Genomic DNA, 135,029 nt, shown 5'->3' on the forward strand with positions numbered 1-135,029 from the left:
TCTACCCAAACTGAAACTCCACGCTCCTTAAACACCAGACCCCCCGCCCCGGCACCCACCCTTCTACCCTCTGTCCCTATGAATGTGACACGTCTGGGAAACTCCTATAAGTGGAATCACACAGTATTTGTCCTTTGTGACTGGCCTATTTCACTTAGCATAAAGTCTTCAGGATTTATTACAGGATAATGTTTTTACAGACATAAAATAAAAATAGGACTAAAAGAAAACAAATTATACTAAATGACAGTCATCCAAACAATTTCAAAAGATAGTTATTCATGTGTTTTTATTAACCTTTAAATTACCAGAGAGGTGCATCCAATAGTTATTATAATTTCAAGATAGTAATGAGTCTATTTCAAGATATCCTTTAACAAATCTAATGTGACATTAAATATCTGTGATTTCGATTGACGACAAAGGCACAAAGGCACATGTAGTGCTGATACAATTGGGGTTTGTTGCCTACGTGCAGAATGAAAGGAAATGCTAACTTTCAGTTAGAAATTAGCAAAATAAGTGTGTGTGTGCGCGTATAAATGTTTCCCATCCAAGCTCACAGACTCCCTGACTTCTCCCCGCTGGATCCTTCAGGGGGCTTCTGCTCCATGGAACCCAAGTTAAGGAGCCCCACCCCAGAGAAGGGATGTTTTCATTCTCCACCAGCTTTTTTCTATCTTGGCTCAGAGGTGGGGCAAATGCCAGATTCTCCCAGCTTCCACCTGGCCCCCAAAATGGACCCATTGGCGTGGACAGTGGGCTGCTGTCTGGATACCGAGCAACCTTCATTAGCCGCTCATCCCCGCCCCAGGCTTCGTGTTTGGGCGGCAGCCTGTGGAGGGCAGTGATTAAGCAGAAGACAGGTGTCTTCACTCTGAAAGCCCTTCCGTTTGGCGTCGTGGCTCATTCCATTTGCTGTGCAACAAAGGGCTGCATGAAAATGAGGGGATGGCCTGAAACACAGGAGACTCTCAGCGCGTGTAGACAGGGGTGTTCTGACCGGCAGAGGAGACGCACAGCCCAGTTCTTAGTAGCTGTTTGATTTTTCTCATCTGCAAACAGGCTTTGGATCGCCAACCTTTAATTAAGATGCAGTTTTCCTTTCAAAAGCAGTGTGTTGTAATAAATACCATCTGAGCTGGGGTGGGGGTGCTACAGAAGTTATAAGTGCTGCTGAAGACCATGCGACTTGCAGCAGGCTAAGCAGGAAGGCTTCTGGAGGGAATAGTTTCCATGTGCCTCGGAGAGCAGGGTGCGCCTCATGGACCATGTTCCTCAGCTTCAAAGCCAAGCCCCCATGCCGTGGGTTCTGCCTTGTTGTGTGGAGGGACCACAGGAAGAAGCAGGGCACTGGCCCTGATGACCTTGGCCCTGGCATTTGATGACTTTAGCATCAAGAAAGCACAGGGATGAGGTTGGAATTATTCTTTCTGAAGCTGAGACCCGTCAGCTTGGGAGAAGGGAGTTCCTGAAAAAAAAGCACGTCTGCAGACTGAAGTGTCTTAGTGTCCCTGTGGCTCCCTTGTCACCCCCTGCTTAGGGTGGCCAGATGAAATGCAAGATGTCAGTTACATTTGAATTTTAGATAAATAATGAATAATTCTTTGGTACAGGTATATCGTGTGCATATGGAGGTCGGCTTAGCAACATCTCTACAGTCAGCACAATGCTCAAGAATGAGGACTTTGGAGTCTTAAGAGACTTAAAGTGGCTTCCAACTCAAGCCTGTCACTGCCTAGTGGGTTGACCTTGAGAAGGTTATTTTCCCTCCCAGAGTCTCATCTTTGTCCTCTGCAGAATGGGGAGACTGAAAGGCAGGGCTGGTGTTCAGCGCTTCCCAGGCCAGTTGTTCAATAGCCTCCTAAGCCCCCCTCCATCTTGCCAGCCCCCGTTGCTCCTCTTTGACCTCCCCCCACCCCCACCTATCTTGGTCTTGTAACAATGCCTGGCCCGGACGAGGACATCCTGCTGGGCCCTGCGTCCTTTCTGATTGGCAGGTATTGTGATTTGATAGTTAAATAAATTGACTATCACTCCTTTTAAGAAGACCGACCTCAAAAGGTTGTTTAAGGGTTAAATGAAATGATGGAGAAGAGCTGTGTGATACAGGACCTGGCCCAGAGATCTCTCTCCCACACACACACACACACACACACGCGCGCGCGTGCACATGCAATGAATGAATGAATAAATGAATCCATACGCTACTGATAAGGAAGAGCCTTGGTTTTCTTTGTACATAGCAAAGTTCTCTCTCTCTCTCTCTACATAGATGTGTATGTGTGTGAGAATCACTAATTATACCGGCTTTAAGAAATCTTAAAGATCATTCTGGTCCTAGTTCAGCTCCTTCCACTTTTCACAGAGGAAAACCGAGATGTGTCTCAATTTACTGGCTTATCTAAACAAGGCCATCTCTACGCACTGGAGGGGAATTGTTTCCAGGGATCGTTGGAAAGATTTTTTGCTCAAAAATATCCCTTTCATCCAACTGCCAAAAGGCCTGAAATCCTGCCATTAGCATTTTAGCCATCTTTTAAAATTGAGCTAAGGCTTCTCAAGGTCCTCTCAAAGCCTGCTCTCTTTACGCTAGAAATGACCCAGGGTCATCCTGAGAGACAAGCGCTGAGCGGGTGGGGGTGGTAGAAAGGAGATTCTGAAAGAAGACCTAAGACTTGCCAAAGACACATATGGCCAACGTTAAAATTTTGCGACAGGCGGGCAATGCATGAAATTATCCCACTGTGACAGTGGTACATTTGTGCTGTTGCATAAAACAGAAGGACAAAACGCATAAATACTAACTGATCATTTTATTCAAAAGAGCTCCGACAGGAAAGCCAGGCCCCTTGATGCTGGCTTATGCTAAACAAAGCTAAAAGTCTTTCTTACATTGTTGGTCAAGGGTTTTTCAACTGGGTGCCTGGAAATGTTTTCCACAGATCACAAAGCCCGGGTGGTAAAACAAAGCTTCAAAATAACCCGGGGCCAAAACGAAGCTGGGACGGTATCTGTTCATACACACAAATTGGTCCCACCACTTGGGTTGACGTTAACTGTTGGAAGTCAGCATCCCTCACGTCTGAGTGTCTTCATCTGCTGTCGGTTGAGTTCAGTCCACCTACACTATCTTAGGGACAGTTGGTGAGAGCTAAACAGTTGCTGTTACAGACTAGACTGTTTTCTCCAAAACATCATAAACACCAACTCCCACTCCCATAATTCACTTAGTTTGGATGATCAGGTCCAAGGAAAAGAAGAAAGAAACTTCTAGAAAAACAAGGGTTAAAATTCTGGCATTTTTTTCCAATATCACTATTTGTGACTTATTAATTACCAATGGGCGATCACTACACGAGGCAGGATTTTTCCCATCAGAGTCTAATTAGTTTCATTGTCTTTTCTCTGAATTCTATTGTATTCCACTCTTCCCTTCGGCTGCCTGTTTTAATTAATTTCGCCCTGCATTCAAAGGTTTGGCTTTGGTGCCTCTCTGTTTGATTTAAATTCCTTTTTGCAAATAAATAAATAAATAAATAACTATCAAAGCTAATGAGACTCTGAAGATTTGAGATGTAAATACCATATGCAGATTCTTTTTTTGGGTCCCAGCTCAGCAGAAGACCAAAAATAACGCTTGGAAGTTTGATTAAGAAATCTCAGGCTCCCCCTTCCGTGCCTCCCTCCAGGCAGTCTTTCCGCTGGCAATTTCAGTTATTTGACAAAAAAACCATGCCCCACACACTCGAAACCCCAGGAGCAAGTTCCTTTCAAGAACAGCTCAGATGGGCATAAGATGATGCCGAGCTGCTATTGGAGATCTCTTTCCAGCCGACCGATTCGTGTCTCCCCTGAGAGGCTTCCTTCTGTGTGGGTGTCTGTGTGCACACTCACAACTCACACTCAGACAGACTCACACCTCCTCTACACACAGATACATGCACCACCACACACGGATTCATAGACACGTTCTGTGTATACACACTGTCACACCATACATACACAAACGCGCATGCACAACACATTCACATACACACAATCCTACACAGTCACACACACAAACTCACCCATATTCATATATACAGAGTCTCACACACATACATTCTTTAGGTTCCAGTCTCCTAAAACCAAACTCACAACACACATGTGCACACAAACTCCCACGCACATACACACACACGTTCATCTACACACGCACATAGTCGTATGCAAACCCATACACATGCACATACTCTCTCACACACCCAACACGTGGATCTGGCTTTGCACACAAGTCGAACAATGCCTCCAGCATCCTCCCGGAAGACATCTCTGTGAGACGTCCAGGGACCCCATCCTTGGAGGTGTATCATGAGGCTGCCCGGCCCCAGTTATTAACCTGTATCTGCAGAGCTGTGACGTTGTGCAATCTGCTTTTGCCCAGGATATTTGTATCCTTTACTGAGAAAGTCTGATTCATTTCCCAGAAATGTTCATCTGCTATTAATCTTTCAGGATATAGTTAGTGTTGTGATATTTTCAGATATTGTTTTCGGGGGGCAGGGGGAGGGGAGGGCAGGTCTCACGTGGCTGTCCCCTGGCAGTTTCTGAGATTACTCAGTGCTTATAAGCAGCTCAGAATTGTGTGACAGCATTCCATGCAAGGGACTTACAATCATGTTTCATTAATTCGACGTGAATGAAGCCTCATTTCTGGCCTTGAGGAGCTTAAGATTTATCTGAAATTAATAACAGAACAGATGTCTTCACAATTTGGTTCCTCTGGAAAAAAAAAAAAAGGAACCTGATTACTTTGAAAACTTCAATGCTTGAAAATGCCGACCCGGGGAGTGTTTACTCCAGGGTAAAGAGTTATGCCTTGATATCATCCACATCTCAGAACTAAGTGGGATTTAAATGTCAGATTTATATTAAATAGTCATATTCCCCATTATGACATATAATAAACAACAGCTTATTACTCTCATTAATAAGATGTGTTGGACATTTAAAGTAAAGCTTCCGAGATAAAGCCAGCACCTCATAAGCAGGAGGCACTGGGGAGCCGTGCGGGAATACAAAGCAGCCTGGTTTTTAGCTTGGTTTCTGATAATTTAATCATTGAGTCCTGCTAGGAAAACAAAATACATCTGTGCCCACACAGAACGCGCCACTTTCTAAAGCAGTTGAGTCATCTTCCGTGGATGTGTGCGCCAGGAGCCACATGCTCTCCATTTCACAGGACGCTTTAAGTCTTGCCTCTTTATTTTATTTTGTCCTCTTGTCTGAAATCCTTCCCTTTATCTAGGCTTCCGGCGCACTAGCTGCCTCTCCAGCTGAATCTTAACACTCCTCCGGGCTCAAGTGTGGCTGCCCGCCAGTGGGGGCTGGGTTTTTACTCCTTAAAGTCCGAAGAGGGAAAGTGTCCTGGAAAGATGACCCACAGGCCATGTTGTTCTGGAAGAGGGGCTGAGAGAACAGAGACCCCCAGGCTCCAGCCAGGGGCACCCCCCCCCCCGACAAAGCAAGTCAACGAAGTCATAGTGGGTCGGGGGCGTTAAGTGGCAAACCCTAGAGTTAAGGTTCGAGGATAGGGTCCCTACAACCACCCTGATGATCCTTTTTTTCTATTCCAAACTTACTGTGTGTCCTTGAACTTGTCACTTTCTTGCTATCCCCATGGAGAAAACAAGAGCATCGAACCAAGTCATCTGAAAGCTCCTTACTCGAACATTCTCCATCTACACTAATTTTTGGCTTCCTTGACACTTTTTCTCTTCTCTCTGTATCTGCCTTCTTTCAAAACTGGACCAGGTTGGGGGTCCCACACTCCAGGCACTTCTGCTGGCTGATCCATAGATGATGGTCAAGAGACGCTCTCTAGGGACGGCGCCCATCCCCAGCACTTCCTACGGTTGTGGCCTTGGGCAAGACATAGGGCGTGTTGGACCCTCTGTCTCCTCATCTGAAAGGGGACAGAATAACCCCCACCCAGGGCTGTTGTGACAGTGAGATGAACTGATTCACAGAGGGCGCTCGGGACCAAGGAGCTACCGTCAGTATTTCACAGCTCCTGGGGGATGAGAATCACTGGGCCTTAGGGAGACAGAGGTATCCAGGAGAGACTTGAAACTCTGCAGGCTGCCGCAGTCTCCACGCCCCCACTGAAAGAGGATGGAACAAGTCTTCTCTACTCTTGCCTCCTATCAGGTTGCAAGTGCACAGCAGTGGGGACCAGGCTGGAATGCAGAGGGCAGGCCCCGTCTAAGTGGGCAGGGCTTCTCAGAGTCAGGCACTTGTCACCCGGGGGTGTACACCAATAGCACCGTGGGGCAGCCGCAGACCTTTTCACCTCTGAAGAAGCCAGAAATGTGGAATTTTATGTGAAAACTTCCAGGTTTTGAGTAGAGGTCACTACAGGGCCACAAATCCTCATCTGAAACTGTTGGGGCCAGATGTGTTTCAGTATTCAGAAATTCTCAGACTCAAAAAGATTACACAATGCAACAATGTAATAACCTGACACTCCTGAGTGGGGCCTGGGGCAGCACATCACAGTCAACTGATCAATATCTCTGCATCATAGGACTTGCCATCACTCCCTTCTCCCCAGAGGGCAACAAGGCAGGCCCCCTCCATGCTGGCAGAAGCTGGAAAGTGGATGATCCCCCTGGTTGAGTCTTCTGGTGCAGTGGGACAGCGTGGTTGAGGCCTTACGACCCAGTTTCCTACAGCCAGCCCCGCTCACTCTAGAGAGGCTCATAGGAGTACAAAGCTTTGGGATTCCTGAACTGAAAGGCCAATGATGACACTCAGCTCTAAGTGACGGAAACCCAAATCAAATAAGCTTGAGCAAATAATCGCCATAACAGTGAAGGTTACTAGTTCATATAACATAAAAGTACAGAGGTGTCTGGCCTGGATCACCTGGATTCAGGTGATTTAACAATATCCCTAAGACTCAGTTTCTCGTGTCTCTCTACTTCACTTCTGATTGTCTTGGTTCCATTCTCAAACAGATGCTTTCCTCATGGTAGCAAAATGGCTGCCAGAAGCTCCAGCAACACATGTTTCTGAGGTTGGGTCCTATGGGAAACAGCATCTACTTCTGCCCAGAAGTCATGACAAAAGCCACTGGGCCTCTCCATGGCTCTGATGGGGTCACTTGCCCATCCTGGAGCCAATCACAGTGGCCAAGGTTGCATGTCCACCTGGAACTGGGGATTGACTCCCCTTGGGCCAGTCTTCTTGGACTTGAGAGTGGAGTCTTCTGAATGGAAGCCCAGGGCAGGGGCAAAACCATAGATGTCTATTACAATGGTGACCCAGCTGGAGCTCATTTCAGCAGAGGGGATGGTGGAACTAAGTGAGGAGGTGAGGCCTGGCCAGGATCACACCGCAAGGCCCCAGCAAAGCCAAAACTCTTAGGAATCCCTTTACCACACCCCAAGGGCTGCCAGAATAGGTGGTGGGTGGGACTGAGCACCTGGGGGCCCCCACCACCCCAGGCTGCTCAAGGGGGCCTGCTCCCCACTTCCCACATCTCCTCACCTCTCAGGCTGTGCTGATGGAGGAAGAGGTAAGGGGAGCCAATACTCGAACAAGCACGCACATGCACACAGCACAAATAAGGGGCAGAGCCCTCCATCAACCGGTTTATGCTGGAGGAGCCACCACTTATCTTTTCTTCTTCTCTTGTATCTTCCAGGCCTCAGGACAGGCCTCTGCTGAGATCGGCACACTTACAGCTCAATACGTATCACCATTGTTATTATTATTATTCTTTCTAGTACCATTATTTATTCTTACCCACACTCTCCTTGGCCAAACCTCTTCCTTTGCCCTGAGGTACAAACGATTAAGAGCAGAGGGAGCGTGGACAGCCAAGCAGAAGGACCAGAGAATTGCATTTTTAGCAGGAGCCAAGGCCTGAATTCATCAAAAGGCGTGATAACCCTCATGACGACGAATGTGCACAGCTCTTCCCACTTTCTCATCCGTTACCTCCCTTGGCTCTTAAAAAACAAAACCGAAAAACAACTCTGGGAGTGAAATCAGGGTGAAAAATCACCTCCATTTACAAATGAAATAACTGAGCCCCTCCTTCCCGAGGAAACATTTATCTAAGGTTTCTCAGGTCCTAAATAGTAGGATTTACATAGAACCTGACTCCCAGTTCAGAAGTTTCTCTATTAACTACGTGTGTATGTGTGTGACACACACACATCTCCATGCACACTCGTACTGTTAGAACTCAGAGATAGAGACACAAAATGCCTACAAAGTCGCAAACATTCATAGGGTCTCACATTCCCGAAAAAGTATCAAAAACTCCCTGGACCTAAGCCCTGTGTGAGGTGCCCCGCCCTCCCTATCTACATCCAGTATTTCTACTCTCTGCTTTCCTTTCGTCACCCATCCTAGGACCACCACACTGACCCCTTCCCCTACCTCTGCCTTTATTTATCTCAATTGTGACCAAGAGGTCTCTCCCCCCTTTGCTAATAAGAACTTGACTCAATTCAATTAGCATTTACTGCTCCCCTAAGAGGGAGATATTATTATCTCCATTTTACTGCCCAGGAAACAGAGACCCAAAGACTTGAAGTCACGCGCCTGACATTGTACAGCTAGATCCAACCATCTTGTCATCCTCTGTCCCAGGTGGCCTGTCATTTGATTCCACCCAACTTTCCTCTTTGCGAAACAGAGAAGACAGGGTGTTCAGGCCCTACCCTTGAAAGGAGTGGGAAGAAAGTGGTCCCTTCTGGTCCACCTTCAGGCTGAGTCCTGTACATTCATTCATTCAACGATATTTACTGAGTTCCTACTAGGAGTTACTGTCTTAGGCCTGAGGTCGTGAGGGGTTTGGAGGGCAGAGGAGGAAGGAGAAGGGAGAACAATCCTTGTTCATTAAAGTATAAATTGGTTCCAAAATGTTTGTTCTTGCGCTAGAGCCTATACTGGCAATCATGGATGGAAGAGGGAGTTCAAGCATCAAGCCAGCTGTATGTACGTGTAGAAGCAGATGTAGATGCAGATGCAGATGCAGATGTGGATGCAGTTATAGATGGAGATGGAGATGCAGATGCAGATGTGGATGCAGTTATAGATGGAGATGCAGATGCAGATGCAGATGTGGATGCAGTTATAGATGGAGATGCAGATGCAGATGCAGATGTGGATGCAGTTATAGATGGAGATGCAGATGCAGATGTGGATGCAGTTGTAGATGGAGATGCAGATGTGGATGCAGTTATAGATGGAGATGCAGATGCAGATGTGGATGCAGTCATAGATGGAGATGCAGATGCAGATGTGGATGCAGTCATAGATGGAGATGCAGATGCAGATGTGGATGCAGTTACAGATGGAGATGCAGATGCAGATGTGGATGCAGTTACAGATGGAGATGCAGATGCAGATATAGATGGAGATGCAGATGCAGATGTGGATGCAGTCATAGATGGAGATGCAGATGCAGATGTGGATGCAGTTATAGATGGAGATGCAGATGCAGATGCAGATGTGGATGCAGTTACAGATGGAGATGCAGATGCAGATGTGGATGCAGTTGTAGATGGAGATGCAGATGCAGATGTGGATGCAGTCGTAGATGGAGATGCAGATGCAGATGTGGATGCAGTTGTAGATGGAGATGCAGATGCAGATGTGGATGCAGTTATAGATGGAGATGCAGATGCAGATGTGGATGCAGATGCAGATGTGGCTGCCGTCATAGATGTAGATGCAGGTGCAGGTGTCGTTGCAGCAGTAGATGTGGATGTGAATGCAGATGTGGATCTTCTATTTTAGTAGGTGATACATACATCTGGTAAAAAAATTTTAAGCTATGAAAAGCACCTCTCACATACATCACCCACCCACCTAGCTTCTCCCTTTAGCTACAATGACTTTAGTTTCTCATAAGTCCATCCAGAGAAGGCGAAGCATGTATCAGTGAGACTACTTATTTCTCCAGAACCTCCCCAAAACAATGTATTATCAAACTTTGTGATATTTGCCACTCTGATCAATGACAGACATTATTCCATTTGTCTTGACATGCCTCTTCAGTCTTGGAACAGTTTCCTGTTTAGTTGTTTGACTTTTTCTTATTCATTTATAGGAACTCTTTATATATTCAGTAAATTTATCATTATATGATATGAGCTACAAACATTTTTCTGTGTTTAAGTTGCTTTTAATGTTTATGTTTTTTGGTATGCAGCCTTGAAAATATTTCGTTGTAGGCAAATTGATCAATGTTTTCTTTTATGGCTGCTGGTGTTTCAGTCATATTTTGAAAACTCTTACTCACTTAGAGATTATTTTTAAATTTCCCCATATTTTCTTCCAAATGTTTTATCGAGTGTATAAAAACATGGATTCATCTGGAATTTATTGTGGGGTAAGTTATGAGGTAAGGATGAAACTTTATATTTTTTCCACATGAGTACCCAGTTATTCCAAAGAATAACATTTATTAAATAAGCCATCTTTTCCCCCACTGATTTGAAATTCCCAAATCTTGGTAGCAGCTGCTATTTCAGCATTTCTCATTTATTTCATTGTTTGGAGGCTAGATAATTATTTCAAACTGATAATAGCACTCATAATGCTTATGAGAGTCATTTTGCACCCAATTTAGGTGGCACAGATTTTTTTTTGGCTGAGGAAGACTGGCCCTGACCTAAGATCTGTGCCAATCATCCTCCACTTTATATATGGGATGCTGCCACAGCATGGTTGACAAGTGGTGTAGGTCATCACCTGGGATCTGAACCCAGGCTGCCAAAGCAGAAGGTGCCGAACTTAACCACTATGCCATGGGGCCGACCCTGATAAGACAATTTTGATAAGGCACAAGGGCTGTAAGCTTACCCCAACTGGAGAGCTACATCAAACTGATGCTATGAATAAAAGCATGGTGGGAATACTTCATATCATGAAGCTCTGATTGTGTTCAGGTTTCAGCCACGAAGAGGAAAACTTTGAATACCAACCCAGGTCATAAAAGTACGCAGCTCTGTGGACAAAAACTTGTGACGCGACGGCTGAGAAGGTTCTCACGTGGGATGCAATTCCTGGTCCACGCAGGCTCACCCCCAGCTAGGACAGCTTCTGGAACACGCTGTTAAGTTAAGGCTGTGATGTGACAGCCACGACCGCACAACTGCCTCCTCCCGGGAGCCCACCTCACCCTTAGCTGCAACAACTTTGACTCCCAGGGCCGGCCTTAAGCTTGAGGTGACCCTGGGACCTCCTTCCCATGGGGGAAGGCCTGGGTGCCCTTTAATCTTCTTAGAGCAAAATCCACTGAGCAAAATTATAATTTGCTATGGCTGCACTTAGCCAATAGAAACTCGTAAACCGTCTTAACATAATACATCGTGAAAAAGAATTGCTAAGTACCATGAAGCATGTGAGAACCCCAGGCCTCCATTCATCTCTAGCTTTGTGCTAGGCAGCATATTAAAGTGATTTCAGCTCCAGAGCAGAGCTCCCCAAAGAGCGCTTCAGTCTTAATTAAAATGTCAATGAAATACAAAAGTGCATGAGGGACATTTCCAGAGATCATCCCCTTTTACTTCCAGCTGGCTGGCTGCTCCTTCCTGCAAGTCTGCCTGCTTGTCCACTCAGCACACACACTCAACCCCCTTCTTCTCTGCCCGGGGGCAGCCCTTGTCCAGACCCTTCACCATCCCCTTGGGAGGCGGGAGGGGCATGGACTGCAGAGGCCCTGCTTGAGGCATCTCTGTGTCTTGAGCTGCTGGAGTGAGAAGGCATGGATTAGCACCACCTGGGTGCACAGCCCGGCACTGTAGAGTGAAGGGTCGGGTGGGAGGGTAGGGGGAAGTAAGAGGAGAAAACCCCAGCCTCACACTGGCTGGGTGCAGCGTCAGTGAACTGAGGGACATAGACATTTTTTTTAACTCAGGAGTTGAAAATGCAGATACCTAATGGGGACAGACAAGTGACATCACTGAGGATGTGGGAGAGGTTCAGGGTAGTAGGGAGTGGTGGGGATTGTGGTGAACTAGAAATCATTCTCCCCTCAAAAGGGGCAGTTGCTACTCAGCTTCAAAACTGTTTACATGTGGGAATGTAAGCCTGGTGTCACGATGTCTTCTATTTTTTTTCCAGAGATCTGCATTTTTTTAAAATATGAAATCTCCTGATTTTGTATTGGCTACTTATTAAATATTTAAAACCCTTGTGTGAGTCAAGTCAATGACCAAAGTAAAACCTGTGTGGATGAACTCTGGCCTTCGGTCTTGGGAGGGGACTATTAGGCCTCAGCCTTGTCCCTTCCTTAATTTCAATATCCATCCATCCAGCCAGCCAGCCAGCCATTTATTCATCCATCCATCCATCCATCCATCCATCTGTGTCTCCATCCATCCATTGAATATTCATTAATGCCTCCAGGTGCGAGGGAATGTGATAGAAACAAGAATGAGTCTAACCCCAAGTCTATTCTTGTCTCCAGCCTCATTCTGGTCGTATCTTGACTTTACAGAGGAAGGCAGCCAGATACAGTTTTTAAATAATATTGTGTGTTTGTGTTTTAAGCACAGACTCGGGGTCAAAAGTCAAGATCTTTAGAGCTGCCATGTCCTCTAAGTTGCATGTGACCTTGGGCTAATGCCTATCCTTCTTCAGGCTTCTCTTTTCCCACAGCACAGACTGGAGAAGCTTTCAGGAGACTTTAGGGTGCCATGGTGACCCTTTTGGGGCTGGTTCTCATTTCAGGCCCCAGGCCCGTGCTAACCTTTGTGCTGACATCACCTCTGCCCGGTGAGCTGATCTTAGCAGGCTCATCTGCCTGAATGATTTCCTCCCTGGGCCCTGCCTGGACCATAACCACAAGAAATGCCACCATAATTGCTGAAATTGCTGCACTTTATGGTTTTAGCCAAAGGGGAACATAGGAAAGGGCATCCAGTGTCTCCTCAGCCAGGGCTGCAGGCAGCAGAGCTCCTGCTGAGAGGGGAGCTCCTCCTGGGTCCACTGGCCCTCCTGCCTGTCCTGTGTGTGTAGGCGGGGGTGGGGGAGTGAGTCTTTTAATAACACGTGCAAGGCAGGCCTGCCTCATAGGTAGTGGCCTTCCTTGTGCACGTAAGGGCCCTGGGAAGACATCAGTCCTAAATTATCTCCACCTGATGCCACTGATACCCTCTGAGGGCAGAGACCTTGACCTCTCACTTCTGTATCCTCATCTAGCACAGAAACTGCACACAGTAGGTGCAACATCTGCAGATTAGCTGACCCACTGGGGAAAAAATCGTTTTGCTTGGGGGGGAATCAAGGACCAGAGAAGAGAAGAGACCGGCCTGAGAGCTGTTCCTCTCTTCTCCCTCTCACTATTCATTCACGGACACACACACACACACTCAGATACCAGACCTCCATACACGCATCCACATCCAGACAGACACACACACTCACACAGAAACATGCGCACCCACACTCAGGCTCCAGACATACACATATAGATACACATGCACACACAAACACATGCTTACACACACACACACGTACACTTAGACACATGGTCATAAACAGACACAGATGCACACATACAAACACATATTCATGCACGGACCTGTGCAGACAGACACACAGCCACACACAGACACATGTATGCACTCGCACATGCAGAGACACCGAGACACACACGTACTGACGCGCACATACTTGCTCCCTAACTGTGGCTCCCAGAAGCCTCGACTGCAGCAATTCACTCAGGCCTCCTGCTCAAATTCACTGTCCCCAGTGAAGAGCCGTCCTTCTCTCACACCTCTGTCAAAAGGTACCCAGGTTCACGCTGAACCTCTGACTCCTTCAAGTTGCCCCTCTCAGGAAAAGTTACCACCTCAGTAGGCACCTCCTGGCCTCAGGCAGAGGACCAAACCCGGGAGGACGTTTCTGCTGATGGGGAGAAAATTCCCCGTCGTTCTCGAAATCTCATCTTTGAGGGAGCGTGACTTCTCTTGAGGCACGAGGAGGGAGCACACCCACTCCTGGTGCATCCAGCCTTGACCTTGGGCTGGGTAACAAAACATTAGCTCATTTATGTCTAGAGATGCAAAACTGCAACATGCTTGTAGACTATTCTTTATTAAAAGCTCAAGATGGTGCTGGGGACCATGAGTCCTGCTCGCTCTGTGTCTGTTTCTCTGAGTTCAAGCCTTCCACGTTCTTTATCTGCTTATCTTTTCCTTTGTCTCTTAGGTCGTGGGTCTGTATATGTCTCCTGCATGTATTACTAATTTGGGGCCTTTTAGGGTCTGCTTTCTGATCTTCCAGCCTTGCGCCTTCATTCAATTGCTTTTCAAAATGTATGGGTCTGCATCTTCTCCAGCAGACAGTTTGCCCATAATTTAACATTTATGTTTTTTCAACTATTTCCAACATTCTTCTTTCCCGGAGCTCGCTGCCCTTTGGGGAGGCAAAGATTGGGGAGACAGACTTAGGTTTGCTCTGTCTTTGAGTCTGTTCCTGAGAAATAGTGTATATATTGGCCGTCTTATCTGTCTGTCCAGCCTTTCATCAATAGCAGGGTGTGTGTTTCTTATATAAGAACTCACCAAATTTATTCAACATTAATTTACCTTATTGACATCGTATGAACAGATAATCCAGAAAAGAAAAACCACTTTGGATTTCTTACAAGTGAATTTAATTATGAACAGTAGTGTATGCTGGAGAATTATAATTATGAAAACTCATGTTCTCTAAGTCTGAAATGACAGATTATATTTCAAAGGCTTTACTGCAGAGGAATTAAAGGACCCAATTTATTCGTTGTAAATGTATGATTATTGCAGCTTTGCTTAGAAAAACCCCACACACGATCACAGCACATTCTAGCTGGATTTAGGGTGTCTAATCCTTTCGACAAGAAGCGTATTTTGCACCAAAAGCTGCCACTCGATTAATTTGTCTGTGAGACAGAGACGGGCAACTAATCTCTGTCTTCTGACCCCCAAATGCAATGATTTCAAGTACTTTGTGGACATGTTTTGCATCCCTCTCTCTCGTCCTCGCAAAGTGATTCAGACGTGGACATGGATCAAAGAACAGAAGTAGTGTTGTCAGGAAGGAAATGGAGTGGGTCTCGTGGATGCTGGCAGGAAGGGTGGGGTGGGAGGTGTAGAGATGGCGAAAGACCTGGGCTGGCCTAGACGTACTCACGCAACAAATATTCGCTAAGCATCTACTAGGTCCCAGGCGCTGTACTAAGCATAATCTATGTGTTGCCTCAATTAAGCCTCTCAGAACAACCCCTTAGAGGAAGACACATTGTGAATTTCTTTTACAGATGGGGAAACTGAGGCTCAGAGAGCTGCTTAAGCAGCTTGCCCAGGGTACTGAGCTCCTGAGTGGTGGAGCCAGCGCGTCAGTGGAGGTCTGGCTGGCCGGAAGCCTCTCCACTCCTCACCCTGATGTGCCTCACAGGGCGTGAGAAGAGAGAAAGAGGGCAGGCAGCGGGCGTGTCCGCAGTAGCACCAAGTGGGCTGAGAGGGCTGTGTTGGTAGCACTCTTGCAGACAGAGGAGGGGAGGAAGAATTAGTGGTGCTGGGTCAGGATGGGGAGTGGTATAGGGGAGGCCCAAAAGGATCAGGCAAGACCTTGCAGACATGACATTGAGCTGGGCCCTGAAGGACGAGTAGGTTTCCGCAGGCAGAGGAAAAGCATTCCCAGCAGAAGAAAGAGCCCGTGAAGCAGACAGATTCTGAAGTGTACACACAAAGAGTCTTGTGCTTGCAAATGTGGGATGAGGGTTTAGGGAGCACAGCGGAGAGGGATACTGAGGCAGAGGCAGGAGATGAGCCCGGAACTGTCACAATGGAGAGTCTTCAATGCCAAACTAAGGCGCTTAGACTTTCTCCCGTAGACAATGGGGAGCCATAGATGGTTAGCGAGCATGAGCTGCTGGTTGAAGGAAGAAGTTGCCAACTCACTTGGGGCCAGGTGGGTCACACGGGCCTGGAGAGATTGTATAAGTCAGAAAAGGACAGCCTGTCTAAAGGGGTAGCCAGTCCACCGTGGACAGTGGGAATCCAGACCCCCAACTTGAGAAGCCAGAAACTTGGTAGATTGGTGACAAAATCAGGCCCATCTCTTTCTTTATCCATACCCTGCCTACAGTGACTGTGGACTCCTCCCATCAGACGCGGAGTCCATTCCCCCTCAGTGAATCTGCTTTGAGCGGCCGAATGTGACAGAGAGAGTGTACCTGCCCTGACCTGGGCTTCAGGTGGCCTTGCGCTCTGTCACTGTCCCCCTGTCCCCATGAGGACGAGCTGGGCCAGCCTGCCAGAGGATCGGAGACCACGTGGCACGGAGCCACGTCATCCCAACCTGGCCCACCCCCAGCCCAGCCACCAGCTCTGCAGAAAAAAGAGGGAGCCCAGCCCAGCGCAGCAGACCCACCCAGCCAGCCTGCAGACGAATGGAAAATAAGGAATATTTGTTGTTTTAAGTGTTTCAAGCCACTAAGCTTTGGAGTCGTCTGTCAGGCAGTGATGGCTAACCAATATGGTACCTAATTCAGATTTTAAAAAACAACTCTACGCTGATGTTGTTCTCTACCCCCCTAAAAAAACGGAGGGATCAGAGACTCAACAAACAGCATTGCTGGTTCAACAGCATCAAAGTGTTCAGTTCTAAGCTGCTGGGGTGGGCGGAGGAGGGGAGGCCTAAGGACATTTCACACACTGCCACCTGGTCTGTCCTTCCCACGGGAGGTTGCACCGATGGTTGAGTCTGCTGTGCCCTCAGGATCCCTAACTCATGCAGACCACCAGGCCCACCTGCTGGCCCCTTGGACAGCCCCCAGCCTCCACCCAGCTCCTGCCTGTAGCAACTGCACTCAGTGCCCTCGCAGGCCCCCGTCTGGCCATCTCTCCCTCGGCCTGACCCCACTCCGTTTGTCTGGGGCCGGGACACCCCCCATGCATTTCCATCTGGAATCTCTCCCTTCTTAGATCCGACGTGTTTTGAACACCGTGGACCAAGAGGGCTCAGGCAGGCTGCACGCGTTCCTCTGGTCCAGCATGGCTGCAGACAGAGTCCTCGCTCCAGGTCCTGCATCTGAGGCTCAGTGGACGGCGAAGGATCTGACAGCTGGATCTTCCTGTCACCGAGGCTTTGCTGCTGCAGGAATTATAAACGGTCCCTCCAGCAGACACAGCGTGGCAAGGCCTTGTCTCAGCTGGGTATAAGCCCCGCTCAAGCCCCCAGGCAGGGCCCTTGGTTCACGGTTAAACATGACACAAATTAGAACGGGGACCAGCCCAGGCTTTCCAGACCCTTGTGCCCCAGCTTGGAATGTTCTGCCCCCTCCTCAGCCTTCAGGGCTCCACGCCAGTGATGCCTCCTCTGGGAAGTCCTCCCTGATCCCCCACCCGACTGAGGCGATCGATCCTCCTGAGCCCCCTGATGCTCTGGGAGTCCCGCTCGCCGGCTACTGCCTTGTCCTGGGGGTCTCTGAGCCCTGTCACTCATTCCCAGCAGGCCGCAGTCTCCTTCACGGGCAGGGAGGGGTGCTCATCTGCGACCCATGTGGGTGACCATGGCTGTGTGGCAGGAGCCCAGGGGGAGAGGTGATGCCAGTGAAGGAAGCTGTTGGAACTCCCCCTCCCTGCCCCTTCCCCACCCCCCTACCCCCCCCCCCCCCACACACACACACAGGGCCAGTGACGGGTCCTGGGGTGGGGTCCTCTGGGAATCTGAATGGGAGGAACGCAGGGACTTAGAAAGGAGGCCAGCCTCGCTCTTTGCACAGCCCGGGGTGATGTGCCTGACGAGTACTCCCTGAGGAGGCCGGGGCACTGCCCGCAGGCGCACTTCAGAACCCCCATCCCTTCCCAGGCCTCCGGGGAGCCCCTCCCAGCTGCCCGCCTGCAATTCCACCCTAAGTCACTCTCGGCTCCCGTGAGGGAGGCACTTTCCTCCCATGAGCCTCCACCAGGTGAAGGAGGGGGCAGTGGCCTACCGTCAACCCCTTAGAGCTGGTCACCCAGGGGCAAGGCAAGGACTGGCTGAGTTTGACAAGAGTGGACACAGGACGTGGGGAAAGTTCCAGGGTTGGAGACTGACTTGGGCATCACAGCTGGGGCTCTAGGAGACCCCAGATGGGAACTTATGGGTCTCTGGGCTGTGGCTGGGTGGGTGGGAGACTAAAGTCAAGCTGTGTCCGTTTTCCTTTTGAATGGAGAAGCGGGAGGGGGAAGTCGAGGCACCGGCCAGCAACAGGGAGGAGGCAAGCCGCGTCCATCGGCCAACCTGGGGGGAGGATGGGCCCTACTTACAGGAAAGGGGATTGACAGGATTCCTGGAAAAACAATAGCCGGGCTTGTTGCTGGCGCGGGAGGATTGGGGTCACCAGCTGCTGTTTGATACTGTGATTGGTTCCTGATGCTTTGGAATTCAGGGGGGACCCACTAAACCCCGGGCTCCTTTGCCCCCCGCCCCCGCCTGGGTCCCACCACATGTAGGCTGTCCTGATTGTCCGCTTGTCCTTCCTCTCACCTTACTCTTCTTTCCCTGGACTGTGCGTTGGGGTTAAAGTCTTAGAGGCATTTGTCTGCACCGTGTGGAGACCTCCTGGCACAGAAAACAGACAGACCATCTCGGAATCAAAGCCACTGGCTTCCCGCTCTTTGCCTGAGCACCCGCTGAGGGCAGCCGCCTGCCTGGCTTGGGTGGGAAGGGAGACATTTGGGACGGGGACTGCTGGAATGAAGACATCCTGCAGGCGAGAAGCCACCGACACACAATCAGGATCTCAGAAGAGCCCACAGGACGCCCCTCATCCTCAGAACACACTCCAACTCCTTAGCTGGGCCAACCAGCATGACCTGGCCCTGCTGTCACCCCAACGTCATCTTTCTTTATTCCTACACTGCATCGTTAGGGTTATCTGGGTGTAAGCAGCAGAAATAAATTCTGGCCATCTGAAGCAAATGGGGGTTATCGGAATGATAACAGGGGTGGAGGGAAAAGCTGCACACCTGGGGCAGCTGCTGAGATGAAAACCAGGCCCGCAGGGCCTACAGCTGGCGTCTTGGGCTCCCAGAGTTCTGTTTCTATTTATGTCGTACAAGATTCCGTGAGGCATCTCAGTGGCTGAGCCTGGATCCCAAGCCCACCCCTGCAGAGGAAGAGCCAGGCCCAAGAAGACTCCAAGGACCCGACTGGCTCCTGAAGAGGGATGGCAGGTACCCTGTTTGCCTTCCCAGCAACACTGTCCTCAGAGGGGAAGGGAGGACTTCCCCAAAGGAAGAAGGGACAGATGCTTGGTGACCAAACCCACCAACGTCCATTGTGCCTTTCACTCACTCTGCTCCAGCCAGTGGCCTTTTCTTTGTTCCTCGAATACAATAAGCTTACACCTACCACGGGGCCTTTGCACCTGCCATTCCCTCTACCTGGAACACTCTTCCCTGGTTCTGCACATGTCTGGTTTCTTTTCCTCCTTCAGGACTCAGATCTAACATCAGCTCTTCTGAAAGGCCCTCCCTCACCACTCATTCTCAAGCTGTCCCCCGCTCCGGTCATTTTGGTCCCATCCTTCACAGGTCTTCCACCGTCTAAAATGACCTTGTTTGTTAATTTGCTTTATGCTGCCTGTCTCCCCCACTGGACAGCAAGCCCCCGGAGGGCAAGGACTGTACTTACTCACAGCCGGATATGCCATGGCTGGCACAGGGCTCACTGAACACTTACCAGGGAAATCAACAAACAGGAGCAGAGAGAGGCAGATGGGGAGCGTGGCTTGGCCAAGGATGCCCAGAGAGGAGCCTGTGAAGTCATCAAGGGCACAGATGCCAACCTTTGCCTACTCTGGGGCCCCGGGTGGCAGCTGACTTGGAGCTTGGACCTGGAGCAGGCTGCCTGGGTCAACGCTCACTAACCGTGCCTCAGTTTCCTCATACATAAAGAGATAATCACGATAAGAATACATTCTCAGGGGCTTGTTTGTAGGATCAGAGGAGCTAATACGTATAAAGTGCTTAGAACAGGGCCTTATCTCTGATTGATAGGTCAGTGCTCAACCCGTCCCTACCCCAACCACGACAAGGACAGGCCAGCAAGAGAGTTAAAGTAATAATCAGACAGACAAATAAACGCAGCGTCCTAGGACCAGGTGCCAGGAGGTGTCGCCCCAGTGACTCCGACTCACCTTGCAGAGCCCTTGACGTGTGAAGTGCAGGCACAGGTCTCCGATGGCACAGAGCCTCCTTCCTGCTCTCGCACCTGCCCCAGAGCTGGGGGACGGGGCCGCTGGCTCCCTGTGTGGTCCTGGTGAGTGACTGCCGCTCCCTGGACTTCAGTTTCCTGCCCTTTAATTGGAAATGAGAATCCCAGATGTGAAGCGGGTGGCAGTTTTGTCACTGCACAGGTGGCGAGCAGGTGCAAAGGCATCCGGAGAAGGCCCTTTAAGGTCATGCTTTGCAAACGTACAGGTTCCCCCAGTTAAGAATAACCTGGGAATTTTTTCTAAAATGCAGTTTCTAAGGATGCACCCCTTCCCCAGTTCTGATTCTGTGACTCCGAGAGGGAGTCCTGGCTTGTTTTAAGAACCTCTTCAGGGGCCGCCCCCGGGCTGAGAGGTTGAGTTCGGGTGCCCTGCTTCGGTGGCCTGGGGTTCTGGGGTTCTGGGTTCGGATTCTGGGCGCTCATCAAGCCGCGCTGAGGCGGCATCCCACATGGAAGAACAAGAGAGGCTTACAACTAGGATATGCAACTATGTACTGGGGCTTTGGGGAGGAAAGAGAAAAAGAGGAAGATTTGCAAATAGAACCGCTTCGGGTGCCTCTGAGGTTGGAGCCAATGGGATGTAATTGTGCATTCGTGCCACGAGATGGAGCCACGAGCCCGGAGAATGGTCTGACCCAGGCGGCTCCGAGCCCCGACGCTGCGTCACCAAGAGTGGCCACCAGATGGCGCAGCCCGCCGGCAGGAGGGGCCGCTCCCCTGGCAGGAGGTGACGCCGGGACGGCCTCGCGGTGCAGCTTCCGTGGTTCCAGCCGTACACACGTCCTTCCCTGCGAGGCGGTGCAGCCCGGAGGAGGGGCCCTGAGCCAGGGAGGCCCGGTTCTGTTTCAGGGTGACAGGCACCTGCCCCCCGTCCCCCGTCCCCCGTCCCCGTCAGAGCCCCCTCTGTCAGTGTTCTTGGCACTTGCTGTCAGTGCAAAGGCTCTGCATTCAGCAGGCGCTCAACAAAGGCTTGACTGAACAGGTACGCACATGCACACACACACACACACAGGCCTGCTTGGTGAGCTCTGCCGGGAACACAATTATTATAAAGATAGAGGTCAATCAATTATTAAGTGCCTACTGCATGCGGGCTGTGCATCCAGGCCCCGTGTTAAGTGCCAGCCTGAGAGACGATTATTACAATTGTTGGACAAATAAGGGCAGTGGGCCTCCATGAGGCTAGGTCACCAGGGGTCACACCGGCTGTACTTGAACGTGGTTGCAGAACCAGGGCTCTGAACCAAGGAGGGCTCCCTGGAGGTGAGTTCTGAGCTGCCTTTAAAGGTTGGGTGGAGTCATGGGGGGCATTTGGAGAACATTCCTGAGCAAAGGGCAAACCAGTGAGCTGAGGACAGCCCAGGGGTAGCGGCGTGCTTGGTTGGAGTGGGGCTGGAGCGGGTGGAAGACAGTGGGGCTGGGGAGCTGGCTGACAGAGGACCCAGCAGCTGGGGAGGTAGCAGCTGCTGCGGGGGAAGAATCAATAAACAGGTTCCAGCACCACCCTTACATGCTGTGTGTCCTTGGTCAAGCTGCTTAACTCCTCTGGGCTTGCTTTTCCCCTCACATTCACAGCCTAGTCGCAGGTTCATTGGGAGGACTGACTACAGCCACCTGTGTGAAGGTGCCTGCCACAGTCGCTGGTTCAAAGGGAGCCCCTGGGGGTTGCTGGTTTTCTTCCCCCTGTCGGGTGGCCCGGGGAAATCCTTCTCCGTGCCTCAGTTTCCCCATTGCCTCAGGGCAGCCGTGTGGTGTGGTGGTTGGGTGCAAGGGCTGTGGTGGCAGAGAGCCCCCTGAGGCTGGGTGCATGAGCGTGAGCAGCTCCTCCTCTCTGTGCCTCAGTTTCCTCAACAATAAAACGAGAATGCCAACCACGCCACCTGCTTCAAAGGAAGACCGTGGCAATTCAACGACCATAACAGCCCGCATAGCCGGGCCATCTGTGCTCAGGCTCTCCCAGGGGGGCCCTCGTGGGTCAGGGAGGCGTCAGCAGACCACGTGGAGGGTGCACCCACACGCTGGGGTCCTTTGGTCAGCAGCCTCTTGCTTCTTTTTTCCTTCCTTCCCAGCCACTCCGGTCCTGTGTCCCCCATTAGTGACCTCTGCTCTGCTCCTGCTCTGGGCCTCCCTGTCCCCAGACCCGTGTGGCCTCCTCCGGTCCCGCAGGAAGGCCAGCCTACAACACAGCAAATGTGTGGGCTGTCCAAGCGCTCCCCTCCTCCGGAAAAGCATTGTCCCCACGCCCCGGGGGGACAGCGCCCTGGCCCGGGGGGCCCCTCGGCTCTGTGGGGGACGGTGGTGGGATGGATGCCGGGGAAGCCCGGAGTCCGAGGTGGAAATTAGCATGAGGTCTCCTGAGACCACGACCCGTGCGGTGGGGGGGGGGGGGGGGGGGGGGGGAGTGTGGGGAGCGGGGGGATTGCGGAGACGGGGTACGCGGCGCGGGCCTCATCCAGACTCACGGGGACCTGGAAACGGGGGGACCTGCCGCTCCTGCACCACCCGTGGAAGCGCACGCGGCCTTGGGGGGAGGCTGAGCTCCCCGCAGCAGCCGGGGGACAGGCGCTCCGGCCCAGGGGGACCCTGGCGGCACGTCACGCGCCCGCTGCAGACGTCATTGCCCTGGAGGAGTCCCCTCTGCGGCTTCTCTGGGGCGGGGCCCCCGCCGTTTGAACACCTCCAAGTACGGGGAGCTCACTGCCCGGTTTCCACCTGCCTCCCGGGAACCGCGTTTCCCGTGTCCCTCCTCCTGGGTGACGCTCTGCCACAGGGCGCCCCGAGGAAGACCCGGTCCCCGGGAGGGGAGGGAGGGGTGTTTCTCCGCCTGCACACAGACGGACTGCCGCCGTCACAGCCTGACCGTCACAGCGGTCCTTGGCACAGCCTCATCCCCTAGGGGCTCTGCCTCCCAGGCTTCGATCTGCTGCCAGAAGCAGCTCCGTGGGGGGCCTTTCGCAGTGTCACACGGATTACCCTGCTCGCTTGCAGGTACAAATGACAGAAATGCTACCCACATGCATTAAGTCTAAAAGGGCTCATCGAACTGAGAAAGCCACGAGGGCCTGGTTTCAGGTAAAGCTGGATCCGGGGTCTCAAACAGTGTCCCGGAATCAGTCTTCTGCTTTCCCCTCACTCTGAGGCCGGCGGTGCCCCCCCTCATGGACGGAAGCCGTAAGAAGCTCCTGTGCCCAAGGACTGGAGGCCCCCACTGGCTGGGCCCTGGGCCACGTGGGAGGAGGGCAGTTTTCCCAGGAGAACGGAGTGTGCTGTGGGCAGAAGAATGGAGAACGGGCCACAGGCGCAAACAACAGCCCAGCCAGAGGCCACAGTCTGGACAGATCAAAGTCTAAGAGCCCAGCAGGGGTGGGGGGCGGGGAGCAGAGCCCTGCGGAAGGCAGGGACCCAGGGACTCAGAGGCCCCACGTGGGCTGGTGGAGAGAAGATGGAGGGCCAACAGGCAAGGAGGGGGGTGGCAAGGAAGGAAGCCATCGCCCTCTGTCCTTCCCAGCACAGCCAAGATCTTTAAGTGGTCTGAAGGTCCTTGTGTCCACACAACGAGTGTGGGCAGTTGTCTCAGGCCCCTTTAAAGCCTCATTCCTTCTCGTCACTGTTGGGAAGTCCTGCCTGGAAGCTACCCTAAGTTTCTCCTGCTGTTGATTATGAATCAACAACTCTGTCCTCAGGCTCCCCAGAGTTTAAAGTGGTCTCTCCTCACCTGACCTCCACATGGCAGAAAGGGAAGACCCAGGGTGGAGCCTGTTCCTTTATAGCACAAGGAAAGCCCCGGAGTTCTGTGTCATCCAAAATGACTCGTGGATACCCAGGTCAGAGCCCTCTGTGCTCATTCTGGCCTTTCCTTCTCCTCGGGGGGCCACCTTACCGTTCCCACCTCTGATGACTCAGCCTGCCCAGCCATCTCCCCACATCTAGGGGAGACCATTAATTTGTTCAACCATTTATTCAACCAATTATTGAGTACCTACTATGTGCAAAACCATTCTAGGTACTGGGGCCACAGCTGACATTCTGGAGGAATGGCCCGAGTCAATAAACAAACAAGAAACTAAAGTAACAAGATTGTTTCAAGACAGTTGTAGCTGCCCTGGAAGAAATAACACAGGAAGCAGATCATTTTGGGAGATGGTCAATCAAGGAAGGCTTCCCTGAGGAGGCGCCATTTGAGACCTAACAGATGAGAAGCTTTACATGCCAAGGGTACAGGTGTGTCTGTTGGGTCCTCCAGGAAGCACATTCTGAGATGGTGTGAGGAGTTCTGCTGGCTCCTCCAGAGGGCGCTCCACCTCCCAGCGGCCCTGGCACAGCTTTGGGCCGGGGGCGCCCAGCGAGGGATCAGAGGGCCGGAGGAGCCAGGATCGGCGGATTTAGTCCTGATCTCTCCCCAGGAGGTCTCTTGGGCTGGTTGCTTTGTTCGAGGCACCTGTTCCATGCAATGCTCTCCCCTTGGGTTCCCGTATCTGCCCTGTCCTGTCAAGCCTCTGGGCCCGTGATGGTCACCGTCCTGGAGCTTCTGGCCCAGGTTTCTGCGCGGGGACTGGCTCCCCTTAGCCCACACGCTTTGGACTTAATCCCTTTGTCAATAAGCTTTCCTGGCATTATCCTTGTCCGGGAGCACCATCTGCTCCCCGCCGGGCTCCGGACTGTTCCGGGAGGTCACGGCAGGTCAGGGGGGTGCTGCGGGCCGCGGCGAGGAAGTGGGGTTTATCCTAAGAGTGGGCTGAAGTTGGCAAGCGGTTTTAGGCAGGGAGTAGCCAGGCTGCTGTGCCTGGGCCTGGGTCCCGGCAGGAAGCTCAAAGGTCCCTCGTTCCCCTGGCCCCAGAGAAGGTCCCACCTCTGCTCCTCTGGGACTCCGAGTGCTGGCACATGTGTGCCCCCCCGAGTGCTCCTCAGGGCTCCACGAGATGAGAGGCAGACTACTCGAGGGATGGCGTGCCCTCAGCAGAGGCTGACTGGTCCTGGCTTCTCAGCTGCGTCTTTCACCACATAAGGCAGGAGGCTCAGGTTGCAGGTGACAGAAATTCAAGCCAAACAGGCTCGAGCAAGACAAACAAAACACAGAGTTGGGAGGAGGGGATGTATTGGCTCGCGAACTAAAAAGCTCAGGATGTTACGGAAACCAAGGCGGGTTCGCTCCTCGCGAGAGAAATCAGACCGTCCACCAGAAGAGGTTGTCTCACCAAGTGAAGTGTATTTGTGGCAAATAGGGGACCAGGAAGAATCATTTCCAGAGTCACGGTGTCCCCCAACAAAGGGACATTTATTTCAGATGGGGAATGAATATTCCAAAGGGAGAGGCAGGGATTCGCTTCCACATCCTCTGCAGGTGATGGTAATAAGGCCTAAGCTCCTCCTGGAAGGATCTTAGCGTTCAAAATAAGGCCAAGGTCATGGGTGGAGCTCTGGTGCTGAGGCTGGTCTGATTCAGGGTGGTTGGTGGTTGCATTCCTTAACATGACAAAAGGAGAAAGAACAATTTGGAAAAACAGTTAAATGCTTCTGAACCCATCCTTGAGCTCCTGGGGCAATCAGTGGGTGACAAGGATACTCTGGCTGCAGGCAGGGCTGGATTCAGGAATTCAGCTGCCCTTGTAGGAGCTGAGTGTCGCCCTTTCTGCTCTTCTTGGTGTTGCTTCATCTCAGGAAGCCTCTGCCCTTAAGGGCAACTCCATTGACTTCGTTTATAGCTGACGGCGACGGCTGCGTCTCAGACTCCTCCAGCGAAAGTCTCGATTTTCACTGGCTCCCATGGACTCACCAGCCCATCTCTGAACCGTCACCTAGCCAGCAGCACTGGATCCGCTTCTTAGCCAGGTTTGGGTCACATGGAGCAAGGAGCCAGAAGGCAGGTCACATCCCCTGAACCTCAGGGACCAAGACCTGGGGAGAGGAGGCTCCCCAGAGGACAATTAAGGGGCAGCTACACGAGCGGGAGGGCAGGGTCCTGGGAAGCCATGGATGCCACTACCGCCCCTGGCGCCCGTCTTCTTATGCTTGGAGCCTCACCTTGTCCGCTTCCTTCCTCATCAGTACAAACTTTATCTTGATGCAGCTGTGCCCCAGCACGGGACGGTGTTCATTAAAGCTTTCCTGAATGAATGAATGAATGAATGACGGAAACGTACGCCATATCCTGGCATCTCCTAGTTGCAGCTTGTGCTCATTTCCCAGGGCTGCCGTAACAAAGGAGCACAAACGGGTGGTTTAAAACATCAGAAATGTGTCCTCTCCCAGTTCCGGAAGCTGGAAATCCAAAATCAAGGTGTCTGCAGGACCACGCCCTCTCCAGACTCCAGGGAAAATGCTTCCTCGCCTCTTCCAGCTTCTGGGGCCCCTGACAATCCGCGGCGTTCGTTCCTTGTCGTGTAGCTGCCTCCATCTGGTCTCTGCCTCTGTGGTCCCAGGGAGTTCTCGCTGTGTGTTTCTGTGCAAATTTTGCCTCTTATAAGGACACCAGTCATTGGGTTTGGGCCCACTCCCCACACCCATCCACTATGACCTCATCTCATCTTGATTCTATCAGCCGAGACTGTTTCTGCGTGAGGACACACTTACAGATACTGGTGGTTAGGACTTGAACACATCCTTTTGGGGGGCGCGATTCTGCCCACCCCACAGACCCTTTGCCCCTGTATTAGGATGCCTAAAAGACGCGGCCGTGATGAGCGTATTTCCAAATCTCAGTGGTTTTTCAGGGAAAAGTCTAGTTTTCATTTGCAAAGTCTACCAGGGGTCTGGTTGCTTTCATTTTGTGATCCCACCACATCAACACGGGTTTCCAGGGTTACCACGGCCGGTTAGCTTGGCAGAGAGCTAAAGGGGTGCAGGGACCCTGAAGTGTGTCTCATGTGCTCACCAACAAGTCCATTACCACAAGATACTGTCTGTGCTCTCCTAGGACCTGGCACCTCTAAATGGGCACTAAGCACCCATACTGGACACTGCCGCCCTTGGAATGCCAAAGCTACACAGGTTGGGCAGAGATGCAGTCAAAGCCGCCCTCTGCCAGAGGAGCCCCAAAGAAATGTTGTGTAAGCCCCAATATCTCACAAAGGCTTTTGGGAAAAGTTTAAACCTCAAATGGGGCAAGTGATGTAAATAAGCAAAACCGGGCTGAGTCACATGCAAGGCAATAGAGTATGGTGGGGACTGTGGCAAACCAAAGTACGCGCCTCATCTGAAAGGGGCAGCTGCTATTTGGCTACAGCTAATTGTTGCCATGTGGAATCTGGCACTGAGAATTGCCAGATTTGGGGGAATTTTTAAAAGAAAACCAGAAAGTCAGATTTTTACATGAAGTTTCCCAAATTTCAAAATGCTACTCAGGCTGGATTCAGCCCACAGGCCACGAGTTTGCAAACCCTGCTTTAGTGAGACAACTTTTTCCATTTTCACTCCCAGCTCTTGGCTCTCCAACTTGGCTCTCTGGCTATCCACAGGACATGGACAGGAGCCAAATGGGGCTAAGCCAGGAGGCAACCCCCCGCCCCCCACTGACCTCAGATTCATCCTTCTCCCATCCGCCAAGGTTTCTCCCTGGGTGAGGCTAGGGGGCCCGGCTCCCTCCTGCAGGGCAAAGGCCCTCCCAAGGGGCTCCTTTCAGGCTGACTTCTGGCAGGCCAGTGCACGCCTGCCAGACAAGCCCGTACTTGTCCGAAGCCCACAGAGACCCAAGCTGCAGAGGCTTTCTCATTCTTAAGATGAAGACCAGACTCACCAGGACTCCACGGTTCTCACAGGCAGCCTGCTGCTGACCCTTTCAGCCCATGACTTTGCTCCTCAGGCTGGTCCCTGCTGACCCCCAGGCCCATCTCCTCCCCTTCCATGCGGGTCCCTGCTGACCCCCAGACCCATCTCACCCTGTCCCCACCCTTTTCAGAGAGAGGGAACCTCCTGCTCCAGTATATCCTGCCACCTTTCATCTCTGGACCTTTGTTTATGTTGTTCCCTCGACTGTGACTGAAACACCCATCTCCCTGCGACCCCCTCACCCAAACTCCTCCCCCCCAACCCTCCAATGTCTGGTAGCTCTTCAGATCTCAGCTCAGAAAGCCACTTCTTCCAGGAAGCCTTCCCTGACCATCTTTACTAGTTTAGGAGCTGAGGTCAGGTGTCCCCACAGCCTGCTGGCGTTCCCCATCACAGCGTAGCACTTAATGAATTCTGTTTCCTGAGAGAGGGAGGGAGCATTCCTCAGGGACAGGGACCGTGACTGCTGAGTTCCGATTGTGTATCTAGCACCTAGCATTATGTCTGAGGCCAGGTAAATGCTTAAATATTAGCAGAAGGAAGAAGGAAAGGAGGGAAGAGAGACAGAAGGGAGGAAGGAAGGAAGGAAAGTTTATCCACTTTGTTTCCATCTCGCTGCCTCCTGCCATTTCTGTCCATCTCTCTCATCTCTCTCCGTCTCCATCTCTAAACACCTAGAATCTCTGTCTCGGACCACTTATCCGTGCAGCTGACCACCTGGATCCGACCCTTCCTCCCCATCTCTGACCCTTCCTCCCCGAGAGTGCAGGCAGTCCTGTCCCCCAGGCGCCCCTGCAAGAACCGTGGCTCTCCAACCTCAGGACGTCAGGCGTCTGGAGTGGTCGCCCCAGATGTTTCCCGTAGGGGGTCCTTAGGCTTTGTGCCCGGACTAGGGGGTGGAGGTAGAGGTCGCGCACCGATGGTGCACGCAGAGGCCTGGAGCAGCTGGCGGCGGGGAGGGGGGAGGCTGGAAAGAGGCGGAGAAAGGAAAAGAGAGGAGAAAAGAGGAGGAGGGCGAGTGGGGGAGTGGAGCGGAGAGGGGCGGGCCTGAGTGCGCCCCCCCCCCCCTCTCCTCGCACTGCCAGCGCCCTCCCAGCCCAGCCGGCCACATCTGGCGGCCGCCCTCCCTTGTTTCCGCTGCATCCAGACTTCCTCCGGCGGTGGCTGGAGGCTGCGCATCTGGGGCTTTAAACATACAAAGGGACTGCCAGCCCCGGCGAGAACAGGCGGCGGCGGCGCGGGCAGGGGCGCGGGGGCCGGACCATGCGCCGCTGAGCCGGGCAAAGCCGAGGCGACCGAGTCGAGCGGCCCCTCGGAGCGGCAGGCTGCGCGGCGGAGCAGGCGCCACCCAGGCGGCGACGCGGCCACACGCACCGAGCCAGCGACCCCCGGGCGACGCGCGGGGCCCGGGAGCGCAATGACCGAGGCGCGAGCGGCCCGGGGCGCGCTCGCCGGCCCTCTGCGGGCGCTCTGCGTCCTGGGCTGCCTGTTGGGCCGCGCCGCCGCCGCGCCGTCGCCCATCATCAAGTTCCCTGGAGATGTCGCCCCCAAAACGGACAAAGAGTTGGCTGTGGTGAGTAGCTACGCTGGCCTCAACAAGCCAAGTTTAAACAAACTTTGGAGGCAGAGGATGGGGTGTCCCTGCCCCCCTCCCCCCACCCCGCGTCGGGCACACGGCGTCGGGGAGGGGCTGCAGTCAACAGCTTGGGGGGGGCTTTGGCAAGAGGAAGGAGGGATCTCTTTTGCAAACCGTAGGGGAGCTTTGGTAAGAGGAGAAGGCCTTCGATAACAACTCGGCAAGTTTCGGGACGCAGGAGGGGGCGGGGACCAGCGGGGGAGGGGCGGGGGGCGCTTTGGCAAACATCTGGAAAGGACCCCTCTCGTAAATAACGGGGACATTGTCTAGTACCTGGGGGATTGGGCAAGGGGGGCGCCTTTGTAAACAATTTTTGGACACATCTGGGGGTTGGCTAACAAGGCCCCTGGCAAGCGTCTTGGTACGTCTTTGGCAAAAGGCCTAGAGGGGTCTCTTGCAAATAGAGGAGGATCTTTTTAAACTCCTGTGGGACTTTGGGAAGAGGGTCCTTTGGCACACACACAGTGAACTTTTGCACACGTGAGGACGGGAGCTCTGGGCAAAGCGGGGTTGGGCAAACCTTTGGAACCTTCTGGGCACCTTTGGCGCACATCTGGAGAGGGCCCTTGGAGAAACCGCGCAAAGGAAGCTTTTGGCAAATATTTGGGGCAGGAGGGCAGTGGAGAGCGCATCTTTTCCGCCTGGCCCAATGGACAAGTTGGCCAGGAGGGTCAAAGGTTGGACCTCGGAAAGTTTCCTCGAGCTCCTCCGAGGGGATAGGAGCACAGTGGGCGAGACTGGCGGCGGGCGGGCGGGCGGAGGGAGGGGCGGTCAGCGGGGGCCGGCGCGTGGGGCGGGGGCGGACGGAGCCGGCGCAGGTCGGAGCGCGGCCAGCGAGCCCTCCCTCCTGGCCGGGCTCCGAGCTGCGGCTCAGATGTTGTTTTGCGCGAGCACGCGCGCCTGGCTCGAGGGGCGGCTGGAGGGGCGCCCTGGCCGCAGCGGTGGACAGGCGGGGCTGGGGCAGCGGAAGGGCACGGATCCTCACCCTGCAAGCGCTCTGTCTCAGGACCCCCAAGATGTTCTTTCCAGCCCACAAGGCATCTGCCCCGATTGCTTCAGCCACCCTAGAAACCCCCATTTTCCTTCAGACTGGTCCCCGACCTGCCCAGGACAGGATTCCCAGGCCCTCTGGTCACCCTGGGAACCCCTTCTCGGGATGTGACACCCACACTTTCCAGCATCCAGGCCTCTGCCTCCTCTGGATAAATGGGTTGGGAGATCTTCCATTTTTAGGGAGCTGCTTTTCTCAAGGGTCTGGAACTGGCGGGCGTGATGTGGCTGTTGGTTGGGGGTGAGAGTGGAGCTTTGGAGCACTGACAAAGCTGCCTGGGTCCCCACACGTTCTGCATGTTATGGAAGTCCAGGTTGCCCAGAGGCAGTGCAGTGGGCAGCTGGTGACCATAGACAACCCGGCTTCAACCCAGGGAGTGCACTAACCAGCTGGCCTGGTGATCTTGGGCAGGTGGCCTAATTTAGTCTCAGCTTCTTCTGCAAACTGAAGATAATAATGGGACCTGTCGCAGGGTTAAAAGGGAGGGGATCTTAGACTCTTCGAAGGTCCCTGACAAATGGTAAGCTCTCAGTAACTGTTAGGCATTATTATTATTGTTGTACCCTCTCCTACCTACCCCCCAAACAAGGTTAGGGCCCCTGGAATAAGCTCTGCTGGCTGCTTTGACCATTCCAATGCAGCACCTATCACGTATTTCAGTTAGCGTTTATTTCTGGTCCATCAGCCTCCCCACACTCGGATTTGAACCCTAGAGACTAGAAACATCTGTCGTGTTTACCAATTTATCCCCAGCACCAGCACAGGGCTTGGCACATGGCAGGTGTCAAAAAGCCTTTGTTGAACAAATAAGCATGTTGGTTGGTCCCTGACCCTCTGTGGGGGCCTGTTTGGTCTTGGCCTCGGTGTGGGCAGAGCCAGCCGTGCAGCCCCCGAAGGACAGGATCATTTTCTTTTTGGAAACGGCAGAGCCAGGATTTGAACCCAGGTCTGTCTGCTGCTGGAGCCCAAGCACATAGCCCTTGAATCTCCTTGTAAGAAAAGTGAGGAAAATAATCCCTGTGTCCTCAAGCAGTTAAGTGGATTAAAAGAGATGATGGAGGTAAAGCCGAGTGGTAGAGAGTTATACTTCCGAGCATGGGCTCTGGAGCCAGATTGCTTGGGTCCAAATCCAGCTCTGGTATTTGTGAGCTGCGTGATCTTAGGCAAGTTTCTTAATCTCTCTGTGCTTTAGTCTCTTCCTCTGTATGATGGAGATAGTAATCATATCTACATTATAGAGTTGCTTGAGTGTTAGATGAGTTAACACTTCAGTGCCTGGGCATATAGTAGGCACCCAAAATGTGCTCCTAAGCCATGCCCCCTACAGCTTTCATGTCACTCAGCTAGAGAGTGACAGCGCTCAGTTGAGAACCCGGTACTCCGCCCAGTACCCTTGGGCCCCTGCCCGCTTTGGTCAGGACTCTGCCATCTTAACACGGTTCTTGCCTCGGGTGCTCGTCTCTTCCAGCAATACCTCAACACCTTCTACGGCTGCCCCAAGGAGAGCTGCAACCTGTTTGTGCTGAAGGACACGCTGAAGAAGATGCAGAAGTTCTTCGGGCTACCCCAGACGGGTGACCTCGACCAGAGCACCATCGAGACCATGCGCAAGCCGCGCTGCGGCAACCCCGACGTGGCCAACTATAACTTCTTCCCCCGCAAGCCCAAGTGGGAGAAAACCCAGATCACATACAGGTGCCAGGGCGGGGCGGGGGAGGCGGGGGCTCTGGGCACTGGGTCTCCTGGGGCCCCAGGAGGTGTCTTGCGAGGGCTTGGCACCTTAAGGAGTTTGGAGTCAGACAGACCTGGGCTCGATTCTCGTGCTTACTAGCTGCGGGGCACTGGGCTACTTATTTTCCGGTGCTCTGAGCCTTGGCTTTCCAATCTACAAAATGGGTCCAAAACAAAGCCTTCCTCATAGGTAGGTGGGAGCTAAGCTGGATCACATCTATAAAGGGCTTTCACAGTGTCCGACACATAGTAAGAGTGCAGTAAATGCTAGTCATTATTGTTATTAGATGGGGTCACTGGGGCGGGCGGAGGAGCTTGATGAGTGGTTGCTAAGTGGCTTTTATGTCGTATTATAGAGTTGTTATCTTTGGTTGTTAATTGGGCTAAGAGCTCTGTTCTGTACAGTTCATGATGGATTCCAAAGATGGGATCTCTGGCCTGTGCCCCATAATGCACTATTTATGCCCCTGCCCACGCCCCCAGCCATGAGTGAGGGATGAGACCTGAGACGGCCTGAAGCTGTGGGCTGGTCTAGGACTCCACTCCATGGGACCTCAAGGCATTCTGGGTGGGCTGTTCTCCCAGTGAGCTCTGCTCAGCGTGCACACACATATACCTGCACATGTGTACACACTTAAATTCACACACTTGTGCACACTTCACATGTGCCTACACAAACTCATGCACTCCTCACATGATTTTGCACACTTAATGCACATACCCTTGCACACATTTGTGCATGCTCACATGCACACAGTTGCATGTACACACTTACACATGCGTACACACTCACATGCATATGCATACTCCCATTCCATTGCACACATATACACATTCACATGCATGTCTGCTACCTCCAGGATCATCGGCTACACACCTGATCTGGACCCTGAGACGGTGGATGATGCCTTCGCTCGTGCCTTCCGAGTCTGGAGTGATGTGACCCCACTACGGTTTTCTCGCATCCATGATGGAGAGGCTGACATCATGATCAACTTCGGCCGCTGGGGTAGGCAGGAGAGGGGCCAGCAGGGGGTCCGTGTAGAGACGGGGACAATCTGGCTGTCAGAGAGGCACGGGGGTCCTGGGGACAGCTTAGTAGAGTAGGAGATGTAGACGCTAGAGTGGTGTAGACGGAAGTGGATACTGAAGAGCCACCTTAATGTGGTGGCAGATGACGTGGCCCTGGGTATACCCTGGAGCAGCGTAAGCCTGAAGCCAAGTGGTCTAGCTGCGCCCTCCAACATGGTAGCTGCTGGGTACATGGGGCTGTTTAAATTTAAATTAGTTAAAGTTAAATAAAATTTAAAATTCAGTTTGTCCGTCACGCTAGCCACATTTCAGGTGCTCAGTAGCCACATAGGGCTAGTGGCTGTTGAACTGAACAGCACGAAGAACATTCCCATCATCTCAGAAAGTTCTGTTGGATAATGCTCGTAGGCCCTGGGCAACTCTAGATATGGCAGTGGATCAGAAACAATGGAGCAGTGTAGACATGAGAGTAAGTGGAATAGAATCTGGGGTCAAGGGCACCTTGTGAGTTGGTGGTATGAACACCGGCAGTAGTGTAGACATGAAGGTAGGTAGTGTAGACATTGTGAATGTTGTAGCGATGTGAGTAGATGGCAGAGGAAATGTTGAAGACATGTGAGTGGGTGGTATGGACCTGCGTGGCAAAGTAGACGTAAGGGTTAGTGTTGTGGATTTTGGTGATAATATAACATGAAGGTAGGTGATGTGGCTAAAAGGGCAGTGTGGATGTGAGGGTAGATGGTATAGACGCTGAGGACAATGAAGGTGAGTGGTGAGGATGCTGGTGTGGCAGTGTAGGTATGTGGGTAGGTGTCATGTCATCCATGGTAGTGTAGACAGTGAAGGTCAGTGGTAGAAATACTGGGGCCGTGTAGACTTGAGGGAGTAGTGTAGGCCACAGGATGTTAATTATCAAGTCAGCAACTCTCTACTCATTCGCTATGTCCCCAGTCCTGGGTAACCCCAACAGGACAGGGGAGGGGCCAGATGCTAGGTGGGCTAAAGGTCCCCAGCCTTGGATCGGGGTGTGGCTGGGTCTTAGGGCCCCACTGGGGCAGCTGGAAGCTGAGACCCAGTGTGTTTCAGAGCACGGAGATGGGTACCCCTTTGATGGCAAGGATGGGCTCCTGGCTCACGCCTTTGCCCCGGGCCCTGGTGTTGGGGGAGACTCCCACTTTGATGACGACGAGCTGTGGACCCTGGGAGAAGGGCAAGGTAAGAAAGGACCATTCGCATGCCCCACGCCTCCTCTCTCGTCCTCTGCATGCCTCCCTGCCCCCTAGCAACAAGGACTGTGGCTTCCCTGGCAACTTTGGGCACTTCCATTTGCTATGATGGTACCGGAGAGATGGGAGGGGGAGGGAGGCCACACCCCTAGGTGAGTCAGAATCCTGGTCATCAAAGAAAGGCCCAGAGAGGTTCACCTTTCCCCCTGTGTTGCTCCAAGTGGTCCGTGTGAAGTATGGCAACGCCGATGGGGAGTACTGCAAGTTCCCTTTCCTCTTCAACGGCAAGGAGTACACCAGCTGCACCGACACGGGCCGCAGCGACGGCTTCCTCTGGTGCTCCACCACCTACAACTTCGACAAGGACGGCAAATACGGCTTCTGCCCCCATGAAGGTGAGCATCCACCTGGCCCCAGGCTTTCCTCCTCAGCCTCCACCTCCCCAGACTGCCATGCCTCTGCTCTCCACGCTCCTCAGGCCTGGCACTGCCAGTCAACCAGCATCCTCCCAACTTCCTTCAGGCCCCACTGTTCCAACTGGAGCCACTGCTGTGTCCGTCTCACCTGTATACCTATTTACTTAATACTTTCATTAAATCAATTCCATTTTTTCGAAGTCTCACCATTAGCAATAACATTTGTGAAGTCACAGGTTTGATGTGCTAATTATTTTTTTCTAACATGCACTAGAATGAACTTAGAACTGTTAAAATGCCCAGTGGTTCTCGCTAGAACCACTCTCTACCCTCTGGCAGGATTAGGGGTTCAAGGGCCTGGAGAGAGGGTTGGGGATGCATCAGAAGCCAAGCAGTGGGAGGCAAGACTCAACACTGAGGCTGGTACCTGGCTTGGGGACACCGACCCCGTGAATTTCAGCCATCACTCCTGGTTCTGATGGTGACCCTGCTAGTGTGTGTGTGTCTAAGTCTGGGCATAGGGGCTGTTCCCTCTGACTTTCTTGATCTCTGTCTACCTTTTTGTCTGCAACTGTGTCTTAGCAAAGGTGTTAGGCTTAACTAGGTATTTGTGTGTGTGTTTTTGTCAATGCTTGAGAGAGAACATTTTCAGGTATTTTGAAGCCATATTGAAGGAGAAATTTAAAGGAGTAAGGGTATTGACATACACACTCCATCCTTTTTTAGTATCCTTGACACACTTCATACTCATAAATCTTAAAAAGACAGTATGTATAACTTCATACTCTGTCAAGTCATCACATTTGATGATTCTAGAGATTGAAAGCCCAGAAAATTTGGGGACAGTGGGAGACAGTCCAGAATTTTTTACAAATACTTCTTTCTTCCCCATCCCATAAAGACTCCTTGATCTATATATGCAGTCTGTCTTTTTGGCTGTAATGTTACATGTTTGTGACTCTCTCAACCCATTGCAACTGAACGTGGAGCACCAGCCATCTTGACAGAAGGAAAGAAACAAATAGCGAGTTAATTGTGTTCCTGTTTACACATCTAGTACCAAAGCTCATGTGATGCTTTGTATTAAGTAAGAATTCCAGCCATTGCCCATTAATGTCAGAAGTTTTTAAATAAAAACATCTACGTATCTTGCATTTCCCAGTAGGGATTCAGGTGGCGTTAACCCTCTGTGTCAACCCCTGTGATGAGAACAGAATGTCTTGATAATAGAGTGGAAACAGCTGTAATTCATAAGTTTGGGAAGGTTTCCCTGTATTGGACATTAGCCATCGACTTGGTCTTCAGCCAGACGCAAGTACGCACAACATGCACGTGTCTGGGTCTCGGGGCAGAGGTTCTGGTTACTCATCCTCTCCTGACTGCTGAGTCAGTGTCTGCGTCTCCATCCTTGTTGGGGGTAGAATCTACGAGGAGATGGGGCTTCCTGGGTGCTGGAGATACCGCTCATTGGAGGCCAGAGGCGGAGGCTGACCCCCGTCCAGCTTAACACTTTGCCTTTCCCCACTCCGAGGCCACCAAAGCATCTGGCCTCAGTTTTGTGTCTTCCCTTAGTCCCATTGTTTCTGGCATTGCAGGAGAAGGTGTCTTGGTTAGGGGGAGGGGACCAGTGAGGACACAGGGCCACGAGTCCTGTCATGGGGAGCTGGGGACTGGGCTACATTCTGGCCGTGGTGGAGTTAACGGGGGCTGGTGAGGTCACCTCTGGCGCCGTTGTGCACAGATGGTCCTTGTTACGCACTTGTGGTTTTGCTAGTTGGCAACTCCAGAGACACACCATTTTGTAGCTTTGGGGTGGATGAGGGGATGGGGGAGCAGGGGCAGAATCCAGGATAGTCAAGCCCAGACTCCGAATCCCACTCTCTTCCCGAATTCCCTGGTCATGGCCCCTGTCTTGGAGAGATGAGAGTGGGGGCCCAGGGTGGGTATTAAAAGCTTCCCAAAGACACCGCCTCTCACTCTCTCCCTCCTCCTCTCTCTCCTGTGGGGACCACAGCAGGGCCATCCTGGAAGGCGCCTGGGGTTGAAAGGAGGAGAAGCTTCCTCTGTTCGTGCGTGTGTGTGTATGTGACAGAGAAAGAACAACAGAGAGGTTGAGACTAGCGTGTTTTGTAGCTTTCCGTGAAATCCGCATCCCGTTCTCCCATTTATTTGACCATGAGCAGTTCTGGAACAGCTTTCTCAGAAGCGCAGTTTCCCTGTCTGTCGACTGGAGAGACTCCTGTGGTCCTGCCCGCCGTGGATGATCTAGTCAGCAATCTGCGCGGTGTGGGCATCACCAGGCAGGGTGGAAGTGGCCTTGGGGCTGGGGTAGGCTTCTGGCTGCCCCCTGCTGTGTGCCCGGTGTTAACCGTTCATTGCTGGGAGGCTCCATAAGTTTCCAGGGGAGGGATCGGGTCTCCAGGAGCTCCGAGAAGCAGCAATTTACCTACCAGAATAGATGGTTTTTAATACACGAGCAATGCTGCAGCTCTGTGCGCAGGCAGGCGCCCAGCTGATCCAGGTGGGCAGGTGGGTGGTCTCTCTCACATTCGTACCCCATCTCTCTCCACCCCCAGCCCTGTTCACCATGGGTGGCAACGCCGACGGACAGCCCTGCAAGTTCCCGTTCCGCTTCCAGGGCACATCCTACGACAGCTGCACCACCGAGGGCCGCACCGACGGCTACCGCTGGTGTGGCACCACCGAGGACTACGACCGTGACAAGAAGTACGGCTTCTGCCCCGAGACCGGTGGGTGTCACCTCCTCTCCCTGCCCCTCAGGGCCAGCACCCTGCCCTCAGATAGAAAACCCCCCAGAGCCCCGTCCCCTCCCCCTTTCCCCAGGACAGGGGTGCTAACCAGCACACTTAGCAGCTGGTCCAACGCGGGCACCAAATCGGAGCAGACGTTGGGCACCAACAGCTGTTCAGCCAAACTGGTGATGCCTAATGTCGGGCCCGCCCAGGCCCCTCTGAATGACCCACACTCTCTCAGCCTCCCTGACAATCGCTTCTCTCTCCCTCCAACTTTGAAGTCTCTCTTCCCTGCCTTTCTTTGCCCTAGTTTGTATCTCTATCTTCTGGTCTATTTTCAATAAAGACTCCTTTCCTTTCTTCTCTCCATCCTCCCTTCTTCCCTCCCTCTCTTCCTTCTTTCCTTCCTTCTCTTTCTTCCCTCCTTTCCACTCTCCTCCCTTCCTCCCTCCAGGAGGTATTTACTGCGCACCTGCTTTCTGTGTGATGGAGCTCCCAGTCTAGGGATGTGCACTGGCACCATCAGCTCGGCCTGGCCCCCTTTGCCCCTGACCCCTCTGTCCCATCCACAGGAGGCCAGTTAAAGCTCTGAAATCTGGCTGCCTGGGTCTGAATGCCAGCCCTGACACCTCCTACCAGTATTCGCTGAGACAAGTTTCGTCATCTCTCCGAGCTCCAGTTTCCCCATCCCCACGAAATGGGGTGACAGGGTCCCTACTGCGCAGGGTCATTGTGGGGGCTGAGATGTGTATAAAGCACTGGATCCAGCTCCCAGGACTGGGGGAATACTCAGCAAGCGTGGTTTGTTAATGTCCTCATCGTTCCCTGGTGGTGGCCTTGCCGCCCCGTGACCCATGTCTCTACTCCCACAGCCATGTCCACCGTTGGCGGGAACTCGGAAGGTGCCCCCTGTGTCTTCCCCTTCACCTTCCTGGGCAACAAGCATGAGGGCTGCACCAGCGCGGGCCGCAGCGACGGGAAGATGTGGTGCGCGACTACAGCCAACTACGATGACGACCGAAAGTGGGGCTTCTGCCCTGACCAGGGTACGAGGCCCTGGCCCGTGAGCAGAGACACTGGCCACCCTCCCCATGTACACGTCTGGGCTGGAAACCTTCCTGAATCCTCGCCCACCTCAGGCGTAGACACCGCCCCCCAGACACTCACTTACCCTGGGAGAGATGCTGCCTCTCCATGGCAGGGACACTGCCCACTCGGGACCCACCACCCGGCAGAGATGCTGGCCATTCATGGGGGAGGCGGGTTCCTGTTTAGGCCCTGTCCATTCAGGCAGAGACGTGGCCTCCAAATAAGACCCCCTCCACTCTGGTACCTGCTTCCTGGATGGGAACCAGCTGTCTGGGTGGGGCTGTACTACCCAGAGTGTCTCAGTGCTGGGCACGGAGTACCCTGCCCCAGAGACGTGATTCTCCTAAGGGCGCGCCCCCTCCAATGGAGAGCTGCCTTCCAGGTGCTGGGTGGGTGGGAGAAGAGAGGAAAGCAGGAATCGCCGCCTCCTTGCTCCAAGCCCCCTCCACGCAGCACGGAAGACCCTTCAGAGCCCCCCTGCCCCATTGGCACCACCCTTTGCCAGGCTGTGGGTGGGAGTTCTCACCAGGGCTCCATGCTGAGGACACAGCCGGCTGGGGCAGCTCTCTGCCCCCAGGACGCCTGGGCTGGGGCCAGAGAGTGACCAGGAGACAGGCCATGCCCTCATGTGTGGTCAGTGTGGTGAGCAGGGTGCCCGGGGTGCTGTGCTGACTCCAGGCTGCAGGGCCCAGGGTCATTGGGCCCACGGATAGCCCAAGATGGCCAGATGACAGGGCTGTTCCAGGGCTGGCCAGAATTAGGTCAACCTCTCTCTCTGTTGCTTTTCTTCTTTTGTACTCATAATGAGATGGACTTTGGAGAATGCTGGCTGACAGAGCCTGGCCACAGGAGTTTTTCCTATCTATGCTAGGCCATACCCTGACTTGACCTTCTCTGCTCCAGCTTCTACCTTCAGGTAGATTCAGTGGGATTCGTCCTCTGCCTGGATGGTTTAAGGCCCAGAGCTGACGTGGAGCGCCTGGATGGATATTCTCTGAGCTCTGCCCAAACAAAGGGCCACAAACTGGGTGGCTTGAACAACAGACGTTTATTGTTTCTGGAGGCTAGAAGTCTGACGCCACGGTGTCTGTAGGACCTCCTTGCTGGTTCCCCCTGAAGGCTGCATTGCTCCACTCTCTGCCTTTATCATCCCGTGGCCTTCTCTGTTTGTCCCTCCGTATCCTGTCTTTTATAAGGACACAGTCACATTGCATCAAGGGCCCACTACTCCAGTATGACCTCATTTTAACTTACACCTTAATTACACCTGCAGAGACCCTGCTTCCAAATAAGGTCACATTCCCAGATGCTCGGGGTCAGGACTTGAACATATCTTTTAAGGGGCACAATTCAACCCCAACAGCGTGTGACACAGAGTTTACCCGCTGTCTGTGGCTGAGCCTGGCCAACCACTCCACTTGGGAATAGTTTTTACTGCTTCCCTGGGGCAGGAATGGTGGGCCCGTGGGGCCAGCCTGTCCTTTCTCTCTTACCTCCTTGGTGACCCTGTTGAGCAGCCTTCACTCCAATCTTTATAGAGAAACAGAAAAAGCCAGGAAACATGATTTTTAATAAATGGGACTTCGAGGAGGGGATTTGCAGGTGCTGCTTTTTCTCCTCGGTGGCACACATGGAGCCACCCTGAAAAGGCCAAGGGGACTTTGGCTGAACCTACTTGAAAGCAATAGGCATAGTCTATTCATTCCAGAATTCTCAGGAGAAGGAAAAATCAGTACATGCCACTTCCAGGGCTGTCTGCCCCACCATGCGGATGCCCTCAGAAGACTCCTTCACTGGGGCTGGGTCCTGACTCCTCTCCTGTCTCCCTCCCCTCCCCCTCTCGTTCTGCCCCCTCCCCTTCCTGCGGCCCTCAGGGTACAGCCTGTTCTTGGTGGCAGCCCACGAGTTTGGCCATGCGATGGGGCTGGAGCACTCACAGGACCCTGGAGCCCTGATGGCGCCCATTTACACGTACACCAAGCACTTCCGCCTGTCCCATGATGACATCAAGGGCATTCAAGAGCTCTACGGTAAGCCTCTGCTTGGGGGCTGCTGGGCTGGGGTCTGAGGAAGTCAGGCAGCCTGGGATATAGGCCCAGGGCGCAGAACCAGCAAGGTCCTATCTCTCCAGGGTTGCAGGAGACAAGGGCAGGAGGCGGGAAAATTGACCTGGTCCAGGGGTGACAAAGCAACACTCCAAGGGAACCCTTGGACAGTCTGTTTCTTTTCCAAATAACACCAGTATGCATGCCCCTCTTGGCTCCCGAGAGCCATGCTGTGAAGCAGGTGGGGCAGAAATGGACTCTCCATTTTCTGAGCAAGTAAACTGAGGCCTGGGAAAGGTAACCCTTCTGGCCCAAGGTCACTCAGTTTAATACCCAAGTTAGGCTTGGAATCCAGGAGAATTAGCTAAATAAAGGGTAGAGTTTCCCGGGGTATGGAGTGACCTTAATGATACAGGGGTGAAAATTTCTGGTTTTCATAATGATTCTTTTATTTTAATGTGTAATAGGAATAATACAAGTTGAAACCAATGATTTATTTATTAATGCTTCCAGTGAGCCTAGAGTAAGTCCATGTTTCTTTAAAAAGTAAATATATAATGGTACAGATGGTACCTGGACCAAACCAAAATAGTGACAGTGGTGCTTGAGTGACAAGGCTTGGGGACATTGGACTTGGGAAAGGACCTGAAACCGAGTGAGAGGCCCCAGGTGTCAGGGCTGCCTCCACCACTCACCGGCTGCAAGAGACTGAGGAAGCTTTTACCTTGCTGGAGTCAGTTTCTTTATCTCTAACCTGTGGCTGGTTGTCTTGAGAGTAAAGGAAGGAGTCCTTGAGAAAGTGCCACATCCCCAGTGCTCGACACTCGGGTGGCCTTCTGACTGCCCTGAGAACCTGAGCTTTGGGTTTGAACATTAAATCACTCAACCTTTCTGGGCCTCAGTTTCCTCATCTGGAAAATGGGAGTAAATAATGATGCCTGCCTCCCAGGGATATAGAGAGGACTGATGCGGCTGATGTTGGCGAAGAGCATTTATAAAAGTGCCACGGGACTCTGGCTTCTCTTCCTTCTCCTCTCGCCGTGTCCGGGCACCATCTCCCCATCTTACCTGGGCTTGCACTAAGGCCAGAACACTGTTTCTTCTGACCCTTAGCCAGTTGGGTGGGCCGCTTTGGGGGCTCAGCGTGGTAGGGAGAACCCCTGCAGCTGGGGAGAGTCTGAAGTCCGGTGTCCTCCCCCAGGGGGCTCCCCTGACACTGGCACCGGCACCGGCCCCACCCCCACGCTGGGACCTGTCACTCCTGAGATCTGCAAGCAGGACATTGTCTTTGACGGCATCTCTCAGATCCGGGGGGAGATCTTCTTCTTCAAGGACCGGTGAGTATGGGAGCCTGCTTCTTGCCCTGTGCCCTCTGCTACTTCCCTGTTATTCTTGTGCCCCCACCCCTTGCTAAAGGACCCCACTGGGGGCTTCACAGAATGGCCTGAAGGAGACCGTTTTTCCTGCTTATCAGGCAGCCTCCAGATCTCAGTGCTGACCACAAAGGGCATTTCTTTTGCTCTCTCCTAAGCTGAGGGTCTTCCAGATGTCTTGGCTTTGGACTGTAGTTTGGGTTCAAGTATGCTCTGCATGTCACTCATTCTCCTGGGATTAGCAGCTGCTTATAGAGATGACAAAAGCACGAGAGGCCAAATCAAACCACGCAAGCACCTTTAAAGCCTCCTCTTGCATCATGTCTAAGAATATTCCTTTGACTGAAGCAAATCACATGGTCAAGCCCAACACCTCCTCAAGGGGGTGGTGATGGAAAGTCACATGGGAAGCCCATGGATGTATGATTCTAAAATAGGGATGGAGGGAAGAATTGGGAACATTATCCGGGCTACCGCAGGGCTTCTCCTGGAATGGTCTTGACCTCAAATGGCCAAATTGTTCTATGTAGGGGGAGCAAGTAACCATAGGGTAGAGAGAGGTGGTATCCTTCATGCTATAAAGGCCCCCACTCAATCCATCAAGGTCTGAGACTCACCCAACTGCCTTAACCCTCCTGGAGAATGGCAGACAGTACCCAGGACTGCATTAAAGGGTCCATCCATCATACATACATACGTACATACATGCTTATACACATCCATCTGTCTATCCTCTATCTATCCATCCATTATCTATCCATCCATCATCCATCATCCATTCTCCATTATCAATCCATCATCATTCATTTATCATTCGTCCATCCATCCATCTATCCATCCGTCCGTCCATCCATCTGTCTATCCATCCGTTCATAGACTATGGTAGTTGACAGGGTGAACTCTGGAGCCAGATTGCCTGGGTTAGAATCTTTGACCTGCTACTTATTGGTTGCATCATCATAAGAAAGCCAATTATGTACCTTCTTTCTACCTCAATTTCTTCATCTATAAAATGGGACTAATATTCCAACCATCTCATAGGGCTGTTGTAAGGATTAGATGAGCTCAGTGCTTAGAACAAGGCCTGACACAGGGTAAGTGTGTTCAAGCCTACTGGCTGTTATTATCAACAAATCATTACTTGGCCTGTACTGTTTTGCTAGGCTTTAGGAGCTGGGAGTGGGGATGGAGTGCTGGGAACAGAGGGGCTGCTTAATGCCTGGATCAGTGTTCTCAAAGAGAGGTCCCTGGACCTCCTGCCCCAGGACCACCTAGAGTGTGAGTGGTAAATATGTGGCCCTGTGACTGGAATGTCTGGGAGTAGGCCCCAGAAATCTGCATTTTAGAAAATTCCCCCAATAATCCTGATTCATGTTAATGTTTGAGCATCCCCATCCTGCTTGGGAAACAGAGGCATAGAGAACTGACAGTGTGCGTGACAGAATGAAAGAAATGTGATTGCAGACGCACTAGCAAAATGCTTTTTTGGCACATCCGAGTCAAGGAAGGCTCCACAGATAAAGCAGCACTTGAGCAGGCCCTTTATTTATTTATGTTTTTTTTTTTTTTTGTGGAAGATTAGCCCTGAGCTAACATCTGCTGTCAGTCCTCCTCTTTTTGCTGGGGAAGACTGGCCTTGAGCTAACATCTGTGCCCATCTTCCTCTACTTTTTTATATGTGGGACATCTGCCACAGAGTGGCTTGCCAAGCGGTACCGTGTCCACACCCGGGATCCAAATTGGCGAACCCCAGGCCACCGAAACAGAACGTGCGAACTTAACCGCTGCACCACTGGGCCAGCTCGAGCAGGCCCTTTAAAGAAGCAGATTCAGATGGACAGCGGCGGGGCTGCCAGGTTGTGAGGGTGTTTGTGACAGGGAACTGCAAAAGCAAAGCCATAGAGATGTGAAAGTTCTTGGCTTACACTGGGAGGAACAGAGAGCCTGTTGAGGCTGGAAGACATCCCTCAAACTTATGTGAAGAGCCTCCTCTGCTGTAGGCACTGGGCTAGGGGCTGGGGGACAGATGCCAGCAGGGAGATGGCAAGAATGCAGAGAGAGATGAGACTCAAAATGCAATGACAAGTCAGATACCATCAGGCCTCGAACGCGCAAACCAGGCTGTGTAACTGTAGGTTCCGATGCTGTCCTGCAGCCCTCGTTACAGGGATGGGGGAGAGGTGAGTCAGGGGGCCCCCTTCCCTGCCACCGTCCTAAGCCTGGGGCACTTCCCACTAAGGACGCCCTGACCACCCTTGCCCGTGTGAGAAGTGTAGACCCAGGAAAGGGTGCAGTGCGTGGGCCCAGGTTGGAGCCCTCCCTGGCCTGACACATCTCACTTTCTAAAGGAAGTTGATGAGTGTTTAATGGGCTCATTGAATCCATCAGTAAATGTTTAAGTACCATCCATGTGCAAAACTTGGTGCCAGGCACTTGGGGGGATGAGAAAGGCAATACAGCAAGACGCCTAATCTCAGACTGTGGAGTCAAATCTGGATTCAAATCCTGGTAATACCATAACTCTCTGAGCTTCATTTGCCGAATAAGGATCTTGATACCTTCCTGTATCAGGATGTTTTGCTGCAAGTAACAGAGAACCCCAGCTCAAACCAGCATAAACAACGGAGAGAAATTGCTTTCACGTGGTATGAAGCCTGCCTCCAGGGTCAGAAAGAGGGTCAGTGACTCATTGATATCTTTGTCCACTGCCATCCTCTGCATTGACTTTGTTCTAAGACTGGGTCCCTCATGGTCACACAGTGGCTGCCAGTGGCAAGTGGGTCTACAGGCTTCCTTGCCCACATCCAGCAGGAGAGAGAGAGAGAGATCTCCAGATGTGAAGTGCAAGTCTATCTGTTCAATGTTATTGTGTCAACAGAAGTCACAGTCGGCAGCTGCCGAATGAGTAACAGTTGCCAGCTCTGACAGGCTTACACCAGCAGTTCTCAAACTTTGGCACACATTGGCATCATCTGGAAGGCTTGTAAAAACAGAGTGCTGGGCCCCAAGCCCAGAGAGTCTGGTCCATAGATCTCAAGTGGGGCCCAATCATTTGCATTTCTGAGTTCCTAGGCGATGCTGGTGCTGCTGGTCTTGGGACCCTAAACTTTGAGACCCAGGGGCTTAAGCTAATCAGAATGGGGATTGGGTCCACCAGTGGGGAAGCAAGGATCATAAATGTGAGCGTTCTGGGAGGAAGGATGATAGGGAAATAGATAGGTAATAGATGCTGGGTGGACCGCCAAGAGTGCATGTTATAATACTGTGAGGATTACATTTTACAAGGCACATGAAGTGCTAGACACTTAGTAGGCCCTCAATAAATGACAGCTCTTACTCTTGCCAAAGTGCACAGATCCATTCCATTTCAATTCAGGGAATGCTTTTGAGTGCCATCAGCCCGTGCCTCAGTTGGCTTCTAATCTAGTCAGAGAGATAAGACATTTAAAAAACAATCAGGGGCTAGCTCCATGGCCGAGTGGTTACGTTGGCGCGCTCCGCTTCATGGCCCAGGGTTTCGCCGGTTCGGATCCTCGGCGCAGACATGGCACTGCTCATCAGGCCATGCTGAGGCGGTGTCCCACATGCCACTACTAGAAGGACCCACAACTAAAATATACAACTATGTACGGGGGCGATTTGGGGAGAAAAAGCAGAAAAAAAAAAGAAGAAGATTGGCAACAGTTGTTAGCTCAGGTGCCAAAACAAGCAAGCAAGCTCTTCCAGCTGCTCAGGGCTGATGATTTTTGACAGGCTCAGAGGAGGGAGAACACAGTATGGACAGAGGGAGTTCGGGAAGTCTTCCTGGAGGAGGGAGCAAGAGGTTGCTTCTCAGCCCCAGCATCTTGCAGAGACGGCGCTGCCCATTCTGCAGTCCTTCTCCAACCTTCCTTTGATCTTGCTTCCAGGGCTTAGAAAGGCATGTGTGGTTACAGCTGCAGAGTGACTGAAGGTGCGGTTTCCTGTGTCCCCTTCCACCCCCAGGTTCATTTGGCGGACAGTGACGCCACGTGACAAGCCCACAGGGCCCCTGCTGGTGGCCACATTCTGGCCTGAGCTCCCGGAAAAGATCGATGCTGTGTACGAGGCCCCACAGGAGGAGAAGGCTGTGTTCTTTGCAGGTGTGTGGGAACGGGTCCTGCCTGGCCCCAGGCTCCACGGGGCTCTGCACCATGATTTCTGTACACCTGTAGGTGCCCTTTCTCCTTTATGGGTCCATTCTTGAAACCATCATTTCCGAAAGCGTGGGATTCGTCTGGGAGATTGATTCAGACACTCAGCATCAGATAGCATTGACCCACAGAGTGAAGGTGCCATTTCCTTTTCTATAAGGAAAGTTACAGCTTAGTGCTGGTGTCTCTAAAATCTTTCTAATGCTAGAGCCTTTGGTAGTCAATGCTTTTAGTTAGAATTTTTTAAAAACCTGTTTGTTTTCATTTTTAATGTTTAAAATAAATTTATCTCTATAGCTTTCAAAATGAATTCCTTGACAGCAAAATATTAAGTAAATAATAGTACAAGAAGTTTCTATAAGTGGTAAAAATCACCAAGGTCGGGTCTTATGGCTCACGCTTGGGAAGCCCTGCTCATTCACCAGTTATCTGGGCACCCCCATGTACCAGGGATCCACGGCCCTGCTCCCTTGGAGTTCACAGCGGGGGCAGGGTGGAGGAGGCCATGGAAGACAAGCAGGCTGTTAGGAGGGAGAGCAGTGAGGGCTGTGATGGGGAGGGAGGACCCTCAGGTCCCTGCCATGGTCTGAGGTGGGGGCACAGGGGCAGCGTCCTAGAGAAGCTGAAGGCTCGGCCAAGACTGGGTACATGTTCCACCAGCCGGCTCCTCATCTGCTCCATCCCAGAGTAATTATGAGCTGTGGCCACGGCAGCTACTGGCCCACAGGTCACATTTGTGCAGATTAGAAAAAGATGCTGCTTCATCGCATGCGTGACACTTAGCCTACAAGGCTTGTTGAGTAGAGCAAGGGCTGGATTTGTCCCCCACTCACCTCCTTGGCCAGGCCCCTTCCATAACCAATTGTAAAACAGTGTGTGTGAGTCCCAGTTCTGGGCACCAAATCCAGAAGGGAGCAGGGACTCCCTGCTGAGTGCCTGTTGAGAATGGCCACAGGGGGGCTGCCAGCAGACGGATGATGGGAGGGACAGGCTGGCCCGGGGGATTTCCACACCGGTCACCCACACGACCTTTGCTTCCGCTGCAGGGAATGAGTATTGGGTCTACTCAGCCAGCACCCTGGAGCGAGGGTACCCCAAGCCGCTGACCAGCCTGGGGCTTCCCCCCGATGTGCAACGAGTGGATGCTGCCTTTAACTGGAGCAAGAACAAGAAGACATACATCTTTGCTGGAGACAAATTCTGGAGGTAAGGGAGGGAGGTGGGAACGAGGGCAGCACAGCTCGCCCCAGGGACATAGTGAAGACACTCTGTGGCTTCTTGCCTCCTGGGTCAAGGTCAGAATTCGGTGGGCCTTGGATGCCCCCTCTCTGGTGTCTAACCTGCCAGGGCTGCAGTCCCCTTGAAAAGCCACCAAAGAATGAACCATCCTTGTGTACACTGCTGAATAATTCTGGTTGGAACCTCCTTTCCCTTCTCAGAAGTCTTGATTGGGCCCATATTTGTCTGGTCTGGAGCCTCACATTCTGGGGTGACTCACTGAAGAAAGAGTAATAAAAATAAAGATAATGGCTGCTGTTACTGACACTATGTGTCAGACACTATTCCACAGGCTTTATGAGCTGGGTATTATTACTATTCCCATTTTACAGATGAGGAAACTTGGATTCAGAGAGGTGAAGCATCTGGCTTAAAGTCGCACAGCCAGGTCACAGCAGGTTGGGATTTGAACCCTGGAATTCTGGCTCCCAGAGAACATGCTATTCTTCATACTCTACACTGTACCTGAGATAGTGGGGTCCCAAGAGATGGAGGTGGAGGCAGGGGTGGCAGAGGGCGACATATGATGAAGACCGAGAGATGGGTGCACCAGCTGCCCACAGGAGCCAGCATCTGCATCAGGCCCCATTGGCAGCAGCAGGCACTCTGGCACGTCTGCAATAGGTCCAGTGGCTGTGGGCACAGGCTGGCAGGGGCCAGTTTGGAAACACGTAGCTCTCTGCTCCAGATCGTCTAAAAAGGGCTGAATTCTGGGGCACCATGGTCAGTGCTGAGGGCCGGGGAGCCCAGTATCCAGGTCAGCAAGCGGCAGCCCAGACCTCGAGAGTTTGATTATAATGCTTCACACTTCCCAATTGAGGAAACTGAGGGCCAAAGAAATTAAATAGCTTGTTATTTATATGTAAGCGTGTTGGTTTCAGAGCCAGGATTATAACTGCTTCTCCTGTCCTCTGACCCTGTGCCCCTCCACTGTACCCACAAGGGTCACTTGTCAGTGGGGAGGGGTAGTTGGGTGTCTTCGCCACGCTCCCTCCTAGTGCCCCATGGTCTTCCTGCGCTGCCCCTGCATCTGGCCCTTTGTCTGCCATCCCTGAAACAAGCCTGCTCCCTCCCACGGCCCCTCTCTCCTCCCCTCCCCCCATCCCCGGCCTCCCTGCATTCAGAAGCTCTGTCCCAGGCTGCCTGTGTCTGGGTGGAATTCCAGACATATTGCTAAGATACTTAGCAACTTAAGCTGATCGACGTCTCAAGCCTCCAGAAAGAAAACAGTCAGCCAGGAAACCATGGAGCAGGCTTTCCGCCCACACACTCCAGAACATTCCAGGCACACGCATGTACTGCAAAAGGCATCTCAGCATGGCAGGCACTGGAATCTCCAAATCTTAGAATCGTGCACAGTGAGAGGCACAGATTGTCAGAAAACGGGATCTTAGAATCAAAGAACCCTAGTGTCTTAGAATCATGGTGTAGACAGGACTTTCATAATCACCCTCCAATGCACCCTGTGTATGTAAACACACAGGAACAGATGTGTCCCTGTGTGAACGTGAGTGTGTGTGCATGTGCACACACACACGCACAGAGGCTGTGGCAGTGTCTTGCTGGGTTTTGGGCAGAGTTATCTGCCTCCCAGTCATTTTCTGCAACAGTCCTACCTCCCAAAGCCAGGGTCCAGGATGGACAGATTGCTTTACAGAGGAGGCTCCGTGACACTTCCTTAAAAGATGCAGAGCCGAGGGACCGGCCTGGTGGCGTAGTGGTTAAGTTTGCACGTTCTGCTCCGGTGGCGTGGGGTTCAGGTGTTCGGATCCGGGACACAGACTTACACACCACTCATCAAGCCAAGCTGTGGCAGCATCCCACATACAAAATAGAGGAAGACGGGCACAGGTGTTAGCTCAGGCACAGTCTTCCTCAAGCAAAAAGAGGAAGACACGCAACAGATGTTAGCTCAGGGCCACTCTTCCTCACCAAAAAAAAAAAAGTGGCAGAGCTGAAGGCCCAGTCAGAGGCTCTGGGCTGGGTTTTCAAAGGTGACAGATCTCTCTCCCAAGAGAGGCAGCTAATGAGCTTGAGGTGCTGGTCCTGATGTAGAGTCTGCAGAGGTTCCATAGGCCTCCTTGCTGGAGGAGAAAGAGCCCCAGAGTGATGGAGGACGAGCAGCTGCCTCCAGCCTGGGCATTCCCTAGTTTGCACCAGGGAGTGCTCAGCCCTTGCTTCTGGAAGCTTCCACTAAGCCCTCAGATATATATTCAACATCTCCTATGTGCCAGGCACTTAGCTAGGTGCTGGAGGCAGTGGTCAAGAAATAGTCACTCTTGCCTCGAGCAGCTAACGGTAGAGGCAGGGAAAGCATAGACGCATATTTGAATAAAATACTAATGGCTCTCCTGAGGGGCCCTGTACCACCTACCGGGGCTGAGGCTGTGCCTCTCACCTGTGTTTCTCACTTAAGGTACATAGTATTATTGGCCCCATTTTCCGGGTGTGAAACTGAGGCTGAAGTGCCTCAGGGACACACCCATGGAAAAGCCGGGACACAAATGTCTGTTCTTTTTTTCCCTTTTTTTGAGAAAGATTAGCCCTGAGCTAACATCCACTGCCAATCCTCCTCTTTTTGCTGAGTAAGATTGGCCCTGAGCTAACATCTATGCCCATCCTTCTCCACTTTATATGTGGGATGCCTGCCACAGCATGACCCTTATGATAAGCGGTGCATAGGTCTGCACCCGGGATCTGAACCAGTGAACCCCAGGCTGCTAAAGCAGAATGTGCGAACTTAACCACTGTGTCACCAGGCCAGCCCCATGTCTGTGTTCTTAACACCTGCTGTACACTGCAATTTCTACAGTCACAGAGGACAGAGTCACAGAGAAAGCTTTCAAAACAGTGTACCAGGGAGCGGGAAACACTATAGGAGGAGACTCTGCCCACAGGAAAATGAAGAGACGTGGTCCCCTTCAGAGGCAACATCTTCTGATGCCCTGATGCTGTGTTCTTCCTGGAGGAGAAGAACTCGGAAGCAAATTGGTTCACTTCTCTGAGCCTCAGTTTCCTCATCTATCAAATGAGGTTGATTCCCAGCCTCCCTACCTTCTGTGGGTAGAGTGAAACAGAAACGGGGGCGAGTTCAAGGACACGTAGCCCCGAGCCATCCTTACTGCAGAGGATGAGGTGTGAGTGGTCCGTGGAGGTGAGGTGGATGGAGCACTGGGATTTTGAGCTGAAACTTGCTTTTGGGACCCCAGGTCATGAGGAAGCACATTAGGTTCTGCAAGAAGAAGTCCTGGGATGGAGCTGGGATTAAGGAAGCTTCCATGCAGTTCTCAGGGTGATGGGAAGACAGAGACGACCCCTGTAGGAGGGAGCTCCTAGGAAAAGCTGTGGACGTCTAGGGTGGAGGTGGTCGGACTGGCCAGGAGGAAGAAAAGCCACTGTGAGGCACTGCAGAGGGACTTTGGCTGTCGCCAGGATGGCACTCAAACACAGACCTGTCTGGAAAATTAGTACCACGAAGGCAAGACCTTACGTTGTTTACTGCAATATCCACAGGTACATAGTGGGAGCTCATTAAATATTTATAGAATAATGAATAGGTTGAGTGTAAGTGAAGAAGCGAAGGAATCAAAATGACCCCAGCATTTAAAAAGGTGTCCCCAGGGGCCAGCCTGGTGGCATAGTGGTTAAGTTTGTGTGCTCCGCTTTGGCAGCCCAGGATTCACAGATTCAGATCCCAGGCGCAGCCCTACACACCGCTCATCAAGCCGTGCTGTGGTGGCATCCCACATACAAAGTAGAGGAAGACTGGCACAGATGTTAGCTCAGGGCCGATCTTCACACACACACAAAAAGTTCTCCCTCAAATTAAAAAGACCGAGGTATTGGCAGCAAGGAAGAAGAATATGCCAACTAATACTCAAAGTATTAAGTCGGACTATCCATGTCCTGCCAAGTTAAAGGCAGGACCGAGGATCACTATGCACCCTGAGAGCTGCAGCTGGCACTGAGGTGGCAGGAGGTCCATCCGGTGACTAGCAGGACTTGGACTCATGCGCCACCTTGCACTGTAACCTCGCTGTCCCAGCCAAGATCATCTCCCAGGATGTGGACTGTCATCTCCACTTGATGGATGAAACAGCAGCAATTTGTCCAAGCCCCCCAGTGAGAGAATGATGGGTGGGACCCCGTCCCTGGGCTCCCGGTCCAGTGCTCCTCATTCTGCAGTGTGGATCAGAGTTTGTAAGGGAAGTAATATTTCCCAAACGCCTACCAAGTACCAGATACGGGGGTGGGCACTTTGCGTATGTTATTTTATTTCATATGTACATTAATTAAACCATTAAATTAAACACAACCCCATCTTGCAGCTGGTAAAATTGAGGCTCAGAGAATCCTTGCAGCCCTGGAGCCAGGCAGGCCTGGTTGGCTGCCACTGAGGAGCTGGGTGCCCTCTTTAAGCCTCTGGTCTGTTGAGTGGGTATTATGGTAATAACTGTGTCATACGATTGTCGTAAGAGTTGAATGAGAAAGGACGCTTGTGGAAAGTGGTTGACACACTGCTTGACCGTTAGCAGTAATTGCAAGCTTTTATGAGACTCGAAGGTCACATAACTAGTGAGTAGTGCAGTTGGGATTCCGAGCCAGGTCTGATCCCTGCCCCTGCCCTCCAGCCGGCTGCCTCCCTGAAGGGCTGAGTCTGGTTGCCCAGGCCCACCCAGGAGCCATCAGCCGGGCCCTCCCATCCCGGCTGGGAGGGCTGGCCGTTAGGGAGGCGTGCCAGTTTACCACGTCCGTTTCCTTGTAGATACAATGAGGTGAAGAAGAAGATGGATCCCGGCTTCCCCAAGCTCATCGCGGACGCCTGGAACGCCATCCCCGATAATCTGGACGCCGTGGTGGACCTGCAGGGTGGTGGTGAGCTGCCCAGGGCTCTGTCCGCTTTCTAGGACTCCCGCCCCCAGCCCAGGGCCCTGCTTCTCGCAAGCACACACTCCCTCTTTGTGCAGGGAGGCAGGCGGCCCCGCGGAAAACAAACCAGCCCCTTCAGCCCGGGGCTGGGAAGGCGTCCAGACCCCTGACCTCTGCTCACTCAGCCGGCTTCAGGCAGTAAGACCCAGAAAGGCCCCTCACAGCTGCAGGGCCTGGAGCCAGAAGGGGGAGGGCGGGAGGGCGGGAGGCCTGCCCGGGGCCAGGAGCCTGGGCTCTGTGCCTTGGATTCATTCTGGGGTTTGCTCCAGGCCCTTTTGGGTTCCACAGGAGGCCTTGTGACTGCCTCCCAGGAGCAGAGGGCTGGCCCCATCTGAGACAGGACCGACTCTGTCATGCCCCATCGCTGACATGGCAAAGATGCCCCACTCAACTCCTTCTGCCCTTGCTGAAGAAAACACAACCAGGATCCTCAGGGATAGAATTTGGAGTTGGAAAGCCATATTCTTGAGGAGGCTTCTGTGAGCTCTCTAGGCCCCTGGAAATGAGTCCAGTTTGGCTTTTTAGAGGAAATGTCAATGAAATTCCACAAAGACTTTTTTGAGCCCCTGTCATATGCTAAACACAAGGCCCCGACTTCCAGTGGCTGAAGGTCTTACATGTCCAAGAAAAAGCAGTTTACAATCAGGTGCTAGGTTAAGGATTATCCGCAGGAATAAACATCTGTTGAGCACCTACTAGGTACCTGGGTTTTAAAGGAAGTAAATGAGCTCATGGTTGTCAGGAATCACAAATTGCAAAGCCCATAGGGGCCAGGCTGGTAGCACAAATGAGTGAAGCAGGCAAGGAAGACAATAGGGAATAGTGGGGTCTGTGGTGAGCCAGAGAACACATGGCTCATTTTCAGGGGATACTTGCTTCTCTGCTTCTGATGACTGCTGCCCTGCAAGAACAGTCCAGTGTTATTAGATATTCTAGCTGTTTTAAAAAGAGGTAAGAAATCTGTATTTTTATCTGAAATTTCTAGATGTCGACATGTTGGCAACTTAGAATTCAAAGCAAAACAAAACAAAAAACTTGTATGAGCCAAGTAAAACCCGTCTATGGGCCTGATAGGACTAGCAGCCTCCTGGTTTGCCACCTCCAGTATGTGGAAGGTGCTTGTGCTCAGCAGAGTACTGTTTATTTATATTATTAATAGTATATATTATCTAATTTAATCCTGACCACAGCCCTAAGAGGTTGGTCTCTTTATCCGCATCTTAAAGATGAAGAAGCAGGCACCTAGAGAGCTTACTTCCACAGCCATTTCCCTTCCTCCAGCCTCTGGCTTAACTCTTCTGCCCCACGGCAGGCGGAATCTCCTTGCTCCCAGGAACTTTGTGCCGTGATGTCTGAGGTTGAGGTGGTCAGAGCCTCTCCTCTTTCTCGTCCCAGGTCACAGCTACTTCTTCAAAGGTGCCTACTACCTGAAGTTGGAGAACCAAAGTCTGAAGAGCGTGAAGTTCGGAAGCATCAAAACCGACTGGCTGGGCTGCTGAGCTGGCCCCGCCTCCCACAGGCCCCGCCTCCCACAGGCCCCGCCTCTCCATCGCCTTCTGCACACCGGGCCCTGCTCACCAGGGAAGGACCCGGATGGGCCTGGCAGCCTTCAGCTCTGTTAACCGGCCTTCTCATCTCCACCTGGTAATTGAAGAATCTGGAGAGTGGCTCTGCCCTGTGCCCAAGGAAAGGTGCTGATTCGTACCCCTCCCAGGGGCCCCTTCCCCCTCCCTGTGCCAGCAGCCCTCCAGAGCCACCTGCAAAGAGATGCTTTGATACTCTCCCTGCAGCCCTGCCTTGGGCTGCCCTGGTGCTGCCACCCTTCAGGCTCTTCTCCCTCCACAACCTTCTATGGCTTACAGCACCTTCGGAGCCAACAGAGACTGTCTCAAGAGGGCACTGGTGGCCCGACAGCCTGGCCTGGCACGGGGCAGTGGGATAGGGGAGTGGCCCGATGGCCACCCCAGACACCTGGCTTCTCACTGCCGCTGCCTTAGAACCTCCCCTATGTTAGCAGTTCGCTTTGTATGCACTTTGTTCTTTTCTTCTGATCTTTGTTCTTTTCTTCTGATCTTTTTTACTTTTCCACTTTGAAACTGCATTTCCTGACCGAGGACTCAGGGCGTCCAAAGTCACTGCACGACGCCTCTCAGCCCACATCGTGAAGGTTCCCTTGTTCACTCGATTCAGTGTGTCCCCGCCCCGTCACTTCCTCCACTGGATGGAGGAGAACCAAGCCATGGCTCCCCGCTCGGCCCTCCCCTCCTCTCCCTTCAACAATTCCCCATGGGAAATGTCAACAAGTATGAATAAAGTATGCCACCAATGGAGTGGCAGTGTTTGCCGGCTGTTTGCTGAGAGCCGAGAGAGGGTGCAGCCCCCCTAGGAGAGCAAACATAAGACGGCTAAATCTCTGCACCCCGCAGGGCACAGGTCACATTTGCTGGAAAGGTCAGAGCTGCCCAAATAAACAGCAAGAGCCCTTGGGGTGGCTGAGCTGGAGTCCATCTGTCCTGTGGAAAGAGTGCGGCCAGAGCGCGAGTCCGTTACTTTAACCGCAGGGTCTTGTTCAAGGGTCCCTTCCCCTGAAACTCAGTGTCACCACTGACGATGATACCGATTCTGACGCTACTACTAATGACAATGAACCACAATAACACCCCCTTCCTTTAATAAAGTGCTGCCACGCGCCCTGCACTTTACGTGCATCACTTAATTTAAGCTTTATAGCAACCTAAAGAGGGGAGGCTATTATTAGCCCAGTTTTTATTGGTGATGACACACACCCAGAGAAAAGTGATTTGCTCAGGGTAGCAGAGCTATGGGTAACAATCTGAGTCAAGGTCAAAGATGACCTAGAGGAGGAGCTTTAGCCCGCAGCCCAGAATCGCCATCAGCAGCATTACCTGCCACCACCCACAATGCCGCCCTAAGTGAACACAGCTGGGAGAGGGGGTGTGCGCTTTCTAAGCACAGCTTCCACTAATGGGCAGGTTCCTTGCTCCTCTTCCCCCCAGAGGGCCTAATCCCCTACCCCCTCCTATAAGAAATTTCGGAGCTGCTGCAACACGCATTTAAGGTCTGGAAGTGTTTTCAGAGGCCCCTTCTGGCTCCCACGGTCTGCTGCTTCAGGCGTCTCATGGTGGAGCTGGTCAGGAAGGGGGCGAGGAGTGGACAGGACTCTCTGGAGGTGACTTTGGTGGGCCCAGAGTCATCTTTTCTCCTCCTGTGGCCTGCCCACTGTCTCAGGTCCCTGCGGACCCTGGAGAGGCAGCTTTGTGTGCAGTTTTATGGCTAAGAGCCACAAGGGTCTGCCAGCCCCGACTTGATCCATGAGGCTGGGGGAGCTTCATGGCTGTAATACACTGTCATTAAAGCGCTTTGTTCACTGATAAAATTCAGCTGCTCCACAGAGTAATAGTACCTAAAAGGTGCCATTTCTTGAGTGCTTTTCTGTGAACACTAAACACGCCTTATTTTATTTAATATCACTACAACCCTATGGGGGAGGAATTCATCTTTTCCCCTTCCTAGATGAGGATACAAGCTCAGAGAGGTTAAGCGAGTAGCTGAAGGGCACACGTCTATCTGGCAGGGTTGGCATTCTGAGATCCTACAGTGGGTAAGTTTGAAGGAGCAACTGTCCCAGGGTCCAGACGCAGATTCCCACCGTGGCCTCCAGCCCGCTGTGAGCAGTGATCAGCATCGCCATCCTCTGCTTCTCAGCCACTCAGGGCTTGACTAGTGGTCTCAGGTCCTGGGAAAATCCCTCTCCTCCCCCTGCCCAACCACCCAGATAGGTCCAGACAGGCCCTTGAAATTTCTCAGGGTGAAATGGAGCCACAGCCCAAGTTATTTCCCTTTTAGGGGCCCGGTTCCTCATCTAGGAAGGAGGGCAATAGCTGTTTTTGCCTTTTTCTAGTAATACCTGAATTTCCCTTTGGAGAACCATCTCCCCACTGTCAATCCATGTTGTGAGCTAAACAGATTTCACTCCTGGTATCAATTTCAGCTGTAAGTGATAAACATCCAACTCAAACTGGTTTGAGCAAAAACAAAACATACGCCAGAAATCAAACACATAAAACAAAACCCACCCCGGATATATTAACTCACTTTAATGGAACAGCCTAGGGATTGCTCCTGGAGTTGCTGGATTCAGGTTCTGTTTATCCAAGTTCTGTTTATCCACGTTTTACAGAAGGGGGCAACTGAGGCTCACGGAGACAGTGATGTGGCCAACGTCACTGAGCCAGTAAAAGAGATTGGTAGTCCTGGTCGGCCTGACCCTCAGGCCGAGACTCTGCCTAAACTCTCACTGGGGGGGCGTTGCTCTGTAGCAAAGACATTCGCTTCCAAGGGGCGGAGCTATGTTGCCAAAGAGGAAGAGCCGCATACCTAAAAGGGTGGGGCCAGCGCTCAGGGGGTGGGGCCAGGGCCTGGGTTCCGAGCCGGAGGGGCGGGGCGAGACCCGGCTCTTTAGGTAACTCCGGCGCCTGCGCAGCGGCGCCTCTGCCTGGGTTCCCGGGCAGCTCCCGCTCGCGCCTGCCGCTAGCTCTGCGTTGGTCCAACGCCCGGCTTGGCCATGAGCAGGTGCGCAGAGGCGGCGGCGGTGGCCGCCACGGTGCCAGGCGCGGGCGTCGGCAACGCGGGGCTGCGGCGGCTCATGGTGCCCCGCCAGGCGTCCTTCTTCCCGCCGCCCGTGCCCAACCCCTTTGTGCAGCAGACGCGGATGGGCACGGCCAGGCGCATCCAGGTGAGGCGCGTGGGTCTGGGAGCGGAGCCAGATCCAGGTGAGGATCGTGGGTGTGAGAGAGGGGACGGATCCAGCTGAGGGGCGTGGGTCTGAGAGAGGGGACGGATCCAGCTGAGGGGCGTGGGTCTGAGAGAGGAGGCAGATCCAGGTGAGGGGCGTGGGTCTGAGAGAGGGGACGGATCCAGGTGAGGGGCGTGGGTCTGAGAGAGGAGGCGGATCCAGGAGAGGGGCGTGGGTCTGAGAGAGGAGGCAGATCCAGGAGAGGGGCGTGGGTCTGAGAGAGGAGGCAGATCCAGGAGAGGGGCGTGGGTCTGAGAGAGGAGGCAGATCCAGGAGAGGGGCGTGGGTCTGAGAGAGGAGGCACATCCAGGTGAGGCGCGTGGGTCTGGGAGCGGAGGCAGATCCAGGAGAGGGGCGTGGGTCTAACAGGGGAGGCAGATCCAGGTGAGGTGCGTGGGTCTAACAGGTGAGGCAGATCCAGGAGAGGCACATGAGTCTCACGATGGAAGCAGATCCAGTTGAGGAGCATGGGTCTGAGGAGGCAGATCCAGGGGAGGTGTGTGGGTCTGACAGAGGAGGTGGTCTGAGGGGGGCGTGAGTCTGGGAAGCAAAGGCTCTGAGGAAGGAAATGTAGATCTGAGAGGGGGGGCTCTTTTGAAGGGGCCCTGAGTCTGCAAGGGGCGCAGATGTGGGTCTGAGAGTTGAGGGCACGTGGAGGATGGTCTGAGGGTGTGTGTGAGAAGAAAAGTTGCAAAGAACATGTGGGTCTGAGAGGCGGGTCCTAATCTGGAGGGGGCTGAGCAGGCCAGTGGCAGAGGAAACATTCCCTGCTGAGAAGGGGAGTAAACGCATGAGAAGAATTTCCACTCGAGTCTCTGAGAGAACAGTGGAAGACCCATCTGCCACAGGAGAGTGGGTTTGGGAAGTCTTTTCTTAAGGAGTCAGTCTGGGATGAGAAAAGTAAGGGAGAAGGCAGAGAGCCCAGGTCTGGAATTAGAACAAGTCAGGCTGGGTTGATCTAGCTAAGCAGGGGCATCAAGGGGAGGAAACCGGAATCCGGGAAAAGGGATAATGTGGGTCAACTTAAGGTGTTTAACAGTTTTTGGTCCTGAATCAGTCTTCACCCAAACACTTCTCCTGGATTCAAGGAAGAGAGGTAGCCCAGACTTTCTTCCATTCTTCAAAATGGCTATCTGCAAAAAGGAAGTTTCTTTTCCTTTCCCTTTTCTTGTAAAGTGCTGCTTTTACCATTAGCAGTTACGTTCGTGTTTTGGACTTCCTCTTTGTGAAGTTAGTGATCAAAGAACAAGATAGACTATGCAGGCTGTGTGTGTCCTGTGTGCTCTGCATGCAAAGATGGTTTTGATGTTTTCCTGTCCATCTCACACATTTCTTTACTTTGGATTTGAAATAGTGTAATTTTTGCACAGGCTACATGTGTGTACTGAGACCATTGTCCTCTACAGTGGAGGCAGGTTAAGTGCTCGGCTAGGCAGTGTGGGGTGGTGGTTAGGGTCGTGGTAGTTGCATGTCCGGTTGAAGAAGGGTGTGAGAGAGGAAGAAGATAATGAATGTGGTAATACCTCTTTGTAAAGAAACGAGTGTTTAAAAATTTGATCTTCAGGTCTTTAAGTGGATAGATACTCCCTTTATATCTTAAAACTTCTGAAACACTTCTAAATACATTATCATCCAAGATTAATTTTCATCTGACTTAGTCCAATCAGTCATACTTAAATGAAAGTATGTCTATCAATTTGGCTTTGTATTTTGGAGGAAGGATTAAAGTGGCATATTTATAAGTATTGGACCTAGAGTAAATTAAGGTTTTTTGTAGTATGGCCATTATTGTTTAGAGAGCACTTCCAAATAGCTCTTTAAGAGCTGTGTGTTAACGGAAAGACCACTAGTCTTAGTCAGAGCACCTGCTCAGGCCCTGTTGTTTGTTACTTGTATGACTTTAGCCAAGTCATTCAACCTCTCTGAACTTGACTTTCCTCATCTATTAAGTTGGAATAATAATACATCGAAGAGTTAAAAGTAAGTGAGATAATAGGTGAAAGAATCTGGTATTGTTTGCTGATCTTATATTAATAGTTACCATGTACTATTTTTTGTCTACAAATTGTATACTGTAGTTAAAAATTCCTACTAGGATTGAATGGAATTGCATATAGTGCGGTTATTCTTTAAAAAATTAAAAATCTATATAGATCAGAAATACCAAAGGGATTTCAGTGGCTTCAATGGTCTGAGTAAGGGGAAGATTTAAATAGATATGATTGAAAAACAATGTTGTCTATATTATCCAGTTTAAATGATGGATATACTTTCATTTAAGTGTGACTTAATATGATTAATTCAGACTAAATTTAATCTTGAATGATGATCAGTGTCTTGTTTAAGGACTCTTGTCACTTTTGCACCTCATTATAGGGCTTAGCTTTGCACCTCCCCTCCTCTTCTTGACTAAGGGTCTGCTACTTAGTGGTGTGGAAAGTAATGGCCTAGGTTTCATGTTCTCAATAGAATATGGAATTGAAATGTTTGGTTGTAATTGTAGGATCATTTACCATACCAAAAATATTTGTTGAATGCCTGCTATGAGCCAGGCACAATGCCATTCTCTGGAGGTATAGCAGTGAACAAGAGAAATAAAGACCTCGCCTATCTAAGCTGATATTTCACTGAAAAAGTTAGCCAAATTCAAAAATATATAATTCCGTGTTTTAATAAGTGCTATGAGTGAAATCCAGAGAAGAGGGTAATCCTGATAGAGTGTTAAAAGAAGCCCCCCCTATAGAGATGACATATTATCAAATGGAAATACGATGGAGAATCCTCTTAAGTTATCAAAGAGTTACTCAGAATTAGTTTATTAAGTACTATTAGTTGTTGCAAATCTGGAAATGGCACAGAAAAAAAGAGTTGCCTGATATTTGACAACTTATTTAATTAAAATCCATAGAAGCTGCTCATTGTGAATATGAGTAAATCTTATAGGAATGTGTTATAGCCTAATTTCAACTCTCTCTTCAAGGTCTATGCCATGGTCGTTTCTTGCAGTCAGGATTATTTTTTGGTGATTTGCAAAGCTATCTTTATTTGACTCTCCTTGGAGCTCACCACTGCAAATGGTCTTTTCTCCAGTGGTCTTTGTCAAAAACAATCAGAGGCAAATGCCTAACATCACAGCTGTCTGAGGCAGTGAATAGTGACTGGAGCAAACAGTAAGCTAACCAAAAAGCTTACAAGAAAAATCTAGGGAATGAGATGTCCATAGGGGACTTTGGAAAACTTTGAAATATTCTTGGGAATCTAGAAGGCCATCCAAATGCATAGGCCTGTGTGCATGCCCATGGCTACACACATGCCCTGAAAAGACCCAAAGATACCCTAAGCTCTCACCTCTGGCCAACCTTTAGGCTCTGTTCAAACAGGAAGTAAAAGCTAACACAGAGTTGGGAACTTCCACCTGGCTGTGTTGAAGGTCCACCCCAACATGTGCACAGAGACCCTTTGCAAACACTGGGAAACTTATTGGCTCCGTGAACTTAAGGAAATCTCTATCTAATCATTACCTAACTACTAAGCTATCTGATCAGAGATTTCAGTAGCCACACAGGACAAACAATACAGACTTTACGGAATTAGTTCATAAAAGTCACTAAACAAACAAATAGCAACAACAAACAGCCTGATTTTCAGTTTCTGTGTTATATTCTTTAAAATGTTCAATTTTCAACAAAAAATTGCAGGATATGCAAAGAGCAATAAAAATATCCCATATATAGGGAAAAAAGGAGTCAATACAAACTATTACTGAGGATGCCTGGATGTTGTACCTGCTAGCCAAAGACTTTAAATATGTTTAAATAACTGAAGGAGACTATGTCTAATGAACCAAAGGAAAATATGAGACAGTGTGCCACCAAATGGAGAATATCAATAGAGATAGAAATTATAAAAAAAGAACCAAAGAGAAAGTGTGGAGTTGAAAAGTAGAATAGCTGAATTGAAAAATTCACCATAGGGGCTCAATAGCAGACTCGAGCAAACAGAAGAAAGAATCAGTAAACTTAAAGATAGGTCAATTGAGATTATTTAGTCTGAGGAACAGAAAGAAAAAAGGATGAAGAGAAATAAACAGAGCCTCAGAGGCCTGTAGAACACTGTTAAGTGTACCAACATAAGCATAATGGGAATCTTGGAAGGAGAAGGGAGAGAAAGAGACAGAAAGAATATTTGAAGAAAACTTCAAACTTTTGGCTGAAAACTTGCCAATTTGATGAAAAACGTTAATCTGCATATCCAAGAAGCTCAACGAATCCAAGTAGAATAAATTCAAAGATATCTACACCTAGACATGTCATAATCATTATTGAAAACCAAAGAGAAAGAATCTTGAAAGCAGGAAGAGAAACAATTCATCATACAAGGAATCCTCAATAAGATTAATGTCTGATTGTTCATCAGGAACCAGAGAGGCCACAAGGCAGAAGGATGACATATTCAAAGTGCTAAAAGTAGAGATTGCCAACCAAGAGTTGTATAGCCAGAAAAACTATCCTTCAAAGATGAAGGAGAAATTAACAAAAGCAGAGAATTTGTCACTGGCACACATGACCTGAAAGTGATACTAAGGGGAGTCCTTCAGGCTGAAATGAAAGGACACTAGTGAGTAACTCAAATTACATGAAGAAGTAGAATACTGGTAAAGGTAACTGCATGTATAAATATGAAAGAGAGTATACATATAAATTTTTATTTGTAAATCCTTTTGTCTTCTAACTGATCTTAAAGACAGCTACAGGAACCACCTCTGTGGCCAAGTGGTTAAATTCACATGCTCCACTTCAGTGGCCCAGGGTTTCGCCAGTTCAGATCCTGGGCATGGACATGGCGTGGCTCATCAAGCCATGCTGAGGCGGTGTCCCACACAGTGCAATCAGAAGGACCTACAACTAGAATATACAACTATGTACTGGGGGGCTTTGGGGAGAAGAAGAAGAAGAAAAAAAAGAGATTGGCAACAGAGGTTAGCTCAGGTGCCAATCTTTAGAATAAAAAGACGAGTACATAAAGCAATAATTATAAGTCTCTGTTGATGGACATATAATATATAAAGATGTAATTTATATGACAATAATGGCAAACAGGAGTAGGGAGGGAATGGAGCTATAGGAGCACAATTTTTCTGTACTATTACAATTAAATTGATATTAATCCAAACTGGATTATTATAAGTGAAGATGGGAACACTTAGGGCAACCGCTAAGAAAATAAATTTTAAAATATAGTAAAAGAAATGATAAGGAAATTAAAATGGTATACTAGGTAATATATATTTAACATAAAAGAATGTGGCAATGAAGAAATAGAGAAATGAAAAAGACAAGCTATACAGAAAGGAAATAGCAAAAAAACACATATAAATCTTACCTTATCAGCAATCACATTAAGTATAAATGGATTAAACTAATTAAAAGGCAGAGATTGGCAGAATGGCTAAAAATACGTAATCCAATTATATGCTGTCTAAAAAAGACCTCAGATTCAAATACCCAACTAGGTTGAAAGTAAAAGGAAGGATAAGGATATGCCATACAAACAGTAACCAAGAGAGAACTGGAGGGGCTATATTAATATTAAATGAAATAGACTTTAAGACTGAAATTGGGGGCCAGCCCTGTGGCCAAGTGGTTAAGTTCGCACGCTCTGCTTTGGCAGCCCAGGGTTTCACCGGTTCAGATCCTGGGTGCAGACATGGCACCACTCAGCAGGCCATGTTGAGGCAGCGTCCCACATGCCACAACCAGAAGGACCCACAACTAAAAAATATACAACTGTGTACTAGGGGGATTTGAAGAGAAAAAGCAAGACAAAAAAAGATTTAAAAAAAGACTGAAATTGTTGCTAGAGATAAAGGAGGACATTTTATAATGATAAAAGGGTTGATTCATCAAGAAGATATAGCAATTATAACCATATGTGTACCTAACACCAAAGCCCCAAATACACAAAGCAAAACTGACAGACGGAAGGAAGAAATAGACAATTCAACAATAGTAGTTAGAGACATCAATTCCCCACTTTCAGTAGTGGTAGAACAGTGAAGCAGAATATCAACAAGGAAATAGAAGCTTGAAAAACGTTATAACCTACCATACGCAGCAGATGTAAATGAAACAGTTCACCCAAAAACAGCAGAAAACACATTCTTCTCAAGTACTCACATAACATTCTCCAAGATAGGCAATTATATTAGGCCATAGAGCAAGTCTCAATAAATGTAGACAGATTGCAGTAATACACAGTATGCTCTTCAACCACAATGGGTTGAAATTAGCAGTCAGTAACAGAAGAAACTTCACAAATATGTGGAAATTAAATCACACACTCCTAAATAACCAGGGGTTCGAAGCAGAAATCATAAGAAAAATTAGTAAATACTTTGAGATAAATGAAAATGAAGACACAACATACAAAGATATATGTGGCTAGCATTACCTGATACTAAAACCTGAAAAAGATAATATAATAAAAGGAAATTGTAGACCAATTTCCTTCACAATCACAGATATAAGAACCCTTAGCAAAATATCAACAGGTCCAATACAGCCATATGTGGAAAGGATAATATATCCTGTCCAAATTTGGTTAATCCCAGGAATACAAGGTTGGTTTAACATACAAAAAGTTCTATTTCAGTATAATTCATATTAGCAGAACATACAATAAGCATACAATCATTTTAGTAGATGTAGAAATTTTGTTAACTCATTTGACAAAATTCAACATCCGTTAATGTTTTAAAAAAAAAAATCTCAGTAAAATAGGAATGAAAGGGAGCTCTCTCAGTGTAATAAAGGGCATCTATGAAACACCTACAGCTAACATCATGATACTGAAATATAGAAACTGTTCCCCCAAAGGTTGGGAACAAGAGAAATATCTTGTTCACAGCTTGTATTCTACTTTGTACCAGGGGTCCTAGCCGGTGCAATGAGTTAAGAAAAAGAAATAAAAGACATACAGGTTAGAGAGGAAAAAGTATAACTGTCTTTATTCACAGATGACATGCTTGTATATGTAGAACATAATGCAATCTAAGGAATCTGCAAAACAGCTACTTACTAGATCTAATAAGTGAACTTGGCTAGGTAGTGGGACACAAGGTTAAGATTTAAAATCAATTTTATGTCTATATACTGGCAGCAAGCAATTGCAAAGTGAAATTAAGTAATCTCCTTTACAATAGCAATAAAATAACATTAAACACTTAGGAATATATTTAACCAAAAACATGTAAGACCACTACACTGAGAACAACCAAATGCTGTTGTGAGAAATTAATGGAGATTTACATTAATGGAGAGATACAACATGTTTATAAGTTGAAAGAATCAATAATGTTAAGATAATTCCTCCCAAATTGATCTGTAGATTCATTGAAATTCCCATAAAAATTCCTACAGGTTTGCTTTGTGTGTGGAAACTGGAAAAGTAGTTCAGAAATTTATGTGGAAATGCAAAGGATCTAGATTAGTCCAAAAAAGTTTGAAGAAAAAAAGTTGCAGGACACATAGTACTTGATTTCAAGACTTAATACAAGCTACAGCAGTTAAGAGACTAGGGTATCGACAGAAGGATAGATGACTAGATCAGTGGAACAGAATGGGGAGCCCACACATAAATGTTTGACTGACTTTTGACAAAGTTGCCAAGAAAATTCACTGGGGAATGTCAAGTCTTTTCAACAAATGGTGCTGAAACAACTCGATAAATCTATGGATAAAAATGAACCTTGATCCCTACTGCATACCACACACACAAAGTAATTTAAGAGGGATTATAGATAGAAACATTAAAAACTGAAACCATACAGCTTCTAGAAGAAGGAAATATTAAATACCTTCATGACCTTGAGGAAGGTAAAGATTTCTTAGAAAGGACACAGAAAACTAAACATAAAATAAAAATTGACAGATTAGTCTTCATCAGAATTAAATTCTTCTCATCCAAAGATACCATTAAGAAAATGAAAAGGCAAGCCATGGAATGGAAGAAAGTGTTTTCAATACATATACTGACAAAGGGCTTCTATATAGAACATATAAAGAAATCCTACAAATTGATAAGAAACAGACTAACAACCCAATAAAAAGGGATCAAAGACTTGAACAGATACTTAACGTAAGGAGTTAAAAGAATGACCAATAAGCACCCGGAAGATGTGCCCAAGATAATTGTTCATCAAGGAAATGTCAATTAAAGCTACAACGAGATAGCATTTTACAACCAGTTGCATGGCTACAGAGACTGACAACGTCGACTGTTGGTGAGTGTGTGGAGCAGTGGGAACTTTCACACTTTGTTGGTGAAGACATAAAATGGTACAACCACTTTGGAAAATGTTAGAAACGAAAAATCCAGCAAAGATGCTCCCAATTCATAGACATTTAATGGAATTAGTTAGAAGCAGTTTGAAGTTTCTTACAAAGTTAAGCATACCCTAACCTAACATATTCACTTCCAAGGAAATGAAAATGTGTGTCCACACAGAGACTTGAACATTAATGTTCACAGGAGCTATGTTCATAATGGCTAAGAGCTTATAATAGGACTAATGTCCATGAACGGGTGAATGGTTAAATGAATTGTGACACAGTCATACAGTGGAATAATACTCTGCAGTTAAAAAGACTTTACTACTGATACATCCAACAACATGGTTCAATCTCAAACATATTGAGTGAAAGAAGCCAGACATAAAAGAACATATACTGTGTGATTTCATTTATATGACAATCTAGAGCAGGCAAATCTATGGTGAGAGAAAGCCCATCAGTAGTTGCCAAGGGCCAGGGAGGGTGTGTTGACTGCAGAGAGGCACGAGGGAACCTTTTTGGGTGATGGAAATGTTCTATATCTTGATTGTGGTGGTGTTTGCAGAGTGGTGGTGTTTGAAAAACTCATAATTTATGTACACTTAAAATAGGTGCATCTTATTTTATGTAAATTATGCCTTAATGAAGTTGATTTTTTAAAAATACTGCCAAGACCAAACTTTGTCATGGATGTACAATGACTGAAATTCTCAGACATACACTTTAAAATGATACTTTGGAAAACTCTTTGGCAGTTTCTTATAAACTACATCTAGGACCCAGCAATTCCACTTCTAGGTATTTACCTAAGAGAAATGAAAACAAATATCCACGAAAAGGCTTCTACAAGGATGTCCGTAGTGGCTTTTTTGTAATAGCCCACAACTGGGGCCTATGTTCAGCAACAGGATAATAGATAAGCAAATTGTCATATAGTCCCCCAGCAGAATAATACTCTGCAATCAAAAAGAATGAATTACTGATCTATAAAACAACATAGTTGAATTTCAGAAACATTATGTTAAGTGGAAGAAGATAGATACAGAAGAATGCGTAAGGTATGATTCCATTTAAATGATGTTCAAGAACAGACAAAACTAACCTATGGTGATAGAAATTCAGCCTTGGTTGCCCAAGAGGGTAAGGACTGACTGGAAGAGGCACAAGGCAGCTTTCTGGGTGGTAGAAGTTTTCTGTATCTTGATTGGAGTGGTGGTTACAAGAATATACATTCATGAAAACTTGTTGAATTATACATTTAAAATTTATACATTTCCTTGTATGTAATTTTTACTTCAAACACACACACCTGCACACAAATAATTTAACAGATTAAATTATATCTGTCAATAATTTGACAGATAAGTAGAATGTTTCTGGTGTTTCTCCTAAATTATTTGATGTGCTCAGATTCATATTAAGGGCCAGTAAAGACAGAAGAAAGACAGCACTGTTTGAGTAGTGTAATTGGCCAATAGAGAAAAAAAGATAATTTGATGTACATAAGGACAGCTAATTTCACTTAAAAGCCACTTAGTAACTGTGTGATCTTATGCAGTTTAACTTAACTCTGTGCCATGCACTTTGTTGTATGTAATAAAACTTAAGGCTGTAAGAATCAAATAAGTTACTATGTACCAAGTGCTTAGATTGCCTTGTACATAGTAAGCATTCACATATTATTTGCTATTCTTATTTACTTAGTTTTCATTCTTATTCTTACTTTTTTATTATTTTTATTTTTTCCTCCCCCATAAAGGACAGGCAGGTAAATAAAATGATGCATTTACTTCTTCACACTCTAATGCCGTTATTAACACCCTCCTTCAATTTATAGCTCTCCAAAAGCTATTTGCCCCTCTTACTTTGCCAGCTTCTGCTTGTCTTTCAAGACTGTTCAGCTTCAACTCTTCCCGGAAGCTTATGCCTGACTGCTGCGTCAGACATACTTTTCTTTATCCCCCAGCATCCTCTATTCACTTTCATTGGTCAAGTTGTCTTGTAGTACTTGGTTTTCTTCAGTTTCTTTTGCTACATAGTAGACTTTATGAGGCCAGATACAAAGTCTTACTTTTCATTGTGCTCAGATCCTTGTCTGGTACAGGGTAATCCTCAGTTATCCTGGAGTGAGCGCATGAGTACCATAAAACTTTCCTCTTGCATGTTTCTGTTTGATAGCCACAGCATTAAAATAATGTCGCTTCATCTATTTTTATCAACTTTGACTTTCAGATTTTCTTTCTTGGAATTATCCTGCTTCCAATTCGTGCCTTATTGGTTGCATTAATTTTATTACTGGCATGGCCATTTGCTGCGATTTCAACAGCATGCTGTCCTGAAAAGCTGACCCACCCAGTAACTGGTTGGAGGAGGTAAGAAATAGTTATGTCTAAATATTAGGTAAATCGAGTTAAAGAAGAGTCTATCATAGTTTAGTCAGTGATCAGTAGTTTTATCTAACTGCTACCCATTCAATTTGAATCATTTATTTTTCTCAGGTGAAACTCTTCTTAATTTATCTTATGTAGAAATTACTGCCCAAGCACAGTATGATTGAAATTATAATTTCCTAATATCAAAATATTTTGTTTTCTGAGTTATTGCCAAAAAGTGGTAGATCCCTGGTTCTGAAAGACTCAATTAGTGTACCTGAAACCAGTACAGCTGAAACATACCTGGCTTTCTTTTGTCCTTCCTCAGTTTTCACATTTGATTTTGTCCCCCTATAATAGCTACATATTTTCTGCAGTGGTGTAATTAATTGGATCAATTATATAGTGATTATTAATAAAAGTTTAATTATTATTATAGCCTAGCTTTTTTTTTCTTTTTTGGTAAGGAAGATTGTCCCTGAGCTAAGATCTGTGCTAATCTTCCTCTATTTTGTATGTGGGACACCGCCACAGCATGGCTCGATGAGCAGTGTGTGGGTCTACACCCAGGATCTGAACCCACGAACCCTGGGCTGCCAAAACAGAGTTCACGAACATTAACCGCTACACCAGTGGGCTGGCCCCTAGCCCAGCTTTTTAAAATGTTAGCATTGAGGCAAAATGGAACTGCTTCTCAAGCTCTATCTAATTAGCATGGTATTAGAAAAGAGACTGATGGTGAATTAACAAAATTACTGGTAAAAGTTCATTCCTCTTTGGCAGAACCAAATTACCACCATCTGTGTGTCCTGAAAGTGTGAGCTCCTACTGTGGACTCCGTGGATTTCATAGGAATCCATCTGTGAAATCCATAGATGGGTTTTAGGGTACTGTTGAACTCTGAACTTGCACATGTTTTTTTTTCTACATAAGCATTTATTCCTTTCATCCAAACCTGAAATGAGAATATGTACTCCAAAAATTTTGAAAAACAATGTTCTAGAAACTTTTCAAGAAATATGCAGTTTGCTGTTCGATTCATGTTCTAGTAAGCAAATGTCAATATTAAACACAAGGCTGGTTTGAAGTGAAGCTGAATCTGATGCTGGTGATGACCCCCAGAGAACTAATGCCACCTCAATCCCTGAAAATCATGTTCCTTTGTTTTTTTAAAAAATAACATTCAAGGTTGCATGTTATTAAAAAAAAAAAAAAAAAAACTTCAAGGGCTGTTTTCATGACCCACCAATTCCTTTCAATTATTTCTTTGGTGTCTATTGTTAATGGGCTATGAAAACCTATGATGATGGAAGAAACAGTCTAAGAATCCAGAAAACAGATGTAACAACTGTTAGAAAAGAAAGTTCTGCTTTTGTTAATTAAGCCAGGATCTCTACCTCGTCTCAAATAGGTAACGTTGAAGTTATTATGCAGCACCAGACTTTTGGTCACTTTTTAGACATTTAAATAAAGGTGTTTATGGCCCTGAATTTGGGATACTTTGGAATGTAGTTGTTAGAAGCTACATCACTATAAATCAAAAGTAGGCGGTATGGAAATTCTGTGAAGGGGTGAGCTTTTTATTCTTACATAGAGATCTCAACTCTAAACTACAGGACAAGAAGGCGGGTGCGGTTATTTCCCTGTGCCCTCCGGAAAAGCGCTTTGGCTTTCTGTGTCTCACTTCTCCTTACTGTGAAGTAAATGTCAGGGGAACTTCCTCGGTAGTTAGTTGCTTAATAGCTCCTCCCTATATTGTGATAAGAATGTCGAGAGAATTAGATAGGAAGCCTATTTGTAAACTTCTCATTAGGTGTCTTATGGGAGATGTACGTATTTTATTTTTCATGAAAAGCTATATGCTTATTCATGTACTGAGATGTGCATCCCGTGTTTGCATTTCTACGAGTATGTTTTTGTTTCCCTTGATTGAGTTTATCAAGGACAGAGACTGGCTTTTACTTGTCCTGTGTGTCCAGCGCAGTTCCTGGCACAGTTTGATGAATGAGTTAATCCTTAATGATAGATTTCTTTTTAAAGAGTAAACGGTTAGGTTTCTGGAATTCAGTGCATCTCTGTTCTAAGAAGGCGAGTTAGCAAATTCACTTCTTAAGATTCTTGATGATATCTAAGAGCTGTAATGGTATAGATAACAAACCTTACTTTAAAAAAACTTTTTCCTCAAGTAAGTCGGAGAGAGTTTTAGCATGAGAGTTCTGAAAGTGTTTTGGGAGATAGTGCATCTTTGTTAAGTAAGTGGAGATTCCCAAGGTGACTTCTCTGAAGGGCATTACTCATTTGGGTTTCTCAGTGGGGGACATTCATTCTTGTCACTTTATAGTCACAGAATAATGGAGATATGTATTAGCCAGATGTCCCTGGGAAAATTACTTTACTTCTCTGTGCCTCAGTTTTCTCAGCCATAAAATGGGGGTAATCGTAAATAATACCTATTTCATAAAATTGGGCTGATGATTAAAGACATGAAGCACTCTAAGGTATTCAGAATAGTGTCTGGCAGCAAGAGCTGCATGTAAATGTTAGCTGTTTTTAGCTACATTTTAAAATAAAGTGTTCTGACATGTTTGTTTTGATATTGTGTTTTAGAGTGATGCCCTGCTGTTAGCTACAGTTAGCCAAGCTAATTAGGTCTTTTTTATATTTCTTTCCAAAGGAAAATTACCCAGCCGGTTTTGAAGTTCCTGGGTCGTGCCTTGTTCTTTTCAATGGGATTTATAGTTACTGTGAAAGGAAAGGTCGCAAATGCTGTGGAAGCCCCAATTTTTGTGGTTGCCCCTCACTCAACGTTCTTTGATGGGATTGCCTGTGTCATAGCTGGCTTACCGTCTATGGTGTCTCGAAATGAGAATGCACAGGCCCCTCTGGTTGGCAGTAAGTACTTGTAAGATAACATAGATAAAACATTTTCCTGCTCATGCTTTCAATTTAAAAAATCATGTATTTCATTGGTAGACTTTTAAAAAACTTTAAAATAAAACATTTCAAACATATTTCCTTTGTTTTAATGAGGCACCGTATTGAAAGAATGAATTTAATCAAAAAAGATTAGAGACTTCCCTATCTGTACCCTTATAATCTTTTTTCTTAAGTCTTACCTTCATCAGTGAACCGTCACCTCTTTCTAGTCAGATCAGTTTTCAAATACCAAACATACTTGGTTTTTCTTTAGAGAGAGAACTGAACCAAAGAATTTTCGAAAACGCAGGTTACATGCTATTTCATGAATTTCTCTTCAGGGTATTAGGCTGATAAACAAGCTAAGTCTTTTCTCCTAACTCTGTTTTCTTCGTTATTGCCCCCAAATCTCCATGAGGGACCAGTGTGTAACTCTTTGAAAATTATGATGTGGAAGAATAAGTGCTTCCTGCCATAAAAAATAATGAAGCAGGGGAAATGTTTTTCCCACCAGATCCTTTGGTCTGTCCCTAAGGTGTTAGTTTCCAGGTAACTGCTCTGTGTTGTCCCGGGGTTACTGCAAACATCCAGCGATGAGAGAGTGGGTGTGAAAGGCCTCATGCTGCCTTGGTGCTCTGCAGAAATAATAGGAGTTCTTGCAGCTTTGTCATTCAGCTGAGAAAGACACACTCTCTCTCTCTCTCTTTTTTTTTTCTGCGTAACCACTTTGCTTTGTGTAATATGGCATTTTCCTGAAAAGTAGTTAAGCACTAGATTTTTGGTGAATTGAGGTTGATTTTGCACATCCTAGGAAGTAACCTACTCACTAGACTGTTGTGCTAAAAATTTTAGTGAAATCAATATTAATTCCCGCTGCTTATGTGTACTGTGAATTCACATAATCAGTTTTCAGGATATTGCTAAAATAAAACAAGATATTCTGGTAGTATATTCCACAGGTTTAATGTCAATTGAGGAAGAAGACCCCGAGAGAGAAAATTGCCTTTGCTTCTTTTCGTATTCTTGCTGCTAACCTCTGTTAAATCAATGAAATCTTTCTAGGTGTAAATATCCACCTCTCCTTTTGAAACCGAAAGCTATGTTGTAGTAAAATTTGAATTGGAATTTTTTTTTTTTAAGTTGTCCTCTTTGATTTGCTAAATTTTAATTTGCCATAAAATTTGTTTCATGATTTATCCAGTATCATTACTGTGGTAGCTTTAGCCAAAAAGAAAAATGACTTGGGTGTGACTTTTCATTTGTTTTAAAGGACTGTTACGAGCTCTTCAACCAGTGCTGGTGTCCCGTGTTGATCCAGATTCTCGAAAGAACACAATAAATGAAATAATAAGGCGTGCCACTTCAGGAGGGGAATGGCCCCAGGTAAAAAGCAGTAGATGTTCATTTAAATATATTGAGAGTTTATTTATTTTACATTTGTAAATGTACTCATTTGGATCCACAGATAGCAATATGTGGGAACACTTATGCTAGATGCCTTTTGCATAATAGAAGCAGAAAAAATGAGTGAGTGTCAAGAAGTCCCCTTCCCATGAGATACTCCATGGACTTAAATGTATCATTCTTTTGTATTCTTCAAACCCTTGGAACCAACTTTTATTTTGTATCATGAAAAGTAATTCTCTACCTGTGCCTTCATTTGCCATTTTAAAGATGAGGTACTGAAGTGCAATATACTCGACAGTAGGGTGGGTTTATTGAAAAAGTGATTAAAACGTTATATCTTATCTGAAGTATGTTCAGATATGCTTTTTAGTTCGGGAGGTGTATCAGAATCATGTGTAGAACTCATCCAGCTTTACCATCTCACCACCCTTTCCCCTGAAATGCCTTTTGAAGATGAGGAAGGGGCAACTTTCATTGGATGGAGAAAGCCTCATGGGTGATTCTGATGTGTCCCTCTACCTGTGCCCAGGTGATGTCTAGCAGAACTAATGGTTTTGCAGTGACTTGGTCACCCATGATGATGTGTGATGTCAAAGCACCAAGAGCAGTATGACCAAGGGGTTTTGGAAACCAAAGCATATGAGGAATGATTTAAAAAGTAACTGGGAAGAAAGGACATTTGGAATAAGGGTTTGATTTCTCTCTTTGGATCCAAGTAATATATCTAGGACTGGGAGGGGAAAGTTCACAAATAGATAGATTTCACCTCATTTTACTCATCCTGAGGAACTTTCTGTCCAGAGGTAGAATGGTCTGATGTGGAATCCTTTTCTGGAATTTTCAGGCATTGGCTAAGCAGCCACTTGGGGGGGATATTGTAGAAAGAATTCAAGCATTAGAAATACTCGATGACTTTTAATGCCCCTTCTAGCTCTGAGATTTTAGGATTTACTCCCTATCCATTCCTTGTGAATAATGTAACTATGGAATTTCCACTGAATGATTTGTATTTGATACTGTATCTGATTGTGAAATCAACCCATTTTTTTAAATTCGGGAATGGAATTGCACCTATTCATAACTTTTATTTTACAGATAACTTCTTTTTATGGCAATTTAGCCTAATAATGCTTTCCCTCTCTGTTATGAAATACACTAAGTAAATACACACACTAACTACAGTGAGTGTAGGAGTTTTCTTACTTTATTTTATATACTTAGCAATTTCCTCATTGCTAAAGCCTAAAAGCTGCAGAAAATCAAGCTGCTGTTTTATTCACTTACTGGGGAAGCTAACTCTCCTGCAGTCCTTCATAGGAAAAACATGAAGGAGTATGTTAAAAGCTAAAAACGCTTCCTCAAAAAAAATTAAATTGTATTCCATATGTCAACTAATTCAAATAAGCATAAGGCCTATTGTAAGCATTTCCCCCTTTGTCCTCCATACTTCCCTAAACTATATGTTGTAGGAGTGAATAGCAGTTAGTAGGAAAACTAAAACACAGAAGTAGGGAACGATTTGGTTAAGGATGTCCAGGAGTAGAAGACAGGATTTAATGTACGCTTTGACCATCACTTAGGGTCTGTGTCCTCTTTTAAAGTTATTCAGATCATAGCATCATCATTAAGAAACATTTACTAAGTGTATTCCCTATTCAAAGTTTTAATCCATTTTCTAATTATCTTAATGACCAGACTCCACTTCTTTTAGAGGAAAACCGAATAGTCTAATTCTAGCTTTCATTAGTCAAGTGTTAGCCTTTTATGTCATTTTTGTTTTGTAAAGACTGGCAGCTATTTGTGAAATCATAAGAAAGCAAGTAAAGAGGTAATCTATTAATTAGACTGAAATGTTAAATCTTTTCCTTTTCTCCCAAGATGCTAGTTTTCCCAGAAGGTACTTGTACTAATCGTTCCTGTTTGATTACTTTTAAACCAGGTGAGAGAAATTAAATTATGTATCATGACAAAGTAGTGTGGAAGGTTTCTCAAATGATTTGACAGTAATACACACAATGACTTGTTAGTTTGCTCTGAGCTTTTCTTCTTTTCTGATTAAAAGTTTTAAATGTTGTGAATCTACTCTTTTACTTTCTCTTTTGGTATCATAACCCCTTCTTCCTTGGAGTGTCCTGGGGGGTGTGTGTGTGTTTCTGTGTGTGTGTGTGCCTGTCTGTCTGTCTGTCTGTCTGTGTCTGTTGTTTGAGCAGGAACCACTGGCAGATTTTTCTTTTCTTCCAAGGATCCCCTCACAGACAGCTGGGGTCCTGTGTCATCAAGTAGGAAACCGATTTCAGTTTTCATTATAATGCCTTCAAATGCCTTCTAGAGTTCACTCCTTTTTTTAATATTATGAAGTCATGAATTTCATAGTAATGTGTAATTTCATGGTAATTGGTGACACTTTAAGACATTTTTGTGTTGGCTGCTGGAATGCTCAGCCAAAGTTAGAACTGACTTCCAGCAAGTGTGCTAGCTCTTGCTTTAAGCACTTGGTTTCACCTAGATTTTCTTCTCCTTATTTTCCCTTTGTCTTGATTTTATCATTACTTTTTTAAAAAAAATCCTGTTGAATAATAGGAATTTGGAAAATGAAAACAAGTGGAGATGTAAACTAATAAATATTTTAAGTGACTTAGATACATTTACTATTTTGCTTACATAATTCTGAATTTTAAAAATCTCATTTTGGTAGACACTAGGGATTTACCAACATATAGCAGATTGTTTATGTGTACTCTTAAAACATTCAGTATATGTGTGCCATTTGTTATTAATGTTTTCTTTATTGTAAAACTTGTATTCATATAAAGAACATGTCATAAAATTTCTGTGTGGCTACAGGGGCCTTCATTCCAGGAGTTCCCGTTCAGCCAATCCTCCTCAGATACCCAAACAAGCTGGTAAGCATAGCACTTTACTATGGGAAGAATTGCACCATCCCAAACAGCGCAAATTCTCTAGGACATCTTTTTGTATTTGAATAAAGGTATGAATAGATAAATGGTGGAAGCAGATGGATAGACTCATTTTCTTTGCCACATTTAGTTTTCGAAAGTTTTCAAGATAGGCACATATTTGTTGATATCAATGTTACCTATTGTTTTTGCTCTTACTAAGCTACAGGAGGACATTTCCTCAGCTGCTGCTCTATTGTCACTATGATGGGATGATACAGTCTCAGACTCAGGATCTCATTAGACTGGATATTAGGAAAGTTGCATAAATTTGTGATTTTCGTTAAGCCTAGAAGGAAACGTTTCCAGATTCAATCCATGGTCATTACTGGTGGAGAAGGATTGAATTAGTAGCATAAATTTGGGATAGGCTTGGTGTTTAATTACTAGCTCAGTGCTTGCTAGCTGTGTGACTCTTGGCAAGCAGCTTAAATAAGAGACTTTCTGAAAAGAACCTAACATCCTATAGAAGAACCACAGTTGGCTCAGAGCCTCTTCTGCTCCAGCTGGCATATTGTTGTCTTCTGGATATTAATTGTGCCACCATTTTCCCAAAGAAAGCTTTTTTGGAGGATGTTTTGGTTCCAAAAGGAAACTTCTTTACTAGAGAATTTGCATAAAAAGGCAAGATGTAAATATTAATTATCTGTGTATTGAAGATTAAGACTTCTTGATCAATTCAACTTTCTGTTCAATGGCTAGTTTCTTAACCTTAGACAACTATGGCTAAAAAAAATCTATCAAACTTTTATTTGTTGTGTTTCTGCTTATGGGTTTGCATTTGTCATTTTTTCACATTCTTCCACTGTGCGCTACTTTAATCTTTTTTCCTAAATCTTTTTTTGTAAATAACTCTTTTTTTGGAGAACTGATGTCTTCTGGTTTTTGTAGGCAAATTAGTTATCCAGATATGTTCATATTAGGAGAAAAAGAGCTAAGCATGCACAATAATTTAAAAAAACAAATTCAGAGCAACTTAGTTCTGTAAAAAGATGGGTGGCTACCTAAGGAAGGTGGATCTTTGCTATGCAGATACGTAATCTGAGCATTCATAGGTCAGTTCACTGTTGTCTAACAATAGTAATATGCTTGTTTTACTTTTCAACATATTGCTTTTAATTCAGAAAAAGTGCATGAATCCCAATATTAAAATAAGGTTTTTGTATTATGGGGTAATTTTTCTCTGGACTAACAGTTTAAATACTTTTGTTATTGTAGGATACTGTGACTTGGACGTGGCAAGGATATACATTGTAAGTTGCTTATATCTGTTATCATTATATATAGATTTTATTCTAGTGGAGAAAAGTAAAGATAATTTATTTATTTACTTTTAAACCTTGTGTTTGTAAAACTAGAGATTTCTAATCAGATCCTTAAATCTTGCGACTGAGAAGTCTCTAGAGAGAGGGTAACTGTCCTGCCTGTTAACCACCAGAGTCTCTGATGTACAGAATTCGGGCTGTCTGTCATGTTCTAATGGGTCTCAAATGTTTATCTCCCAATTCTTAAGAAGCGTTCCAGTGACCCAGTTTGCATCCTGCTCAGCTTTAATTTTGCAGTTTCACTTGCATCGCAGATTCGGCATCACGCAGTGTCTCCACCGTTGTTTTACTCCTGCTTTAAGCAGGCCAGGGCAGTTGAGTCATATGGGCTGAAATAGTTGTGATTTGTCTGACTTGAGGTGAGAAAATAGCTCACTGAGCTTTCAGTTCCGTTCTTGGATTTTAAAGGCCGAAAAATCAGCAGTTTCTACAAACATTTAAGAGAGGAGAGGAATACGGTTTCACCATTAAGCCAGCTGAGGTGAAATAGGGCTTTGAAAAAACAGAACAGGTAGAATCTTGCTTTCTCTCAAGAAGGTCTTTTGTTTAGTTTCCACGGGAAAAGTCTGAGCCTGTTTGCCTTTTGGTGAGAGCCCTGTGAAGCACCGGGGTTTGAGGCTGCCCTGGGGCTCACTCACTGGTGCCTTTTGATGCTGTGATATCCAGAGTTCGGGTAACATTGTCAGTGGGTAGGTGACAACCACTTGGAAATATTTAAAAGGAAATCATTATTTGCCTTCAAGTACATTATGGGCTTCCCTCTATCCTTGTTAGACAATCCAAACAGCTTCTGAAAGTCGGATTTTTTTATACTGCGTATTTATTTTCTCCATTTTGTGTGTGTGTGAATTGCTTTGAAATAACAATTTAAATCAGGACAGGTGATTGATGGGCCCATTGCATGTGTTAATGTTTATTAACATATGAGACATTTATATTCCTGTTATGCTTTAGTCCTTGGTAATTCAAATTAAGTAAATGACACCAAAAGTAAAGAACGTACAAAGATGATGTGGATGCTATGTTATCTTTAGCTCTTCAGGAAATCAGTTTATTCATTTGGCAAGAATACATGTTGTATGTCACTGCTGATTTTGAATTCCTGGTTTTCAGCTTTTATACAAGGGAAAATTAGGAGAAAAAAAGTAGTATGAGAGCATTTTAGAAAAAGAAGTGCCTAAAAATTGGGTGGATAGTGTATTTCTATTTCCTGAGGTGTGTCGTTCATGGCGTCTTTACAAGTTAAGTTCCTTATGGAGATGGTGGCTTTGGGTTCACTGTGCAGTCAGTATGACTTTCTTTTTGGCTTTGCAGTAGTCTAGGTAGGTGTGAACGTCAAATAGGAGAAGTCTTTTCTGGAAGGGGGATCAGGGAAAGAAAATAGCGTGGTTTGGTTAATCTGGCCTTCTAACCTGGGAAGTGTGTGATAAAGGGAAAAAGAAAATAGGAGAGAGAATTCAGAAAAGAGGAAAAAAAATTTCATAGTTAAAGGTTTCTTAGGATGTATAAAGAAACACAAAATCTTCAAAGGGCCCAACTTTGTTCTGTCCAGATGCCACATTGCGTTTCCTGTGGTAACCCTCATTTCCACCTTCACCGTCTGATCTGCTTCGTGACGTGTTCAGCACTGTGTCTGTTCCTTCTAACTCAGTTTTCTCGCTTGCCCTTGCTCTCACTGCTGCTCTCCACTCCGATTCTAAGGAAGAGACTCTACACCAAAGGAGGTTTCCTCGGAGAGGAGGATAAACTTAGGAAGTAAACTTCGAGAGGGGCGGCTGTGGAAAAGCTGTTTTGTGTCAGTCGAAAAAGTGTTTGTTTTGTGTGTCATGTGGACAATGCAGGTTGAATGAGATCTTATGTGTGGTTTCATTTTTTTTTTTTTTTACAGCATTCAGAATTTACAGAACAGAATTATCTATTCAAATGCCTGAATTCCAAAGCTCAGTTTAAATAAATAAAGATTGATTTGCTTTATGGTAAATAATATGGATTGACTTGTTTGCTTGGGGTTGGTAGTGAAAGATTTTTTCCCTTTCAGATGGAAAGTTTGAGAACCAGTACTTATATGAGCAATTCATAATTAATTATGGAATTGGTAAATCTATTTCCTAAATTCTTTCCTTAAATCTCTTGTTTCAATTCCTAAATTGCTTGTCTTAGGTAAATCTCTTCAAGTAATTTTTACAGATAAATCATATTTTAATTTCTTAATAGCAAAAAAAGGTTGGTTGATTGTTTTCTTAAATATGTCATCTATTCCCGTTTGAGATTTCTGGGTCATCTGTCTAAATGAGGCTAAATAAAAATCCTACAGAAATCTTATCAGGGAGTCTAAATATATACCAAAAATCTGCAAGTAGGAACAGCTGTTCCCAAAATTATCTTTGAGGGGATTGGTTACAACCACTTGAAAGAAAGCCTTTGTCTGGCTTTACAATGAAGTTTAAAACTCTTCAGGAAATTTCCCCGTAACTAAAACATTTATTAGTAAGTGGGACAATTATGATAAAGTTTCTGCTTTTAAGGGAAGACCCACTGATTTTTTTTTTTTTTTTGATATCAGAAAAGAGTTGAGTCATGTAATCTACTCAGGAGTTTCCTGTAAACACATTTACGTACCTTAAAATGGGGCCTTGGGTAGTTTCTCTGGGGACTTAGGCCTGTGAGTGTGAATTGTCAAGGAGATTCAAATGTGGGGTTTAGTCTGCAGCTCTGACTCACAAATACATACTTGGTATTGCGTTGGGTGGTTTAACTTTCAACTATCAGGAATGGTTGTCTGAGCCCAAGAAGTGTCATAGCTGCAGTGTAGCACCTATAAATGCAAAATGCAAATGACGTGTGACGCCGGGGTGCTTGTGCGTAAAGAAAGGATTGTTGAGTAACATTAGATGGTACTGCGTTACCGTATAAAGATGGCCTTCTCTTTTTTTCTCTTCAGCATTCAGCTTTGTATGCTTACTTTCTGCCAGCCCTTCACAAGGGTGGAAGTTGAGGTAAGTCATTCAAAATGTAGCCTTGGAACTTGAGATCTGGCTTTTCCTTTTGTTTTGAATTTCTAGTCTAGGGAGACCAGGTGTATAAAGGTTAGAAGTTAAATCCACCACATTTAACATGAGCCTGGTCTTTCACAAACTGCCTATCTGAAGCCAGGTTGTCAGATGAAGCCCTTGGAATTATATTGGGAAACTCTTCAGAACTGCTGGGAACTTCCAGCATGTAACCGCCTGGCTGGCAGAGTAGCATCGCCTGCTCCTGTCTTTTGCTTCGTTTTATGCTGACCTCTGCCAAGCCGAGTGGTGTGCCTTCACATGCTGACAGAGGGAGCCCCACAACCCCGGGAAAAGTATGTTCTGTGAAAGCTGAGAAGTGCTACTCGGGGTTTTGAGAGAGACACCGAGCTCAGGGCCCTCACTTTTGGAATCACTCTGCACGTGGAAAGCCTGAGAAAATCATACCTGGGGGGCAGCTCGTGCCGCCCTCCACAGGGCAGTCTTCCCGTCTGAGATGCCGTGGCAGGTGGGGAGTCGGGGAGTAATTAGATCTTCCTGAAAATTCTGACCAGATTTTTAAGACTCTGAAGGCTGGTTCCAGCACGACTCTTAGATTCTAGGAATGATGCAGAATGGACCCCTGAACTCAGAATCTGGTTGGTTTTGGTAATACCCTCAGATAGCCTCTGAAGAGAGGACCAGAATAGTGGGTCCCCAGCTCTTGCTGGATTTTCCAACGGCATCCATGGATTGTGCAATGAAAACCTTAAGTCTGCATATGTGGTTCAGAGTCTTACGTGGGGGCCAGTACTCCACCTGACACAACTGTGGAATTTAAGTGACGAGAATATGATTTAATTTTGCTGAATAGCCTCGTCGTTCAGCCATTTCGAGGTTGTCAGCAATACCAAAGCACAGGAGGGCAAACTGTATTTCAGAATGAGTTTAACTTCAGTGGAATTCTTCTTGAGACTTGCAGGTTGTCTGCCTGCCTTGAAATATCTGTTTATTAATTATGTGCCACACCGCCCCACTTTTAAAACCAGCTCCGTATCTCTCAGTGTGACCAAAAGACGCTAGTTCTTGGAGTATACTTAGATATTTCTAGAGAAAAAACTCATCCACGTCCTAATCCGTTTAGGAAGTACCAAGATAAACAAAATGAATCAAATTTCTTTTCTCAAGACTTCTCAGTGCCTTTGAAATGTTTGACGACAAAACCCCCTTTTCTCTGGATATTCCTTGGAGCCAATGTTCTACAGAATACACTTCAGAAAGCCCTGTATCATATTGTTTCTAAGCACTCTGAGCACTGCAGTTCCTTCTTTGATAGCTGTTCAGATAGTCTAGCCCTGTTTCCTTTCTCTAAAAGAACAGGAAAAACCCAACTTAAAACAGCCATGCTATATCTTCTCTGCAAATTCGGAAGATTGCGTGTGTGCGTATATCTGTACAAATCCACAAAGAATGTGCGTAGACCGGTCCATAGCATGCACACAGAACTGTAATTTTTTGTCTAGCGGGTGTCTCAGTGGCCAAACTGTATTACAACAAAGGTGTGCAAATTCCTCATTTTTTTGCCCTGACTACTGTTACCACATTTCCTTCCTGTATCCAGGCTTGCTTGCTTTCTTTTTTTTCAATTACAATATTTGCATTCTCCAGCTGCTTCTTAGACCTGTTTGGATAATATTTTCTGGCAAAGAAAAGAATGTATCCTTTGTTCGATAACTTCACAAACAAAATGGCTTTGAACCACTTTGAACCAGTTTAGTGGCTGGATGCGTGGCGATCTGACGGGTTAGGGTGTGGTGCAGAGCAAGAGGATAAGTTGTGGACTTCAAATTGAGTATCCTTATTTAATTGTATTTATTTTAGATTTATGATGCTACCTGACATCCAGAGGACTGCTAACTATGTTACCATTTTTGGATCTTTTGATTCCCCACTGTTCCGATGGAACTGGAAATGCCCCAGCAGTCCTCTGGCACTAAGTCTGTGGACACCCTGGCCTGACGGGCTCAAGAGCTGGGCGCTGTGTCTGGGCCTCCAGCCTTTCCACCACGTCTGAGGGGACCCAGCCTGAGCGGCCCCACGTGTAGCTTAGTTAGAAGTCTCAGTGCACTTAGTTGCTTCAAATTCGATTATCTTGGTTGTTCACAAGCACTTTCCTCTCTTTCCTATTTCTTTAAAATTGGTGGAGAGCCTAGTTATTATTTTTAATGTATGTTTTTAGAACTTCTTGATTATTAATTAGGTAAACCTCATTCAAGATGTATTTCGGGAGACCGTGGTCTTAGTTTTATGGAGTGGATTATTAAAGTGCCCTTTAGATACTCTGCTGTCATGAGTCACAAGACATCTCAATATGTTGGCTGCAGTTTCCCTTAGTTTCGCAGCTCTCCCTTCATTAATGATGATTATCAGACTCTTGAATTCCCAGAATCATCAGATAGCTAAAATCTAGAGAATGTGATATTGTGGAATATTTCCTTAAAGCCTCTCCACCCTGCCTCTCCGTTTCCCCAATACAGAGGCTTATCTTTCGAAAGGTTATCATTTTCTTGACTCTTGGATTTAAAAAATACAATAAATTCCAAACCTCATGCCCAGTGTGATTGGTCTCCTGGCATCCTTGAATGATGATGCATGTGGGTCTGCAGAATGGTTCTACTGAAAGTTATTCTTTGAATCATAATGTGGCATCATGGGTGTCCTTAAGGAGTCTTGTAGTGATTACTTTTATCAGCCAACTATGTCACAAGTATCCTTAATAAGCATATGGTTTAAGGGCGTAGGAAATAAGATAACTAGTAGAGAACATCTCACCATATGATATAAATTAAGAGCCTGCTGGTTTATCTCATGAGAGAGAGTACATCCAGTCAGACTATGTAGCACTATGTGGGCGCAGCTAGTTTATGAATGGAAACATGGCGTGCACGTTGACTGCAGCGTCAGTTTCCTTCTTCATAGACTATAGCTCAATTTGCATTCAAAGCATGTTGACTTTAAAGCCATCTGTTATAATACAGATACATAAAAATGACTTGTCTGTAGGCATAGAGACATATTTTGCTTTAGGAAAATTCCTTTGCAAAGCTTCTAGTGAGCTTCTAGCGGCCACCATTAGACCTGCAATACTTTGTGATGGGCAATTCATTGTCTTAATAATAGAAACTTTTTAAAATTATTATTTAAAAAAATTCTGGTTTAGAAAAGGATTGTAATTAATAATGAGTGTTGTGGTCAACACCAATAGATTTATATCACTTTTAAAATCTCCAAAGAACTAATTGCTTAGGGAAGGTTCAAATACATTTATAGAGTTTATTTAAATCTCCAGAAACATTCAAATGATTTGTAGTTTTGAATCTAAAGTGAGCCTTTTAGAAAACCTCCATAGCACAAAGACACCCCCCTCCCCCACGCCTCATATGTACTTGTTCTAACAAAACTAGTTTCTCCAGGAACTTGCTAGAGTTCTGGAATTTGTAAATAGTAATCTAGAGATGGAGTGTTTGCAAAGAGGATTAGCTGGGGCTTTTGTTTCTGTTCTGCTACTACCTACCTGGATGTGCTGGAGCAGATTCCTTAAGCCTCTCTAAGCCTGTGGTCTTACTGGTAAATGGGGGGATAAGAGGACCTATTTTATAGGGCTGTGTGGGTTTCATAAGGTTACCTTTGTGCTGACACGTGGTAAGTGTTCAGGAAGCGTTAACTTTTATTTCCCTTATCATCTAGATTTTTGGGAAGGAAACAGCCAATGCCCATAAATACCTTCATTCTTTTGCATTTTCTCTTTCTGAAGACTTAAAGGGAGAATCATGGGAAGAAATGGAACTACGCATTTATTAAGATGCATCTTTTAAAATCCTTTTCTGTTACTTGGGAAAAAGAAAAGATGGATCGTAGTATCATCACTCATCAATCTTTCTCCTCATCATCACTTATTTAGTAGAAAGGAATGTGCTTGATGTGGTCAGGAAACAATGAATAAACCAGTTCTTGGTACTGTCTCCTCACGTGAAGGACTGGCTCTGGGTAATGGATAGTCTTAAACAATAGGCTGAGGAATTTTGGCTTTATCTTGTGTGCAGTCTAAGGCCCAGGAGGAGGTAGGCGGCTCTGGGACCAAAAGCACAAACAGGGGGTATTGGTGTGGGAAACACGTTAATTAGTCTCCTCTTCGGCTGGGTCAGGTCAGCATGGGGTAGGAGTAGAGAATGTTGAAGCGAGGAACAGGATGGAGCTGTGGAGCCAGGCCTGGGTGTGGTGGAAAAGGGAGTTGAAGATGTCCACGTGGGCTGTTGTAGGGACGAAAGACTTTCCTCTACCCCGCTGTGAAGTGCACTGACCACAGGCGGATCAACAGGTGAAAAGGCATACAAATTTATTAATTTTTAATATTATGTGCACCAGGGCATCACAGGAATAAAAAGGGAATACTCAAAAAAGTAGTGAGATTTGAAAGCTTATATGCCCTCTTAATGGGTGAAGGAAGGGAAGATAGAGGCCACTTAGGGGAGAGTAAATGATTTTTAGGAAAGATAGATGGGTCTTTAGGAGAACAGATGAGAGAGATGATAGTGTGTGATGAAGCTCGTCTGGGTGTAATGTCGACTTCTGGTCTGCTCTCCCCTGATAAGAGGCGGTCTTCCCTGGCTGGTGGAACTCCCCAGGAGGGTATTTGTGACTGCCGAGTTCCTTTTGAAGGATCAGACTTTAGGCGGATAAGGGGAGTTCGGAGAAAGCCTGTCCCCGCATTTGCTGTTCTTCAAGTACCTACAGCTCAAAATAATCAATATACCACACGGGCATACTTTGGGGTTGCATACCCTGAACCCCTGCATTGTCTCCTTTCTAAAGTTGAAAGCAAAGTGCCATAGAGATGAAAAGTGGAGTTGCAACCTGAGAAGCAGGGATCGTGTTTAAAACAGTCAAATATGATGCCAGCAGGCCAAAAAGGCTATAAAAGGGCTGCTGAGCAGCAGCGAGGTTCGGTTTAAGGAACTTGATCTTCGCCTGTTGCGTACACATTAAGGAAATAGACTCAGCATTAAGATCACATATTTTAGCACACCTGCACAGTTTAAAAAGACAAGGGAAGATCTTTGGCAAAAATAAAGCAAACAAAAAACTATCTATCTATCTGGAGGCAGTATGACCATCTTAGGAAGTAACATAATTTTCAAGCAGCTGTGAGGAGCCCTCTGAACGTTAACATGAATTTGTAACAGCTTCAACCAGTAAGGTTTCGTCCCTTTGTTCAGTGTCCCTCAGTGGTCTCTAACACGAGTGGGAAGGTAGGATCAGGAGAGGTGACTGAGGGTTTGGGGTCAGCACCGTGGGAGTGGCAGAAGTGAAAGATTTTAGGTGACAGGCCATATGGAAGTGTCTGACTCCCCAAGTCCAGTGGAGAGAGTCAGCCAGAGGTTGCCAGGATGGAGTGGATACAGAGAGCCCTGTAGGTCGCGGCAGTGACCATCAGGCCGTCGCAGTCTGTGCAGAACTGGGTAGGGGAGAAGTGATAGACAATGATGGAGAATGAGGGGAACTCACTGAAGAGCTTGTCAGAGGAGGAGGCTGGAGACATGTTTGCTTCCCTGGCGGGCGTGGAGGTGAGAGGACTATCTGTGGGCACACGAAGGGGCAGTGAGATCCGGATGTCAGATGGGTCATCAGTGTGGATGCTGGGGATAATGAGAGGGGATGAACGTGGAAGGGAGAACATGGGGTCCTGGACGGGGACAGTAATAGATAATGGCAATCACATTCCTCTCTCTCTGGTTGATCTTCCTTCCCCAGTAAAGGATGTGTTCCTGCTGTGAGCCTTGAATGACTTGTACAAAAGGGAAACATGGGATAGAGGTCAAGGGCTTATCCAAGGAGAGGTCACTTTTTATTAGAATTTCCACTGAATCGCTTCTCAGGAGGCCTAGGGGCTTCCAAGGGCTGTGAGTGTCAAGTCTAGGCTTTTAATTATTTTGTGCCCTCAGTGGGATTTTTTTCCTCAAGAGTAAAATGCCAAGCCAATATGAGATTATTAAAAATCTTGTCGTGGACAATATTACCTGCCCTGGAATGAACCAAACCCACAGTTCACTGGATTATGTTTGCTTAATAGTGTAGCAGCCACTTATTTTCAGGGTTTTCAGGATGTGCTTTTATGACCTACCAACCAAGTGTATTATAAATGATCATTTGGCTTCTTTTAAAAGTGAAGAATTATATGGCAATTTAAAACTTTATTATGTTATTTTGTTAGAGGTTTTCTGAACATTGATTTTCACGTGCTGTTTTCTTCCCTGGATTTCATACTCAGCAAATATAAGAGATTTTACTAGAACAGAATGGAGGGAATTTTTAGAAATATTTATTTGCAAAGCTAGTTTATTGCTCTGGATATGTAAGTGATGTGGGGACCTCTGGTGGCTTAGTTTATTTTTCCATCTTAAAGAATAACTGGACATGAAGTGGAAAGCTAGACACAGGATTCCAGTTGGAAAGGACCTTGGAGAACATCTAGTCAAACTTTTTCATCTGCGAGGAGTGGGAACTGAGGCCCGTAAAGGCTGTGAATGACTTTCCCGGAACCACACGGCAGAGCAAGGCGGCAGCCCTGCTGAGTGCCCTTTCTGCAGCCTGCCACGGCCTCCCTGGAGAGGATGTTAGTAACAGACGTGTGGATAGTGAAGTGACATGCAGCACATCCTGCTGTCCTGCCCATCCATTTTACCCTAAAAATGCCACTTCATCCGTGCTGTCCTCCACATCCTCACTCCCTCCGTTCGTGTCTGACCGTCTCTCCTAGGCTGACTGCAATTCCCCCGCTCCTTCCTCTTTGATTTATCCACTCCCCAGCTGTGAAGTTACTACTCAAAAGCTTGGACCTGGTCACGCTACCCACTTGCTCAAACTTCGTCTCTGAGTCACCATTGCCCATAGGCTTCTTAGCATGAGTAACAAGATGTGAAAACAGGTCCATGTGAGTCCATAAGTGGTGTTATTTTTACAGACCTCTCTTTTTCTTTCAAACTGTGGCCCTGACACTTGTGTGTGGCCTTCACTCTAAGGTTTATTCCCTTCTTGCCCCTTTCTTCACCTATCAAGTGGAAATGGTAGAACTTGCTTCAAGGAATTGTTGAGACTTAATTATATAAAACACCCAGCACACAGTAGGTGCTTATGAACAGTAGCTCCTATTGATGGACTGAGCTCCTCTTGTCATAAATCTCTACCCACCCCGTGGAGAGCTCTTGAGGGCAGGGACGTCGTGGTTATGTCTTCAGGGCTTAGTGCAGTGCCTGGCACACAGTAGGAGCCTAAACAGTATTTGTCAAATGGAAATGAGCCATGAGATCTTGAGCAAGTGGTTTCACCTTTGTGACCTCCAAATCCTTATGACTAAATCGAGAGGATTAATGAAATGAAATAATGCCTATAGAGCGTCTGGCACGGCGCCTGCTTCACAGTTATAATTCAACAAATAATAGCTATTGGTGAAATCATGTTTATCCTTAAAAAGCCAAGATCGAGCATTAGCTCTTCTGTAAAACCTGTTTGGCTGCTCTTCCCTGCCCCCTGGACAAATTAATCATTTCCTCGCTGCTTCATACTCCGGGAAGGATGGTTGAGTGGGGAAAACGAGATTTTAGAATCTGGTAGACCTTGGGCTGTGACTGTGACCTGGTAAGAAGGGCAGCAGTGCTCAGTGCTTGCTGCATTGTCTGTCCTCTGGATCCTCTGTGGATCTCCTTTAGAGCAGAATAGGGGCCTGTCAGTCTTGCCTGGCGTAGAGTAGGTGCTCAAAAAATATGTACTGATTTAAAAATTACACCCAGCCTTGTTCATGTTAGCAAACTATAAATAAAAATGAGGTCAGTACAAATGAGGCATCACAGAATATCAACTGGAGAAAAAAGTAAACTTTTAAATGATAAAGCAAAACATGGTGTTAAGCAAAATCTAGAAAGCCAGTACTAAGGGTTTAAAAAAAAAGCAGAAGAAATGACAAAACAGAGTTTGATCAAATGATAAAAATGTGGCTGATATGGGAATGGATGGAGAAGACAAACTATAAAAGACAAAATAATGATAATAATAATGATATTTCACACAAAGAGGTGAAAGTAGAAAGTGCAGCTCTGAGAATAAGATCTTAGTAGCTATAGCTTTAAGCTTCCAGAATTCCAGATGTTAGCTCATTTCATCCTCACAACAGCCAGGGAAGTAGCTGATCATAGCCCTGTTTTGTTTTTGTTTTCTAGTGAGGTGCCTTTAAAATGTTTTTTAATTTATTTTTTACTTTTTTTTTTAGCAGTTGCAATGTTTATTATTAAATAATACGTTGGATGACATACGCAGTTCTTTTTAACTCATTCTGCAGGCACATGCCCCAGGATCTTTGCACTGACTATCCCACACTGTTAAATCCACTTCCCTATATGACCTAGGGATAGTAGTTCGTGGTTAGGACCCCAGGATCCCAGCCCTCTTTTTAGAGCTGAGGCAGTTCAGAAAAGTTAGAGGGCGGACCAGTTAACACACAGGCTGACCTGGGGCTTGGACACAGACTCCTGAGCCCACCCTCCATGTTCTTTCCCTGACATCATATAACCTGCACTAGAAAAGCAGGCGCTTAATATAATGATGGGTTATAAATTAATTTATTCAGCATTTAATGTTTGAGACCTAACGATTGTAATGGAAGGATATATTTGTCTTTCAGTTTATGCCAGTTCAAGTACCAAATGAAGAAGAAAGAAATGATCCGGTCCTTTTTGCCGATAGAGTCCGGAATTTAATGGCTCAGTAAGTGTCTGTATGTGATTATAATCAGTAAATAGTTTGAAAATTATTGGTAAGCGACATTTAACATAGTTTTAAGGTTTCATTGTTTTTTTTTTTTTTTCTGAGGGCCTCATTCCCCAACTCGTTTTGGTAAATACAGTAATGTGCCCAGGAACGTGGTCAGTCAGACAGTCTTGTAAATATTTCCCCAGCTGCAGCCCCAAACTAATGGACATGTGTCTTTGTTGGAAGCGGGGCCAGGAGGGTACAGTTACCTGAAGAGACCGGCCAGTGCCATCTGCGGGGCGGATTCTCCCAGGCTGGCCCATCGGCCTCAGGCAAAGCCTGGAGATGGTCTCAGCACTTCCTATTAGGGCCGCCTGCTGTCCCCTCAGCCTCCAAGCTGCCAAGGCTGGGTGTTCCGAAGGCATGGATGATTCTAGCACCAGGAAGGAGAAAGTTTGCAAGGAAATGCAATAGATGCATAGAAAAGGGAAAAAGTCACCCCCCTTAAGGGATAGCTGTCAGCTTAGGATTTAGAAACTACAAAACATAGGCAAATGTTTTCCTGCACTTAAGGGAGTTTTAACTGGCTCCTTGTCTAATTGGATAAGTCACCTCTCGTCCTGTAATGAAGGAATGTGTGTGGTACTTTCCCACCACCCAGGCAGCCCCAGCGCCCTCCAGGGGTGCCCCTCCTCCAGATACACTGCCCTCAGGCCTTCCCCATGTAGGTTTGGAGCTAATAGGCCAGCAGTAGTTAATCTCTTGTAAAAATTCAGTGGGAACTCTGCATTTAGCTTCATAGCTGAATTTGGCTGTCTAGCAAGAATATATATTTTTCACATATATGTATGCACACATATATATTCATGTTAATATATATGTATATATACAAGAATATATATATATTCACATATATACGTATATATTCGTATTCATATTTCACAGCAGAATAACTTCATTTTCAAAAAGGAATAAACGTTGAGCAAAAAAAAAAGTGTTATTACTGTGTACTTAGCTTTACTTGTTTTATCTAGTTTCTAGACCAGCGACAAAGTTTGCTTTTCTATTGTTTTCTTCCTTATGCTTTCATACTAGCTTATGTCCAAAAGCCAGGAACGAAGATAAGTAGTAGGAAGTGAGAGAATTTATATCAGATAGTTTGACTTCTCAGCTTGTGCCTAGAACCAGTGGACGGACTTGTTTGGCAGGCTTTCTCTGAGTTTGGAGGCATGGAGGTCCACGGGCCGGGGAGAGGAGTCGGAGAGGCCTCAGGGAGCTGCGCCCCACTGCACAAGCCCCTCCCAGGCTCCTTTTCCTCGTGTGCGAAGTGGGAATTGTAGTCCTTGCCTGCCTTTCTCGTGGTTGGGGTTATTCGGAGACTCACGTAGGAAAGTCCATGAGAAAAGCATTTGAAAATAGTGAGGAGCGAAGTGATGTGAGGCAGTGCTGGTCCTAGTACTGCTGAGTACTTACCAAGTGCTGTGCTAGGTCTTTTCCTCGTGTCGTCAGTCTTAGTCCTCACGGCAGCTCCTGAGGCAGGCGTGGAAACTGAGACTCAGGCGGCACGTCGTCGGCCCAAGATGGTAGCCGGGAGTGAGGGTCTGGGCTGAGACTGGAGTCCACATTTCCTGCTACCTAAGCCCAAGATCTTAACTGTTATGCTGTACGGTTTATTTAAAATTTTTATTTTCCTGAAACATTTTTAATTTTTATTTTTTTCCTATATATCCTTACAGCAAAATGTATATTTAGCAAAAGCAGCCTGATTGCAGATAGAAAAAAGTGACTTATTCTTGCGTTCATTGAGAATTTCATGTTCTCAGCAATGACTCAACGAAATCAAGTATCGTCGAAGACACAATTTTATGATTTTCACTGAATATTTCTGAATAAAAATTTAGTGGGGAAGGACCTTCAGGAAATGATTTTATGTGTCACACAGCCTTTCTTCTTGGTATTCAGTGTTTTTTCAAGTTCTTATTCATATACGTGTTTTCCAAATCTAGGTCACTATTATTAGATCTCTGAGCAGGAAGGAGGTGGAGGGGCTTATGGTCTCCTTTGAGGATGGAGGATGTTTAGGTTTGGAAGAAATATGAGCTTCTTATGGATTCTCTTCGGTATTTTTAGAAGATTGCTATGTAGCGAGAAGGTGATCCTCAGTTTTAAAAGATGTAAAAATGCAGATGGCTAGTGAGTTGAATAGATTGTTCCCTTACAGTATGTACAGACGCCATTCATCTTTTGTGACGGTACTTCCGCTGGCATTTTATAATGAGTTTGTCCTTAGAATAATCCTCTGGAGTAAGGAATTACTCCAGTGTCCACATGAGAAAAGAGGAGCTTACTTTAAATGCCAGAAGGTCCACAGCTGGTAAAGACTCCACCAGGGCTTCAACCTGAGTCTTCTCATTATTTTCCATCGACTGAAGCCAACTGTTATTATTGTTATAGTTAAAACACAACTCAAAAATGATCAGCTCACAGAAGCATGCAGACACAAGGAGATTAACGTGGCCACAGTAGGTCTGTGAAGTAGAGAAATATGTCTCTTTGGCAATAAGAAGCCAAAGCTACTGGTTTAAAAGGGAGTAAATACTTTTCCATTGACTGTTGTTTGTTGACCAGTTCGGGCCTCATGAGAAAATCATTCCCTTTTTCAAAAACATTGAATTATTTGCTTTTTCATCCTCTTAGAGCTCTGGGGATTCCAGTAACAGACCACACCTACGAGGACTGCCGACTGATGATTTCAGCAGGACAGCTCACGTTGCCCATGGAAGCTGGGCTGGTGGAATTTACCAAAATTAGCCGGAAGTTGAAGTAAGCATATTTTAAAGTCACTACACTTTCATAAAGGTGTCCAAAAGACCCCTGAAATCCTGTATGTTTATTTTCTCTGCTTTCGTTAATGCTCAGCTCTAGAACCTAGGTGGTGTTTGTTAAAGAAGCTAGGGGTGTGAATTTATCTCCCATTTAGTTCATCTGGTTTTGTCTTTTCAAGAACAGTTGACTCAGAAATATGTGTATTGGTCACAGGAGGAGACCAAGCGATAGTCAGTGTGGGTCAGCACACATCTGCCTCCCCACTCGGGAGTGTCTCGGCGTGGTCAGCCCTGCTCCCTGCGTACAGGAAGGGTGACGTCGCTGGGTCATACTGATATGTGGTGGTCACAACTGCTCACGTGAAATATGAATTGACTTGTAGAGTAGCAGTTGTGACTGTCACTGAATTTTAAACACTTAAACCCTAGATCTACCTTTATCTTCTGGGTATGTAATTTTTTTAAAAAGGTAAAAACACTCCTTTGTGCTTTTATGATCTGGTTTAAACTATTTAGAATGTTCCCTTTGAACTCTCTGGTATGAAAAGTGTAGCCCCATGTGCCCCTCTTATTGCAGTTCATTCTGTTTCACCCTGTTAGGGATTTGCAGAACCCATTGACTAATAGACCTTGGCCTCCTCTCTGGGAGGGAGCTGCAGAACCAGTTACCCTATTCAAGTTCAATATTGAAAATAGTATTTTGATAACCGATAGAGCAAATAGTAGTTATATCTTCTAGGTAACAAAAATGTTTTGCTATGTTCAGAAATGCTCCTATAGATTTGAAAAGTTTACATAGTCACTGCAATTGCATAGAGAAAGAGTATATGGCAAGCCAGCTGTTTAATGCTGTAAGACAAAGACAGGATGTGCTGTGAGCCACAGTATATTTTCCAGTGTTTTCTAATTAATATTAGAGGAAGTGTGTGTAATCTCATGAATCTCCCTATTACAACATTTTGTGAAATATGAGTTTATTATGAGCCTAAAAACTCCATGAAAGCAAGAATTGTATTTTTTTCAACAGCTTAGTAAGTACTATTGACTTACTAAGTGATATTTAGATTAAAATGTGATTTCTTATTTTCTTCTCATGAGTCATTTGTTATTCTGCCACATTGTCGTTCTTCTCAGTTACTTTTCTTTCCCTCAGATATTTGGGATAATTACAATTATGCTAGTATCCTTTAAAAAATTAGAAGCCTGTTTACATGTTCAATATGCACTTTAAAATACCCATTTTATTCTCCTCCTCAAATTTAGCACTTCAAATATTTTTCCCTCAGACAAATGAATAAAACAATGTTCATAAAATGTCCATGTGGATTATACAAGCTAATGACATGTATTTATAATTCTTTGTTTGTTTAGATTAGATTGGGATGGCATTCGTAAGCATCTGGATGAATATGCAACCATTGCAAGTTCCTCAAAAGGAGGAAGAATCGGAATAGAAGAATTTGCAGAATATTTGAAGTTGCCTGTGTCAGATGTCTTGAGACAACTGTTTGCACTCTTTGACAGGGTATGTTAAAATTTAATCTTTACCATGCAAACGTTTTTGCTCTGCCGGTCCCCACAGAGCAGAAATCAATATGGCAGGCACTGGAAAAACTTGTTAGGTCACTATTAGAAGAAGCAAGAGCGAACCTGTGGCTTAATTGCATGATTTTGTTCTTTCCCCGTAATAGTTCTAATAGTAGTGGTAATAATAATAAAATAATAACAATTGTGTGTGTATGTGTGATGCAACAGTTATGATAGTGTCTATTTATTTTAAACACCTGGTCAGAAATAAATGTGGTTCTGTAACCGTGTTTATAATATGGAATTGGAAAGGTTTATATAACTGGCAAGAATTTAAGAAATTATGTCAAAATTCATACATTGATGACGTGGGTGTTACTATTCTATTCTGAAGGTTTCTGGACTTTCCCCAAAATGTGTGAAGACCAAATAGATTCTATTTTCAAATAACGTTTTATAACAAAGTTTTCAATTAAAGCTTCGCCATCTGCCATTATATTGGGGATACAGTTTTCTGCTTATGAATATGTAAGTATATCCAGTTAAATAATTGTCAAAAGTTTCCTTAGGAAAAATGTTTTAAGAGTTTAAGTTGTCTATTTTTTATTTGTTTTTTAGTATATAAAATTGACAAGAAGATTCACTCTTTTGGTTACAGTTTTATGAATTCTAACAAATGCATGGAGGATTATAACTACTACCACATGCAAGATACGCAACAGTTGCAAAAAAAAAATTCCCTGTAGCTCTCCTTTTGTAGTCAAGCCCTTCTCCCCCAAACCCCTGGCAATCACTCCATCCATATAGCTTTGCCTTTTCCAGATGCCATATAAATGGAATCATACAGTGTCTATCCTTTTGAGAGGTTTCTTTCACTTAGTATATTGCATCTGAGATTCAGCCATGTTGTTGTGTGTATCAATAATCTGTTCCCTTTTATTGCTGACTGACATTCCCTTGTATGGATGTACTGTACTTCGTGCCTGCATTCATTCCCCAGTCGAAGAACATTTGGTTTGTGTCCACTTTGGGGCAGTTATGCATATAACTGTTCTAAGCACTCATGGATAGGTTTTTGTGTAAATGTAGCTTCTCATTTCACTTGGATAGAGACTTAGGATTGTGATCTCTTTATTTTCCCCTGTCTGAGAGTGACTATTTTGCATTCAGTCCTGAGGAATATTTTTGTTGTATATGGAATTCTGAGTTGATGGTTCTTCCCTTTCAGCAATTTAATACTGATGTCCTCCTGCCTTCAGGTCTCCGTGATTTCTCTGCCCTGCTGGGTTTCTTCAAGTTTTGGCTTTCCTCACTAATCTTCCTGCTATGGTATTTTGTCCAGAGGTAGCTGCTTTTGGTATTTTGATCAAAGTTTCTAGTTGTCATCAGAGGCAGAGATAGGCTCAACTGGCTTATTCCATCCTAGCAGGCACCGGAAGTCCTGGTTGTCTCTTAACTACTGGGAAAATAGATTTTGCAAAGTAATTATAGCTTGATGTCAGAAACCAGGACGGGGCTTTTTTTCTTTTTTACCCAGAGCACGCTAATGTTCCTAATGACCTATTCTGTGGTCTCTTAGACCGACTGTTCTTTAACATGATGCAGTCAGATAGCCTTCTTCTGGAGGGACTGCCCAGGCCTCTCTTCTAGGCTGGCTTGCAGCCTGCCAGTTATCTTTCCTTGTGCATGAAATGATACTGTGTCACTGCAGCAACACTACTATAAAGTGTAATAAAGATTTAGGGGAGGGGAGAAGTAAATTATTGGATGTAACTATGTAAGTTGGGAAAATAGAGGATCTTGTCACTTGTGCTATTACGAGTCTTTCTGTGAGATCTATGTAGCGTCTTCCAGTATGGCTCTAGAAACCACGCAAGTCATTTTAAATAAAGTTTCTATAAAAATGAACTTGGCAGACAGGGCGGAATACGGCAGGGACATACAAATAGAGACAGGAGATGGAGAAATAGGAAGTGACATGAAACAGACCGAGGAGGAAGTTTAGAGCAGACCTTAGACTTCTTGCTCACCAGGATTTCTAATCAAAATTGAAAATCGTCTCTGTAGAGTTTGCCCTGTCTTTCAGGTGTCAAACTGTCATAATTAGCAGTTACAGGATTGTTATGGCATCAGTTCTGGCTTTTGATGGGTGCCGATAACTGCCAACAGCCTCGTTGTTGCTATAGCACTGTTCACTATGGGAAGCTCTGGGTGTGGAGAAGGGAGTATAAACCAAGGATTCAAATAACTCCTAGTGAGCCCAACTGACTCACTCTGAGCCAGAGAATATGGGTGGCTCCAGGCAGTTAGGGGACCTATGAGCCTTTATAGCCAATTCGATCAATCCTCTTTCTGCATGGACTGCTTCAGTCAGCTCACCTATCACTATCACTGTGAGTTTTCTTCGCTTTTTTGTATAGTGTGACTTGTCTTTAGATATAGACCATGAGCTGTGTTTTAAGGCACTTTTTTTTTTGATTTCCAGCATACCGGGAGGTAGAGAAAGTAGTCTGGAGAATTAATGACCAGTGTGTTTGACCTTCCTTTCTTTCCTCCTTTCTTTTTTCTTCTCTCTGTCTCCTCTGTGTGTCTCTCTTTCCTTTGTGGTTTTTAACATATCTGCATCTCGGTGCCTGTGAAGATTTGCTTTGTTTGGAGAAGTTGAATGATGCAATGGCTGGCACGCTCTGTACCCATAGCCACTTCCATGCTAGGCTTGTTTTATCAGTCTCTTTAAGGGATTTAGCTGGGGATTGTTTGATGGGAAAGACAAGGAAGTTCAGTCACTTGGGTTTGTTTCTCTCAGAGTAGCTTATCTTGCTAAACTCAGTGCTTAATGAGGGTGGCGCTTTGGGGGCGGGGAGGGGGGAGGAAGGGCTGGAGTGAGAAAGGGCGGGGTGTTCCTGTTGCACTTTGAGCGGCTATACAGTTTTGCAGCACAGACTGCTCCTATAAGCCCCTCCTGTGTTCCTTTCTCATTTATCTGCTCTGTCCTCTCTTACTCTCTTCCCAAGTCTAGTGCAATTGTGGTTGGTGTTTGGGGAGTGGAGAAAGCCCTGAACCTCTCTCCGTATTCCTTTACTCTTTCTTCCCACATACGTTCCTGGCTAGTCTACAAAAACTTCATAATGGTTTTCGTCTCAATTTGTCCTAAAAAACAGTATATATGTTATTTCAGCTCCCTCTGATATTCTGACATGTTCTTTTAGATTCTCAGATATTTGATGGCAGGTAAGGTTCAACAGAAAGGTGGCATTTGTGCTCCAAAGCAAGGCATAGTTCACTAGTTCGGGATAATTTCCTTTGGAGAGGTCATATCTCCTTAGAAAACAAAAAAAAAAGAAAAATGCCCCTTTTCATCTTTAGGTTTAATTTAGCTTTTTTATTTTCATGAATGTATACTGAACTCTCTGGATCAGAGGTGAATTTGGGATTGGTCAAATGTCCAGAGGAGTTAGCGTTGAGGACTGAGATAATAGTTTAAAGCAGTGGCTTCTGAACATTTTTTATATTTATAATTCAGTTTGAAATACCAGATTTTTTGTCAGCACACTTGAAAGGATTTAAACACACTTAATGGGATTAGGAAACAACTTTGGCTAAATCAGAAATAATTATAACAGTCATTTTTACAGTTATAACAATGTCTCGCAGTGTCCATAACAGCATCGTTATTCATTTCGTCCTCCTTCAGCGCTGTGTTATTGTGCAGAGCTGTGAGCTACGCTGCCAGCAGTAGCTTACGTACCTGTGAGACTGGGTCCTCCACTGTGTCAGTGTGCGTGTCATCTTTATTGCTAGCTTGACAATATACCATGTTGCCTGCCTCTCGCCTCTTCCTAGTAGTGTGTCATGTCTCCTCTGCACTACATCTCATGATACATTCAGCTTACTGTTCCATCTGAGATGCATCACTTAGCAGTATGCGTCCTCACTGGCAGCAAAGCTATGTTTCAGGGGTCAGCACACTTTTTCTCTAAAGAACCAGATAGTAAATATTTTTGACTTCGTAGCACATATGGCCCCAAACTTTCAAAACAACTTATACAACTTAGTAGAAATGTTCATCTCTTGCACTCAGAAAGATTTCTGTTTATTTCCAATCACTTAAGCCATATAAGTGCCCTGTCCTAACTCTCAGCATGAGCAGAAGCTCTGCATACCACAGCATCCTACCTTCTCTAACAGGAAAGGGCAAGCAAGGGTGCTTGTTATTATTGGCACTCATGATATAACACTTGAACTAATATCAAGAACAAGGCAGACAGGAAGGACTCACGATAAAGAAGTGCATTCATTCCACATCTTGTGAAACAGTAATAAAAGATCTGCAGATGTTTACAATAGCCAAAAATGCTGGATTGTCAAACTGCTCAAGTATACACACACTTTTCCTGTCTAATAGTTAAACAAAGTACATAGTAACGCCAGAAGAACTAAGTACCAGTTACAAGGCAGAAGTGGGCAAAATCATGACAGTTTTCATGATTTTTTTTTACAGAATGAAAATAGTAACCATCTATCTAAATGTTATTAGTCTACGGTACGTGCACAATGGTATTGGTAAAAAGAGAGAGTGAGCGTATGCCAGACTATAGGTGAGAAATTAGAGATTAGTCTCATCTGTGAAGATGGAAGATAAAACCACTAATTAGAACTGTGGAGGATGTCAACAAGAGGTAGATTAGTGAAGTATAGAGATGCAGCGTGGTCCCCTTTAAATCAGATGTGGAGTATCCTACAAATTAACAATGGTCACCGTAAGCACCGACTGCAATCCTTCAATCCAGTCCTTGAACCTTACCAGCATTCTTTGTTTTCATCAGTTTAGGAAATATAGCAACGGTTGGCAAACTACAGCTGATGGACCAAACCCAGTCTGGCGCCTGTTTTGCAATAAAGTTTTATTGGGACACAGCCATGCCCATTCGTTTATGTATTGTCTATGGCCTGCTTTCTCACTACAGTGGCGGAGATGAATAGTTACAACAGTGAAGGCGTCTATCCTTTAAATTTCCAGTTTAGGTTTGATATGTATTATAGTATTTCATAGCTCATGTGAAAAGAACTCATCTTGATTCCAATCTCACTTAATCAGGATTTGTTATATGGAATCTACTCTATAACTTATATGATAGAATTTGCAGAAAAAGGCTATTACTTTCTGAGTGGGCTAGATTAATTTTTCTATTAAGTCATACAAGTTGTCTTGAAAGTTTGGTGGTTCTGTATGTCTGACTGTTTCTCTCTTCAATTCTCAGGTTGACATACCTCCCCCATTTAGTCCATCATAGTATTTTCTCTCACTGAGTGTTGTTGTACTAGAAATATCCATTTATGCATGAGAGTTATGTGCTTGAATTTTGGCTTCTCGATGCTAGTATACCAAGGAGATGCTTAGAGGAAACAGATAGGAGACTGCAACAGTTAAACCTTAACTTTTTTACTAGAGCAAATGAGCAATTATTGGCCTCCACCAAGAGCATAAGGAAGTAAAGAACAGGGCTTTGTAAAGAACAGATTGTGTCAGAACAATTTAATTTCCTCCAGTGACAGAGCGACAGCCCACGATAATAAAGAAAAAGAAATAGATGTTATCTGTATAGAAAGGCTTTTGATTTCATCCAACATGACAGTCTCATCAATAAATTAGGAAGGTCTGGTCCAGATCATGTTGCAGTTAGTGAAAGCCCCACTCGACAGAAAGGCTTCGCTCAAAGTGGGAGCTATGACTCCTTGTGTCGTGCTAGACCAGGTTCAGGCCCCCTACCTTGGAATTCTGTTCGGAGAAGCAACATGCCTGATAGGTTGCAATCCAGGGAATACTTTTGAAAACCAGATAATATGTCAAAGTGGGGATCAGGGAAAGTAAACATGGTAAAGAAAGATTGAATTAAACTAATATATAGTATAAAAAGACTTGGGCACCAGAAGGAGATTAAATGCACAGTAAGCATGATGCTGCTGTCACTGTTTCAGGGCACATGAAAATCTAGACTCACAGAATTTGAGAGCCAAAAGGACCTTTGGTGTCGGATTGCCCATCTTCCTCATTTTGCAGAGGGCTGCCGGCCCAGGAGAGGAAGTTACCTGCTCAGGCTGCACAGCTGGCTCCTTGCAGGGCTGGGACGAGAGCTCCTCGTTCAGTATTCTTGTTACTGCGAAGTGACTCTGTTGACTTTTTTTAAAAATAACTTTCTTGAGGCATACTTTACATATCATGTAATTCACCCATTTCAAGCATACAATTCAATGATTTCTTTTTAGTAGATTTACCAAGTCATGCAACCGTGACCATGAATCAGTTTTAGAAAATTTCCATCATACCAATATGACTCCTTGTGTCATGAACTGTTAATTCTTGTCATCTCTACCTCTCCCCAACCCTAGGCGACCACTACAGAGTTAAGTCCTTCTGTATCACTCTAGACCTGGTCTAGAATAGAGACTAAAGCCTTTCTGTCCCTACAGATTTGCCTTTTCTGGACATTTTGTATAAATGGCATCATACAGTATAAGGTCTCTCATGTTCTTTCACTTAGCATAATATTTGTGAGGTTCACCCATGTTGTCACGTGTATCAGCATTTCATTCCTTTTTATTGCCAAATAGTACTCCTTTATATGGATGTATCGCATTTTCTTTATCCGTTCACCAGTTGATGGACATTTAAGGTTGTTTCCACTTTGGGGCTTTTATGAATAATGTTGCTAATAGCATTTATGTGTCACTGTTTACTTTTTAAGTTTAATAACTCTTTCCCCTCAAATTGGAGTTAAACTTTCCATCAGATGTAGCCTCTTTCCCTACTCTTTTTCTCCAGATCTGCACAGTAGGGTTCCCCCAGACAACAACCAAAGTTGCTATGAATGTTCTAATAAATAGCCTTAGGGGATTAGATAGTCCAGAGAGGAAAAGGCTTGTTAATCTAATGATAATCTTCTATTCTGTGATGGCTTATGAGAAACTGTTAGCCGAATGCCTTCCGTCTTCACAGAAAATAAATGAGAGGAACTGGATTTCAACCTCAGCAAAAACACTTCAGATGTGCATAAGGAGGCACATTTTATATGGCAGTGGATGCTATCAAGCTAATTTGCAATATCATAAAGACAAAGCCCATGTAATTTGCTCTGAGAGAAGCTTACATGAATGGATTTAAATCTGTCTGAGGCCGGATGGCCCCCTGTGATCCCCTAAATGGAAGACAGTCCTTTTGTGGTGCTTCTTTTGTGAGGTTTAGGAAGACATTGGCCTTTGGAGTTCACAGAGGCCATTTCATTGTGCCCATGAGAATGGTTGTTGGAGTCACTGTGCCATAAAACCAGTCATTGGAGGGTTTTACACAAACCACTGGGTGTAGCAGAAGGAGACATTGCTCCCGTGTCCTGAACAGAGCAGTGTCCCCTAGCTGCTCTTCTCTCCCTAATAATAGCTAGAATAATCTTTATTCAGTTCTAGAATTGTGCAGTTTACAAAGTGAGTTCACATCTAATCTCCTTCTGACTTTGTATTTGAGCCTTAGCACTTCCCACAGCGACCCGTGAGACAGACTCCGTCACAGGGCAGTTCAAAGCTCTCTCCAGTCTGATTCGATCCTGTTGACCTGCCTTTATCTCCCGTCATTCCCAGCAGTGGACTCGCATCACATTGGACTATTCACCGTCTCTTGAATACCACCCGTTCCTTAGTTCCTCTGTCTCTTCACTATACTGTCCCTTCATATCCCTTGTCTGTTTGGAGACCTCTGCCTCAGCCTATAGTCGGGCCTGCATGTTATCCCTTCTGCAGGTAAATGTTTTCCCTTCTTTGCCTTAGCAGAATTCGTTGCTCCCCTTTCGGGCACCCATAATGGTTTGATAATACAATATAATGTATTGACTGTATGATCTTTAAGAAGTAGCTTAACGTCTCTGGTTTTTCTTTCCTTATTTCAAATACTTTTGTGTCTTTCAGAGGAATTCTATGAAACCTAAATACCAAAGAATATTACATAAAAATGTAATCCTTTAGTATTAATAGTAGAAATGTGAACATTGAGTTCAGATTATAATTAGAACTAGTTTTCTCTGGGTCTGCTTGATGCTTGAGCACAGCAATCCTGATGTGTTCATCTTTGTATCCTAAACACTCAGCCCCTGTCGTGATAGGTAATAAATGAGATTGGATCATTATAAAGTAGGCAGGGAAAATACTATTGTCATAATTTTGTAGACTTGAAATTGAGGCCCAAAATACTAAGTGATGTAATGACTTAATTATTATGTCTTGGCCACCTTTCCCTGAGTTCATCAATAGAACTTCCAGAGACCTCTGAAGGACTTGTACCTGGCTCTACCTAGTATCAAAGGTACGTTTTCTCAACATATTGTCTGGGACTGCCTGTCGTAGACTGACTTCTGAAGATACTTATTAAAAATACAAAATCAAATCTCACAAATGTAATTTTGAGCAAAAAAATTAAAAAAACCATACTCTTATCAGAAGTGAGAGGACAGTACTACCAATTTTACAGAACAAATATAAGAGGATACTGTGAGAAACTATGTGCCCACAAACTGGATAACTTGGACGAAATGGACAACTTCCTAGAAATGCACAACCTACCAAGACTGACTCATGAGGAAACAAAAAATCTGAACAGACCTATAAGTAGTAAGGAGATTGAATCAGTAATTTAAAAAAACCAACAAACTCCCAGCAAAGAAAAGCCTAGGATCAGATGGCTCACTAGTGAAATCCACCAAACATTTAAAGAAGAATTAATACCAACCCTTCTCAAACTCTTCCCAAAAATTGAAGAGGAGGAAACACTTCCTAACTCATTCTCTGAGGCCAGCATTATCCTGAAACCAAAGTCAGAAAAAGCTACTACATGAAAACTACACACCAATGTCCCGTATGAATATTGACGCAAAAATCCTGAACAAAATACTAGCAAACAGAATTCAACAGCACCTTAAGAAGATTTTACATCATGACTAAGTGGGATTTATTCCTGGAATGCAAGGATGGTTCAATGTATGAAAATCAATGTAATAAATTACGTTAACAGAATTAAGGAGAAAAATCACATGATCATCTCAACTGGTACAGAAAAAGCATTTGACAAAATTCAACACCTTTTCAGACAAAAACTCAGCCAACTAGGAATAAAAGGAAAGTACCTCAAAATGATAAAAGTCACATGAAAAGCTGACAGCAAACGTCATACTCAATATTATAAGACTGAAAGCCTTTCCTCTAAGATCAGGAACATGAAAAGGATGCCTGCTTTCACCACTTCTGTTCAACATAGTACTGGAAGTTCTAGCCAGAGCAGTTAGGCAAGGAAAGAAAGAAAAGGGATGCAGCTTGGAAAGGAAGAGGTAAAATTATCTCTGCTTACAGATGACTTTTATGTTAAAAAAAACTGCAGATCTTGTGCATACACACACACCCACCCCCCCCCACACACACCCACACCCACCTACCTGTTAGAAATAGTAAACTAATTCAGTAAAGTTGCAGGATACAAATCAACACACAAAACTTAGTTGTATTTCTATACACTAACAATAAACAATCTGAAAAGTAAATTAAGAAAATTCTATTTACAGTAGTATTAAAAAGAATAAGATACTTAGAGGGGCCAGCCTGTGGCCGAGTGGCTAAGTTCACACACTCCGCTTCCACAGCCCAGGGTTTCCCCAGTTGGGATCCTGGGCGTGGACATGGCGCTACTCATCAGGCCATGTGAAGGTGGCATCCCACATAGCATAGCCAGAGGCACTCACAACTAGAATATACAACTGTGTACTGAGGGCTTTGGGGAGAAGAAAAACCAACAGCAAAAAAAGATTGGCAACAGATGTTAGCTCAGGTGCCAATCTTTAAAAGAAAATAATGGACAAAGGACTTGAATAGATATTTCTCTAAAGAAGATATACAAATGACCAACAGGTATGTGAAAAGATGTTCAACATCACTAATCATAGGGAAATACACATCAAAACCACAATAAGATATCATTTCACACCCACTGGGATGGCTGCTATTAAAAAAAAAACCCAGAAGATAACAAGCGTCAGCTAGGCTGTGGAGAAATTGGAACCCTTGTGCATTGTTGCTGGGAATGTAAAATGGTATAGTCACCATGGAAAACAGTCTGGTGGTTCTTCAAAAACTTAAGAACAGAATTACTGTATGATCCAGGAATTCTACTTCTGGGTCTATATCCAAAACAACTGAAAGCAGAGACTCCAAGAAATACTTGTATACCCATGTTCTTAGTTAGCAGCATTGTTCACAGAAGCCAAAAGATGGGAGCAATGCAAGCATCCACCAATGGGAGAATGGATAAACAAACTGTTATATACAGACAGTGGAACGTTATTTAGCTTAAAAAGGAAATAAGTTCTGGCACAGGCTACAACACGGATGAACCTTGAAGAGATTATGCTAAGTGAAATAAGCCAGTCACGAAAGGACAAACACTGTATGATTCCACTTCTCGGAGGTTCCTAGGGCAGTCAAATTCATACATATGTAAAGTAGAATGGTGGTCACCGGGGCATCCTGGGAGGAGGGAATGAGAGTTATTGTTTGATGGGCACCGAGTTTCAGTTTTGCAAGATGAAAAATTCCTGGAGATGGATGGTGGTGATGGTTGCACAACACTGGGAATGCACTTAAAGCTGCTGAACTGCACACTTAAAAATGGTAAAGATGGGGGCCGGCCCGGTGGGGTAGTGGTTAAGTTCACGCCCTAAGCTTCGGCAGCCCGGGGTTCATGGATGTGGGGCTCAGTTATCAGGTGCAGACCTACGCACTGCTCATCAGTTCACACTGTGGCAGCATCCTACTTACAAAATAGAGCCAGGCTGGCACAGGTGTTAGCTCAGGGCCAATCTTCCTCCCCCCATCCCCCCTCAAAAAAAGTGCAGATGGTAATTCTTATGTTACATGTATTTTACAATTTAAAAAATTTTTAACTAAAAAATTTTTAAAACCACACAAAAAAGTGTATACTGTATGATTTAGTTTATTTAAGGTACAAAAAATGGATCTGTGGTGTTAGATGTCAGAATAGTGGTTACCCTTGGGAGAGGAGAGTAGCTGGAAAGAGGCGGGAGGAAGCTTCTGGGGTACTGGTGATGTTTTATTTCTTGCTCTGGGTTTTATGGCAAGGGTGTGTAGAGTTAGTGAAATTTTGGGGGTTACACACTTGTGATTTGCGTAGTTTTCCATATGAATGTTACACTTCAAAAAAGATTCCAAAAATGCCGATTATGAGCCCCATAGCAGACGACAGACTCAGAATCTCTGAGGATGGGACCTGGGGACCCCGCAATTTAAAGATTCCCCTTCCAGGTTTTTCTTAAGAACATTGGATTTGGGGAATGTTTGCTAAAGGAAGGGGATTAGGTGAAAATCCGTCCCATGCCCAAGAATTCTTCAATTCTAACCTATTAATAAATATTCCTTAGAAAAGAAATTCCTGATATACTTGAGCCATTTACCTTCTCCTATTAGGAAAATGCACGTCATCTTTCAGGTGCTGAGAAAGAGAACTAAGACATCAATGAGATTTGGAAATGTTGAGTTTAATATATTACCTTTCTTCTAATTTGTCATACATACTCTAACCTATGAACGAACATTTTGAAGCCCTCTGAAAAACGGCAGGTGCTAGGACCTGATGGCATTCAGGCAAGTTCAGAAGGAGGTGAGGGGTGACACCGCGGGGCGTGGTGCTGTATAAACAGGTACAGAAAAGCCAGTTCTTCCACATATAAGCTACTTAGACTCCATTGCAGCTCCTTGCTACCATCTCCAAGACTGTAGCAGCCTGATCACTTGCTTATTAAACCAAAACATGTTTCTTGCAAAGGCTTTATTGGAAGGAGCAAATGGAGGCCTTGGAGAAGCTCTTGGAGGCCTTCTTGGAGGAGGCGGTCAGAAAAGAGGAGGAGGAGGAAATATTGGAGCGATAGTTGGGGGAATTATGAATTTTATCAGTGAGGCTGCAGCAGCCCAGTATACCCCCGAGCCGCCGCCATCCACTCAGCAGCATTTCACCACCGTGGAGGCCAACGAAAGTGAGGAGGTGCGGCAGTTTCGGCAACAGTTTGCGCGACTGGCTGGACCCGACATGGAGGTGGGTGCCACTGACCTGATGAACATTCTCAACAAAGTCCTCGCTAAGCACAAGGATCTGAAGTCGGACGGCTTCAGTCTTGACACCTGCCGGAGCATTGTATCCGTTATGGACAGTGACACGAATGGGAAGCTGGGCTTTGAAGAATTTAAGTACTTCTGGAACAACATCAAGAAGTGGCAGTGTGTTTTCAGGCAACATGACACGGACCGTTCCGGGTCTCTGAGGAGTTCCCAGCTGAAGGGGGCTCTGCAGGCGGCAGGTTTCCAGCTAAACGAGCAGCTCTACCGAATGATCGTCCGCCGCTACGCCGATGAGAATGGAAGCATGGATTTTAACAACTTCATCAGCTGCCTGGTCCGCCTGGATGCCATGTTCCGTGCCTTCAAATCTCTGGATAGAAATGCAAGTGGCCTGATTGAGGTGTCTATCCAGGAGTGGCTGCAGCTGACCATGTACTCCTGAAGTGGGCACTGAGACGGCAGGACCCTCCCCGGATGGCAGGACTGCTGAGGACCTTGCCATGCTGTCTGCGTGATCGCTGGTCCCGCGCCCAACAGCTGCCGTTTCCTGACGAGCTCTTTCACAGCGCTGCGTGTTTTTGAACTTGTGCAGCCCTTTACTGCTTAATTAAAACAGATTTTCATGAACAGTGTTCTGAGTGGTTTGTACATTAGCTTTTTGAGATACTAGATTTATATGCACTTATATGTGTGCTGGGGGTGCTCATATGGAGCTCTAATGGAGTAGATTTTCAGAGGTCATTGCTTGTTTGGTGAATGAATTCCAGGGAGCCGGAGATTTGTTGTTAATGAGATTATGAAAAATCTTGGAATAAATCAAAAAAGCACCCAAGAGATATATTTTTCCCTTAAAAAAGTGAGGAGGAGGAAAGTTTTAAATCTGTTTTTCTCTTAATTTCACATCTGACCTTTGTATTATATTAAAAAAAATGAAAAGTGCTATCCTGGAAGTGTATTTAACTGTATAGAAACAGGTTCAGAAATGTGAAATTAAGCAATTTCTTATAGGGTAGTATTTTTTTTTTTAATGGTGGAGTGACTTGCTAAAATTCTAGAATTCTTTAGTTCCGTTTCTCTGGTGAAATAAGCATGTAGCAATTTTGTTTTGTTTGATATGTTTATAAAAAAGGTCAGGGTGTTAGGGAAGGAAAAGATGTCCCCTTAGTTCAGAATGTCTCTGGCTGCCTTTGTAAATCAAAATAATCACTCTTACATGTGTCTCAAACAAAATCAGGCATGCCCAGCTGACGTTAGCCAGCTCTTGTCATGTCTTGCCCTGCCTCGGAGCAAGGAGTATTCTTGTGTTCCTCTTTGAAAACTCACACAGGAAGATAGTAAACAAAGAAAAAAAAGGAAAAACTTCCAGAAATTGTCATGAGTTATTTGGTATATAGAGCAATATAGAGATCTGTCAATATTGCTAACTTTATTGCAGTGTTCCTCAGCCCTGGCTGCAAGTTAGAATCCTGGGGAGAGCTGTGTAGGAACGCTGATACCTGACTCCCACTGCAAATGAGTTAAATAAGCATCTTTCGAGGTGGGGCCCAGAGATGAGTGTGTGTGAAGCTCTCCAGGGCATTCTAATGAGCAGCCGAGGATGACAGCCACTGCTCTTAAGCAAGGCTCTCACTGTATTTTTCAAATTGGTCTCAGCTGAAACTGAGGCCCAGCAGGAGAGTCAGAGTGCCAATATCCAAGAGAAGGAAGGTGGGAATACAGAGAAACTGCGATGTGTCGTCCTGGTCTGGCTTTATCGTTTCGATTCAGGCGGTTATGGCTGGGCAAGCAGAATCCAGAATCCCCATGCGAGTAGACCAGCGAGAGAGGCTGCATTTCCGAGCGCTCAGTTCCCCTGCCTGCTGCTTCCCTGGTTTCTACCCCTCCTGCCTCCCTGCTTTTGAATCCATTCCCTCTCTCCCAGGCTGCTTTGGAGAATCCTCCTGAGTTTGAAGGTAAATTCTTCCTTCCTCTTCTGACTCATTTAGAGGAAAGTTTAACTGTTGCAACTGGCCTGTTAAAAGCCCTCAGCTGCCTGTGAGAAATCCCCAGTGAAATTAGGAGGGGTTGACTTCTGACCCCTGTGTTCACCATCCTCACCATCATATAATATTTATGAAACACCAGGTGCATATAATTCTGCACTGAGTCAAGCTCAAAGATCACGTCCTCGAGGGACTTGTAATTTACGCTTGTTCTGGTGTGCTGCTTAGGCCAGGTATGGCTGTGGAAGGAGGAGGCAGCTGCCAGCAAGCACACATTAATATCAGGATCCCTATTTTAGAAGAAGCCCACTAATAGGTTAGGCATGGGTGTAGGAATGTAGTCAAGAAAGGGGAAAGCTGCCAAGATGCCTTTTAAGGTCTCAGAATATTAAGTTCATCATTTAACCTTTCTGTGTGGTGCTTGTGGAAAGAACAATGTAGCCACCCTCTTTTTTTCTCACTTCATTTTAAATATTTTATGAAAGTTGGGACAATGACCTCGCACTAGGGTTGGTATTAAGCGTTTCTCTCACTCCTCAAGCTAAGGGATCCCTAGTTCTGTGATTCTCTTCCTGCTTGCACAGGGCAAAACATCCTGAAGTTACCTAAGTTTCTCTTCTGAATTTGTATACAATTTGTCCACATAACCCTAGTCGCTAGAGCGGATACCAGAAAATTCAGTCCAAACTCTGGATTTTTTCAAGTACCCAAATCTTTGGCATTATGTAGAACCAATAGCCTAATGAATGATTCAATTTCCTAGTTTTCATCCAACAGTTGATGTCTTAAGGACACATTTTTAATATAAGATATTTACCTGATAGTTTTTTTACAATTTTGCCATTTCTACTTGGAAGACTACTTTTAGCCTAAGATGAAGATCTTTGATTCATATTACTGCATCCCATTATTTTCAAATTTCTGTCGTTAAGCAATACAATGTAGTAAGTTGAAAATAGTACTCAATGATCTAAAACAAATGTGAAATTGTACCATCTATATATTTTTTTTTTCAGGAAGATTAGCCCTGAGCTAACTACTGCCAATCCTCCTCTTTTTGCTGAGGAAGACTGGCCCTAAGCTAACATCCGTGCCCATCTTCCTCTACTTTATATTTGGGACACCCACCACAGCATGGCATGCCAAGCACTGCCATGTCTGCACCCGGGATCTGAACTGGCGAACCCCGGGCCACCAAAGCAGAACGTGCGCACTTAACCACTATGCCACTGGGCCAGCCCCCGATCTACATTTTTAAATTCAAAGTATCCCATATAATTTTGAAAAGCACTTTTATCTTGATATAATCTGTTGAATTCTGTAACTGTAACAGCAGGAAAAAGAACTGTGTGCTCTGAACCTAAGAAAAGCAAACCTCCAAAAACGTTGAAAATTTGTATCTCGTCTTAAAGGTCACCTTTTAAATATTTTTTTAGGAATGGTGCATGTGTTTTCAAAGGTTGATTTAGGGACCGACCCCATGGCGTAGTGGTTAAGTTCACTCTTTCCACTTTGAAGTTCCGCTTTGCGCTTTCCGTTCACAAGTTCGGATCCTGGGCATGGACCTAGCATTGCTCGTCAAGCCAGCTGCCGCAGCATCCCACATAAAATAGAGGAAGATTGGCATGGGTGTCAGCTCAGGAGCGATCTTCCTCACAAATAAAAAAAAAAAAGTTGATTTATATAGCAACCTCAGTCAGAAATTTCATCAGCAGTATTGCACAACTAACCTGTAGCAGGGCCTTAAAAACTATTTGTGGACGCACCTCCAGGGCCCTGATATTTAATGTGCCTGTTGATCTGGAAGAGCTTTCAGAATTACTTTTTAAAAATATTTACTTTTAATGCAAAGTGGGGTAAAACAATTTAATTTCTAGAAAATTGGTAATGCAATTATGTATGTGGGTAGAAATATGCTCTTAATAATAATATTCAGGTGAACAGATTGAATAATAATACTCCATTGGATTTGGAGAGTATCTTCAAAGACTCACTCCCTTTTTCTGTTGGCTGCTTCAAGGAAGGTTCTGTTTTCTGTAAGCATTTTTAAAGTATTTTGATGGCGTTGATTATCTCTCATTTGCAAGGATGTGTCAATGAAACACAACAAACAGAAAATAGTCCTGGTCCTTGGGACGCACCATCTCAAAACGTATTTGAAACCATTTCCTTAAATGTTGCTAGACTTAAAAAGTTGTAAAAAGTATCCGATTCCATAGGAATAAAAATGTTGAATAAACTCAACTATGAAAAACCGTAGGGAACTGATACCTGAGAATGAGACACATGAAAATCACCGTTTATCCCTTCTGGAATTTTCAATGATCCGTGTGGGAACAAGTGGCCAGGCACTTCCCGCTGGTCCTGGAAGCCAGTGTGGTGTGACTGTGGGGTGGTACCAAGCCAGCAGTGACCCCAGCCCTCCCTTCTGTGCCTTTCTGGTCCCACTGACTGCCGGGGAGGGGTGGGGCCCGCTGTCTCTGAGTTTCAGCAAGGCTGACTTACCTCTTATTTTTCTAGCAACTCACTGGAGCTCCTTGGTTCCAACTCGGGCTGTCCTGGCCTCCAGATTAGGACAGATGCTGGAGGGATGAGGGCCCCTTCCAGAAAGCTGGCTTCCTCCTTTGAAACGTAGCCCTGAAATCTTTTCAAGTCTAGATTTTTTTTTTTTTTAATTTCATAATTCTTCATGAGGAGTTCAGTGGGTTTTTAAAGGAAAGAATCATAGAGTTGAGGAATACCTTTTTATCATGGAACTGATTTGAAATTGGAAAATTAAAGGAATGTATTTTGCCATATACTTTTTTATTATCTGTTTTTGAGTGTATTTTATCAAGCTCCTTGCTTTAATTTGAGTGATTGGGAGTCAGATTACCTACATTTTAATTGTAGTTCTGGCAGTGGCGAGTTTTACAACCTCGAGTAAGACTTATGTCTCAGTTTCTTCATTAGTAAAAATGAAGAAGTTGAATAGATGATTCCAAGATTCCTTCCACTTCTGAATTTTATTATTCTGAATTTGGAAACTGAACAATGTATTTTTTTCCTAACCCAACAATATAATCTCTCAGAGTAATTTTTGTGCTGTTTTTCCTCACTTCACTAGGATGAAAATTTATCATTTCTCATGTGATTGATTATCAGGGCTCTGATGTAACATTCTTTTGTCAGTTAAAACCACTCATATATGACCGCTAATGAAAATCAGAGGTCTAGAACATTATCTTGTTTCGTGAATAGTGGTAATATCAGGTGTCCTCTGCATTTCTATTTCTCCATCTGAAAAACAGATTATACTTGACTTGTGTTATACATAAGGTTTGGTAGTAGATATAAAAATTGGATGTCTCAATAAAGATACAACAAAAATTCAAAGGAGTATTTCCAATCATTCAATCTATGACTATCTTCAGTGTCCACAGATCAATCTTATATGTATTTTCAGAGCTTCTTCTCAAGACTTGTATTTTGCTTCTTGGAGAAAACCGATTGCAGAAGAAATTTCCTGATATTGAGCAATATATTCATGGGTCAGTAAGCTGCTCAACCTCTAAAGCTAATGAAAAACAACCCTCTATAATGCATAAGAAAATTAAATGGTGGCACAAGAAACAAGTTATGTCCCTTAAAACTCTACCATCTCCGAAACTTCTGGGGTGATGAAAGTGTTGTCGATATTGATTGTGGTGTTATATATATTTGTCAAAACACATCAGGGGCCGGCCCAGCCGTGTAGTGGTTGGTTTCATGCTCTTTGCTTCCGTGGCCCAGGGTTCGCTGGTTCAGATCACGGGTGCAGACCAAGCGCCGCTTGTCAAGCCATGCTGTAGTGGCATCTCACGTAAAATAGAGGAAGATTGGCACAGATATGGGCTCAGTGACAATCTTCTTCAAGCAGAAAGAGGAGGATTGACAACAGATGTTGGCTCAGGGCCAAACTTCCTAACCCCAAAAAGAAGAAAGAAAGAAAGAAAGTCCTAGATCCTGCCTCCCAGAGGAGCTCCCATCAAGGCTGAGCTCAAGAACCCACACTGGGTGCCATAGAACCACTCTAAGTGAGCCTCAGTGATAAAATGTTTGTATTTATTGCTAAACAGAAAAAGAGTTTTCTTCCTTCTGAGTTGAGAATGGATGGGCCACTTGCGTGCTCTTCCATCTCAGAGCGAACTTTTCTCCAATAGGCTGAGCGGATGATGATGTAGAGCTGTTCAGCACTCCTGAGTTTCACCTCGTGCGCTGGGATTAATAGTACTTCAACTAGTGGCCCTGCTAATTGATTTCTCCCCTCCTCCACAGAACCATGATGGCAGTATCGACTTCCGAGAATATGTGATTGGCCTGGCTGTCTTGTGCAACCCTGCCAACACAGAAGAGATCATCCAGGTGGCATTTAAGGTACTGTCAGCCCCACTGAAAGCATCTTGGTCTGTCTCGTAAACAGGTGTTGACTCTAAGTGTATTATTTGAAAATCAGCGAATCTATTATGTGAGTTTATGGATCTGCTGTGACATGTACACGAGGATAATGTGATTAAGACAATTGCTGCTGAGAATGAAGCAAACACAGCATCAGTTTAAGCAAAAAAGCCTTTGGAAGCAGCCTAGTTAACAGCATCAAGATTGAAGAGCAGGTGATTTGACAAATTAGCTTAAAAAATTATGTCTTTCCAGCCTCCCCATTTTGAAACCTCTAAGTGAGGTTTATAAATAAGCACCACCTGTCACTAGTCATCCTAACTCACCATGCGGAAAGTTCTGATGCATCCTTATTTTCTCTCTCTGTATATCAGAGATAGTTTAAGTGGTATTTTCCTGATGGAATTTATTGTGTTGTGGTGGTGTCAGGTAAGCATCATCAAAAGATCCCTGAGTTTCCACCCTGTATGTTTTCCTGTCATATCACATTTATTTTCACTGCAATATTGAGGGGGTAGATGAATGAAAGTCCCCAGCAGAACTTGATGGAGGTTTGAATTGTGAGGACTCAGACTCCATTTATCAACTACATGCCCAAAAGAAGAGGGAAGAATACATTCCCTCAGTATGTTGTTGGTTCTTCTGAGATGGGAGGCGCTTCATCGAATTCATATTTAATTGGCATGTCCACTTTGAGTTCTAAGCTTATGGGGTCTGCTCTGAAGTAAAAGGAAAACTTAATCCCCCTCCTTGTCTTACCAAGTCGTGTATATTGACTCTTCCTGCTCAGCCGCTTGGTGATCTCTTTGCTTCCATCCACCATGACATCTGAAGACCTTCCCTATTCTTCTTTCTTACGGTTATCTCTTCCTGATTGTCTCTGAGAAGAATATCCCACTGTGACTCCAGCAAGTTGGTTTCTTTTTTTCATCTGTTACCTACAAACACTCTCTTCCTTCACGAGTTCTTTCTCACATCCTGGATGACACCAGGGATAGCCTCAGGAATTTTCATGTGTTCTATCATTGACAGAGGAGTCCCCAGTTTTGCTCTTTATTTCAGATTGGTTTAAGCCGAGTTAACTGCTAGGCCTATAAAGAACCCTAGTGGTTGATGCATAGCAGATGGTCATAAAGCAACGGCCAGAACGTTTTCCAAGTTTAAAACATTTGGCTTTTACAGACTTATTCATCATAAAACCTAAAATTATACACGTAACGAACTTATTCCGATCCAGATATTTCTGTTTCTGTTTTGGGACTGTATGTATAATTATAAGTTTCGTTGGGCCAATGGTCACTTTTGGTTTACCAATGAAAGACCTGATAGAAAATTTGGCCCTTACTCACAGTAATTATTGTTTTTAAAGAAGTTATGAGATTTTTATCTAGCCTAGACCTTGGTTTGGGCTGGGGGAAGGAGGAAACGAGAACCTGAAACTACAATTAGCTCTTGTCGGTAAGGCTGGGGTCAGGCTTCACAGTGGTTATTTTTTCAACCTTCCGTCTTAGGTGTGTTTTATGTTTTGGGAAATATGTTAGCATACTTTTCTTTTTCATTAGGTAGTATCCTATTATATAGGATCCATTCACATCCTTTTATTGGGGTAGCACTTCACGGTTAATTTCCCGTCTTTGATCTCGTTCCATCGTCACAGTGACCTTTGGAGGTAGGACGTCAGAGAGCTGCGGCTGTAAGCAGTAGGCTCTGCGGCAGTTGTAAGCCGTGGTTGTGGGCGTGGATCCTGGCTCAGGAATTCATTGTAAGGACGGGGAGTAGGCTCAAGGGGAGACTCAAAACCGGGCAGCTGCGGAGGCCCCCGCTGCAGGATCTGTTCTCCACGCTCCCTCCCCGCAGCGAGGTGGAGCGAACTCCAGCTCTGCTCGTCCTCCACATTCCAGGGAGGCTCCAAATGGGCTTGGGCCGTGTGCTTGCCAGGAAAGACAGAGTGTTTTGATTAAGAGGCCCACAGTATTCTCTGCAATGGGGAGATGTCATTCCCTCGTTCCCAAGGGAAACCGGGGTGTTAAACTTTCCACCAGAGCCCAGATCATGAGATCCAGGAACTGTGTGCAGGGAGACTATTGAGGATGATGAGTAATTGAGGGAAATTTAGGGCTTTAGTGCGGGGAGCTATCTGGAGCAGTTGTGACAAAGGACAGATGGAGGGAGAGGAAGTAAAAGTCCCCAGCAGGGATGCGTGAAGGGAACTTAGAAGTGAGAGCCACTGAAGCACTGCGGGATGAGTTGGTGAGACTCATTGAGGAATGGAAGGCCTTGAAGAAAGCTTGGAGCTGGTGAGGAGCGGGGTGTGACTGAATCCTGGCACTTAGTTTGAAGTCCAAGGCCCAACGAGAGCCCTGGGACTGCAGGTTGTGAAAATAAATGCAAATTCACTTTTCTCTTTCCAGCTGGCTCACCTCCACTTAGGGACTGAGTGGTAGAAAATGGATTATAAGTCAGTGCTTTGTCAGCTGGGGGAAGCGACCACAACTTCAAAATACTATGTTTTCCTCCTCCCAATCCTCGTGGACCGTTAAAGCACTGTGCAATATGTGCTTGTTGTTCTTTTCCCGATCATCACACCTTATCGAAGGCCTGTTCTTTTTCTGGTTTTGATCATGTATTCGATCAGAAGTAGATACCTTAACAGCAGGAACTCTAGATATTATCTGCCTGGATTTGAATGCCAGCTCTCCCTCTTGCAAGTTGTGTGACCTTGGGAAAGTTGCCTGACGTCCTTGTGCCTGTTTTCTCGTCTGTAAGATAGGGCTAATAATGGCACCTGCCTTACGTAAGACACTTGTCAGGGTTACATGAGTTGATACATGTCGAGTGATTTGAACTCTTTTGATCAGTGCCTGCACAGTCAGTGCTTATAGCGTTACAAACTTGTAATAACCGGGAGAGGATTGAATATAGGGTATTAGTTATCTAACTGTTCCCCGTTTTGCTGCTTGACTTTCAATCTATCCCACTCCGCTGCTTTTTCCCCTCCACCGATAAACGTATTCCGTCTCTCCCTTCCGAAGGACAAGCTCCTTTTGTGCTTGGCTACTTCCCCATTTATCTCCTTTCCTTTATTACATAATTTCTTAAAAGGAGAATCCATGCTTGTTGCCCCCACTTCTCCCCTCTCTTCCTTCCTTGATCCCCATTATCATCTGGCTTCCAGGTTCCGGAAACTGTCTTTACGTCATCACTTCTTCAGGATCTCCTAACTGCCAAACCCAGCAAAGCTTTTTGCTTCTCGCTTGGCCTTTCTATAGCATTTTACTCCATTGGCCGTTACCACTGTCCAAGTCTCTTCCCCTTTCTTGAAAGCCCTCCCTTAGCTTCTAGAATGCTTGCTCTTCTTTTCTGGTTCTCCATCTCCGACTGCTGCCTCCGAGTCCTGTTTGCCGGTTCCTCCTCCCTACACACATCTCACCTCTGGCTGTTCTCAGGGCTTTGCCTTACTTTGTACATTCTCTACAGATAAGCTTCAAGTACACCCATAGTTCCAGTTCCTACCTGACTGCCTGTCACAAGCCTCATCACTCTCCTGAGTTGATATGCTGAATCAATTACTTCCTCCTGGCACCTCTGACTCAAATTTAACATCTCCGGGTCCAGCTCCTGATCTTATTGGGCACCTGTGCTCCCGCTCTTGGTGATGTAACCACTTTCACCCAGCTGTCCAAGCTAGAACACTTCAGCCATCTTTGGCTCCTTGCTTTCCATCACTACAGACCTCTAACTGATATGCAAGTCTTGTCTTGGCTTCCTTACAGATTCTGTCCCTTCCTGGCCTTCCTGCTTCTTCACCTAAGCCTCTTAATTGTTTTGCCCACCTCTTGTCTTTCCAACCTTCCACCCTCCATCCATGCTGCACACTCTGCCTCAGAGAGTTCCCTCAGTTCGCATCTGATCTCACCACGTCCCCTCTCATCCTGTCCCTGCCGGGTTAGTGGAGGCACTGTGTCTCCATCATGATCTGATTCCTGCTTGTCCTTCGGTCCTGACTTGAGCCCCCAGCAGCTCCCTGCCAGTCCTTGTACACACTGGGAATGTCTCTTCGTGTCCTGAGACGCAACTGAAATGTCAGCTCCTCCTAAAGCTCTGTGTGGCCAAGCAAAACGGAGCAAGTTAACCAAACTGGCTGGTAACTGCAGTAGAAGGCTATGGACTAAGGTACCAACAATCATAATAGTGGCTAGACCTCCTGTTGATGTTTACTGCTAGCACTTAGGTAAGCTTTCATTTTCCTTATCTCATGCCCTCTCCGGGTAGGACTCATCTTGCTCTCTGCAGGACCCTCACGTCCCTTTGTACTCACTATAGTTGTGGCTCCTATTTTCACTCTGTATCTTTCCACCACTAAACTATAAGTGCAGTGAGAGTGGCGGAGACCATGCTTTCTTTACATGCGTATCCCTAGCCCCTGGCACTGTAAATGTTTGAATTAGGAAAGAACTTATTTTCCAAGATTATGCCGTACCACCATTGTTCTGAGGGAGCTAATTGTTACGTTTTGTTTTCTTTTTCCTTCAGCTCTTTGACGTGGATGAGGATGGCCACATAACGGAGGAGGAGTTCTCCACCATTCTGCAGGCTTCCCTTGGAGTGCCTGACCTTGATGTTTCTGGTCTCTTCAAGGAAATAGCTCAGGGCGATTCTGTGTCGTACGGTGAGTAGGCGGTTTGGCTCCTGATTCAGTTTACAAAGCCGGCATCCGGTCTCTGGATTGACCCTCATACAAGAGTGTTGTTTCTTCCCCTCCACTAATTACATGAATAATAGACGTAATAGCAATAATGATGATAGTAATAATAGCTAATTATTGACAACTTGCCATATGCTAAATACTCTTCTAAACATTTTATATCTGTTAACTCATTTAATCTTTAACAAGCCTTTAATCAATCCTCTTCATTATTCTTACTTTACCGAGGTGCAGAGAATTTCAGTAACTTACCTAGGATCATCCAGCTAGAGAATGGCAGAGCCGGGATTCAAACCCCAGACATCCTGGCTTTAGGGCCCACCCCATTGACCTGCACACTTAGTGCCCTCCTGGAGGGCCTTTTCCTTTCTGCTGCCAGTGTGGCCAAGCAAAACGGAGCAAGTTAACCAAACTGGCTGGTAACTGCAGTAGAAGGCTATGGACTAAGGTACCAACAATCATAATAGTGGCTAGACCTCCTGTTGATGTTTACTGCTAGCACTTAGGTAAGCTTTCATTTTCCTTATCTCATGTCGTGTTGTTGGCATCCCTGTGAGGTAGGGACTATCATGGCGGAAGACCTGGCAGCCAAGTGGCAGGTCCATCCGTCAGTGACCAAGCTTCTTCCTGCTGGCTCGAGTCCACACATCAAAACAGGCTCTGTAGGGCTGAAGGACGTACGTCACTTTCACATATTTCACAGTGCAATCGTTGGGAAACACACCACGCATCAGCAGCTGCAGAGAGGCCTATGTGACGGTTGCCCAACCTCGGCTTTGATGCGGTCATAGATGTCAAGCCGGCTTGTCTTCCCCAGCCTTTCCCCTCAGGCTGGAGGGGGAGTCCTCGCGAATGCCTTTTTCCTTAGGATCTTCAAAGAGCCCCAGCTTGTTAACTTTGCTGGGATGGGGAATTAGATCACATTACTCTCTGTTTTTAATTACTGTCATTTTGGCTGCCCTTTATTCTATTTCAGGTAATTAAGTGCCTAGGGCGCTTATACTCTAAGTTCATAAAAAAAAAAGAAATAAAGTATAAAATGAGGAAGTATTTCCTGAGATAAAATTTGTGAGTCATCAACCCCATGTGTGCTAATTCTCTGACCGTTTTTCTTTCATGAGTAAGACTCTCTGTTACTCTCAGCTACCAAATTTTGAAAAAGTACTTGGAGTAACTATTTCAATGGAAGCTAATATCAAAATTTATTTTTAGGTAGTCATAATTTAATGACTCTTAATCGAATTAATCAAATTATTAGAATTAATTTCGATTTTAATAATTTTTTTAGGCAAATCTTTGTTTTTTGCAGTTTGATCTTTTCCCTTTCAGAATACACAGGATATCTTCTTTTCCCCAATATTATGCATGTACATTTTTTTTTTGCAGGAATGTTTGAGGTACGTAAACATGATTTTATCAAAGAATAGGTATTGAAATGTATCATAAATGTGACCATTTAAATTGTTTCAATGTGATCATTTAAATTGTTTTCGTTCTTGGTTTTCCATTAGCCAAGTTAATTCCCAAATTCCACTTCTAGCCAGTTCACAGCACTTCTAGAAATGAGTTATTCTTTAATGCCACTGCCATCCCCAAAGAGAACAGAGCAAAATCTTGAAATTAAAGCTTTTGGTTTCAGTAGATCGACTCTCATGCTCACTTATCTTAGAAGTCACTTATGTCCCCTGTGTCTCCATCATTGAAATAGACTCATGCAGATGAACCTTGATTTTGGATGTTAAGAAAGAACAATTAATAACTTACCTGATTTGGAAAGACAAAATTGTCTATTAATGCTAATAATGTTGCAGTTGCAAAGAATGATTTGGGCTCAGTCTGGTGACTTCCTCATCACTAAGACCTATTTTTGTCTTCAGGAGTTGTTAGGTGGTCTAATGTACCATGAAGCAGACTCTTGGTTATCAGAGGATTTTAAAGAAATGAGTGGATAAAAATAGGATGTTGGGTTAAAATTATTCTAGAGTCAGATAGCAAGCTGAGTGCAAGACTAGGCTCCCTTTGCTCTATGAGCTCAAGAAGATTTTCTCCATCCAAACAGAAGAGGATAGAGAAGTTTCAAAACTGAGGGTAGCATCATATTTCAGGAACTCCAGGTTACTGGAAGCTTGATGTTCAAATTCTGAGGGGTAACGTGGTAAGCCTTCTGTACCTCCAGCTCGGTTCCTGAAGCTGGACCCCTTGAGATGAAGAGAGATGGGCTACTCAGAGGTCTTGCAACATGATGATTATGTATTAGGCGCCCCACTTGCCTTTAATGATCATAAGTCAGGGCTCTGCTTTTCAAGACTGTATATTTCTATACCAGAGTTAAGGGTTAAAATAGTTTTAAAAGCCGGTAATAGAAATTCCTGGGTAATAGAATCTTTTAAACTTTTTATTACGAAAAACAACAAAAATACAGAAAACTGAATAAAACATAAACAGAGCATAATGCAGTTTCATAAAGTGAACATTCACATAACTACTGCTCAGATCAAGAAATAGAGCTTTATTGACCTGACTTAAAGAGGAATCTCTACCTTGCTCGACTTTGGCATTTTACCACAAAGTACGCATTTTTAAATATTATGTCTTAGCTTTGCCTAAGTTTTTGAAGTTTATGTAATGGACTCGTATAATATGTGTTCTTTTGTATCTGGCTTTTCTCATTCAAGTGGCTTTAAGATTCATCCATGATGTTACAACACAGCTGTTCATTCATTTTCATTGCTGTATAGCGTTGTTCCATGAATATGCCACAATTTATTTATCCACTGCTACTGTTGACAAACGTTTGAGTTGTTTCCATTTTTTGCCTCTTATGAATAATGTGGCTGTGAACGTTCTCATACATGTCTCCCAGAACACAGTATGCACAAATTTCTGTCCTTTGGAATAGAACGAGTGGGCCCTTCTGTACGCATGTCTTCAACTTGACTGGATCACGGAAAAACTATCTTCTGAAGCAGTTGTACAATTTGTGAGGGATGAGTAATAGAATTTTGCAATAATTGTATTATTAAAGTCATATGTTAATCATCGTGCCAAAAGAAGATCCACCTCAATTTATTGGTTTTTGTTTGTTCTCTTCTTCTAGAGGAATTTAAAAGTTTTGCCCTAAAGCATCCAGAATATGCTAAGATATTTACAACATACTTAGACCTCCAGACGAGCCATGTGTTTTCACTGCCAAAAGAAGCTCAGGCAACTCCCTCATTCACAAGTAATAAAGTCAGTCCTGAAAATCGTGAAGAGAGCGCCTCAGACAAGAAGGATGACTGACAGTACATTTTCCCAGCAAAGTGAACGCGTGGCTCTTTCTTGAAATTGCAAAGACATTTATTGATAGTGTTTTAATTGTGATTGTTGAGTAGTGACGATGTTTAAGATGAAAGCTTTTTTCTTTATTAAAAATGATAGACTTTATTATTAAAATGCTTTTAGTCTCATGTGTATATCAAGTAATATTCCTTTTATATTATATTGTGCTGTCCTGATTGGTTTACTGGTGATAAATATGTTTGTATGCATTTTCCAGTTTAATTTGCATATCCAAATGAATGAAATGGTCTCACTTAGTTATTGATCAGCATTATCAACACCTAGAGCTTAAAAACTGTAAAACACTTTTTAATCTACTTCCCTCTAAAGAAATAAAGTAATATTCTGTTATCTCTAATCTTTCTCATTTCTGAAAATAAGAATCAAAAGTCTGAGGAATGTTGCAGGATTTTATACCTTTAACTTCATAGATGCACTTTTTTCTATTTACATCTCAGTTTCTTGGATCACTGACTATGGGTGCATTAGAAGGGAGAGCTCTGTTCATTACATGACACTTCTGAAAAACTTATATTCTCTTTATCATGCATACCTATTATGGATTTTCTTAACCACCTGCTAAGGAAATCATACCCTTTTGCATGACCTACAGATTTAGAACGTTGCTTTAAAGGCAATGGCTATGGCCAAAAGCCAAGTGGCAGTTGCATTATTGAAGGTAACATTGGTTGCCTAATGAGAAAATGAATTGTTTGCCACAGAGTTTAATTTGAGTTGGATAGTTCAGAATGCAGTGCTTGCCCAGTAAAGGAATTATATTTGCTCTATTTATATAATATTAGAATTAATATATTTTAGGGGGCTGGCCCAGTGGTGCAGCAGTTAAGTTCCCATGTTCCGCTTCTCGGCGGCCCGGGGTTGGCCAGTTCGGATCCCGGGTGCAGACATGACACCGCTTGGCATGCCATGCTGTGGTAGGCGTCCCACATATAAAGTAGAGGAAGATGGGCACAGATGTTAGCTCAGGGCCAGTCCTCCTCAGCAAAAAGAGGAGGATTGGCAGTAGTTAGCTCAGGGCTAATCTTCCTCAAAAAAAAAAAGGAATTAATATATTTTACCTTCTAAGTGGGTATTTTGTTAAGTGTCCTCTCGAGTTTTAGAGCTTGTCTGAAATATCTGCAGGGAAAACACAGAATGTTCCAAAATATCACTGAAAATTAGGGAATCCAAAACCTACCTTTTAATCCAAGACCACAGTGTAACCCCCAGGCGGGAATTGCACAATGACATTTTTCCTTTCGGTTAAGCAATAATTTCCCTCAAGTGCCATTTTTATTGGATGTCATGTGTGCATGCATATTGTTAATATCATTTATGTTTGAAATTTTGAACAAAGAACCAATTTATTAATATAATGTACAAAAATAGTTATTTCACATTCTGAGTTGTCTTTGAATTCAAACTCTTTGTTTTGACTGTGTGTCTGAATATATTGGTGATAGACCCTGAAGCTAGTTTTTTAAAGCCATTTTAGAAGTTGAGAAGTCTCATGAGAGGTGTCGGAGTTTATATTTAATCGAGTCATGATTTCAAACTAGTTTTACATGTTAAGTAGTTAGTATTCGAATTTAATGAGTAAATATGTATTTGGATAATTGATTACTAAAAACTTTGTGTATATAAATGTTTGCTTTTTGTATGTCTTAAAGCTATTTAGACAAAGCATTGAATGAGCTGGAAACAACTACCTAAGCAAAGTACATTTATATAATCGTGTCTGTCTTATGCAATTGAATGTATGTAATACTCAGGTACCATGATTGTTTTTTCTCATAAAAAAGCCACATATTAGTCATGAATGAAAAAGCATTGTAAAATAAAAGCTTTCTATGAGGCTCTTGAAAGTGATCCTATTGTTTTCCTGTTTTAAAGTAATATTTTATGCTCTTTAATTCCGCTTCTGCCAATGTAATGTTCCTATTCCTGTTTTACTACTTGAATAAACAAACTTGCTACATAAAATTCTTGGCAATTACAAAATTCTGGTTTTGCCATTTTGTCTCGAATGTAATATACCTTTTTAACATCGGGGTTTGAATATAAGTTTGCATATTTATGAATGTGATTAATCATTTTTGTTTATATTCAAGCTTTATGAAATGTCAGACATGACTAATGAAAAAGCCAAATTTTAGCTAAAATAGCAATAGCATTCCTAAAGAAGTTGACTTTTGACTGGTGGAGTGTGTGTAATAACGCAAGTCATGATCATCAGTATTACTACAGACTAGGCCTCTCTTTTTATGCCATCTTAACAAAGAGTTCCTTCAAAGATGAGACTTCTTAAAAACTCATATTGAATTTTTTCCTCTTAAGATTTAAAGTAAAGAATTAAATTTCATTAAATCGGTAAAACACACTGTGGTATTATATAGTAGGTTCAAAAATGTGTTACTCTTTGAAATTAGAAATATTAGATCCTAAGACGTATAAACCATAAAAATTTCAATCGGAACAGTTCTACTGAAGGATAACGACAAACCGAATGCTTCTAGACCAGGTTGCTTGCCTTATGTGTATTTAATTCTCCTCTGCCTCTGCTTTTGGAGTTTTGGAAGGCTGAGTGTGCTAGCTAGGAGTGGTACCTATAATGGATATTTGAAAGAGATTACCTCCCTGTAGAAGACACATGGTCTGCTCTCTGGACGGGGCACAGCAGTACAGGCATCTCATTCCCAGACTCGGGAGCTCCCCCTGCAGATTGTAGCAAATGCAGGGCAGTTAATTGACGCTTTATTAAACAGAGGGACATTGACTGTATTGGACCAGATGGGCTGCCTACTGCAAAAGTCCTTGTATATTTGTCTTTACAGCAATCACTAAAGAGGATAAAGACATTCTAGTAGGAAACCCATCCCGAGGAAAGCAGACACATTTACAATCTTTTTTTTCTTTTCTGTTCCCTTGGATGAACTTTTCAATTTTGTTAAGTTGTTAGACCAGAGTATTAAATAAGTGTTACCTTGTGGCTTGTTGGAGATGAGCACCCTCAGAAAGTTCTTGATATATATCCAATATGCAGTCATGAATCACTTAAGAATGGGGATACATTCTGAGAAATGTGTCGCTGGGCGATTTCATCATCGTGCAAACATCATGGAGTGTACAGAAACCTTACACAAACCTAGGTAGTATAGATTACTACATTTCTAGGCCAAATGGTACTGATCCTATGGAACCACCATCATATACGCGGTCCGTCGTTGACCAGAACGTCGTTATGCAGTACATAACTGTATGTATCATGAACTTTGGTAAATAGGATAATAACCTGAAGATCGCTTGTCCTTTTTATCCCATTTCATGTAACCTGTTTCTAGATAATTGTTCTCTCCCAACAGACTTCTCAATTGTCTATGTAAGGACCAGCATGTTAGAGCAACTTGTGTCCATTACATTTTAATGCCCAGCTTGCTGTTTTTTCTAACATGTTAACCTTAATTCCTAATCATTCTTACAAAAGAATCTATGTACATTAGAAAAGATAAAAAGAGAAAAGAATAAACATAAAAAAGTCACGTTTACTTCCACTATTCCAAATTGACCGTTATTAATTTTTTGACATTTTATTTTACCCTTTTTTCTAGATATTCTTATATTCTCAAGATAACATTGTATATGGTATTTTACATCTTACTTTTTCATTTGCAAAGTAAAATTTCGCAATGTCATTAAACCTCTCTGTAACTTTTTAAAGTGTACCTAAGATTCCAGCAGATAGCTATAATGTAGGATATGTAATCATTTTTCTTATATTGAACATCTGAGTTTGATTTTCCTTTTGGGGATATTAAAAATATCCAACCCAATACTCCATAATATCCATAATTACAAATAGTTTTCTAAGGGACTTATTTATACTTTCTGAATTCCAAAATGAAAAATTCACTAACGATTTTATAATTATTAAAATTTGTTTTGAACTAATTTTATTACAGGAAGAAAATTGAAATTATTAGAATGCATATAGAAGTTTTAACTTCATGTAGTGGTTAACCTGTTCATATCATTTAAAGATAAGGAGACTTCATCTTTTAAAAAGTATTTATCTTTCCCTTTGTAACAGTAACAATAATTATTACAATAAGTAATAATAATAATAACTACCAGTTTGGAGTGCTTGCTGTGTATCGGCATCGTGCTAAGTGATTTACGGGCATCAACTCATTTAAACCTTCAACGAAGCATAGATATCGTTGTCCCTAGTTTAGATAGTCTAAACAAAATTTAGAACTATCCTTAAGTCACTCATTAAGTGGCAGACCTTGGCATTAAGCCTAATTTTGTCGGATTGCAAAGGCCATGCTTCCAATCATTTATCTAAAGCCACATAGCTGCCTGGTTTTAGAATTTATGGATTTGGCGTCTGCTATATATTTTCCTCCTTATGGGTTCGAGAGATCAAATTTCGACTTCGTTCTTAAATGGAAGAGAGACGGAGGTGGTTCAGAATGGTGCAGAGCAGTGGTAGAGATGGGAAAAGATGCGTGAGCCACAGCCTCGCAAGGGTAACACTCCTGCTGGCCCAGAGCATGACAGCTGAAAATCCTGAAACCTTCCTATGTGAGGAATCCAAGTTACTGGCAACCACAGGCGAGGGGAACTTCAGAATACTACCGCGATCTTTGTCCTTCCTGGGCCGTCGTGGAGCGTGAATTCTCCACTTCTTATGGACCCCTCCGCTGACGTGGCCTTTTCAGCCACATCTCTGCTCTCAGAATAAAATGCATGATCAGCAGAGTTGAGGGAAGCGAGGACTACCCCAACATTGGAATATCTCAGACCTTCGTTGTAAATGTTGTGGACTGTCCTCTTTGCTGTTCTCACTGCTGATACTTCTGCTGTCTTACAAATTGTCTTGCACAGTGATCATTTCACGCATAAACCACATATCGCTTCTCCAGTTAAATTTTTTCAAAGGCTACCCATTGCAGTTTGGATAAAATCCCAAATATTCAACGTGGCCTGCAGGGCCTTACGGGGGCTGCACTTCCTGCAGTCTAGAGCCCAACTGTCCCCAATCTCCTCCCTCACTAACTCCCACCACCAGTTTTTTGTCCCCAAACGGACTGCAGCCCCTTCCAGGCTCAGAGTCTTTGTACTGCAGTTGCCTCTGGCTAGAATGCCCTTTCCCAAAGATTGTCACCTGGCTTTCTCTTCTTCATTCAGACTTTTGTAAAAAAGCAGCTTCATCGAGATATAATTCACACACCATACAATTCATCCATTTAAAGCAGACAATTTAATGTTTTTTTAGTAGATTCACAAGGCTGCACAGCCATTGCAGCTAGTCTTAGAACATTTTTTTACTTCATTCAGGTTTTAAATCAAATGTCATGTCATCAAATAGGAACACCCATCACCTAATCAAATAGCCCACTCTGTCTCTACAGACATTCTGAATCCATTACCTTTTTTGTTATTGCACATAAACTTATGCAAAATGACTTGTTTGTTTATACATTTATTGTGTGTTATTCCTCGCACTTAGGAGGTGTGCTGGACACATAGTAAACACTCAATATTTGATGAATGAATGAATGATTCATGATAACATTGTCTTTCACTTGCTGTGCTTTGTATTATATTAGAATGGAGATAATCCTTTTTTTTTTTTTTTGAGGAAGATTAGCCCTGAGCTAACATCTGCTGCCAATCCTCCTCTTTTTGCTGAGGAAGACTGGCCCTGAGCTAGCATACATGCTTATCTTCCTCTACTTTATATGTGGGACGCCTACCACATCATGGCTTGCCAAGCGGTGCCATGTCCACATCCGGGATCCAAACCGGTGAACCCCGGGCTGCCGAAGTGGAACGTGCAAACTTAACCGCTGCACCACTGGGCCGGCCCCAGAATGGAGATAATCTTGATAACAACTTGGAAACCTGGGATTGTGATCCCTAAAACTCATGTAGCAATTAAGGCTCAGAGAGATGTCGTCGCTTGCTCAGACTTACATAACGGTTGAGTGCCAGGGCTGGAATCCAAACCGAAGGCCGTCTGGCTCTAAACGCGGGGCCTTTTGATGAGGCCAAGGTAACCTGAATCCACAAAACAACTAGAGAATTATATGACAGGCTTCAGGGTCCAGAAACATGGAAACTAGATAATCTGAGAAACTTCTGGCCACAAAACCCCTAGAATGATGAACAAAATATCACAATCATATTTGAAATGTGTAGCTGAGCATGCAAGATACTAGGGGAAATCCCCAAAGGCCAAGCATGAAAAGGGAGCTGGAAACCAGGACGGTGTGAAGGCGTAAGAGCTACAGCTGACCTGTGGACATTCGTCGATCGACCTCATGAAGAGGCTTGTATTTTGGGGCTATGGGGAGACAAAAGACAAGGTGTTATGTGAGGTAAGATCTAGAACTGAGATCTCAGGGAAGGAAAAACAGACATTTGAAGGACTACGCTCTTAGTGAAAGAATGAACTGGAAATCTGAACAGCCCGATTACTAGTAATGAAATTAAATCAGTAATCAAAAACTCCCAACGAACAAAAGTCCAGGACCAGACAGCTTCACAGGTGAATTCTACCAAAGATTTAAATAAGAGTTAATACCTATCCTTCATGCTCCCTGATTGCAAACTATACTACAAAACTATAATAATCAAAACCATATGGTACCGGCTCAAAAACAGACACATAGGGGCCAGCCCCGTGGCCGAGTGGTTAAGTTCATGCGCTCTGCTGCAGGCGGCTCAGTGTTTCGTTGGTTGGAATCCTGGGCGCAGACATGGCACTGCTCATCAAACCACGCTGAGGCAGCATCCCACATGCCACAACTAGAAGGACTCACAACGAAGAATATACAACTGTGTACTGGGGGGATTTGGGGAGAAAAAGGAAAAAAATAAAATCTTTAAAAAACAAACAAACAAAAACAGACACATAGATCGATGGAACGGAATAGAGATGCCAGAAATAAACCTGTGCCTATATGATCAATTAACCTATGACAAAAGAGGCAAGAACATACAAGGGGGAAAAGACAGTCTCTTCAATAAATGGTGTTGGGAAAACTGGACAGCTACATGCAAAAGAGTGAAACTGGACTACTTTCTTACACCACACACAAAAATAAACTCAGGCAGGGGCCAGCCCCATGGCATCATGGTTAAGGTCACCAGCTCCACTTTGGCAGCCTGGGGTTTGTGGGTTCAGATCCCAGGCATAGACCTACACATGGCTCATCAAGCCATGCTGCAGGGGCATCCCACTTACAAAATAGAGGAAGGTTGGCACAGATGTTAGCTCAGGGACAATCTTCCTCAAACAAAAAGAGGAAGATTGGCAACAGATGTTAGCTCAGGGCCAATCTTCCTCACCAAATAAATCAGTAAGTAAATAAACTCAAAATGGCTTAAAGACTTAAAATATAAGACCTGAAACCATAAAACTCCTGGAAGAAAACGTAGATAGTACACTCTTTGACCTTGGTCTTAGCAATAGTTTTTTGGATATGTCTCCTCAGGCAAGGGCAATAAAAGCAAAAATAAACAAATGGGACTACATCAAACTGAAAAGCTTTTGCACAGCAAAGGAAACCATCAACAGAACAAAAAGGCAACCTACTGAGTGAGAGAATATATTTGAAAATGATATATTTGATAAATGGTTAATATCCAGAATATATAAATAACTTATAAAACTCAATATCAAAAAACCAAACAATTGGATTAAAAAATGGGCAGAGGATGGGCTAGCCCTGTGGCCAAGTGGTTAAAGTTTCACACACTCTTCTTTGGCGGCCCAGGATCGCGGGTTCGGATCCCTACTCCACTCATCAGCCATGCTGTGGAGGCATCTCACATACAAAATAGAAGAAGAATGGCAGTGGTTAGCTCAGAGCCAATCTTCCACAAGGGGAAAAAGAGGAAGATTGGCAATGGATGTTAACTCAGGATGAATCTTCCTCACAAAAGAAAAAAAATGCCCAGAGGATCTAAATACACAAAGAAGACATATAGATGGCCAACAGGTACACGAAAAGGTGCTCAACATCACTAGTCATCAGGGAAACGCAAATCAGAACTACAATGAGATATCACCTCACACCTGTCAGAATGGATATTATCAAAAAGAAAACAAATAACAAGTATACACAAGGATGAGGAGAAAGGTGAACCCTCGTGCACTATTGGTTCACATTGAGGGAATATAAATTGGTGCAACCACTATGGAAAATATTATGGAGTTGCCTCAAAAATAGAAGTACCATACCATCCAGCAATACCACTTCTGGGTATTTATCTGAAGAAAACAAGAAAACTAATTTGAAAATACATATATACTCCTATGTTCACTGCAACATTATTTACAATAGCCAAGATATGGAAGCAACCTAAGTGTCCATTAATGGATGAATGGATAAACAAGATATGGTATATATATACAATGAAATATTACTCAGCCATAAAAAAGAATGAAATCCTGCCATTTGTGACAACATGGATGGATCTGGAGGGTATTATGTCAAGTTAAATAAGCCAGACAGAGAAAAAAGAATATCATATTATTTCACTTATATGTGGAATCTAAAACAAACAAAACAAATGAATAAACAAAACCAAACAGAAACAGACTGGTCGATAGAACAAACTGGGGTCACCAGAGGGGAGGATGTAGGGAGGTGGAGGGCGAAATAAGTGAAAGAGATTAAGAGGTACAAACTTCTGGTCATAAAATAATAAAGTCATGGGGATAAAATATGTGGATAGGGAATACAGTCAATATTATAATAACTTTGTATGATGACACATGGTTACTAGTCTTACCAGGGTGATCATTTTGTAATGTAAATAAATGTTGAATCACTATGTTGTACACCTGACACTAATACAATGTTGTATGTCAGCTATAGGTGAATAAAAAATAAAACAGTGAACTGGAATTCTGGCAGAGGAAGTCTATGAGGAATTTTCTGTCTTGGCCTGGATTTTAGGTTGGGGGAAGAAAAATTTTCGCCTAATCATTTTCTTTTTCATTTCAATTTTTTAAGATATTTTAAGACTCATTTTATGGCTCAGCCTATGTGATGATTTGATGAATGCCTCCGCATGTACTTCAAAAGATGTGTATTCTGTAATTGTCAAGTGTAATGTTCTGTAAATGTGGGTTAGATCCAGCTAGTTGATAGCGCTGTGTAAGTCCTCTCTATCCTTAATGATTTTTTTCTGTCTACTTGTTCTATTAATTATTGTAAGAGGAATGTTGAAATCTCCAACTATAATTGTGGCTTATTCAACTGTCAGTTTGTCTGAAGCTCTGCCATTCGTTTCATAATCATGTATGATTTTTATGTCATCTTGATGATTGACACTTTTATCATTATGAATTTTCCTCCTTAATTCTAGTAAAACTCATTCTGTTATTAACATAGCCCCTCCAACCACTCCAACTTTCTTATGATTAGTGTTTGGGTGATTATCTTTTTCCATCCTTTTACTTTTAACCTATCTGTGTCTTTATATTTAGTACTCATCTCTTAAATGAGTATTTTGTGGTGCGTTTGAGTCTTACTTTTTTGTCTTGTCCGACAACTCTAATTGGAGCATTGAGTCCACTTCCATTTAATGTAATTATTTGTATGATTGGGTTTGAGTCTACCAACTTGCTTTTTGTTTTCTGTTTGTTCCATCTGTCCTTTGATTTATTTCCCTCCTTTCCTAACATCTTTTGGATTAATCAATTTTTTTAGTATTTTATCAGTCTATATTTTCTTTTGGCTTATTAGCTATAGTTATTTATTTTTAGTGGTCACTCCAGAACTTACAATATGCATCTTTAACTTAATATAGCCTACTTTCAAATAGTATATTTTTTCACTAACAACATATGAATCTTATACCGATATACTTCTATTCTGCCTCGTCCTGTCATTTGTGTTATTGTCGTATATCTTCCATGTGTTTTAAATCCCACAACACACTTTTTATCATTTTTGTTCTAAACAGTCAAAAAATTGAGAACAAACATCTATTTATCTACAAGTTTACTGTTTGTGGCACCCTTAATTTCTCCGTGTAATTCTACGTTTCCATCATTTTCCTTTAGCCTGAAGAATGTCCTTGAACAATCCTTGTGGTGCAAGTCTCCTGACAATAAATCCTCTCAGCTTTCTTTTATCTAATTATGTCTTTATTTTGCCTTCATTTGTGAAGAATATTTTTGCTGGATACAGAATTCTAGGCGGACTTTTTTCTTCAGTACTTTAAAGATTTATTATCTTCTTCCTTTTATTGTCTCTGATGAGAAGTCAGAAGTAATTCTTTTCATAGTTCTTCTGTATATAGTGCTTTTATCATCAGGCTACTTTTAACATTTTTTCCTTAGTATTCATGTTGAGAAATTTCATTAGGATTTGTCCTGGTGTAATTTTCCCTGTGTTTATCCTTTTGGGTTTTATTACACTTCTTTGATCTGTAGGTTTAGCATTTTCATCTAAATTAGAAAAATTTCAGCCATTATTTCTTTAAACAATTGTTCTACCCCTAATCTTTCTCTTTTCTCTTCCCAATTACGCATATGTTAGACCACTTGGATTGTCCCACAAGTCGCTGAGTCTTTGTTTGTTTGTCTTCCAACCTTCCTTTCTCTGTGTGCTTCAGGTTCGGTCATTTCTGTCATTCTTCCTTCTAGTTCACCGATTGTTTCTTCTGCAATGTCTAATCCACACTGTAAATGTTTCACTTCATAGATTGTATCTTTTGCTTCTAGAATTTTCCTTTGGTTCTTTTCATAGTTTCTATTTGACTAATGAGAAATCCCTATTTGTTCCCTCATTATGTTCACAGATTTCTTGACATTATGGAATATATTTATAATAGTAATTTGAAACTCCTTGTTTCCTATTTCATCATCTCTGTCCTTCCTGGGTCTATTTGTATTGGCTGATTCTTCTCCTAGTAATGGGTCATGTTTTACTTCTTCATATGTCTTTATACAAATTGCATTGTATACAAATGTGTACCAATTATTTATATGAATAAATTGGTATTATATCCTGGACCTTATAGACGCCACTCTGTTGAGTGTCTGGATTTGGCTGTCATCCTTAAAGAATGCTGAGTTTTGTTCTGCCAGGTAGTTAATTTACTTGTAGATCATCACATGAATTTCAACCTAAACCTCACACTCTATACAAAAACAAACTCAAAAGCATCACAGACGTAAATGTAAAATGCAAAACTATAAAACTTTCGGAGAAAAATGTATGAGAAAATCTTTGGGCTCTATAGCTAAGCAAACAGTTTTAGACTTGACACCAAATGCATAATTTCATAAGTGAAAAATTGATGAATTGGATGTCATCAAAATTAAACTCTTTTTCTTCGTGAAAAGGCAAGCTACACATTGTGAGAAAATATTTGCAAATCACATGTCTAACAAAGAAGTATCTAGAATATATAAAGAACTCCTGAAGCCTGAGAGTAAAAACAAAACGAAACAACCCAATTAGAATATGGCAAAAGATGTGAACAGGCATTTCACGACAGAGGATGTCCTGATGGTTAAAAGCATGTGAAAAGATGTTCAACATTATTAGTCATTAGGGAAATGCAAATTAAGACCACAGTGATATACAACTACACATCTATTAGAATGGCTAGAATAAAAAATAGTGACAACACCAAATAATGGCAAGGACGTGGAGAAACCAAATCACTCATTCATTGCTGGTGTGAATGTAAAATATTATACAGCTGTTGTGGAGAATAGGTTGGCAGTTTCTTTTTTTTTTTTTTTTCCTGCTTTTTTGTCCCCAAACCACCCCCCACCCAGTACATAGTTGTATATTTTAGTTGTGGGTCCTTCTAGTTGTGGCATGTGGCAGTTTCTTAAAAAGAGAAACATGAATACTCTAAGACCCAGCAGTTGCACTTCTGGGCATTTACCCCAGAGAAATGGAAGCTTATGTTCACACAAAGGCCTGTGCATAAAGGTTTATAGCAGCTTTACTCATAATAATACAAAACTGGAAACAACCCAGATGTCCACCAATGAGTGAATGGTGAAACAAACTGTGGCACATCTGCATCATGGAATAAAAAGGAACAAACTCTTGATACAATCAGCAACCTGGATGAATCACTAGAAAAATATGCTGAATGAAAAGAATCAATCCCCTAAGTGTTACGTACTATACAATCCCATTTACATAATGTTCTTGAAATGACAAAACGGACATGGAGAAAAGATGAGTGGTTGTCAGAGGCTAAGGGGGAGATGGGAATAGGAGGGAAGAGGGCGTGGCTATAAGGAGCAAAACGAGGAAGCCTTACGGTGATGGAAATGTTCTGTGTCTTGACTGTATCAATGCCATTATCCTAGTTGTGATATTGTATAATAGTTTTGCAAGATGTTACCATTGGGGAAAACTGGGTATAGGGTACACAGGATCTCTCTGTGTTATTTCTCCCAACTGCCTGTGAATCTGCAATGATCTCAAAATAAAAAGATCAATTTTTAAAAACCCCTAGAAAGATTGATTAAGAGAAAAACAATTTTAGAAACCTAAAAGTGGGCCAAACTGCATATTGAAAGAGAATTTAAAAATCATAAAAGAAGACTCTGAAACACATTCTGTCAGTATATTTGAAAATTTCTATCTAATGAATATTTTTAAGAAAAATCTAACTAATAAATCTAGTTTAAGAAGAGAAATCCTGAATAGCTCTATAATTATTATAGAAATTTAATTAGCAGCTTAAAAATCAACCACCCAAAATAAACCCCAGATGGTGTTACAGACACATTTTAAATGTTGAAGAAATAGATGATCTCAATATTATGCATACTTTAACACAGAAAAATACTCTTGATAACCAAAACCCAACAAGAGCAATTTGAGAATGATCAGTAATTTTTCTGCTTTGCGTATGAATATAGTTCAATTACCAAGTGCAATCCAACAATGTATAAAAAAATTAATTCATGATCAAGCTGGATTTATTCCAGGAGTGCAAGGAGGGTCTAATATTAGAAAATATTTTTACGTAATTTAACTAATACTGTGTTACTTTTCTATTGCATCTATAACAAATTACCACTAATTAGTGGCTTAAACAATATAAATTGATTATCTTATTCCAGACATCACTGGGTCTCACAGGGCCAAAATCAAAGTGTCAGCGAGGCTGCATTCCTTCCTTCTGGAGACCTTAGGGAAGAACATTTTTCTTGCCTTTTGAAGGAGGCTACCAACATTCTTTGGCTTATGACCCCTCCATCTCAGAGCAACCAAAGACAGAATTTTTCTCACATCACGTAATTCTGATCTCCTCTTCTACTCTAAAGGGAGCACCAGGTCATCCAGGATAATCCATTTATTTTAAGGTCAACTGATTAATAACTTTAATTCCGCCTTCAATCCTAGTTCCCCTTTCCATGCAAGGCAGCATATTCACAGGTTCCAGAAACTAGGACACGGACATCTTTTTGAGAGGCCCTTATTCTGCCTACCACAAATACATTAGGAAACAAAAATCGTACTATCATCACAATAGTTTCAGAAAAGGTGTTTTATAGAATTCCGCACTTACTCATCATGACCATCTAGGAACGGAAAGATATTTCTTTAACCTAATTATCTACCAGAAACCTCTAGCAAAAATCATACTGAATTTTGAAAGCATTCCTATAAAATCAGAAAGAAGGCAAGAATGTCTGCTCTCTCTGCTTCTAGTTTCCATTGTAGTGGAGGTCTTAGCAAGAACAGGAAAACAGGAAAAAATCAAGAAATGGAAGAAGAAAATGTAAGGTATGAACACAACTTAAGGGACCCTACAGATAAATTATCGGCATTAACAAGAAGGTTAGACTGATATCCATAAACTGCATTTTTACACACTCGTAATCAGCCATTAGAAAATGAAATACTTAAAAGAAAGATATCTGAGAATAAATCTAAAATAGATTTGTAAGAACTTTATGGAGAAAATTACAAAATATGATTAAAACATGTTAAGTAAGGGCTAAGTGAAAAGAATAGGAGGGTCTGCTTAAATTCACAGGCTGACTTGATATGATAACCATGGAAGTTTTCCTCCGATGGTTCTAGAAATTCCAAGCGATTACAGTAAACATCCCTCTGTAATGTGGGGGGAGGGGTGTGTGTATGTGTACAATCGACAAGCTGATTCTAAAAAACTTGTAAACGTGTATAGAGGTACAGAGGGTTACAAATAAGAAGAAGTTTTGAAGACAAAACAACAAATTGTATGTGTTTCATATGGAAGACTCGCCATACTTGATATAAAACCCTATTATAAAGCAATAGTCACTGATGCAAAGTGAAACCATGCAAGGATAGAGAAGCAGACGTAATAAGAAGAAGCCTGGAGAAAGATCTCTACACTTCTTACCTTCTTCATTTATTTAAATTCCTTTGACAAATATGTATTGAGCACATAATTAGTGTCAGCTTCTGATATAGATACCAGGAATACAATGGTGAACAAGACAAATAGGCCTTATCCTCCTGGGACGCATGGTCTAGTGGAGAAGACAGGTCATTAAAAAGTAGCAATCAGACATGAGATGAGGTTACAAAAGGGAAAGTTCAGGGTACTTTGGGCAGAAGTGAAAAGGGAACTGTAACCAACGTCGACAGAGGAAGTCCTCTCTGCGTCAGGAAGGATGAGCAGAAGTCAGAGCGCAGGAAGCAGTGTTTCTTCTAGAAGGAACGAGATAATGCAGGAGAAAGCAAGGCTTGTTCACGGAATTCACAGACATCTCGTTTGGTTGGCATAGAAAGAGAAGGGAGACTGTGACCTCTGAAAATTAACCTGCATCGCTTTCAGGAAGACCTCTTCTTCATTTACATTTCCTGTGCTTTACAGAAAAAAAGCATACTTCTCGCCTATTCTGAATCTTCAGATCATACCTTACCCCAGGGTGTAGGAATTTCCTGGGTATGGAACAAAGGAACCGTTTGAAAGACTGATCAAGCTATCGAGAAAGTGAATGGGAAGATAACTGGGTGACAAATGCTTGTGTAAAACAGATGGTTTTAATTATTTGCTTTCAACAACATTGAAGGGGGGTCCAATCAACTTGTTGGCTGGTGGATCATTACAAATAATCTTTAATAATAGATTACTATGTGATTGTTGGCTAATAACTTGACAGTCATTCAAATAATTTTCTATAACAAATCCTCCTGTTCCTACTCTTAAATATGTAAATTTTTTTAGGATTTACATCTATAAAAATAAAAATGGGTGTAGTACTAATGATGAACCCTGAATCCTTTTAGCAATAAGTAATACTCACAAGCAGATAATGAACTAATTAGAGAGAAGTCTACCCGTCTTATTAAAAGGTTAATATCCAATGAAATTTATATTTGATATTAATTTCCTTTTTATTTAATATTAGTAAAAACGTATAATAT

At 44.9% G+C, this 135,029-nt stretch overlaps 3 protein-coding genes and 3 long non-coding RNA genes across 8 annotated transcripts; 4 read left to right on the plus strand and 2 right to left on the minus strand.

The window, feature by feature from the left end:
- Window positions 1-14,103: 14,103 nt before the first annotated feature.
- On the minus strand, window positions 14,104-23,051 carry LOC138923363 (uncharacterized). 3 transcript variants are annotated; one of them, XR_011436867.1, is made up of 3 exons: window positions 20,180-22,631; window positions 18,526-19,797; window positions 14,104-17,148 (listed from the first exon to the last, which is right to left on the minus strand). It is a non-coding gene; the product is annotated as an uncharacterized lncRNA (long non-coding RNA). The 3 variants fall into 3 exon arrangements; XR_011436868.1 differs by lacking the exon at window positions 14,104-17,148 and adding an exon at window positions 22,719-23,051 and having other exon boundaries at window positions 17,687-19,797; window positions 20,180-20,339; XR_011436869.1 differs by lacking the exon at window positions 14,104-17,148 and having other exon boundaries at window positions 17,687-18,745; window positions 19,723-19,797.
- LOC138923364 (uncharacterized) lies at window positions 19,105-19,955 on the plus strand. The gene is made up of 2 exons (XR_011436870.1): window positions 19,105-19,214; window positions 19,478-19,955. It is a non-coding gene; the product is annotated as an uncharacterized lncRNA (long non-coding RNA).
- Window positions 23,052-24,199: 1,148 nt separating the features above from the next.
- On the minus strand, window positions 24,200-28,977 carry LOC138923365 (uncharacterized). The gene is made up of 2 exons (XR_011436871.1): window positions 28,837-28,977; window positions 24,200-26,695 (listed from the first exon to the last, which is right to left on the minus strand). It is a non-coding gene; the product is annotated as an uncharacterized lncRNA (long non-coding RNA).
- A 134-nt stretch (window positions 28,978-29,111) lies between these two features.
- Window positions 29,112-55,081, plus strand: MMP2 (matrix metallopeptidase 2). Its single transcript, XM_023637007.2, has 13 exons — window positions 29,112-29,593; window positions 32,176-32,402; window positions 33,299-33,447; window positions 34,557-34,685; window positions 34,918-35,091; window positions 37,689-37,862; window positions 38,738-38,911; window positions 40,829-40,984; window positions 42,201-42,336; window positions 46,357-46,493; window positions 47,591-47,750; window positions 52,588-52,697; window positions 54,147-55,081. Exons 1-13 carry the CDS (start codon window positions 29,438-29,440, stop codon window positions 54,248-54,250), a joined length of 1,986 nt encoding a protein of 661 aa, XP_023492775.2. The 5' UTR covers window positions 29,112-29,437; the 3' UTR covers window positions 54,251-55,081.
- A 2,111-nt stretch (window positions 55,082-57,192) lies between these two features.
- LPCAT2 (lysophosphatidylcholine acyltransferase 2) lies at window positions 57,193-121,605 on the plus strand. The gene is made up of 14 exons (XM_023637009.2): window positions 57,193-57,507; window positions 68,130-68,269; window positions 70,944-71,161; window positions 72,456-72,568; window positions 74,471-74,531; window positions 75,437-75,495; window positions 76,768-76,802; window positions 79,816-79,870; window positions 88,599-88,681; window positions 91,364-91,489; window positions 92,863-93,016; window positions 111,459-111,557; window positions 116,112-116,247; window positions 119,381-121,605. Exons 1-14 carry the CDS (start codon window positions 57,337-57,339, stop codon window positions 119,563-119,565), a joined length of 1,635 nt encoding a protein of 544 aa, XP_023492777.1. The 5' UTR covers window positions 57,193-57,336; the 3' UTR covers window positions 119,566-121,605.
- CAPNS2 (calpain small subunit 2) lies at window positions 102,997-105,807 on the plus strand. Its single transcript, XM_005608268.4, has one exon. It carries the CDS (start codon window positions 104,876-104,878, stop codon window positions 105,620-105,622), a length of 747 nt encoding a protein of 248 aa, XP_005608325.1. The 5' UTR covers window positions 102,997-104,875; the 3' UTR covers window positions 105,623-105,807.
- Window positions 121,606-135,029: the final 13,424 nt, after the last annotated feature.

This window comes from Equus caballus, chromosome 3, assembly GCF_041296265.1.
Source record: "Equus caballus isolate H_3958 breed thoroughbred chromosome 3, TB-T2T, whole genome shotgun sequence".
NCBI classification, from domain to species: domain Eukaryota; kingdom Metazoa; phylum Chordata; class Mammalia; order Perissodactyla; family Equidae; genus Equus; species Equus caballus.

Coding starts and splice junctions, on each gene's coding strand:
- MMP2 (XM_023637007.2), top strand. CDS start 29,438: ATGACCGAGGCGCGAGCGGCCCGGGGCGCGCTCGCCGGCCCTCTGCGG. Junction 37,863..38,737: donor CGGCTTCTGCCCCGAGACCG/GTGGGTGTCACC, acceptor CTACTCCCACAG/CCATGTCCACCGTTGGCGGG. Junction 52,698..54,146: donor GGTGGACCTGCAGGGTGGTG/GTGAGCTGCCCA, acceptor TTCTCGTCCCAG/GTCACAGCTACTTCTTCAAA.
- LPCAT2 (XM_023637009.2), top strand. CDS start 57,337: ATGAGCAGGTGCGCAGAGGCGGCGGCGGTGGCCGCCACGGTGCCAGGC. Junction 57,508..68,129: donor GCACGGCCAGGCGCATCCAG/GTGAGGCGCGTG, acceptor TTTGACTTTCAG/ATTTTCTTTCTTGGAATTAT. Junction 68,270..70,943: donor CCAGTAACTGGTTGGAGGAG/GTAAGAAATAGT, acceptor TTCTTTCCAAAG/GAAAATTACCCAGCCGGTTT.
- CAPNS2 (XM_005608268.4), top strand. CDS start 104,876: ATGTTTCTTGCAAAGGCTTTATTGGAAGGAGCAAATGGAGGCCTTGGA.